The 144179-nt window shown below is 46.3% G+C and overlaps 1 protein-coding gene across 1 annotated transcript; it reads right to left on the minus strand.

Moving 5' to 3' along the window:
* Positions 1-7589: 7589 nt before the first annotated feature.
* Positions 7590-105940, minus strand: BASP1 (brain abundant membrane attached signal protein 1). The gene is made up of 2 exons (XM_074985955.1): positions 103382-105940; positions 7590-9236 (listed from the first exon to the last, which is right to left on the minus strand). The coding sequence occupies exons 1-2, from the start codon at positions 103735-103737 to the stop codon at positions 8489-8491; spliced, it is 1104 nt and encodes a 367-aa protein (XP_074842056.1). The 5' UTR covers positions 103738-105940; the 3' UTR covers positions 7590-8488.
* Positions 105941-144179: the final 38239 nt, after the last annotated feature.

Raw genomic sequence — 144179 nt, forward strand, 5'->3', positions numbered from 1 at the left:
CACACGGCTCGTCCAGACGGGGCTCCTTTTTGAAATGACCCCACCTACTTCGAAGTCCCCTTATTCCCATCTGCTCATGGGAACAAGGGGACTTTGAAGTAGGCGGGGTCCTTTCGAAAAGGAGCCCCGTCTGGATGAGCTGCGCGGCGGCGAGCCGCATCAATTTTGAAGTGCCACAGATGCCCACATGCTAATGAAGCGCTGAATAGGTATTTCAGTGCTTCATTAATAAACTTCGAAATAGCCATTTGCATGGCAATTTTGAAGTTTTTGGCTAGTGTAGACACAGCCTTTGTGTGCTGAGGAGGCAGAGAGAAGTTGGAGGGAGAAGGATGTTTCCCAGGCAATTGAAATGAATCCCATAAATATACTGACCTCAAAATCAGCCATAGGGATGTAAGTAGAAGGGAAATGTACAGTTAGGTGCAATCAGGTTATGATTATTTTGAATTTGGTTGGACTGGCTATCTCTGGTTTTTTGTTGCTTTGATTAATGACTTGATTTCACCTCATGTAACTTTTAAGCTGAAACCCAAGGAAGTAGTCTCTGTGCTGTAACCAGTACCATTTATTTCCTCTTGTTTTGTGAATAAATTAGTTTTAAGCAATTGATCTGATACCTATGTCCTAGAAGAGAGACTGTGTATGTTCAGGCCTTAGACTAAAAGGTCAGCTATTATATTACAGTTCTTTGTTCTTAGCTCTCTCCTGAGGGAAAGTTAAGAGCTTGGAGTACCCCCACAGGGGAACATTCCCAGGTGTGTTTTCCTGGGTTAAGGGGTTTTTGTTTTACCTGGCTGGTGGCAGCTCCCCGCTTCCCCCAGGTCAGAGAATCTGTGACCTCGGGGAGTTTTTTAAGTAAAGCCTTTGTATAGGCAAGGTATTTTGAGTTTTTGTGAGCCCCCCCTTTCTAAACTTGGAGTGTCAGAGTGGGGAAGGAGCCCTAACAGTAGCCCATAGAGCGGGGTGAAGGGGCTGACCGGGTGTGGGGGGGCGTGCACCATGCCTGGCCCTGCCTTTGGCAGGCCACAGAGCATACAGCCACCAGTTTCTGTGGGACCACATGCTGTGGTGCTCTTGGGCATATGGCCCCAGGAGGCTGACACAGAGGACCCCAGGGCTATTGGGCATGGGGTGTCTAAAGATGCCTGCCATACTCCTGACCCTGGGGTGGGACACCATCCCCTGACACGCCACCTCAAGAAGTAGGCATGGGATAGCACAACACGCACACAGTCCCTCACAAGGCACATGGGCATCACCACAGTCCTGTGTCAGCCCTTACTCCCAGGGACAGCAGGAGCCAGCAGCCAGTGTGCATAGGGCCTGGCTTCCAACACAATGGCTGTGACAGCGCCAAGAACCGTTGCTCTCGGTTTGCAGATGGGGGTTGGGCTTCAGGCACTGTGTCCCCTGGCATGATACCATCTGTCCTCCATAGTTAGACCAGCTGCAAGGGAAGGGCACTCCATATCCCCCAGCATTGCCCCCAGACCTGGGGACACCACTGGTGCTCCCTGAGCCTTGAGGACCTTCACCAGCAATACCTGGAGAAGCTCTGGGCCATCCACCAGAAGGTGCGGGACTGGATGCAAGAGAATTGTGCGTCTATTGTGAAGGCTTGCAGATACAGCTGGCATGGGTGGTGCATGACCAGGCTCCAACTTAGGACACGTGTCCCACCCCATCACAGCCCTTGTCCCCTCACCCACAGTCACTCTACCTCCCTCCACACCTCCCACACCATGAATGCCAAGGCCCCAACACCCAAGGTGGTATGACCTGTGCGGGCTGGCGCCCCGCAAAGCCTGAGCCTCCCCACCTGCTGGTCCCCTGTTGCAGCTGTCCACCTCCACCATGGCTCCCAACACCCCCTCACATCCTTCCCATTCCCTCCCCTCCCAGTTGCAAATCATAAATAGCATTTATTTTGCCACGTCTTTATTGAGTTGTTGGGAAGATGGAGACTGTGGGGGATGTCATGGACAGATATAGCTGAAGCCCCCAATGGGGTAGCCCAGGGGATGGTGTCACTGCTCCTCTGGGGCAAAACTCTCCCTCAGGGCCTCCCAGATGTGCCAGCCACTTGACAGGCCTGCCAAATGGCAGCTGTGCACAGCTGCTTGTAGGCCACACCAGCAGGAAGGCCTCTGCATTGCTCCCACAGAGGCTGTGCAGGACACAGCAGGCTGCTATCAGGTGTAATATGCTGCATTCCCTGAGGTCCAGGCAAGTGAGGTGGCATCTGAAACATCCCTGCAAGCAGCCAAAGGCACCCTTGACTACCATGAAGACCCTGGCCAGCTTAGTGTTGAATGTCTCCTGGGAGGGATTGAGGTGGCTGGTTTAGGGCTTCATGAGTTATGGCAGCAGACAATAGGCCACATCCCTCACCAGTCAGATGGGCATGTCCATGTCCCCAACCCTGATGGTGCATACAGGGAAGAAGGGCCTGGTATGTAGCTTGTGGAACACGCTGAAGTTCCTGAAAATGCATGAGTTGTGTGCCTTCTCTGACCCCCCCAATGGCTAGGTCTATGAATTGGCCCTGCTGGTCAGTCATGGCCAGCAAGACCACTGAAAAGTACCCCTTCCAGCTGATGTATGTCACAGCCTGATGCTCTGCAGCACGGATAGGGGTATGTATCATGTCAATGGCCCCTCCACAGTTGGGAAAGCCCAGAGTGCCAAATCTCGTGATGATAGTGTCCATGGGTCCAGGGTGGATGACCCTGACCACCTGTGGGGGGGGGGGGGGGCGGAAATAGATAAAGCAGGAATCACAGGGGTGCCAGGGTGCCTGCCAGTCCCCCCTCACATTTCCCACCTCACTGAGAGCAACCCCCTGCAATCATGCCCACCTCTGGCTGTAGTTTATGGGAGCAGGATGGAATGAACCCTCCTGGGGAGGGGGTTGCACCACCACCACCACCCCATTCTCCAGGGATGCCCATACCATCCTCCCCCGCAAGCCCCCATTCTGGGCCAGCGGCCCAGGATTGCCATATCTGCATGAGCAGAGCCCTGACAGTCGACTTCCCCATGCTGAACTGGTTCCCCCACAGATCGGCAGCTGCCCCGTGTGGTGAGTTTCCAGAGGGTGATGGTGACATACTTGTAGAGGGGGGTGGTGGGCCTAAGGGGCATGTATGGTCACTGCAGGGCACGGATGAGCAACTCACAGCACTCGAGGAAAGTGGCCTTCTTGAGCCTGAAGTTGTGGAGCCATCGCTGGTCTCCCAGTGCTCCAGGTCAATGTGGTTCCCCCAGTCTGCACTGATATCCACATCCCAGATGTTATGGGGCTTCTAGCCCCTGGTGGGTGGCCTGCAGCTGGTGGATTAGCTGCTGCCCGAGTAGGGTCTGCCACACGGGAACAGAGTGGGGTTCCTGCAGAACCTGGGAGTCAGCCTGCAGCAAGTGCTCCATGACTCACAGCAGGAGCAGCAGGGGCTGGAGACTGGCTAGAGCAGGGAGTGCTGTGGTGTCCAGGGCAACCTGATTTAATTAAGTATCAATCTATTTTATCTTTGAAAATTGCCTTTTTTTATGGATTGATCAGCACTACTGGAACTCCAGTCAACAATGAACATGTTTTAAATGCCAGATAAAATATTTAAATAATACATTTTAGACATTATTTTACTATGAAAGGTTATTTAAGATTTAATGAGCTTCAAATTACTCCTTTGCATCATACTGATTATGAACAACTATAGTTTGTCTTTTGAAACACAGATAGCTAGCTTGGTAATACTTTCTTTTAGTTACAAATAAAAATAAAGTGAAGCTGACAACATTATAATAGATAGGGCACTGGACCTTAAAAATAACAAAATGTGTCACACACAGACATTGGATCTTTTGAAATCTATGCAGTTGTTTAGCTTACAGCATTCTATTTCAGAATCCAGGGCGCTCAGAAAACAAAAGGTTTGCTCTTTCAACTAATTTTCATTACTATAAAAATCTTTGATCTCTCCAGCCTACTAGATTCACATAGCCACATTTAATTTATGGGACTGTGTGAGATTTCAGAGGTTCCAGTCCTCAGGACAAGGAAATTCTCCATGCACAAGTAAGAAGCAGGGAAAAAACTAATTAGAGCAGCGGGTAGCATCATGGAATTCTCCTATCACATAAAGTTGAAACATGTCTGTATGCCTACCTTTTCATCTAATTACACTGAAGCTTTGTGGTCTGTCATAGAAATCAAAGTTGTAGATGTCCCCTGGGAGATACTGCACGTAATTCAGATAAACAACCGATTTTTTTTAGAGACACCTTATGGATCGTATTTAACATAAAATATTAGGAGCCTCCACCATTCTATTGGCTGTAGGATTTACAGTTTGGATAGCAATTTTTCTGATTTTCAGTTACTGAATATTATTGAAAGTTCTACTTTTTGTCCAGATTTGGGATGGGAAAAAATTTATGATCTTAATTCTTGTGAATTAGGAAAACTCTTTCCTGTCCCTCTCTAGCTGTGATTGTAAACCAGTTCTGTTTACCTCAGTGTCCTCTGATTCTATTGCCCACAACAAACTGGACTACAACCACTAACTCATTACACTTTGGCCCCCAAAATATTTAAGACAAAGGTTGATCATTCTTTCCCATGGTGTAAAATCCCCTTTTATTTCTGTCATACTTCCATAAAAGGAGTGGAACTTTGAAGAAATCAATACATCTAAAATTAATGTATTGGATCACACACTGGTTAACTCCGTACCACAAATATTTTTACTACTGTTGTAAAGTGTGACATATGTTTATAACTCAGAAAGAGAATCTCAGATTTGAAGCACTACATAGGGCATTCAGAACTTCCTTGCCTTTATTCTTCCTCTGCCAGCTAGGAAAGGCCATAATTTCTGTGCTTCAGGTCCACGGAGGAAAACCCATCCCTTTCCCTGCCCTGCCCTGCCCCACTCATGCCACAAATGTCTGCTCGGTCTCTACACTGTAGGGGCAAGGGATATCTCTTAATGCAAGCGTACATAGCGCCTAGCACAATGGGACCCAGATCTCCGGCTGAGGTTTTTAAGTATTTAGTAGAAGACATACAAGTCACTAAGCCTACGGCTACACTATCAAGCACAATGCTACTGTCGACAGGTTCTGTCAACCAAAAGCTGTGCGGCCACTCTGGGAGGCTCTCTCATGACAGGGCAACCAGAACAATGGGCAGCCCTGTCTGCTGTGCTTCTGTGTGCCTGTGCTGTTGAGAGCACCGCTGTGCAGTCTGGAGCAGAGTGCTCTTCCGATTGGCATTTGTGTGGGGCTGCACTGTCGACAGTTTTGTCGCGAAATCTCTACCAACAGTGATTGCTGTCAACGGAGTGCTGTAGTGTAACCACAGCCGAAGAGTTTTGACTACACAGACAGAACCAATTTTGCACCCACTTGCACAGTAGCAATAGAAGTGCCCAAGAATTTCAGGTTAGTTAAAACAACTACTTGTGACTATACTTCCCTCCATCTCTTCATGTGCAAACATGTTTGTGTCCTTTGGATATACCTCATGATTTACTGTCCCCCAAATTACCTCACAACCATTGTCTTACACCTACAAGTTAAGGAGGATAAAGCCATCACCCTACTGCAAAGTCTGTGGAATGTGCGTGTGGATTTACTGCCAAATGACATTGAGTCTGATTTGTGTGGATACTGCTGTGAAGTGTTTGGGTTTAATTCATTTGTCTCCTATCAGTAATGAAGCATTAATGTAAGCAATCATCTGTGCTTTCCTAATTGCTCTGTATCCCACGGTAGATTGAGTATTTGGTCAGTCTGTATGAAGCTGAGAGAGCTTAAAAAGCTTTTCTATATATTATTTGGAAATTGAGAGTGTAATGCTGGTGTATGACTATTACCAATTATGTCTGAAGAAGAAATATGCTTTGTTGAATATCACCACAGTCCACTAGTTGTGTATTTGTTTTCCATCAGCAGCTGCTTTCCCATTCAAAGGCAGCAGGGTCAGAGTGCAGATTTTGTCCCATTTGTGTACTACATTAATAGAGAGAAAAATGAATTCAAAGATTAAGGCCAGAAGAGATGACTGTGATCATTTTGATCTGACCTTCTGTATGAAACAAGACATAAAACTTTTCAGAATTAAACTCCTGGTTGAACTGGATACATCTTCTAGGGAGGAAGCCAATCTTGATATAAAAATATTCAGAAATAAAAAAATCTACCTCAGCCCTTGATATGTTGTTCCAATGGTTAATTACCTTTACTGTTGAACAATGTTTACCCTATTGAGGGTACATCTACACACACTGGGAGATTGACCCAGTCAAGGTCAATCTTCCTGGGTAAACTCTAAGGATAGCCCAAAGAAAGCTTGTCGAGTCATGATTTCTGATATTTACATTGTGTGTGTGTATTATCTATACTACCTTTAAAACAAGGTTCCTGTTTAATCTGTCCATTCATGCATTTGGTAGGTCTAAAAGTTACTCTCTTTTTATTTGTAAACTACTACTTTCATTACTACTGAACAGCAGATTGAGTATGGTGATTGACAGATTATGATGCTCCTGAATAATATCCGACAGCATGGATCTTTCATAACCTTGTTTTATGAATTCTGGATTGTATATGCTAATCTTGAGCTGCATCAGACAGCTTGTGATTGCTAGGTAGGCTAAGTAGGATGAGAATGCTGTTTACTCTGGGAGAGGAAGAAGAGTAGGAGATTTGAACTGAGAAAGAGCATTCATCCACTGCATAAAATATATCACAAATAAGAAAGCCTGTAAATTAAAAAAGAACAACTATAGAAAATACTGCTTGCTTTGGCATAAGCCCAGCAGGCAGAATCAAATGCATCACTGTTGCACCATTTATGGTTACTCATTCAGACTGATTTTTTTAAAGCTACTGCAGGGAAATTCTATTGAAAGAAAGATTTAATAAATTCTGTTCACTTACACACCTAACCATATTTTAAGAAAAAGGCATCTGGCTTACTGTAAGGCATAAGCCCAAAGTCATCTGCTGCACAGCAGCACTGAGAAGTTAACCAAATTTAAGTGTGAGAAAAGTACTATTAAAAGCTCTTTAACTACTCTAAGATTCAGCTCTATTGCATAATTATAAAAGATGCATGTTTTGGAAAAAAATGCATTGGGTCATTTTTTCAGACGGACTATTCATCTTAAATCGAGTAAAAATTAAAATCAACCAGGATATGCATAGCTGTGTATAATAGCAAGTGAGCATATTCAGAACATTTATTTTGATTTAAATATTGCTTTGGCAGACTTTATATTCTGCTTATGCACAGGATATAAAATATTTCCTATTCACTACCTCTGAATAAATGTGGAGCTCTGTGCCACATGAGATTTTATGGCAATATCTCTAGGGTCAGATTCAAATATCCTTACTGATGCTGAATGGTACTTTATGCTGGTACTCTTCATGAATGTCGGTAGCTGAATCCTGACCACAGGGATTTTGATTTGTCCTCAAATAATTACACGCTTCCTCTGAATGTGCGGATTGAGGATGCCAGGCTGTCAAGGGACTAATATGACAAAATAGTCTAAATAAACTATTAGCCTTTACACCTTTATTTTTTTTAATTATTTAACTTTTATTACTGTTGCACCATTTATACAATTACATATAATTTCAATGCATCCATTGTACATTTTATTTTTCATTTGTTTTCCAATGAGTGGTGTGTTGGTGTCTGTGACACAGAATGGAAGAGAAACTGGAACTGCAAGAACGCAGACTTTTCATTTCCACTGACCAATAAACAGAACTACAGGTGCACCCAATCACAGACATGCATTAACTCGTCATGAGAAATCTAGGTAGGCTAAGTAGGATGAGAATGTTGTTTACTCCCAAAAATATTTGGAGAGGAAGAAGAATTGGAGGATTGGCATTGAGAAAGATGTGGACAGCTAAGTGGGTTTTGTCTGAAAGCTGGCATTCATCCACTGCATAAAAATGTATCAAAATAAGAAAGGCTGTAAATTAAAAAAAAAAACAAAAAACAAAAAAACAAAAAAAACCCCACACACATAGAAAATACTGCTTCAATGAAGATCTGATTGCCTTGGCACAAGCCCAGTGGGCAGAATCAAACACATCACTCCAAACTCTATTACAGAACCCAGAAAAAGAAAAAAAAGAAAAAAAAAAGAATGGTATACTGGTGGAGTGCATTTCAGAGCAGTTCAGATACAAAAGATGTGCTGCACTTTCAGACATCTATATTTTTCATTATTATTTTTAAATCCTGGAAGAAAGTATATTAGATATTTCTCCACAAAAATAATATTTTTGGATTTGTCTCTCCTCCCTTGGTCCCTCACAACTTACGGGACATCCTTTTTTCTCCCCTGGGCAATACATATTATTTCAGATCTGAAACAAGTTAGTATAGCTGAAAAATTAACAAAAAAAAAAAAAAAGACACGGGTTGTTTTAAATGCTTAATTTCAACAGGCTGTCCAATTTACTCTTGCACTGCTACGGTTTGATCCGAACTAGTCGCTGGAACGTCAGAAGATTTATCTTCCTCTGGTGGAGCTGCAGGTGCTGAAGCCTTGGGAGTAGTACTAGGTGCTTCTGTTGCTCCCAGGGTCTCCTTGGAAGAGGGTGCAGCCTCGCTACTGCTAGGTTTTGAGTCTGAAGCTGGGGACACCACATCGCTTTTAGTTTCTTGGGCTGCAGGCGCTGCGGGAGCCTCAGTCTTTTTGGCTTCCCCTTCCTCTTTACTCTTGTCATCTGCTTTACTAGTATCTGTAGCTTCTGAAGGCTGGGAAACTTTTGCATCACTGCTAGGCTCAGAAGTTTTAGGTGCTTCGCTACTGGCAGCAGGAGCAGAGGCTGAAGTGTGTTCCTCTTGCTTAGGTGCCAGTTGTTCACTGTTCTTCTGTGGCTCCACTTTTGCATCAACAGCCTCTGGCTTCTCTGGTTCTGATTTCTGGGCTTCTTCCTGGATTGCTGCTTTTTCTTTTTCCCCTTCTTTTTCTTCTGAGTTTTTGGCAGCACCCTCGGACTCTTTATCACCCTTCTCCTCCATGTTGTTCTCCTTCACTTCTGCAGTCTCTGTGGTTTGCTGGGTATCCTCATTCTGTTTTGCAGTCTCCCCTTCCTCTGCAGTCATTCCCTCAGCCTTCTTCTCCTTGTCTTTAGCTTTTTCATCATTCACATTGTACCCCTTCTTCTTCTTGCTAAGTTTGCCTCCCATGTTTGGAGCACTGCACAAAAGAGGAAAAAGAAATGGTTACCAAATCTCTCCCTACCCTCTCAAAAAGCTAAAGTTACTTACTGCTTCTCACACCAGGAGCTGGGAAGTTTGGTTCCTGGATATTCCAGTACAGAATGCAGTAACTGGATCAGTGATGGGCTACTAAACACAATGATCTACCAGCATGCCAAACATCTATCTGGGCACTACCCGCCCTGCCCAAGTGGTCCTGCAATTCTTGGTCCACCAGATTCTTAAATTATCATCCTCAAGAAGTCAAGAAAAAAAATCAGCTGCTAAGTGCTAAGTGTCTTGGAAACATATTCAAAGGGAATAAAAGAGGAAGAGCTCAGCAATATCATTCAAGTTAGATGAATACTACATTTTAATCTTTCCAAAGCCTAGCTGCTGTTTCCATGTCTGGCTAGCACAAAAATCTACTATTACTCTGTCTCCAAAAAATCTTTGAGGATTTACTAGCTCTCCCAAAGTACCTTTAGAGGCCTTGCAAATAAAAGTGGTCCCTTCTCCTTAGTGACTGGCATGAACCGATCACATACAAACAACCTGACAACTAAGAGGACTTAGTATAACAAAACATGCTATCAAGTAACACGTGAACAGTAGCCACATTTAATGTGTTAACAATTCAGCTATTTATATTTTGATCCACGGGTGAGACCACAAACCATGTTTTAGCCTAGAAAGATTTTTTTAACAGCTAAGCTATCAGCTCATTAACAGTTTTAAAATGAAAGTGCTGACCCATCTAAGAGTAACACTGAACAGATTTACGTTTTACCCTAACATAAAAGACTGTATATATTTCACAAAAAACGTCCTCGTATCATTTACATAGTTCATTCTGCACTAAGGAGGTAGATTGCCCTCAGATACGTATGCATACAGGAGAAAAATATGCACACAAATTCAATTTCCATTAAACAGACTTGTCCATTATGCTCTAAATTAAAATAGGAGCAAGACTCAGGAAGGACTTTGAAATAAGGATTAAACTGGTTTATTGTGCAATTTACTTTGTTGTCACTTCATATTACAGCACACATGGCATGTCAGAATCTCCAACAGGAGAACCTTATGACCTGCAATACTAGGGCACAGCAGGCTGAATAAGAAACAGAAATATTGACAACCTGAAATACAGATTGGCTTCTAATAGAGAGAGACAAACCTAATGTGTGGATTTTTAATTGCAGGTTTATATACAGTGCACCATGTAATATAATCTATTTTACATACTTAAATTGTTATATCTGTTTCTTACAGCTTCTCATCAAGATATTTATATGTACTAGTGATTGAATTCACAAACTGAGTCACATAAAAGCGACCCAACTTTAAGACCCATACAAATCCCGCAGTTAGATCCCTTTAAATTATACCTCAAGCTGGATGTGCAAAACCAAAGGCACTCAACATCCCTCATCATTTCTGAAAATCTTGGTGTCTGTAAATAGGTGTGCATATCCATATATGATGTGAGGCTCTCTCTCTTTGGTAAGGAGATAAAGTCTTACCTAACAAAATACTTAATTCTGAACTGTACATTAAAACACAAATCTGGTCTGGTTAAATCAAAGAAGACACTGAAAGTTTATGTCATTATTACCGGTCACCCAACTTGAATATCCTCACTTCTGTCTGAAAAATATTTACCTACTATTGTTATCAGTAATATTCTGTTGCAACCTGAAGTTCATCATAAATGAAAGATTAGACAAGGACAATTCTCACTTTCAGTTTTATATTCAGAATACAGTGAACAATCAAATGTACTGTCAAATACACGTTCAGTTTCAGAATTTCCTTTGAAGAGTCAAATTACTAAATTTTCATTGTTTGGGTGGTTCTTTCACACAACTATAAGGGAGAAAAAAATATATGAAATTGTGAATGTCAAGATGCACAGAAAAAAAAATCAGAGAAAAATCAGGGTATGTCCATTGATTTCAGTTATGGAAGCAAAAGGTGGTTTACACGCCCATACAACTTGTGAACTTCAGAGGGTTTCTGCAATTCAGCAGAACAGTAATGTATACTAGAGCTGTGTGCACTTCCAGATTTCCAATCCCTAACTAAGCCTCTGTTTATCCAATAGCAGTGCTCAAATACCATGAGCCTAATTTAATTTGCTGCACCTTCTGTATGTTTCCAGAATTTACCCTAACATGTGTTACTATTTGCCAACTTTGCCTTTTTAATGCAAATTATTTTGCTCTGAATACTGCTGCAAGACACAAATGCTCTAATAGAGCGGTCCTTCAAGAAGCAGAAATGCAGGCTTAAAAGGGATGCACGCTCAAGAACCTATGAAATACACATGCATTTTAGTTGTTCTGATGTATCTTCTCTGTGGCTCCTGTGCCTCAGACTTACCTGCCACCATTTGGCATTCTGACAGAAAGGTGAGGGGAAAGATGTTCCAACTATTTTTCAAATCAAACTTGCTGACCTGCTACTTTCCAGCCTTGAGCAGATGCTAACAAAGGCAGATTACGATTTCTAATTGCTTTCAGTGGGCCAGCTTGATTTGACAGCTGTTTCCTACACCAACCATCATTTACTTAAGTGAAAACACTACGTGAAGATCACACATCCTCTCAATAAGTTTTCCAGCTGCCTTATTTCTATTCATTTTATGACCAAATGAACTGTCACTTTTCTTTTCCTGGCTGATCAGGCTATAACACAAAATAAGGGCAAAGCAATCATCAGTGCTACCAAGAAGATGCATTTGTGCTGTAGATAAGGGTGGGATTTTGTTCTTCTGCCCAGTCCATCCTACCTTCCAGTCAGTCAGTCAGTCAGTCTCTCTCTCTCTCTCTCTGCATCTAGTCCCTTCTCTCTCTCTCTTTACCTCGCTTTTCCAGACGTGCATCCTTATTTCTTTTGCTGTTGTACGAAGTGGGTGCCATCATCCCCAGTACCCTAACTAGCAGCTCTAGTTGTACTTCAAAGAAGGCTCTCAGTATTTAGTGTCTGGTGCCTTCTAACCATAACCACATAGCTAATTTATAAAAAGGTTCCTCGTGAGACCATTCTGTAGAGTATTATACTGCTGAAAGGTCAAATATCAGCTGTAAATGGCCACATTTAGGCCATTTCAAACCAAAAAGGTTCCTTAACTATATCCAAAATATTTATAATATTTATTTCAAATTTTACTTCATATTCTGAATTTCACAGAATCATAGAATCCTGGGGCTGGAAGGGACCTCAGGAGGTCATTGAGTCCAGCCCCCTGCCTAAAGCAGGATGAACCTCAACTAAATCATCCCAGCCAGGACTATGTCAAGCCAAGACTTAAAAACCTCTAGGGATGGAGATTCCACCACCTAAGTAACATATTCCAGTGCTTCACCATCCTCCTGGTGACTGAGTTTTTCCTAATATCCAACCTACACCTCCCTCTCTGTAACTTCAGACCATTGCTGTTCTCAGTCAGTACTGCGAACAGCCTCTCGCCAGCCTCCTTAGAGCTTCCCTTCAGAACGCTGAAAGTTGCTATCAGATTGCCCCTCACTCTTCTCTTCTGCCAACTAAATAAGCCCAGATCCCTCAGCCTCTCCTCGTAAGTCATGTGCTCCAGCCTCCATTTTTGTTGCCAATATACCAAGGTTTGTTTGGTTTTTTCGGACCTCCACTCAGAGTGACTCCTGCTATGAGATAGAAAATGAGGAGAAAAGACTCATTTCTGGAAATAACTCTGATTTAGTGATGTAGTCTCATTATGAGAGCCTATAACAGAAGACAGCTGTTAGGTAAAGAAAATGGTCTATGTTCAGAGACACATGCACAGCTTCCAGTGACCTAAGTGGGAACTACGGGTGGTCAACACTGCTGAATGTTTAGCTACTTATAGGGTGACCATGTTTAAAAACAAATGTGAAATACGTGACACCTAGTAAAATTGATTGGAGTTAAGCGAGTTCAACGGCAAGCCATGAGAACTAAGCAGTACAAACATTCAATATAACATTAAGTAGACTGAACACCCATTTAAACCACATACTGCATTACTGCAAGAGAATGAGGTAAAAATTAAAAATATAGACCTACAATTAAGTGATTATTGCTCTATACAAGTGCCTGCCTTGGCCTCATCTTTCTGTCCTCCAGAGTGTGGTAGTGAGAGAGAGGTGCAGGAGCCACAGCAGGGGCTGGGGGAACATGGGGAAAGGCTGGGGCATGTGAGTGAGCTGCTAGAGATCAGGGTTAGGTGTGCTTGCAGGAGGGACAGGGAGCAGGAGTGTGAGAGTGGGGAGGAGCCATGGGGCTGGGTTCTGAACAGTGTAAGCCATTTGCTACTTTTGCAGTAGTATAAAAAGAGAATGAAACCTACTATGCCAATTTTACCCCCTTCCCCATTTAAATTTCACTGGAGTCAGTGGATTTACAACAGATAAATTATGGTGCCTGTTTGTTTTGTAATCACTGCCTTTGGGCCACCCACTCTGCAGTCCTGGCCTAGCTACCTCCCCCATTTTCCAGGGCAGGGCCAGATTAAGACAAGGGCTGCAGCCTAATGGTTCAAATACCCCTTCCCAAACAAATATTAAAACTTGACAGAAATCACTTCTCTGGAAATCCAACTCTAACTGAAAAATCAAACAAATAAACAGGCTCTAAGGTAAAGTTCTTTCCAGTGTTTAATTTACCATGTATCAATTAGTAAAGTGACAACGGATGCCTTTTTAACGAAAATATCAATCAGGTTTCAGATAGTTACAAAACTCCTAAAGAATTACGTTGTAAAAAGAATTCTTTCCCTTCTAAACCATTAACACCTATGCAAAGGGAGGCAGCCAAACTCCCAACCCCCAGCCTATTTCTCCCATCACCTCACCTTTTTCCACCTCCTCTGGAAGGGTGGGGAGCTGTGGCTCTTGGCCTTTGAGGGAAGGCACAGGCAGAAAGGTTCCACCTGCCTCCTCTGCCTGAGCACTTTAAAGGGGTCTGGGACTCCCAGACCCTTTTAAACTGCCTGATGTCCTGGGCACTTGCCCCCTTTGCCCCATGTGCATCACTGAACCAGGCTGAGCCCCCTCCAACACTCCAAACTGCTGGGCCCCAGCCTACAGCCCTCTCCTGCTGCACCCCAAACTTTTCATCTCAGGCTGTACCTCAGAGTATGCACTCACCCATCTCACACCCTAGCTTTCTGGCCCAGACTGGAGCCTCCCTCATATTCTGAACCCATTATTTTTGTGCTCACCCCAGATTACAGGGGCCACACAAAATCTAATAGCCCCTGGTCTCTAGAAGAGTTAAACCAGCCCTACCAGTCCTCCTCCATGATTCACCTTCTTTGTCCCCTTCCTCCTGTCTCTGCTCCCTCCTGAGTCCTGTCCTACACACTTCATCAGACTCCTCCAAACCCAGGACCCCCATCCAACCCCTGGCCTGGGTCCAGCTGCCCTTTACCCCAGAGACCTGCCTGTTTGCTGCTGCCTGTGGGCCACAAGCAAAGTGCAACCCCCCCGCTGTTCCCCTTTTTGCCCAAGTGGCTGCTCACCATTCTCCACCAGAGGGCCCTGCCCTTCCTACTGCAATCCTATTTCCTGCCAGCAGTGTTGTGGGGGGGGGGTGGGATATCTGAGACACAGCCTCCCCTGTCTTTCTCAGGCAGTGTGAAAAGAGTACACAGGAGCCTGACCCCACCATCCTTCCTCCACCCCAACTCCCACCATCCTGCGGACTGCTGGCAACAGCATGTTTAAAGAATCTGTTTAAAGAGCCCACCCACCTTCTCCAGCCTCCTCAGCTAGCTCTTTACACAGACCGCCCCTGCTGCTTAAGGAGCAGTCTTTAAAATTCAGGTTCCTGCTTTGCATCATGCAGGACAATTAGCCTGTTTCTTAAAAAAAAGAAAAAAAGTGAGGACACTCTCCTGGGAGCTAAAAAAAGGGAGTGTCCTGGCTAAAACTAGACAGATGGTCACCGTCTTTACTCACTTAGATGCCTAAACGTGGGTTTTGGTGAGCAAATTAAAGCAACTATATTCACAAATCTATACCCAAATGACTAATCTTAAAAATAGGTCACATGATACAAAAGTAAAACAGAATCTGGTTTTAAAATTAATCTATAAGATCATGTTGACTCAAGGGGCAGAGACACTCCAACTGAAAGGTGGATGAATGCTGAAGCATATGTAGAGGACTTTTCCCTTCACTTTCCACTGTACCAACTACTGTGCAGCCCATATGGTTTTGTTTAATTTTCCAGTTTCCAAAGACTGACAAAAATGTGAAGAATGACATTCAATGCTAGTTAGTTTATTATGGAACACTTGTATGGCACTGGCATTCACAATGTGCTAACCCTCACCATGCATTTAGGAAAATGGTCCTTGAAGAGTTTACAAATCCACAATGGTTATATCATAAGAACTTGAGCAACACCTAACAGGTATAGGCCTCAAACCTCCATATCTATGTTTGGAGTACAGTACACTCCAAACTTTGAGGGGTACTCAAAATCCAAAGTTTGGTTCTGAAACACTCTCTAGCAGCTACTACTTGAGTTTAGTATAATGTAATTTGCGTAATCAAATATTCTCAAGCACAGGACCAGTTTGTATTCTTGCCAAGAACTCTCCTTAATTTCCATGCCTAAGCTCTTCTGTTGCTGGAGAGAAACACGAAAAGAAAAGTGTATAGTCTGTTTCTGTGAAAGTGGCAAATAGCAATAATTTTCAGTGAGTTTTGGTATAATAGATTCCAAAGCAATTTCAGCCAAGGCAAGTGACTTAAAAGACTTACAAGTTGCAGCTGAGGTAAAAAGCATTTCAGTTCATCCAGAATTCTTTCACAGTAGTGTTCCTTCAAAGGTGGAAGAAATATTAGAAAGAAAAAGCAGCCCATACCAAGACAATATAATGAAGATGTACTAAAAGATCAATATATATGTACAGGCTTTGCTTCACTCCTTCTAAGAGCTTCTAGGGCCAGATTTTTCATCTGCATCCTTCTCCTGTTCATTAAAGTTTCTGTCCTGAAGTTTTCTATCACTCCCACAAAGTGGCACCCAAATTAAATATCCTTCACAATTTATTTAACAATCATTTCTATTTCACTAAATTAGCAATTATCCATCCCATCCTAAATATTGTCAAACACTCCCCCAAAATTCAATGTACATGATTAATAGTTAAATCTAAAGTTATGCATTATGGTAAAGTATTCACAGAGTATAATGCTTAAAAATCCTATCGCTCATTGAATAGGACAATATAACAGATTAGAAATGGAGAACCTGGAAAAAAGTATAGTGTAAAAATCTAACTGAAAGTTTTAAGAGTCGTAATTAAATAATGAAACTAGATTTCTACATATGTCTCAAGGTTTCTCTGTAAAGTTATACTTATACAGAGCCGTATACATTTTATATAAAGCATCATTTAGTAAAAGCCTTCACATTCCAGCAACAGACCAGATCAATACCAACACCCTTAAGACAGAGAAATATATATTTCAGGGATGGCTAGGAAGACAACAATCTGGAGAAAAGGCTATGACCCCATGGCTACGTCTACAGTAGCCCCAAACTTCGAAATGGCCACGCAAATGGCCATTTCGAAGTTTACTAATGAAGTGCCGAAATGCATATTCAGCGTTTCATTAGCATGCGGGCGGCCACGGCACTTCGAAATTGATGCGCCTCGCCCCAACGGGGCTCCTTTTCGAAAGGACCCCGCCTACTTCGAAGTCCCCTTATTACCATGAGCTGATGGGAATAAGGGGATTTCGAAGTAGGTGGGGTCCTTTCGAAAAGGAGCCCCATCAGGACGAGCTGCGCGGCGGCGACCCACGTCAATTTTGAAGTGCCGCAGCTGCCCACATGCTAATGAGGCGCTGAATATGCATTTCAGCGCTTCACTAGTAAACTTCTAAATGGCCATTTGCGTGGCCATTTCGAAGTTTGGGGCTCGTGTAGACACGGCCCATAAGCGCAGGGTCTGCTTCTCAGAAGAAATCATATACCTAAAGTTCCCATTCAACTTCAGTGGCAGAGTGGGGATGCTTAGCAATGCCAAAAATTAAGCCCCAAAGCCACTCTTAAGTAAAAAACATTTAAGAATATACAGGTTGCATCTATGAAAACTGGCACTCCCCCATCCAGCAAGCAGAGAACCCAGGGCCTAAAGGTGGGAAGGCCAGCCAGGGCTGGGGCAACAGGCTTGGCAATTCAGCTGGGAATTGGAAATGACCCGTGTAGAATTACCAATATGTAAGAAATGGAATATCAGAAGTTCTGACTAGTGACAACAACTCCCCATTGTCAAACACGAGTTTCAAGAATTTGCTAAGTTCCACTAGTCCAAACTCATCCCTTCATAAAATTATATCCACAGGGTACTGAATAACCAGTTTGTCTGAGAATGGGCAAGTATAACCAGAAACAAAACAAAACAAAATAAAAAATACTAACTCCATACACATTATTGACCTATCAGTATTATGAGAACAGGTCAAAAAAGGAAAACTGCATATTAGATATTGTCACTTGACCTCACATACTTGTTGATTAATAAAAGTAGGTGAGGAATCTATTATTCCAAGAACAAAGATGAAACACTGTCTCAAGGCCAGATTCATTAAAAACACTAGACTTACCACAATGATCAAATCCAATTAGCACCAAATTGAAATCACATGAAATCTGCATGAATGAATCATGTTAATAGCCATGTCTGGAGAAAACCAGCCAGCTAGAGAGTGCTCAGAGTATAATTGATCAATTAAGTGACAAAGATTTCAACATATACTGATATACCGTTACTTCAATTATCATTTAAATTTTTTAATTAAATATACCAATGTATTTCAGATTACAGTAGCCTAGTCTTAACTAGTAACATTCTTCAAAGCTTATTAATGTTATTTTGCTCCACATAACATGGTTTGTTGGCCTAATGGTGCAAAGTCATTCAGTATTCCCATAATATATTTGGCATCAGGCACACAAAGTATTTTGTTCTCAGGAGAAGCCATGAAAACAAGTATTTTTCATTGTACCAGAAGAAAGCAAAAGCTCAAAGTGTTTTGTGTTTTCATATTATTTGTCACCTTGCATTCAAGTTATATTGGTGCTGTACTGTACAACTCTGATCACAACATTTGATCCACAATCTGTTGTAGAACTGTACTCCAGAATGTAACCCTTCATTCATTTATTATGGTTTATTCTTTGGACAAGGACCCAAGTATGGGTTGTATAAACATAATTAAAAAATACATACCCTCAAGGAGTTTACAGTCTAAATATAAAACAAGAACAGAGAGATTACAGGTAGATGGTGAAAAGAAACAATGAGGCTATATTGTCAGTATGATAGGCAGTGGTCTTTTTTTTAAAAGGTTATGTTTCTAGCTCTTATGGTTGCAAAACAAATCATAATACATTAACACAGCATAAACCAGTGTGTCTTCCTGAGCACACTATAGGGCACATATCAAAGAGGTAGTCATGTTAGTCTGTATCTTTGAGAACAACAAGAAATCCTGTGGCACCTTATAGACTAACGGATATTTTGGAGCATAAGCTTTCGTGGGCAAAGAACCACTTCATCAGATGCATGAGTGGTGGGGGGGGGGGGGGGGGGCTCAGAGGAGTATTTAAAGAGTGGGGTCCCAGTAAAAGGGAGGGCCAGAGCTGACAAGGTCTATTCAGTCAAGGTGGAAATGGCCCATTATCAGTAGTATGTATCAAAAGAGGAAAAAAACAAGACAGATGGGACAGGGAGATATGGCCCATTGTCAGAGTCTAATGGGAAGATATTAACACCCATGGAAAAGAAGCTGCTTTTGTAAGGGGCCAGCCACTCCCAGTCTCTGTTTAATCCTTGGTTGATGAAGTCAAATTTGCAAATAAATTGCAGCTCAGAGATTTCTCTCTCTGTAGGGCATGGTTTCCCAAACTGGGGGGGGCATGCTCCCCTGGGGGGGGCATGAAGAAATGCTGGGGGGGAGCACGAGGTGACCCAGCCCCCCCCATTATTCCCCCCACCCAAAGAAATAGCCAGCCTTTGCTGGTGGCTCTCAGCCCCTGTCCTTTTACATGGGTTACCTGATAAAGTGATATAAAAAGCAGGCAGCTGGTGGAGACCCACATGCAAAGGTGAGTGAGTGTGGGTTGCCTGGGGTGGAGAATGAGGTTAGATGGGAGACTGGGGGTGCCTGGCTTTGTGGGAGGGGAGGGGCTCAGGCTGGCAGCTCATGGGGCTTGGGCGGCCAGCCAGCTTGCAGGATTCACAGGACTTGGGCAGCTGGCCCTGGCATTGCAGGGCTCAGGCAGCCCGGGCTGGTGGGCAGGCAGCTAGCTTTGGTAGCGCGGGTCTTGGGCAGCTCAGGCTGGCGGGCAGATGGCTGGCCCGGGCAGCGTGGGGCGGGTGGCTGGTGGGTGAGCGGGTGGGTGGCCCTGGCGGTGTGGAGCTTGGGCGGGCGGCTCTGACAGCATAGGTCTCAGGTGGGTGGGGGGAGCTGGCACGGGCAGCTCTGGCAACTGGCACAGGGCTCAGGCAGCTGGGGCTGCACCAGACACCCGCAAGGGGCAAAGGCAAACTATCTGGCTTGGTCTACACGAGCCCTTTCCTTTCGGAAGGGACATGTTAATGAGTGGATTCGAAATATGCTAATGAGGCGCCGCAGCAATTCAAAAGTGCGGCTTTCGAATCGCGCGCCGCCCGTGGAGACAGGGACCTTTTGAAAGGACCCCCCAGTTTTCAAAAGCCCTTCTTCCTATCTGGTGTTAGGAAGAAGAGGCTTTTGAAAACTGGGGGGTCTTTTCAGAAGTTCCTGTCTCCATGGGCGGCGCGCGATTCGAAAGCCGCACTTTCAAATTGCCACGCCTGCCATTATGCTAATGAGGTGCTGTATAGTCATGGCAGTGCTTCATTAGCATCTTTCAAACACGCTCATTAGCATGTCCCTTCTGAAAGGAAGGGGCTCGTGCAGCCACAGGGTTTGTGTTTATTTTTAATTTTAAATAACATTTTTATATCAAGTTTTTGTATTTCTTGTAAATTATTAATTGAACTTTTGGTTAAACGGGGGGGTTGGATGATGGTAAAGAAGGGGTGGGGTGGGGGGGCGTGACGTCTTCTCAAAAATCAAAAGGGACGCAAGGCGCTGAAAAGTTCGGGAACCACTGCTGTAGGGTGACCATGTTTCTCTATGTGAAATGTAGGACACTTGCTAAATTGCTTGGAGTTATGCAGTACAAACATTCAAAATAACATTTTTAAGTTGGCTGAGCACCCATTTAAAAGCTACACTGCATTATTATAACAAAACTGGGCGAACATTAAAAATATATACCTACAACTGAGTGGTTAGTGCTTTATAAAAGCGCGTGCCTTGCCCTAATCTTGCTGTCCTTCAGCATGTGGGCTGGTAGTGTGAGAGAGAAGTGCAGAAGTGAGGGTTTGTGGGGGACGGGAGGGAAGGGGTATGTGAGTGAGCTGCTGGAAATCAGGGCTGAGTGTGAGTGCAGGAAGGCAGGAGTCAGGAATAGGGGCAGGAGTCCTGAAGCTGAGCAGGGAGGAGCCCTCGGACTGGATTCTGGAACAGTGTAAGCTACTGGATGTTTCTGCAGCAGTATAAAAAGAGAATGAAATCTACTAGGCCAGTTCCCACCCTCATTTAATTTCACTGGAGTCAGTGGATTTCAAAGCGAAACAACATACTATTCCATACCTGATTCCTTTTCAATACCTCAGTGCATTCAGTACAGCACAGCATTCCTTCTAATATCCATACCCTGTGCCAAGCCCATTGCCAACCTTCCAACCTGTACACAACAGACCCACATTCTAATACCCCACTCTGTAAGCAGGATTTTCAGAGCTTGTGAAGTGTAGGTGCCTAGGAGAGGTACAGCGCTGAAAGGCTTGGAAACCCCCACCCCTTGCCCTGACACTGCCTCCTGCGGAAATCCCCTATCATGGGTTTCTCTCTCCCAAACGGTGATTTGACCTCCCGCCTAACCACTGGGCCCAGCTGCCCCTCTCCACTCCAGAGAAGCCCAGGCCACTTGGTGCCTGTTTCCTAGTTGCTGCCTGTGGGTCACCCCTTCCAAGAAGTGGGTCTGTCACACAAAAGCTCATAACCTAGTAATAATATTGTAAGTCTTTAAGGTGCTACAGGACTGGTTTTTTGTTTTGTGAGGAAACAGACTAACAGGGCTACCTCTCTGAGACGCTTCCCTTCCCCCCCCCCCGCCCCCGCAGTGCTGGCGTAGCTAGCTCCCTCATTCCCCAGGGCAAGGCCAGATTAAGATACGGGCTGCAGCCTAAAGGTTCAAGTACCCTCCACAAACAAATGCTAAATCTTGATGGAAATCACTTATCTGGAATCCAACTGTCTTTGTAAAGTCAAATAAACAGGATCTATGGTAAAATTCTTCCAGTTTTTAATTTACCCAGCACCAAATAGCAAAGTAATATAGGATATTATAAAAAAAATCACTTTCAGATAGCTACAAACTCCTAAAGAATATGTTGTAAAAACAACATAGACCATAAACCTCCTAAACCATTAACAGCTATGACAAGTGGAGCAGCCATACTCCCTATCCCCACCCTATTTCTCCCATCACCTCACATTTTTCCCACCTCCTCTCTGAGGGTGCGGCCAGTGGGGGTGGGCTGTGGCTGTGGTCTTTTGAGGGAAGGCACAGGCAGAAAGAATGGAGCAGGGGAGGTTAGCTTCCCCAAAGCGGGGGTTCCACCTGCCATACCTATCTAAGTATTCACAAGGGTTGGAGGCTTCCAGGTCTTTTCAAATTACCTTGGGTCCTGAGCACTCACCCCTTTTCCCCCATCCATCAGTGGGCCAGGCTGAGCCGCCTCCCACACTCCAAACCCCTGAGCCCCAGCCTGGAGCTCCTTCCTGCTGCACCTCCGAGCATGCACTCTAACCCAGAGCATGCACACCTAGCTGGTGCGCCCTCACCCCATCTCACACCCCACCCTTCTGGCCCAGCCTGGAGCAACCCCCCTCCCACAATCTTGTGGAAGCAAAAGACCAGAGGCCTAGCAAAAGTTTGGTCAAGCTCACGCTGAAGGTATGCGGAAACCAGAGATGAGACGTAGAAGCTTCTAGCATACTGATAACGCCAAGCAGCTTTGAGATAAGCCAGACCCAGGCAGTACAAACTCCCCATTAATTAGGAGAATAAGCTTTGAAACTTATCTGTTACTAAGTCATGAGACTGTTGTTTTCTTTTCTTTTAAAGGTATACATACCTGCCCAAATTTGTATTTGGGGAGACACCTATAAATGACTAGGGGAAACTGCTGGTGCTCTCCCCTGCAGCTGCTTGTATATTCTAATAGTCTCTGACAGTTTCTAATCAAATGAAGAGTGAAGCTTTTGTTTCTTCCACAATCTGAACCCATGGTTTTGTGCTCACCCCAGATCCTAGGGGGCCCCACAAAATCTAACAGCCCCTGGCCTGCAGAAGAATTAATCCAGCCCTACCAGCCTCCTCCCGTAATTCACCTTCCTTGTCCCCTTCTTCCTGCCTCTGTTCCCTCCTGAGCCCTGTCCCCCACCCTTCATGGGACTCCTCCAAACCCAGGATCCCCCATCTAACCCCTGGCCTGGGCCCAGCCGCCCTTTATTCTGGAGACTTGCCTGTTTGCGCTGCCTGTGGGCTACCAAGCTAAGTGCAACCCCAAGCAGCTGTTCCCCCTTCCCTGCAATTGGATGCACCGCCCCACCTTCCCTGCCCTCCACGAGAAACTGAGACACAGCCTGCTCTGTCTTTCTCAGGCAATGTGAGCACAGTGCACAGCAGCCACCCAGCCTGGCTCTGCCCCTCCTCCACATCCGCCCCATCCTCCTGGTGGCTACTGGTAACAGCATGTTTAAACAATCTGCTTGAAGAGCCTACATACCTCCTACAGAGAGCTCTTTACACAGACAGACCCTGCTGCTTAAGGAGCTGCCTCTTTAAAATCCCTAGAGGTTTTTAAGTCCCAGCTTGACAAAGTCCTGGCTGGGATGACTTAGTTGGGGTTGATCCTCCTTGAAGCAGGGGTTGGACTTGATGACCTCCTGAGGTCCCTTCCAGCCCCAGTATTCTATGATTGTATGAAAATTCAGGTCCCTGCTTTGCAACATATGGGGCAATTAGCCTGTTTTTTAAAAAAAAGTCAGGACGCTTTCCAGGGAGCTGAAAAAGGAACAGTCCCGGCCACATGGGGACAGATGGTCACCTCATAGCACTGGCACTCTGAAACAACAGGTCCACTAGGTATGAATTGCTCCATTAATCTCAGCGTATTTTCTACAGATAAATCAACTTTAAATGTCACCATTATTAACTATTTTAGTACTGCAGATTTTAAACTGAATAAACTAACGTATTTACTGTGCAGTCCCAGACTGCCTCCAGTGACTCTCCATCTGCCAAAAACGCATCAACTAACCCCCACACCGGCAACTGCCATATCTCCAGTTTCTTCCACAGAATATGCACAAGGCACTTATGCATTGTCCATACAAAATATTTCGCACACAGAAAACTCTAAAAGGAAGGAAAATAAGAGATTATTTTAATAAATATTGCACATAGGCCAAACCGTTCATCTTCATGTTTATTCATTCAAAACTTCCCTTTTTTAAAAAAAACGGCCACAGAATTATCAGTACCTGGAATGGGATTATTTCTCATAAAACCATGTGGAAAAGAGAACCTCCTGTCCAGGGCTGCATATACAGTTTCATTTTCCAAAAACTAAAACTTAATTGAATTAAGAACCCAAGAAACACTTGTATATCTTCTAATAATACAGATTTGCGAATCTTGTCCCTTGAAGGTCTGGGGTTGGGCACTTTTGAAAATAGAAGGCTTGAGTCTCGGGGGGCAGTCAGAACCGGATAGCAAGATGTGGGATGAAATCTTGGGAAACAGCAGAGATGTGGCCCAGACTTCAGTTCTTGGGGCACTCTGCAGAGCAGTCTGTGCCTTGGCATGTTGGAAAATGATGGTAGAACTTGCAGCACACACTGCCCTCATTCTCTGTCCTTATCCTGAACGACTGACATGCAGACTGAGCCCACACATACAATACACCAACTTTAAAAAAAATATGTAAACAACATTCTTATGAGATTCTTATGTGCTGGGGTATAAGTAATTAGATATTATATCCCTTTTCTATTTCTCATAACAACATGTAATTTTATGTAATTTCTGGCTCAGATGGTCTTCCTGGATCAATTTAGGTATAGTCATTGGAATATAAACTGTAAAGTAGTCATTAAATTTTTTTCTCTCGGATTTCAAGTGGGAAAATTAATTATGGAATATAATTTTAGACTAAAAAGATTGTATAAGTAACTTTTAAATTCTTACAGGGACTCTTCTGTTCTAACCACAATCTGCTCTCAAACAATGCTGGTTGCCTTAAAACATCCTGTGTGAGCAGCATAAGGAAATGGAGCTGGTAACCAGGAACAGGATTACAAACAAGTAGTGAATACATACAATATCTGACAAAATTCCTTTGACTAAATTTTTACTTCTTGCTTGTACATGGCACCTCCTATTGCAGCCAGTGGGAGCCACATGTGTGTCCACCAGCAGAATTTGACAAGCCAGCACTCCCAGTTCCAGAAGGAGGGGAAAACGTGAAAACATAAACATGGTTTTTAGACATCTACCTTGATGTGAATGCTCCTATGTAGAGCTCTTCACCTACGAACACAAAATGGGGGCGTCCTCACATAATTAAAAAGATGCAGTGTTATACAGAATTACGCCATAGCCTTCTTCCAGACAATATAGGATTATTAATAATTATCCAATTTATTGCCTTAATTATCGGAATGTGCTCTGTCTTCGTCTTCAGAGGCCATTAAGCTAATCAATAGTTCATGTAAACTAGCCTTTGCCCTAAAGTAACAGTTTATTAAGAAGGCAGTCATGTTACTGTAATGCTAAACGATACAATTCCCTGGTTTTCTGAAGGCATAATAGAACTAGGAACCCATGAGGTTTCGTACACAAGCCAAAACAGACAGCTGCTTGATAGCTAAGGCTGCAGAGCAGACTCATTATTCTCTCTCAGCAGTTTTTCTGATATTAAATGGGACGGTACACCATACCCAGAAGCTGTTGGTTACATACATCCCCTAACTGAGAAACCACATCCTGAGCTTCACAAACATCTCAGTTGAAATCCCAGGTAAATCCAAATTTATACTGCCAACACACCCCTGTTATCTGCAGGCAGAGCTGAACCTGGACCTCTGGAACTTAATGCAGGAAGCCTCTACCACTAAGGCTTTAAAGCACTCATTCTTCTGTCAGTGGGCTCAGTGCCACTAGATGGGACAATACACCCCACATCCAGAAACTGTGTGGGCTGCACTATTTATACATGCACACAATGTTTTGTGTTTCTAATACTGTTGGGTGCTTAATGTCCATCCATGTTGAAATTCACACCTCCGAAGAGGGCTAGCACAAAGCCTATGCACCAGTAAGCAGAAATTAAACCATACAGCAGGATTTGTATGCTATTTGTCTGAACAGATGTATATTTCATCTTTGGAATAAAATCCTTAGCCTTTTAAGAGGCCAGTTTTCAGTACAAAAATGTTATGCTAAACTTCAATACACAAAAGTCAAGTCATGTTCTGCATTAGATAAAATTACTTGCAGTTAAGTCCTTCTCGGGTCTGGATTGAAACATAAGGTCTATGTCTACACTAGCCAAAAACTTTGAGATGGCCATGCAAATTGCCATTTCAAAGTTTACTAATGAAGTGCTGAAATACATATTCAGCGCATCATCAGCATGTGGGAGGCCGCGGCACTTCAAAATTGACGCGGCTCGCCGCCGCGCGGCTCATCCTGACAGGGCTCCTTTTCCCATCTGCTCATGGGAACAAGGGGACTTCGAAGTAGGCGGGGTCCTTTCGAAAAGGAGCCCCATCTGGATGAGCTGCGCGGCGGCCAGCCGCGTCAATTTCGAAGTGCCGCAGCCGCCCGCATGCTAATGAGGTGCCGAATATGTATTTCAGCGCTTCATTAGTAAACTTCGAAATGGCCATTTGCATGGCCATTTCAAAGTTTTTGGCTAGTGTAGACACAGCCAAGTAGTTTAATAAGATGCTGAACACCACTCAGCTTTGTGACATCAATGGTCAGCATCATATTAACCACCTCAGTTCCACACGGTTACATTCTAATGCTTTGTAAGACAAGGCCAAAGATACTGAGAAAGAAGCAAGTCATCTTAGGTTATCAAGATCTTTGGAAGAAAAAGTTTTACCTTTATGTTTCCTGGCAATCATTTGAGCTGTTTCCATTTTGTACTTCACTTCAGCTTGGTGAATTATATTTGGCTAGTCTTTCGGCCTCTTTTAGCTCTACCTTCCATACTTGTTTGTGTATTTCCAGCACTGCAGAAAGTACAATCCTGTGTCCTGTTTTCAGATTTTGATTTTTATGAAGTTTTGAAAAAAAGTTGGAAAAAAAAGTTTACAAAACCTGTCTGAACTAACATACTTTCCTGTGTCATTTTAGAATATTGGTGGAGATTTTCAAAGGAACAAAAGAAAAGAATGTACCCAAATACTGCCCACTTTCAATGGGAATTAAGCACCTAACTGCATATTCTCCCCAGAAGTTTCAATGTGTATTTCTAGATAGTTTAAACTTATAGGATGTCTTAGGTGATAAGATGAGGCATATTCTCATAAACTTCAGGACAAAAGGTAGTATTTTGACCCAGAGCTGATTTTAACACAGCTGGGTACCAACAACTGTTGTCCTGGACAGCTGTTACTTACGCACCACATTTTCCTAGTAATACACACATATTCTCAGCTGAGAATCCTAACGCCTTTGGAAATTAACAGAAGAGAAGCACTTTTTTTTTGTGTATGTCTGTGGCATATATCAACAAGAAATATATCAGAATAAACAGCAATCTCTCACTGAGATTCAGTTAAATGTTCTAATCTAACGCTTATTAGATCTGAGGGATCCACCTTTACATTTTAAAGAGTGTTGTAGTGAGTCAGTATGGCCTCCTGCAGACCCGGAGGCAGGGGAAGCTATGCAGAGGCCCTGGTGGGCGGGGCCAGAGTCAGGAGACCAGAGGCCTGCCCCTCAGAGGGCGGGGCCAGGGGCTAGAAGAGCCAAAGGCGGGACTCAGGAACCATTCAGGGCTGGACCTCCGGGCAGGGAGGACGTGCCTGCACGAGCTCCTCGGGGCCAAAGGGAGAGGGCCTGCGGCCGCCCGGACTGAGGGCTGGGCCCAGAACTATACAACTCTTGTGAACTGCTGCCCCGCCCTGGACTGAGGGCTGGGCCCAGAACTATACAACTCTTGTGAACTGCTGCCCCGCCCTGGACTGAGGGCTGGGCCCAGAACTATACAACTCCTGTGAACTGCTGCCCCGCCCTAGACTGAGGGCTGGGGGCCTGTACGGTGGTAGCGGGGAGCCGCTGACTGCCCGAACTGGGTACGGGCTGGTGCCCTAACCCCCTTTTTTGTTGCCGCCCGCCCTAGACCAAGGGGCTGGGCGTCACGGGACGTGTTACACGTGGTGGAGAATGTGGGTACCTGGTCCCCACCCCTGACGTAAGGGGTGAGGAAGTGGGCGCAGACCCACGGAGGGGAAGGTCCCTGGGCAGTGAGGGCAACTGTCCGCTATTTTTTTTTTCCCTCTTTCCCTCTGGCGCTTGTTTTGTGGGTTCTTGTATTGCTGCTAACTCTGCTTCCCCAGTGGAGATGGACAGGCTACTGCAGTATTTGGCGGAAAGCCAGCAAAAACAGCAAGCTGCTCAACTACAGCAGCAGCAGCAATTAATCCAGCAGCTGGGAGCCCAGCAGCAGCGGCTCCTGACAGAACTGATGGCGCAGAGCCAGGAGCACCAGCAACGGTGTCTGCAGCAGCTGGCAGCCCTGGTGCCGTTACCCACCGAGCCACGGCAAGAAGCTCCAGGGGAGGGCCCAGCGTCGGCCCCGCCGGTACGCCTGACGAAGATGGGCCCCGCGGATGACCCGGAGGCCTTCCTGGTCACCTTCGAGCGGGTAGCAGTGGTGGCCAGGTGGCCCCGGAGCCAGTGGGCCACATTACTGGCCCCTTATTTGACCGGGGGGGCCCAGAGAGCTTACCGGGCTTTGTCGGTGGAAGACGCCCGAGATTATGACCGGGTAAAGGCAGCCGTCCTGGACGCATTGGACGTCAGCCCGGAGACCTTTCGCCGGCGCTTCCGGTCCCTGACCTACGCCCCGGGAGCCCGGCCGCGGTGCGTGGCACAGGAGTTGAGGGACGCGTGCCGGCGGTGGCTGCAGCCAGAGGTGAGAACTTCCGCAGAGATCATGGAGCAGGTTGTGCTCGAACAACTCCTCTGCATCCTCCCACCTCAAGGACGGGCTTGGGTGCGGCGCCACCGCCCTGCCACCGTGCAAGTTGCTGTGGACCTCATGGAAGACTTCCTAGCGGCGGAGGAGCCAGAGGCGCCCACGGGCCTGGTCCCATCGTCCTGGCCCCCGCGTCGGGGAGCTGGGAAGCCAGAGGAGCCCCGCTCCAAATCGTCCAGCCAGCTGCGGGAACCACCCAATCCGCGTCGGACGACACCCCTGAAGCCAGACCCCAGTAAACCCCAGGGCGAATGGAGGGGGCTACTAGCACGCGACCACCAGGTCCTAAGGGGCGCCAAACCCAGGGGCGGTCCCAACCAGCGGTAGGACCCTGCTTCAGTTGCGGTCAATGGGGGCACCTCCAACGGGACTGCCCGGAAGGCATCTGTAGTTTTGGCCGAGTGTGGGCGGCTGAAAAGAGGGCGCAACCCCCTCAGGCACCCACAATTACGGTCCCAGTCCTCGTGGGAAACAAGGCCATGGTCGCTTTAGTGGACTCGGGGTGCAGCCAGACTCTAATACGACAACGTGCCGGCCTGGAGGCTGACCCCGCTCTAGGGACTATCCGGCTCCAATGTATCCATGGCGATGTGCGCCCTTACCCCAGCGCACGAGTGCCCCTGACAGTGGCAGGGGTGACCCATTATCTGGTCATCGGCCTAGCCCCCCAACTAGCGTACCCTGTGGTGTTGGGTCGGGACTGGCCAGGCTTCACAGACATCTTCCAGCCGGCCACGGGACCCAACGAAGAGGCGGCCCCTGTTCTAGAAGGGGACACGCCCAAGGACCCACCCGAGGAGAGTGTGGAGCCGAGCCTGGAGTCCCCAGCGGAAAGACCTGCTGAAGGCCCAAAGGGGACCAGCCCCGACGACGGGGCAACCTCGGACTTCTGTCGAGATCAAAAAGACGACCCCACACTAAGTCGGGCCTATACTCAGGTGGCGGCCATCGATGGGGTGGCAACAAACCCCCAGCTCATGACACAGTGGCCCCACTTTGAGCTATGCCAGGATCGGCTCTACCGGGTGAATCGGGACCCCCAGACCCAGGGCCAATGGGCACAGCTTTTGGTGCCGAAGTGCCATCGACGGGCCGTGATGAAGCTGGCCCATGACATTCCTGCTGCCGGCCATCTGGGCCAAGAAAAAACCGTGGCCCGAATACTGTCCCGATTCTTCTGGCCCGGGGTCTACCAAGACGTGAAGGACTATTGTAGTTCTTGCCCCGCGTGCCAGCTTGCTGCGCCCCCGCGGGTCCCTAGGGCTCCTCTGATTCCAATGCCAGTGGTGGGGACCCCGTTCGAGCGGGTGGCTATGGACCTAGTGGGCCCGCTCCCTAAGAGCGTAGCTGGCTATAAGTTCGTGTTGGTCCTCGTGGACTATGCCACTCGCTTCCCAGAGGCGATCCCACTGCGCAATATCACGGCCCGCACCATCGCGGGGGAACTAATGAAGATCTTTGCCCGGGTAGGATTACCACAGGAACTGCTCACGGACCAGGGAACTAACTTCACATCACGCCTGATGAAACAGGTCTGTGCCCTCCTGGGGATCAAACAGTTACACACCTCCGTGTACCACCCTCAGACAGATGGCCTGGTCGAGCGATTCAACCGCACGCTAAAAGAAATGATGCGCAAATTCCCTCCAGAAGACCTGCGACGGTGGGATCAGTTGTTGCCCCCCCTGCTTTTGGCCATCCGCGAGGTTCCCCAGTCCTCTACGCGGTTTTCGCCATTTGAACTGTTATACGGACGGCGTCCCCAGGGAGTCCTCGACCTGGTGCGAGAGGTCTGGGAGCAAACCGCGTCTCCCTCGAAAGGACTGCTGCAATACGTCCTCCAGCTCCAGAAGCACCTGGAACAGGTAGGGACCCTCGCAGAGGAAAATTTGAGAACTGCGCAGGTGTCCCAGGCTCGGTCGTACAATCAGGAGGCACGGAGCCGTAGCTTCGAGCCAGGGGACCGGGTCCTGGTCCTACTGCCGTCCAGCGAATCGAAGCTGTTGGCTAGGTGGCAGGGACCCTACGAGGTTGTTCGAGCCGTAGGGCCGGTCACCTACGAAGTCCACCAACCCGACCGCCGCAAGAAGACACAGCGGTATCATATTAACCTTTTAAAACCATGGCGGGACCGGGAGGGCTTCTTGATAAACCCCTGCCCCCTAGAACCCGAACTAGGACCCCAAGTGCCTCATGGGGAGGAACCTGTACAACCGGCCCTTGGGGCAACGCTAACGGGGGAGCAGCGGAAACAGGCCCAGTGCCTCCTCCAGGCGTTCCGAGAGAACTTCACGGCCCTCCCAGGACACACCTCCCTGGTCTGCCATGTCATCTGCACTGAGCCAGGGAAGGTGGTTTGCGACGCCACACGCCCACTACCCTTTCGGATGCGTGAGGTAGTAGAGGAGGAGGTGCAGGCGATGCTGGCCCTGGGAGTCATAGAGCCGTCCCAAAGCGAGTGGCGCAGCCCCGTGGTGCTCGTCCCGAAGCCCGACGGCACCCAGCGGTTCTGCATCGATTTCAGGCGGGTGAATGCAGTCTCCAAATTCGATGCGTACCCGATGCCCCGCGTCGATGAGCTGCTGGGCCGTCTGGGGGCCGCCCGCTACTTTAGTACCCTGGATCTCAGCAAGGGGTACTGGCAGATCCCCCTGACACTTTCCTCACGAGAGAAGACCGCCTTTGCAACCCCATCAGGCCTATATCAGTTCACCCGGATGCCATTTGGTCTCCATGGTGCCCCGGCGACTTTTCAGCGGCTTATGGATCGTCTCCTTCAGCCCCACCGGGACTATGCCGCGGCCTACCTTGACGACATCGTTATATATAGTCATCACTGAGAGGAACATCTAGACCGGGTGGCCGCGGTCCTTAGGTCTCTGAGGGCCGCGGGCCTAACAATGAACCCAAAGAAGTGCCGGATTGGATGGCAGGAGACGACCTACCTTGGGTATACCATAGGAGGGGGCCGGGTAAAGCCCCTCGTGGGCAAGGTACAGGCCTTAGCGGCCTGCCCCCCCCCCCCCCCCAGTACCAAGTGGCAGGTACGACAGTTCCTGGGACTGGCAGGATATTATCGACGCTTCATCCCTGAATTCGCCTCAGTGGCAGCCCCCCGACGCACCTGTTAACGAAAACCCAGCCACAAAGGGTGGTATGGACTGCAGTTGCCGACAAGGCATTCCGGGCACTGAAACAATGCCTAATACGGGAACCAGTTCTCTATAGCCCCGACTTCACCCGTCCGTTCATCCTGCAGACGGATGCCTCGGGGGTAGGCCTGGGAGCTGTCCTGTCCCAGGAGGTGGACGGAGAGGACCACCCAGTAGTTTACATCAGCCGGAAGCTCTTCCCCAGGGAACAGCGCTACGCCGTGATAGAAAAGGAGCCTCTGGCCGTGAAGTGGGCCTGCGATGCCTTTAGGTACTACCTGCTGGGTGCCCCCTTCACCCTGGTTACAGACCATGCACCCTTACAGTGGCTGGCGCGAATGAGGGATATGAATGCCCATATTATGCGGTGGTATTTGGCACTACAACCGTATGCCTTCGACATACGTCATCGGGCAGGTAAGGACCACATAAATGCAGACTTCCTGTCCCGCCTGGGGGAAATGGAAGAGCCCGCCCCCATGGCATGGGAGACGGACTTGAGGCGGGGGGAATGTAGTGAGTCAGTATGGCCTCCTGCAGACCCGGAGGCAGGGGAAGCTATGCAGAGGCCCTGGTGGGCGGGGCCAGAGTTAGGAGACCAGAGGCCTGCCCCTCAGAGGGCGGGGCCAGGGGCTAGAAGAGCCAAAGGCGGGACTCAGGAACCATTGAGGGCTGGACCTCCAGGCAGGGAGGACGTGCCTGCACGAGCTCCTCGGGGCCAAAGGGAGAGGGCCTGCGGCCGCCCGGCCAGGCCGGAGGAGCAGGCCCCCAGAGGCTCCACGCAACCCCGGGTCCGTATGCCCCAAGGAGACTACCCGGACTTCCTGGACCTACCAGGACCTTCCCGCCGGCGGAGACCCCCCGCCTTGGAAGAGGCCCCGGGAGCGGGCTGCCCCAGAGTCCCGGCGGATCCTTACAGCGCTCAGACCCAGGACCGCCTTGCGTCTCCTGTATTGCCGCCGCCTGACTACCCTAACGACGTGGTTATGGACGATTGGCTGGAGCCCCCAAAGGTGGATGACCCAGAGGAGACCGACCTAGGAGGACCCCTCGACCAGATGGACTGGGACCTGCCGCCAACAGAGGGTGAGGTAGGAAGTGGCCTGGGGAACGTCGCTCACGAACCAATGGCAGTGTGTTGCGGTCTGGATCCCCACTGCTGGGGTTGCATGTGAGCGACCCCCAGGGCCCCGGGCCGGGTCGCAGTGGAGTGGGAGGGCCTGCGACCCCCTACCCCACCTCCCTGACAGGGCCAGCCCCCGCTGAGCCTGTCTGTAAACCCTTGTGTTGCTGCCCCGCCCCAAACTGAGGGCTGGGCCGGTGTTTACCCCTTGTGTTGCTGCCCCGCCCCAAACTGAGGGCTGGGCCGGTGTTTACCCCTTGTGTTGCTGCCCCGCCCCAAACTGAGGGCTGGGCTGGTGCTTAACCCTTGTGTTGCTGCCCCGCCCCAAACTGAGGGCTAGGCCGGTGCTTAACTCTTGTGAACTGCTGCCCCGCCCTGGACTGAGGGCCAGGCCCAGAACTGTATTATTACGTGGGACTGCTGCCCCGCCCTGGACTGAGGGCTGGGCCCAGAACTATACAACTCCTGTGAACTGCTGCCCCGCCCTAGACTGAGGGCTGGGGGCCTGTACGGTGGTAGCGGGGAGCCGCTGACTGCCCGAACTGGGTACGGGCTGGTGCCCTAACCCCCTTTTTTGTTGCCGCCCGCCCTAGACCAAGGGGCTGGGCATCACGGGACGTGTTACAGTGTCTAAAGAACTCAAGTAAAAAGTATGCTATACACTAACCAACACTATCTGCATCCATGTTACACATTCAGCTGCTAGGTAGCGAAGTCAACTTCCAACATCGAGACTCATTGCATAAGCTTCACTTTGACATCTTCAGATGCCCCTTTTTAACTTTGTTGCTGTTCATGTTTTGTGACCTGGGAGTGGCTGATCAGCCATGCCAATGTCAAGACACATAATCCAATCCATCTGGCAAGTCTTTAGTAAGCAGCTAGCCATGAACCGAGAAGTTCACAGTCAAACCAAACAAACAAGGCAAAATCCTAGTTTAATGATTACTTGAGCAGAACTAATCTAGGCTAGCAACTGTCTTGTCATTTAGAAGAGCAAACATTGAGAAAGAATCTAATAAAAATTAGTAATCATGAAAAGGCAACACTTAAAATCAAAACTCTTTTCAGTTCAGCATTCCATTCAACCGGATAACAGCTTGAACTTTTTATTTTACATTGCTGCTCTCAGTGGTCTATCGTTATACCACCTACCCATTTAAAAAGATATCTGAAAAAATACTAAATTACAAAATGGAAGCAGGACAAAAAAATTGAAACCTGAGGAATCATGGACTGGGGGATGGGGTGTGTGGTTTGGGTTTTTGTTTGGGAGGCGGGGAAGATACAATCAATATTTCCTATTACATCAACTCATTTTCTGCAGATCTCTATCAAATTTCTAGAGGCATAATGTTACTTTCAGCGATATTGGTGTTGTTATTGTTGTCTGCCCCTCAGTCAAATTTAATCAAATGCATGTATTTGCTAGTTTCAAGTTTACGTGTTTGCCAGTTTGTAATTTTGCTCAGAATTCAAACCTATGATCTCACCTTCCTGGGCTCAAATGTGGAACACATTGGCCCTGTCTGCACTAGCCAAAAACTTCGAAATGGCCATGCAAATGGCCATTCTGAAGTTTTCTAATGAAGCGCTGAAATACATATTCAGCGCCTCATTAGCACGCGGGCGGCCACAGCACTTCGAAATTGATGCAGCTCGTCCAGACGGGGCTCCTTTTTGAAAGGACCCCGGCTACTTCAAGTCCCCTTATTCCTATGAGCAGATGGGAATAAGGGGACTTCGAAGTTGTCAGGGTCCATTCGAAAAGGAGCCCCGTCTGGACAAGCCATGCGGCAGTGACCCACGTCAATTTTGAAGTGCCGCGGCCGCCCGCATGCTAATGAGGCGCTGAATATGTATTTTAGCACTTCATCAGTAAACTTCGAAATGGCCATTTCCATGGCCATTTCGAAGTTTTTGGCTAGTGCAGACAGGGCCATTATGTGATAAAGACCCAAAATAAAATTATTCATGATCAAGATTTTAAATGTTATAGGATATTCTTGGAAGACTGGAAATAAATAATCATGAAACTTTAATTTTCAATAATATAGAAATGAGGAGATATAAAATCAATTTAAAACCTAGGGAAGACTAAGACAAGAAATATTCTCCAAAGGCGACACACATACTACAGCAATCCTTTGAAAGTAAGTCTTTCAGAAGAGCTCTTCCAAAAAATCTTTTATTCAAAAGAGCGCATCCACACACAAAATAGGAAATTGAAAAAAATCGATCCACTCTTTTGATAGAGAGCATCCACACAGTCCCTACTCTTTCAAAAGAACAGGCCAGATATCGAAAAATCTGGTGCCATGAGGGCTGCTCTTTTGAAAAAAGGGCCCCCGGGGTATCTACATACTTTTTTCTGAAAGAATCTATCAGAAAAGGTGCTCTTCCTCATCTGAGAAAGGAAGAAAGCCATCAGAAAAAAATGCTGTGTTCTCTCAATTTAATGTTGAAAGAGCGCATTTTGTGTGCAGATACAGAGAAAGAAACAAACGAGGCAAGAAAGTACAAGAGTTTTCTAAGGAGCATGAGATGGTGATCTGCAACACGAGATTCCAACAGAAGGACTGTAGGAAGTGGACATGGTGATGGAATGATGGGAAGTCCAAGAACATGATAGATATGATCTTAATAAGAAGAAGATGGGTAACATCAGTACAGCAGTGCCAAACTTTCCAAGTATCAGGGGGTAGCTGTGTTAGTCTGGATCTGCAAAAGCAACGAGGGGTCCGGTGGAACCTTATAGACTAACAGAAATGTATGAGCATAAGCTTTCGTAGGCAAAGATCCACTTCGTCAGATGCAGGTTTCCAAGGATACAGATTCAGAATAGTTTAGTGATCACAAACATCAAGAGGAAACTCAAGAAAAAGCATAAGACGCAGTTTAAGAAAAGAAGAGACGTGATGAGGCTTAACGAGGAAAAAATAGGGAATGCATACAGAACAGCACTTGGAGAGAAGATTAGGAATGCGGCCACAGAGAAAGACCTAGATAAGCGAGTCGAAGGGACAGCCACGGCGATAGAAGAGGCAATTGAGCAGACTGTTCCAGAAGAAGAGAAGATCAATAGGAAGTGGATTACGCAGGAGACACTGATGTTGGCCCAAGAGAATAGAGTGTTGAAGATCGGAAGGGATGATGATGACCTCACTAATCATTTCTCAAATCATTATCAAGCAGTCCCGGGATAAGCAGCTGTGTAAATGGGGAGCAAGAAGGACTGAGGTCAGCATGTGAAGTTGCATTTGCTGATCATAAAAAGATTTGTCAGAGTGCAACTACTCTCTCTTTGGCTTCTTCACCACTAGGCATATCTCAACTAAAGTTTCCCTTCCCCACTGTCCTGACAGACTCCAAAGTTCAATACTGCTTCACAACCCTGTTATCTAATATACCCTATACGTATCTCCACTCTTCAGTCTGATCCTCCACCCACATCTGGGACAGAAACCATCTTTCCAATCAAAACAAAAAGCAGTCAAGTAGCTCTTTAAAGACTAGCAAAATGTTTTATTAGGTGAGCTTTTGTGGGACAGACCCACTTCTTCAGACCATAGCCAGACCAGAACAGACTCAATATTTAAGGCACAGAGAACCAAAAACAGTAAGCAAGGAGGACAAATCAGAAAAAGATAATCAAGGTGAGCAAATCAGAGAGTGGAGGGGTGGGGGGAAGGTCAAGAATTAGACTGAGCCAAGTATGCAGACAAGCCCCTATAGTGACTCAGAAAGTTCCCATCACAATTTAAACCATGTGTTAATGTGCCGAATTTGAATATAAAAGCCAGCTCAGATGTTTCTCTTTCCAAAATGGAGCGATAATTCCTTTTCTGTAACACACATACCTTGAGGTCATTGACAGAATGCCCCATTCCATTAAAATGTTGACTAACTGGTTTGTGGATCTGGAGTGTTTTGATGTCTGTTTTGTGCCCATTGACCCTTTGTCTAAGGGAGTTAGCAATCTGTCCAATATACAGAGCACCTGGGCATTGTTAGCACATGATTGCATATATGATGTTAGTAGAGGAGCATGAGAAAGTGCCTGTGATTCTGTGAGTAATATTATTCATCTTTCCAATGTGTGTGTATGTACATATATATTACTTACACACACACACACAGTACCAACATAATAAGGTTCTACTCCCTTACTGTAACCTTGCACGGCTATCACAATTCAAAGTAGCAAATAGGATTCCCCACCATGGCTCCCCTATTATTTTCTGCTTTTAAGCTCTGATCCAGATGGAACACTGGAGCGGGGAGTCAAGAGCCACAGTTCTATTCCCAGATCTATCTATGACCTGCATTAACCTTTGGCAGGTCACCTCATCTCTCTGTGACTCATTCCCATATTAATGTTATTTGCTTTCAAAGTACTTTACAAAGGTAGGTAACACAAAAGACCTGTTATGTAAGAGCTACTGACCTATATCTACCTGAAAAACTCACATCATTCTATTCATTCAAAAAATCCTGTTTTTCTAACCACACCACCTTGTTAAAGTGAAAGGTGCTTCTGATAGCACCTCCCCATGGAATATGTACAAGTATAGATCCAAGCACAGCGTTCTGTGAGAAAGGGCTTAGGAACAATGTAATGTGCTACTTACAATCCAAGCATTGTAGTTGTATTGATTTATTGTTACTATTCATATTTAGCAATAAAACTTACTTGTCACGATAAAATCTAATTAAAGAGTTGCCATGAGTTAATGAGGCAAGTCACAATATGGAGACAGCTCAAGCTTTTCAGATGCTTCTCCTTTCAGATTCCTTTTGTGTTGATCTTTATATCATTTGTTCTCTAGTCAGAGGCAAATCTGTGCATTCACATTTCTATTAAAATACAAACACACACAGCTTTGCACTAGAAAAGGAAACATCTTCACAAGTTATGAAAGCTCAGGTGTCAATGGCTAGATAAGTCAAGCTGTTACATTCTACTAGTCTTTATTGAGGACTACAAACATAAGGAGGTTGAAATGGTTTGGTTAAGATAATGAAGTTCTGAATGTTTGAGAATAAAATATGACATGCCACAGAAAGCTGCTTTCCCTGTTTCCAGGAATCAAGCTGAGAGGTGTGAACAGTGCTGTGCTGTAAGGATGTTTATATTGGTAGACGTTCACAACATTATTAAAAGCATTTGTTTTAGAATGCTCATTTGAACACAGGCAGACTTACATGAGGAAGTTCAGGAGTGCGTCAAAATTCCTTTTTTAAACTCCATATTAATGCAACTCTTAGGAAATTCAGAGTTGTGCACATAGCAGCGTTTCTCCTGCATATAGTGCTGACTTGTAGCTACTTCATACTTGCAATATGGCAGAATCATTTTGAAAACCGGACATTTTAAATAAAAAAGCAGTCAAGTAGCACTTTAAAGACGAACAAAATAATGTATTATGTGAGCTTTCGTGGGATAGACCCACTTCTTCACACCATAGCCATACCAGAACAGACTCAATATTTAAGGCACAGAGAAGCAAAAACAGTAATCAAGGTTGACAAATCAGAAAAAAAATTATCAAGGTGAGCAAATCAGAGAGCCAGTTATCAATGCAACACCTGTTACCCCAATTTCAAGGACAACATGAATAACAATCATTGTTTGTACTCTGTGTGGCTTTACAGACCAATTTGAGAAAAACTACACTATCTAATGCAATGACCAAACTGGCATTTGCCCAGCTGTATTCGTTAATGTGCGTGTTATTTCTTCACCTGGCACTACACTTCCAGCTGAGAGGAGCCTCTTTGTACAAAGTCTTGGACACTCAACCTCCATGTGTCACCACGCAATATGATCCATTGTTAGTTACTCAAAGGTCAAATCAGAAATACTTGTCTTATACAGATTTTGTTTCAGAGTATCTTTGAAACATTTAACCTGGCCTCTGCACTTAATTCTGCCAAAGTTCAAACCAATTCTGTATTTGGCAATGACATAAAGGTCTTGGGCATGTGAATTACTTGTGTGAGCAAATCAAATCAAATGAACCTCAACACTGATTGGACCTGCTTTGGCCAAGATTTCTGTGTGGGAACAGTCTCATTATTGGAAGCCCAACTGTTGTAGGCATCATAAATGGAAACAGTCAAGCTTTTTAATGTGCAGTTGATACCAGGTCCATGTTTTACACAAACAAAGCAATGACAACAGCAGCGTTGATTTTTTTTTATAGACAGATTTCACATTGTTCCAGATTTGGTAATAAAGGTGACTATATGCTGTGCTGGCTTTCTGAATTCACGTATCTACTTCTTAAATGATTGCCACTTCATTGGTTTACCTGTTGCCATGATAAGAAACAGTTTGGCTACTTGGAATGTGGTAATCTACAAACTTACTGAAAGGACTTGCTAAGGCTGATACAAAGCTTCAATTTTTGTTCAAATGAAGGTTACAAGTTATAAGCTGCCCCAGCAAAGTGATCAAGTATCGGAGGGGTACCCGTGTTAGTCTGGATCTGTAACCGCAATGAAGGGTCCTGTGGCACCTTACAGACTAACAGCTGTTAGTCTATAAGGTGTTACACAGCTGTTAGTCTATAAGGTGCCACAGGACCCTTCGTACAGCAACGTGATGTGTAAGATCACCTGCTGATTCAGCATGTGCCCTAAAGCACTTCCTGAATCAACACTCCAATCACCTGAGGCTTTGTCTATGCTGGCAAGTTTTATCAAGGAAAAGTGTCTTTTGTCAACAAAACTGCGTGTGTGTTCACACTATAGCACAACCTCAAAAAACAGCCAAAAAGCTTACAGTTCCGATGGACTTCCCCCCTCCACCGTGATGTCAACAAACATGCAGTGTAGATATCTGAAGGCATTTTATTGCAGATTCTGGCCTGCAGGAAGGGGTCCACAATTCCCAATCAGCCCCTCTGGCCACCAGGCCCTCTGACCAGCTCCCTGTCCTGCCCTCTTATAAGCCCTGTGACGTGTAAATCCCATTTCTTGCTGCCTAAGCATCTGCCTCCTTCCCTGCACCTACCACCCCAGAGGCTCAGTCAACTTTCAGTAGCCCATGGCATCATCCCCAGTGCCTGTGCCTGGCCACCAAATACTCTCTTGATTGGATGACCACGGAGCTATTGGGTGTGATCAGTGTATAGTGGGGTGCATTAGGAGCAGCATTTCCATGAGATCTAGAGAGTTGTTATTCCCCTTTATTCAGAACTAGTGAGGCCACTTTTGGAGTATTGTGTCCAGTTCTGGGCCCCCCAGTATAGAAAGGATGTGGACGCACTGGAGAGGTTTCAGTGGAGGGCAACGAAAATTATTAGGGGGCTGGAACATGTGACCTATGAAGGAGAGACTGAGAGATTTGGGCTTGTTTACTTTACAGAAGAGAAGACTGAGGGGCGATTTGATAGCAGCCTTCAACTTCTTGAAGGGGGGTCTAAAGAGGATGGAGAGAGGCTATTTTCAGTGGTAACTGATGGCAGAACAAGAAACAATGTTCTCAAGTTACAGTGAGGAAGGTCTAGGTCAGCTATTAGGAAAACTACTTCACTAGGAGAGTGGTGAAGCACTGGAATGTGTTATCTAGAGAGGTGCTGGATGATGTTTTTAAATCCCAGCTTGACAAAGTCCTGGCTGGGGTGATTTAGTTAGGCTTGGTCATGATTTGGGCAAGGGGCTGGACTCAGTGACCTCCTGAGATCTCTTCCAACTCTATGATTTTATGATTCTACAAGCCTTCACATTCCTCCTCCCTCTTGGGAAACACTCACTTTTCCCCAGGCACTTCACCCCCTCTCCCAGTTTTGATTATGATACCAGAACCTACACACTTTTGTGAATTGTATCCCTTTGCCAGCACCTCCCTTACTAGCTCTCAGGGATGCTTTATTGCATATCAGTGCACACTTTTCTGATAACTAAAAGACAATTTTATAAATGATTCTGCACTTTTACAGTCTCACAGACCAGTCACTGCAATCCCAGATGTGGGCTTTAATGATCTGTTCCCAGCTATGTGTCACATTGGATGGGGTCGGGGTGGGGAAACTTGGAAGCAATATAAAAGAGGTTTTCAGTGCCCCCCGTTTTCAAAGAACACCTTCAAAGGCTTCCTGGTCTTATCATCAACCCTTTGAGCTCTTCTAACAGTTCCAGTGTCTAGTTGCTCAAACTCTGCAGCCAAGCACTATGGCACTGTGCTCCACCCCTTGAGCAAACTATAGTAACACAGAGAGAGCCATGTTACCCTATACTCTATCAAACTTGGAGTCTGTTCTAGTGTGGATGTGGTTTGAAGAAGTGGGACTATCCCTTGAAAGTTCACCACCTAATAAATTATTTTGTTAAAGTGCTACTGGACTGCTTCTTTGTCTTGAGCAAACAATTGACCCTTAGATTCACACAAATTATGCAAAGTGCAACAAACTGTGATAACCATGGAAATATTGTTGTCAGCAAGGTCTAGTCTGCCAAAGAAATACCAACATCTTGCCTTTAATGTCCCAAAGGTGAATACCACTACCAAGCAGCATCTGCTCAGCTATTATTAAAACGCTTCTTACTACTGTCCAGGTGCTCTGTGTACGGTTTCATGAGCTAAAGCTCTAACAGGTAAAGTGGGTCTCCCAGGAGCACAATGGACATTTCCACAATGCACAATATTATCCTGTGGTCTGGAAAACAAAGTCCCCAGCTGCAGCTTTCTGTACATGCCAGTGTTCCTGAAAATGCATGAGCACCTTTCCAGACCACCCTGTATGGATGTCTGTGAAATGCCCAAGGTAATCCACAGGCATCTGCAACACCATTAAGAAGTAACCTTTCCCGTTGATTGCATACAGAACAGAGCTCGAAGAGAAGACGAGGAATGTGGCCACAGAGAAAGACCTAGAAAAGAGAGTTGAAGGGATAGCCATGGTGATAGAAGAGGCAGTTGAGCAGACTGTTCCAGAAGAAGAGAAGATCATTAAGAAGTGAATTACACAGGAGACCCTGAAGCTGGTCCAAGAGAAGAGAGTGTTGAAAATCAGAAGGGATGTTTCTCAGAGGGCAGAGCAGCAATATAGGGTGAAATGCAATGAGGTAAGGAAAGTGGCCAGAAAGCATAAGGCGAAATGGTTAGAGGAGCAGTGTGAAGATATAGAGAGGTATTACGGTGAATGTAAGACCAATAAGGTGTAGAAGATGATCGGGAATATTAATAGTAAGTGGCAGCCAAAGCAGACGGTGATCAAAGACAAGAACGAAGAGGTGCTCATGAACAAGAAGACAACTGTGCAGCAATGGATGAGATACTGCACCAACCTATACAAAGCACAGTTGGACCCAAGTGTCTCAGAGAGACTGACTGAAGAACTGAAAGCGATATCTCTGCCGAGCATTGAGAGTGAGACAGATATTTCGAAGTAGAAAGAGCAGTGAAATGACTGAAGAACAACAAGAGCCCTGGAAATGATAAGCTCATGGGAGAGATGATTAAATATGGCAGAGAAAGTAAGGAAGATGCATTGCAAAGTGAGTTATTTAAGTTGCTACCAGTTGATCCACTCAGACATATCCACATTTTCATCCACATCATTTTCTCCCAACAGGTAGGTTTGCTTATGATGTTTCATTCTTGTAACGACGCCCTACATCATCTTCTTGCATTGCTTACACTTGACATGTTTTCCTTTTTTATCCAGGGAATGAATTTCTTCAAAATATTTTCAGATAGGGTCTCCCCTATGCCCAGAAGACATGGCAGCTTTTCTGGGGCAGAAGTGTGGGGAAATATAGGAAACTCTGTGTATGTGTGTGCTGAAAAATATCTTCCCTTTTTCTTTCTAGTCCACTCCATTGTTCCTTTCTGTGCTTCCTCCATCCTTTCCTATATATTGTCTCTGGATCTTTAAGCCAGTGTCTTAACTAACTCCTCTGCTATGCTTGGCCAAGTTCCACCACCACATAAGCACAGAAAAAAACCAGTCCTATCCAGCTTGTCATTTTTTGCACATGTTCCTTTTTTAATTCCACTGAGAAACAGAAATTGAAAGCCCAGAACTGTCAATAAGCAAGAGCTAGTTGTTAGGCTGGACGGATTAGAGCAGCAGTCCCCAAGTTTGTGGACCTACATTAAAGCCAGTACTAGCTGTTATGTACACTTCATTAAATGAAAAAGGAAATCACAACACAGATTTTCAGACAGTAATTAATAACATCATTAGAAGATATTTAATTTAAAATAATTGAATGTAACTTTGCAATTTATTTAAAACTTATGTTCTATGATCATTTTTATCTTTTATTTTTTTCACTTATCTCCTGCAATAGCCTCATGGACCTCCATTACTAAAACCATTAATTCATTTTTATGAGACTGTAAGGCTGTGTATACACATGCTCCTGCCTTTCAGAAGGGGCATGTTAATGAGGCACTTTGGAAGATGCTAATGAGACACTACCATGAATATACAGCACATCAGTAGCATAATGGCAGCCGCACATGATTTGAAAGTGCCACTTTTGGAGTGCACGCTGCCCATGCAGACAAACCCCCCCCCCAACTTCGATAGCCCCTTCTTCCTAAAACCAAATAGGAAGAAGGGGCTTTCAAAGTCAGGGGGTTCTTCTGAAAGGTTCCCCATCTACACAGGTGGTGTGCATTCAAAAAACAGCACTTTCGAATCACATGCGGCTGCCATTATGCTAATGAGGCACTGCATATTCATGTCAGCACCTCATTAGCATCTTCCAAAGTGCCTCATTCACACCCTCCCCCGAAAGGCATGTGTAGACACAGCTTCAGTGTACATATAGCATGTTTGTGATGAGATTAAATTGTAACTTATTTTTAAAGGAGAAATTTACTATTTTATTGATTTTTTTAAACAGATTCTATCTATTCTTATCCATCCTTTCCAGGAGCTGATTCAAGAGGATATATGCCTCTAGTTTTCACAAGATGAGTACCAACTCCACATACCTACTCTAGTGACACCATGTTAGGACCTAACTAGGGATGTTAATAGTTAATGGTTAACTGGTAAGCGTTACTCTAACCAATAAGGGTTACCAGTTATGGTTAACTGATAGGGGCTGGACTGGGAATGGATAGCACTTACAATAAGCCATTTTTCCCTTTAGATATTCTCACTTTCTTATCACTGTTGGAAGTGTGCCACATCCATCTTGACTGAATTAGCTTCATTAGCAGGAATGTAAAACTCCGATCTCTGTACATACCCACAAATCCCTACCAACTGAAGCTTCCATTGCATGCACCTCAGGAAAGATTTTACCCTCATAAATGGGTTAGTCTTCAAGGTGCCTCCATCAGTAGAAATAAGCCAGACAAAGAACCTCTGAATCAGGTTAGAAAGGAGAGATGATAATGAGAGAAAGCAAGTTGAAGTGCCCTATACTTGTTGAATGGTAACAGAGAGATAATAACATGCAAGGCACAACATTTAGCCGTTTGGAATGGAGCTCCATCAACTATGTGAAAAATACTTGCCCTATACTTGGTATGTTCAAAAGGGAGGGAAGGAAGAGAAGCTGTCAATATTGCATATGCTAGCCTAAAGAAAGGATATGCTGAACACCTTTTCATCCTCAAATTAAGTTCCAGAATGTGTGGTCCTTCTCAGAAAGGGCAGGGAGGGGATGTGGGGAGCAAGAGAAAATGTAGATGGTTGAAACGAAGTTTCTCATCCTGTAAGATGAGCACGACCCCCACGCACAGCCTAGCTGCCACGTGGCATGGGGGGGCAGAGGCTGGTGCCAAGCAGCACAAAAGAAAAAAAAGACGACAGCTGGCAGGGGTATACACTGAACCACAGACCCCACAGCCACGCTACTAGCAAACAAAAAGAAAGAAGAGGCCAGAGCAGAAAACTATGGGGCATTGTGGGGCACATACGGGACATCTCTGGATGCTAATGAATTTGATTTAAAGACATGGTGCATCCTCACTACCCTTCATTCAGAATTTTAAATTCAAACTGAACGCTACACCTGTCAGGTTACTACGATATTAGGATTTTGATATCATGTCAATTTTAGTGCTCCATAAATCGAGCTAATGGAATTTACAGTGAGGACAGGCACTGGGAAAAATCAGGCTAATCGACTTAAAATCAGCATTATCTCATAGTGTAGACATAGCCTTAGAGCACTCCATTTATCACTTCAAGAGAAACAGAGGCACATGTAGTCATTTGAAATGTACTGCCACATTAAATATGGAGAATAAAAGAGCCACAATTGGGAACCTGAAATTATCTGCTTGATAGGCCATTCTGACAGTTTGTTCCACACATTCTTCTGCATTCCTCCCCCGACCTCATTATACTACAATTAAATTAATCAGAGAATCTGTTTCACTGCAAGTAGCTGCTTTCAATTACCTAGATTAGAAAAACAGTTCCAAAATCTGCTCCGAGTACTGTTGCCACTTCTAAGTGGCATGTTTTTATTATGTATTAGCCTGTTCACTAGGTAGCTGATGAATAAATCAACATGTTATTGCAATGCTACAACAGACAGTAGGGCATTTCCACGTAAGAAAGAGTGTGTGAGGCCTTCCCTGCAGTTACCCCAGGCTCTCACTTTAGGGATGCCCCTTGCTGGGGCAAAGCCATGAGATGGAGCTCAAGAAACTGCCTGCTTAGAGACAGACTTGCCTCCCCCTCTTCCAGACCCCTCGAAGAATGTCTGCTGTTTGTGATAAGGTTGCAGCTACAAAGGACCTTCAAGGCCTTTTCCTGCGAAACTGTTTCTTCTGATCCTGCTGCATGCTCATCTTTGGTACACCTCAGACTCCCCTGCTTTCCCACGCTTTACTCCTTTCTTTTTAGAAGGCCTGCCTCTTGTAACACAAAGGAGTAATAAACTAGAGTTGATTTAACTGGTACAATAACAATATGATAATGATATGCATTACATATGTAACCTCTATATAAGGTCTGTATTACTGACACACCTGCTGAAAAGTTTCTTTCCAGTATACTGCAATACACCTACTTAGTATTATCTGTGTGACTGAACTCCTGGGAGAAGAATCCCTTTGCTTAACAAGAAGAAAGACTAATCTGATTTTTGAATAAGTCACTTTTATTTATATAGGGTGAAATTTCAAAAGCACTGCGGTGACTATAGTTTAAGTGTAAGCACAGCCTTAGATTTCTTAGAGCATTCCAATACATTTGTCACCTCAAGAGAAACAGAGGCACAGGTAGTCACTTGAGAGGTACTGCCACATTAAATATGGAGAATAAAAGAGCCACAGTTGGGAACCTGAAATATCTGCTTGACAGGCCATTCTGACAGTTTCTTCCACACACGCCCTTTACAAACGGACTGCACTGAGAATAACTGCTTTGTTTAATTCAAATGATAGTATCTACTTGCAACAATAAACATCTACCATAAACGTCTAAACATCCATGACAAAGGGAAGTGCAGTTCTGTCATTTTAAGGGAGCTATTTTAAAGGGTGATGATACAAAATTTAAAGACTGAATTTTAACTGAGTCTTAGAATAAGCCCATAGTGTTTTGTTCAAGACTGGATGCTTTGGAATTGGCAGTCCCCATTGCTATACACAGCTCAATGTAAGGGAGAGCCCTCTGCACAGGTAGAGCCTTACTGATTTTGATTTCACTGAGATTTGCCCACACAGAATAGCTTTGCAGGATTGGTGGCTGGTGTCACAAGTTTAGAAACTAGGGGGGTAATAGACTCTGCTCTCAGGAAAAGATGAGACAGGAGTGAATAACAGGTTTGGGTCCTGTGAATGACAATTCCTTCCAGGGAGCATAAGGAAGCAGCCTGAAGCCAACAGAGGACACATGAGCTGTGTCTACACGTGCACACTACTTCGAAGTAGCGGCACTAACTTCGACGTTAGGCGGCGAGACGTCGAAGTCGCTAACCTCATGAGGGGATCGGAATAGTGCCCTACTTCGACGTTGAACGTCGAAGTAGGGACCGTGTAGACGATCCGCGTCCCGCAACGTCGAAATTGCTGGGTCCTCCATGGCGGCCATCAGCTGGGGGGTTGAGAGATGCTCTCTCTCCAGCCCCTGCGGGGCTCTATGGTCACCGTGGGCAGCAGCCCTTAGCCCAGGGCTTCTGGCTGCTGCTGCGGCAGCTGGGGATCCATGCTGCAGGCACAGGGTCTGCAACCAGTTGTCGGCTCTGTGTATCTTGTGTTGTTTAGTGCAACTGTGTCTGGGAGGGGCCCTTTAAGGGAGCGGCTTGCTGTTAAGTCCGCCCTGTGACCCTGTCTGCAGCTGTGCCTGGCACCCTTATTTCGATGTGTGCTACTTTGGCGTGTAGACGTACCCTCGCAGCACCTATTTCGATGTGGTGCCGCGCAACGTCGAAGTTGAACGTCGACGTTGCCAGCCCTGGAGGACGTGTAGACGTTATTCATCGAAATAGCCTATTTCGATGTTGGCTTCACGTGTAGACGTAGCCATGGAGACCCAGAAGGTTTGATGTGTCGGGCTGGGTAACTGAATTATGGGTTGTTAATTAGGAATAATCATTCAGAGATGCTGTAACTGGCTTTGCTTTACTAAACTCTTAAGTTTACCAAAAGGTCACCACGCATGCCAACATGTCATATCCACAGCTACTGTTCAGGATCCTGTTCAGGTTTTGTTCTGATGAGAAGACTCAAATGCATGTACGATACCTAGAGGAAGACCAAGATCTGTTCCCTGCAAGCTAGTAGCCAAAGAAAACAAGTTTTAAAACTCTGAATGGTTACTTTTCCATTGTAGAACCAGGGCATATATTTCAGCCACATTGACAAACCTTGTGAATTACAACACTGTCTCAGCAAACATCTCAGCAATACCCTACAAAGCCTCATCTTTCATACAATCCCAGAGTCCTTGTCTTACAAGTGGGTGTTATTAAAGCCTTTTGTATAAGACCACATCCAGAGGGACTAACAGGATTGCTGGGCCCCTCGACAAAGTGGGGAAGGCAGCTCTGCACTCCCAAGAGAGGTGGAGCCTTAGGCGGAAGAGGTGCAGCGAGGGCTAGCCTTCCCCCACCAGCCCTTCAGTTCCGCTCAGAGTGTCCTGCCTGGAACTCCAGCGACAATTAAAAGGGCCCAGAGCTCCAGCTGCCACTGATGTCGCAATAGCCCCAGGAGTCTCAGGCCCTTTTGAATTACCAGGCCCTGAGGCAGCAGGCTCCTTTCCCCCAGCTACCCCACTTGTGACATCAGCAGGCCTAACAACCTTATTTGACCTTCCAGAGATGTAAGTCACAATATGCAGTGTACTGTTAAAACCAAAAGTCTGCCTGCCTTTACAATCTGTACTTTCTCATGGAAATAAATAGTGGACTGAACTAGAGAAACCCAATCCTCTTCATATAACAGGACGAAGTCACTGGTTGGTCTGCTAATAAAAAGGATTAGGTGCTGATAAAGAGTAGCTTTGGTCACAGGCATATTTTGTATTTTAATCAATGGAAATACTAGACCACAGCTGAGATTAGATTCACCACGAAAGAAAGTTTTCCATTATCTAAATGGCATTTAAATTTTGCAAGAAGAAAACAACGCTATTGGACTGGAAAACTTAGCTCCCTTTCTGCAGAGCAAGTTCTGTACGGGAATGGCACAGCAAGCTTCCGCAAGCCGTCTTGCCATTTTGCCTCAAATCTGACCTGAAGCTACTCTCTTCAGGAGTAGAACAAAGTTAATTCTGCATCCTCCTCCAGAGTTCTTGTACCCTCTGTTTAGAAATGGAAGCATGCCAGTTAGTACATACCTGCTAATCAGGAATGGGCTGGCACATCTAGGTTTTCTGCATCAGTTCTGAAAGCAAATTAAATTGTTTGGACCTCAGCACCTCTTTCATTAATTAAACACTGTTGGAAAAGATCCATGTCTTCTCACCCATCCCTTCACAAAGGTGAGGTACTCTCACTACTAAAGACCATTTGTTCAGCTTCACAAGGAGGATTTTCAGTCACAGACTAAAATACCTTATTCCATTTTGAAACAATAGTCACTAGCCTAAGCCAGTTCCTCAGACTTAGTGCACAGACAAAGTCAAGCTTTACTTACGTATCATGCTCCATGAACTACTGGCAGGTCTCCGTGAAGCTAGGCAAAACTAGCCCTTGTCAGATATTTAAGCGTTAACTTTCCAGTTTATTGTCTTATGTGGGTTTCTGTTGTCACAAGCAACAGCCCCCATTTCCGCTCAGATTTAAACCTTCAACTATACTCTGAAATCAAAATAAAATGAAAACCACTCATTTTTGAAGGAGTTGATACCCCACACATCTACCAAAAAACAGCCCATCAATCAGGCTTAGAAGCTGAGAGGCAGTTTCATGTTTGTAATGAAACCAGTGAACTTCTGCACAGTTTGGTTAGATCACTGAGCTCTTAGTGTACTTTCTGTTTTTCCCACAACTTGCTGTTGTACAGTAGCCTATTGAAGCATTCTGGCTCTATTACCCACAGCATTGTGTTTTGGATGTCAAGCATATTAAGTCATTTCTGGTCACACCGGGACACTAAGAGAGGATTGGTTGCCAAGTAAATCATGTGTGTTCAACCTGAAGAAAAAAGATTTGATGGTGCTGGGTTACAAACTGAAAAGGAGTTATGAAGAGCACTGTAGCTGTTCTATTGTGGAGAATGACTTGATCAACATGATTTCAGAAACTACTTTGCAAGACGCTCTACAGAAAATGAACTCAATATGCAATTAATGTCAGATAAATTATATCAGATTAGCACTGATATTCCTTGCTGCGGGAGCGTGGAGTTATACCAAAAGCACTGTCATTTTTATTGCTTTTTTAAGTATTCAAAGGCTGCCAGTTGTTTCAGGATTTTTGTAGAAGCCAATATGTTGGTATACCAGGTCCACCAACAGAGAGGAAAGGGGGCAGTTGCCTCAGAAGCCAGTGATTTCACTGGGCCTGTGGCTCCAGGGTGAGGGAGGGGCATGGTGTGGTCTAGACAGTGTTGAGGGCCAGTTGCCCAAAGGTCTCCTTCTGCACAGGGGCCCACCCCTTCCAAGGGGCCTGGAACCTAGCTATCTCTCACATGGACCAGGGCACAAAGAAGTCTGTCATCAAGCCCAGAGCTAAACTAGGAGGGTAACTTTAAAATGGCAAGTCATGTGTGGCGGGGTTTTGTGTCTTTTTGGTCATGTTTGGGGAGTTGTTCTTATGTTTGCTTATTTTTAGGTGAGGAAGGTCTCTTGAGACCAGTCCTAGAAGGGATATATCTCATCTCTTGTTTTATATCAAACACTGTCACAAGCCAGCTTACTCCTACCGTGAAAATGTATGGGGAAATAACCCGAGAAAGGAGAATCCCATGAGGCCTTTCTTGCAGAGTTTTTAGTATGTCATTCCACTTGGTGCCAGGCAGAAGTTCAGCCCTGAGCTCTGCTAAGAACTTCCTCTCATATCTCCCTCTGCAACAGGCCACAGGCATGCACAGAGGGCCTCCAGACACACGTCTCCTTGTGCCTTCCTAATGCCCCATCCCCAACCACATGCCCCCTATAATCACAGTTCAAACCTACCAACAGTAATATCCTCTCAGCCGTGTTATATTCTATGTAACTCACAGCACAGGAAAGCTGATTCTATTCTACTCTTCAGTAGCACAGACACAGCCTCAGTGGGTTCCCCTCTGGTTGCTGGAGGTAGGAGTGAAGTGTAGCTAGCAGACAGGCTCGTCTCCCTCCTAAAACACAGGTAAGTTATATGCAGCCCACAAAGGCAGCACTCACCTCCCTATACTGTGTGGGAGGCCAGTAGGTGGAGAACCCCCTCCATCCGTGGAGACAAGTGGAATAATGACTTTATTGTGCTAGATACTGCACAAATGCACAGGAAGGCAATGCCCTGGCCTACATAGCTTACAGTCAAAATAGTTAGATGAGAAACCCCACATTAAACATGAAGGTGTTGCTCATCTTGTAGAGGGCCTGTAGCTCTTCTGGAATTGAGGAAAAGCACTCTGCAGTCTCGGCACAGTCTTCTAAGCACTGGCAACATTAAACATGAATTTGCCTCTTTGTGAAGCGTGTCTGTCGAATTCCCACCTTAACGATGGATGGATGACTCCATACCTTAATGTCCACCTACTCCAGAACGAAGGTAAATGTCAAATTATTCTGCAAACACAGATTAAACTTTTCTTCAGGATTATGGCTCAGGTGTGTAAAATAACAAATAATCAGTAAAAAAATAAACGCTCAGAAGTATCCTTATGATTTTTTCAGGAAGATAGCAGAATCTCAGTGAATATAGTAAAGTACTACGAGCACAACAGTTTATGCAAGCTCATAATCCACATGCAACACAAATGTTTGGCACTCCTAAGTTTGGGTTGTGTGGATACTTAAAGGGTTTATACCTCAAGTACTATATATTCAGAACATCTGTTGTAGAAAGAGCCTTCCCATCTCTCTACTTTTGGCAACAGTGGCTTTTCAATGCTTGCGAAAGATGTTCAATCGGTAAAGAATGAAATCTTCTGCTGCTGCACAGAACAGGTACAGCACAGGTAGTGGCTATGCAACCTGTTTTCTATGCAAGGGAGCACTAAAGTCAACATGAGTTTTCCTATTAACTTTAATGAACTTTGGATCAAGACCCAACTACCTGTCACTTTGCTGTTCTGGACGCACCAACTCTAGGTGAGAACCTCACAATCCTACAAGCAGAACTTGTATATTAACATGGCCTTGTTTTAATACAAATGCAAACGTTTTTGGTAAAAGCCACAGCATCCATTTTGGCTATGCCAGTGATTAATCCCTTCCTATTTTGTCACAAATAAAACTACTTTCAGTTGCCTCTCTTTACAAGTCAGCCTAACCTTTAATTTTACAAAAGCATTTTGTTATGCAGAAAGATAGGGATGGTGTTTTTAAGGTTTCACTGTAAGTGAAATTCTGAAGGGTTTTCTAAGGTGGTTGTGTGATTTCAAGCACCAAAGAATTAAGGGACAGTCAAAGTTAAAACAAATGAACAAATACCTTCATCCAGCCTTCAGCCTGTTTTCAAGAAGATATCAGAATAATCAGACTGTGGCTAGAGTGTTACACCTTGTAAACTGCTGTTCTTCCTAGCACCTCAACATGACTATCTCTTCACTACCCAGAGCATACGTCATAAGACAGGAAAGATTCAGAGCCAAGCGCCTGTGCAGAGAGATAATGTTGCACCTCCTTCGTCCAGCACCCTCAGGACCTGACCAGTCCCAGAGATGGGAACGTGCTGGGCGAAGGTTGGTCTGCTGCCCACTCCTCTTCCCCACCTGCAACCTCCAGCCATGGCCCCCCCTTACCTCCTGCCAGATTTTGGCCCGGGCTGGGCTGACACCAATCAGGCCACCTAAAGCTGCCAGTTGCATACGCTGGTTCCAGCCCCATGCTGGCCCTGACCCCGGCCGCAGCCCTGGACCTGACCCTGGCCATGTGGGTGTCAGCTCCATCCAAACTGGGCACCCAGCATGGGAGGCACAGCCTGGGCCCTGCAGAGGCCCAGTGCCAGCTCTGGCTAGTGTGCTGGACAGTGCCCCAGCCCTGCAGGCACTGGCTCCAGCCCTTGCCCAGAACCCAGGTCTGGAACAGCCACCATAGCCCCCACCTTGCGAGTGCTTGGTGCAGCCTCAGCTGGGCTGTCAGCGCAGCCCTGGCCCCGCGGGTACCTATACAGCCCCAGCCAGGCTGCCTGCACAGTACTAGCTCTGCTTATGCTGGCTCTGGCTGGCTATGCCTCCGGCCAGGGATGCAAGCCCCACTGGGCTCTCTTGCCCGAGGCAACTGGGCTTCCTTTACTAATTTCCCAACCCGGGACGACGTATGTGGCCAGATGAGAGAATTCCAGTTTTGGGCGGTTTAACTTGTATTGTACAGTGCAATTGGATGTCAGTGAAGTAATTTTACTATGCATTTGTGATTTGTAGTTTTACTTCATAGCTGGGTACAGATGTAAGCTAATTAAAATGTGGTAAAGGAAACTCAGGTTGGAAAAAGTGTGACACCCCCCCTCAGATTTTAGAAATAATTTCCATAAATGGCCTAAACAGGTTGATGATATTCTCAACGTCGTTTATTCCAGCCCCCCAGTTTTATTTTTGTGAACAACCTTAATTAACACACAAGCCATAACACTTTGAAAAAACTTTTATTAGCCCAGCACTTTTTAAGAAGACTATTATTCTGAGAGACCTATATAGGTTACTCAGTAATAATTAATCCTAATGTTGCACTACCACTTAAGTATTGCAGTACATACATATGTATCTACAGAATGGATGGGCTATATTTCTATAGCTCCCAGATATCTGCAAACAATCATTATGGACTTTTGACAAGTTAAAGTGGCATATCACTCGAACTAAATTATATAGGATTGAGACTGGCAATAGACTTAGCTGGGCACTGGGCAACTGAGAGGGCTCAGCACCGGAGCAACTGCCCCCTTGCCATGCCCCCCGCCCAACTGGTGGCCCTGTATGGGATGGTTTTATATCAACCAGAGTCAGTACATATACTTTCCATAAACAGAGATGAAACTTCCTAAGTGCCTAACCTTTATAAGTGGACTCCTGAAGTTAAAGGGAAATGTTTGTCAGACCCCAAGCAGTGAGGATTCTCATGTTATTAGCAAAGAGAAGTACAAGTATTTTTCAGACCAAGATCATGAAGCCATATCACAAAGAGAAAAGTAGAGGTAGCAGCAGCAGAAAACAATTTCTACCTGATTGGACAGCCATATTATCAGCACCAACCCACAGAAGTGCAAAAGTGAAAAGTTCTTCAGCCTTGGACTTCATTAGGTCTGGTGGGAGACACGTTCCACTACTTATTCTCAATACAGAGAAAGAAATCGGCACCACCTGTGTAACATGGTTTCCCAAACAAAGAACAGTGGTAAGACAACCAGAAGATAAGGGAATTAATCATCAGTTCCAAGCTGGCCAGAAAGAAGAGCTTGTCAAAATCTTCTATTCAGACTTTTGCAAAGGCATATTGCAAAGGCACCAAAATTATTTAAGCCAAGTGATACTTTTGCTCCACTGCAAAGGCCTATCTAGGAGCCTATTTCTTCCATTCTCCAGTAAGTCTACTCCTTGAACTGCATCTTCTGGTCTTAAATTAATAAATTAATGAAGGTTCCACCTCTGACTGAGCTGTGCATTCCCAGCAAACGTAATGGTGTAGGAAAAGGGTTACGCTTTCTTTCAGCCATATTGAACACTTTTCCTGGAATAGACGGTAATGTGATGCCCCTCCAGTTCTTGCATTCCTTCATGTTGCCTTTCTTTGGAAGCTTGATAAGGTAGCCAAGTTTCCAGTCCAGTGGACAGGGTGCTTTTCTGCTTTTCAGATTGGCAATGTATTTTCTGATTTCTTCTTTTGTAGGTCTGTTGCACTTAATTTGCAGAGGTATATTTCTTTCCATTAATAAAGAGAACTGACCTTATGAGCTTTCTGTGTGCAAAACTCTTACACAGAATAAGACTGTTATGACAGGTAGCTGCAAAGGAAAGTCTAAACTTATCTCAAGAGCTAGGAAAAGGTCAAGCTAACCTTAGGGTTTCCGGGGGACAATGCAGGACACCCTACAGATGGGGGCAACTTCCTGGCTGCGTCATGCCTCAGGGCACCGGAAATGGGGCACCAGCCATGTCAGTACAGCTGCCCAAGGTGCAGGGAACCAGGTGGCAGCCGCACTCCAGTGTCATGTCACCCTGCTGGCTCCCTCTCCCATGTACACCTGCACATGGGGCCTGAATACAGGGGAATTAGCCCCTTTGTTAAAATAAATTAGGGCACCTTCCTGGTGCCTTAAATACAGGGCAGTCCCAGCCAAAATGGGATGGATGGTCACCTAATGTGCCCCTGAGGAAGGGAGTTTGGCGTGGGAAGTGGGAAAGACCAATAGGAGGAGCTAGTGAAAAAATTCAAACCTGAAGTTGAATCACAGCAGCATCGCTCCCCTCCTTTGTTAGCAAACAGATACAGAGAAAAGAGGGAGAATCTCTCCAGACACAGAGAGGAAGAAATGAGCTATTCCAGAACAGATCCCCTGGGGTCATCAGAATTTGTGAGTAGGGAGAGTTTAGGTAGTCACATAAGGTTTATTGTTTTCACTGTTTGGGGGTGGGGAAATTATGTTTGAGCTGGTTATTTGTTACAGGAAAGAACAAAAGGAACAAAGAATCTGACCCAAGGAAAAATCCGGGGGTTTCACTTCAATTCATGTCTTTCTTTAACACCCAACCATGTAAAATGCTTGCAAAGATAGTCTTGTTTTAATAATAGATGTGCTATTTCTGTGTTAACAAGTACTGGTTGATCATTTGTGTTCTACAGGACCTTAAATCTACATGCCTGGCCACAGACATGTTACCAGAAAGTACATAGCTCCCTAAATGATCTGGTTTTTGCAGGTTGCTCTTGTTATTGCTTTCCAACTCCTTGGAAGAAGGAGGTTGGGGATTCTTTGCTTTGGATAAGGTATGCCCTTCCCTTGCTCACTGCTGGAGGAGACCTGAACAAAACCTGATCGACTCTCAGCTCCCAAGAAATCAGCCAGTGGGTGCCGGTAGTAAAGACTTAACTTGCGGTGATGAGAAAGAGGAGCTGAAGACAGTATGAAGCAGCAGCAGCTTTGCTAAAAACAAAATAAAAGTCTCCCCTCAGCAACTTACTCATGTTCCTGTAACATCATGTTGCTCATCAGAAAAACTAACACATTGCAAGTTGGCCAATCTGAGATCTCTGATTCAGATTTAATATGTGAGTAGTAATGAAATGAAGAGTGATAAGCTAATGACAGAAACACAGATTTCATCCATTTTATCTTCAGAAAGTCATCCCAGCTATCTTGACCAAACTGAGGTCTTTTTATGCCAACAGTTCTGTATTGTCCCCTTCACCTTAGTTTTTTTGTATACACTGAAAAACAGAGTCCTTTAATAATGGTCAGTCGGATCCAAAATCTGAAGACAGACTGAACCACTTACTTCAGATAAAGGTTTTTTTTTTTTAAAGGAAAAACTTAGGTACCTAACAACGGGGTGTTTTATTTTTTTTTTATTTAAATCATACTTGATTAAAATTAAATATAGGTTTATTTAATAAACTTACTTAAAATTAAATTTAAACTTGACAATATCTATTAAAGCTTAAATTTAATATGTTGAAATAAATTATATTAAATCCGGAAATAATTTTAACTAGTATGTGTTTGCTCTCAAATTTTAAAGACAGTCAAACTGCTAATGTGGTGACATTCACAGGCTAACCACCCGGAAACAGAGTTTGCTGAAGTGCTAAATCAGCTTTGGACATCAGTAACCTGTTCTGCAGGTGCAGACATGGGACGCAAGTCCACAAATGTGGCCTGCAAAGCGAAAGGAAGCTCTGACTTCCCACACAAGTGCCAAGGAAATGTGAGCTTGTATGTTCCATAGAGGCACCAGGCAGGCATCTGAGGAGGTCCCTGCCCTGGAGCCTGCATGGAACATACATGCTCACATTTCAAATACACAGCTGCCCAGCTTGCAGACTGCCTGAGGGGCTGTATTGTCTGGGCAGGCAAAGGCAGGCTGCTGGCTGGGTCCTAGTGCCTGTCTGTCTCCCATTCTGTGTGTGGGAGACAAGCCTTCCTGTTTTCTGTGCCCACAATGAAGCTGAGAAGGGGGCTTGGTGAGGGAGAAATGAGGGCAGAGGGGAGGTGAGAGGGGAGATGAGGTAGTGGGGAAGGACTGGGAGTGAGAGGAATGAGGAGAGTGGGGGATAGAGAAGAAAAGATGACATGGGAGTCATGGGGGGAAGCAGGAATCTGGCATGCAGTGTCCCCTCAGCAGCAACTGGGGCTCCACAGTTAAGCAGATCCATCTAACCCTCGCCCTGATAAGCCCTGCCCCCCTACACCTGGACCCATCCAGCAAGATCCCTCACTCCCAGCTCCCCACATCACTGAGGCCAAGCAAGCCCCACTTCCCCAACACCTGAACCCTTCTTCATGCCCCCTCCCCCACACTCCTCCACTGAGCTTAGCCAGAGTCCCATTGCACCAGAAGCCCCCAACAAGCCCCTGTGCACCCAATTCTCCCACTGAACCACCAACACCCAGACAACCCCACACCTGGATCCCCTCCACCCTTGGATCATGCTGGGATGAGCCTGTTCAGCCACACCTGGTATGCCTTGCACAGCAGGGCAGAGCTATCCTTTACACCACTGCCAGGGTCAGGTGCAGCCTCACTGCTGAGCTCCAGTATTGGAGGAGGCAAAATAACATGGGCTGAGGTACAGGAGAGTGAACCCCTAACCCTGTAATCAACATGATTAGGTCCAGTGATGGTATCTTCAGAATATGTATGTGGACAAAGTTGGCGACAGGGTTTGTTGTAAGGAAAAGTTCCAGGATTAGTATTACTGTGGTATGGCCTGTGGTTGCTAGTGAGAATTTTCCTGAGGTTAGGTGGATGTCTGTTAGAGAGAACAGGCCTCTCACCCTGAGCCTCTCGGAGTGTAGCATTATGTTCCAGTATCGGTTGTAGGTTGCTGATAATGTGCTGCAGCAGTTTGAGCTAGGGGCCATAGGTATTCTGTGTTCCTTAAGAAGATGGTGTAGTTTCTTTTGGAATTGTGAAGTGGGATCAGAGGAGAGAGGTCTGTAAAATGTGGTGTTGGTGAGTTGTGTAGCTGCTTCCTGTTCATAGTCTGACTTATTCATAATGAATACGGCATCCCCTTTGTCAGCCGGCTTGGTTATAATGTCCAAGTTATTTTCGAGACTCTGGACAGCACAGTGCTCTGCACAGCTCTGTGAAGATAGAGATTTTTCAATTAGCTTTAACTGGTGCTTGCCATTATGTGTTCCCCCAGATCAAAAAGCAGCTTCAGGAACAATAAAGAAATCACTCTTCTGCCAGTGCCAGGAAAGATGTTCAACAGAATCATCCTGGAAAGAATGAAAATCACGGTGGACCTGTCAAATGTTGGTTAGACCATATCAGCATGACCAATCTCGGGTGCATAACTCAACTTGTAACCTCGGCTAAAGAAAATGGGGAAGTGTCTCAGAAGAGTCAAGAAAGAAGGGAAGTAGGGGGGCCTCTTTGGCCGCATGCAATTAGCACAAAGCCTGAAGGAGCACGAGCGGTTATTAACAAATGACTTAATGGATATGATAATCAAGCTGAGGCTGGTGGGCCCTCCCCATTCCACACCCCGAATAAGGGACCGAGTGAAATGTGTTGTAAAATGATTGGTGTGTAGGCACACATCACCTCAGGAAGCAGTGACATCAAAAATCATATAAAGGAGCATAACAGCAAACCCCAAGGGGGGGACTCTCAATGCCCTGGAGAAGCTGAGCATTGCTTGAGCCGAGGACTGATCACCCTTCCCCCCACCACACCCTGCCTGCTCACGAGATAGATAGAATAGTGTGCAAATACCTATTGGTACCGTGAAGAAACCTGTATAAGTACAGCTCTAGCAACATAACGCAACAGTTTATTGTTTTATCTTTGTACCTGCTCAATTGCATAAGTAAAAGCTATTGCTTGTGTTAAATTTGTCTACGTCTTATTTGTTCATCACCCATATCCATTCTTTTACCCAGTACCCTGACCAGTGGTCAGAGGGAAAGGTACCCTTAACTGTGTATCATGGTGTGTTTATGTCTTTGCTCATGAGCCTGTAAGGGCCATGTGTGAGGCTGAGGAAAAGACGCCCCAGGACCCCTGAAAGGGCTACGGCCCAATGACTGGGAAGTTCTGAAAGCAAGCTGCCCAGCTGGGAAGCGTCCCCCACTGAACCTATGTGTTCTACAGGACAGAGTGTTGTGTGTTTGTATGTCAGTACTGACAGGTAGGCTGTGGGCTGCAGGCAGACCCATTACCGGGGCCCCTTCTCAGTTAACCCCATTTTAGTTAACCCCTTGTCAGTTACCCCCTTTTTAGTTAACCCCTTTTCAGTCAACCCGTTTTCAATTAACCCCTTATTCCAACCAAACCCAGTCAGAGGGCACTAGACGAACCTGGGAATCTGTGTGCGTGACAGCAGAACCCTAGAAACCGCACACGTCAAGACCCAGAGCTGAGAGTCCAGCAAGCCGCCTTTTGACAGAATGGGTCATGCACTGAGCAGATGCAACACTACGAATCATATTGGAGCAATCTATAGAATGGAATTCACCACTTTACAACAATTTCATGGACTACAAGAAAGCCTTTGACAACGTACACAGGAAAACCCTCTGGCAGCTGCTCCAGCAGTATGGCATATCAGCCAAGTTAGTCAGCCTCCTTAAAAACTCTTACGAAGGAATGACCTGCAAAGTTTACCATGGGGGACAGTTCACAAGGAGCTGTGAAGACCAGAGTCCAACTAGACAGCTTATTGTCACCATTCCTCTTTCTCTGGGTAATAGACTGTCGTCTTCATGACCCAACATCAGGGAAAAGAACTAGGATTCAGTGGACACTGTAGACCCCGTTGGATGCCTGGGACTTCGCCAACAATCTGGCACTTCTGTCCCAACAGCTACAGTTGCCTTGAACATCCACAAGGGAAAACTCAGATCTTGAAAATCAACATCAGTAGCACAGAGCCACTCATACTTGGTTGCAGGGTGCTGGAAGAAGTTGAGGCCTTCACGTACCTGGGTGTCATCAATAAAGAGGGGGGGCACCAATGCTGATGTGCGAGCATGGATTGGGAAAGCAAGAACAGCCTTTCTTCTCATGAAAAACACCTGGAATTCTAATCAAATCAGAACTCAGACTAAGATCAGGTTATTCAACTCCAATGTCAAATCAGTCCTACTGTGGGGAACAGAACTTTGGAGGACAACAAAGAGACCTATAAAAAAATCCAGATGTTTATCAATAACTGCCTCCATAAAATCCTCTGGATCCACTGGCCACACACCATCAAAAACCAAGACTTGTGGTAACTGACTCACCAATCTCCTACTGAAGAAGAAATTGGGAAGGGAAGATGGTGACGGATTGGATATACCCTTAGAAAACCAACCATCAACATCATAAGGCAAGCCTTAAGGTAGAACCCACACAGAATAAGGAAGAGCAGTCAAGTAGCACTTTAAAAACTAGCAAAATAGTTTATTAGGTGAGTTTTCGTGGGACAGACCCACTTCTTCAGACCATAGCCAGACCAGACTATGGTCTGAAGAAGTGGGTCTGTCCCATGAAAGCTCACCTAATAAACTATTTTGCTAGTCTTTAAAGTGCTACTTGACTGCTTTTTGTTTTGATAGTGTATAGAATAGCACAGCTTCCTCTCTGTTACTATTCAGAAAAAGGAAGACGTTACCTAAGAAATAGCTGGCATAGAGACCTGAAGGCAGACACTGAAAAGATGGGATACACCTGGTCAGGACTGGAAAAGACTGCCCAGGACAGAGGACACTGGTGAATGATCATCAGTGGCCTATGCTCCAAGATGTAGGAGTGGAAAAGGCTAACTACTACTACTACTACTACAGGCCAATGAGTGGGGCTGGGGCATTTGCAAGCTGCCTGCATGTCATCTATCGGAATATATAAAAACCTGTGACTGACATTTCTTATTCCAATATTTAGTGTTTTTATGTCTGGCACATGGTACAAAACATGCCCCATTTTGTCGAGAAAGAAAGTGCAGAAAGGGAGAAGGTTTTTTCAAAAATAATTTACTAGGGTTCAGGTTGGAAGAGGTCCCTGCTCACCGCATGCTTGTCAATGGATGTGCAGGGAAGAAGACGATGACAGTGGGAAAGGAGGTGGTCTCAACAAGGGAGCTACTGCCTCCCCGAGTGAAAGCTTCAACCACCACCCACCATGGGAGCAGAGAGAATATTTTTGTTCTCATTTCAGTTTACTCAACTAATTCAGTTTAGTGACCAGCTCACAGAGCTGCAAAACCAACTGGGAGCTGAAAATGCAAGAACCCCTTTCTAATCTGTGAATGAATACCTAGGTGTGAGGATGAGGTCTACTTGTACAAAACTTTTGAAGGGCATGGTGACCACAATCAATCAGTTCAATTGGGTTACCACAGATCACATGCAAAACATTTTTAGATAATCCGCTTCCCTTGTGTATCCAGCTCATTTGAGGTACTTTTATTTACATTTTCAAGAATTAAAATTTTCATTTTGTGCATTTTAATCACATTTTAACTTCCATTCAAATAGGACTTGACACAAATCACAAGCAAAAAAAGTTCATCTAGGAAAGGGTAAAATGCATCATTCACCATATAAAAAATGAGAATCTGAATAACTAAAGATGTTAGACTACATAATTGCTCAAATAAAATGTATACAGTTGCAGTGTCTTCTCCTTGTTAACAAAAAAGAAGAATCAAATTTAGTGTAAATGACTATATTTTAGTTACAAATCAACATATTTTAATGGTTACCAAACAATGAAAAAAATGAACTTTCTTTAGGGAAATAACTAAAAAGTACAAATAAAAACATTTAAAACTGATTATTTAAATAATTTCAATTTACATCACTCTACCAGGGTTTCCAACTGTCATGCTGAACCTAAGCAATCCAGACATTCAAAGTATGCCAACGGCAACATAATCCTGTTTCAAAATGAGGCCAAAAACAAGCAAATCCCTTCTAGAAAAAAATATATGTGACTTGATACCCTGGGATGCATTTTCTGGGTCCACTGCTCCCCCCTGAAGACTATCCTGCCACTTGTGCCTCCCTTCACTCTCTGTGGACCTCCCATTGCCCCACCTCCATCTGCCTCCAGGAGCGTGGGACTCCCTTCCACAGCATCCACAACACTAGAAAGGACTACCATGGTGCTTTTCCTCCCACTTTCCAGAATTTTAATTATTTATAACCAGGAAAAGACCCTTACCCACACTCTCACTCACCCACCCCTGTTGCTATCCTATCAGGAGTGTGACTAGAGTTGGGGCAATCCACAGGGGGCAAGAAGGGTCAAATTCCCCCTCTAATGCCATGGCAGTCAAGGGCCAGCACCCAGTGGGTTGAACGTAGCTCATCAACTGCCTACGCCTGCATACGGACCCTGTAAAGTCCAGGCAGAGTTACCATATTTGATCTTTCAAAACAGAGAACACCCCTGTGAATGAGTGTATCTATGTCAGTATTTACCCGCTCACCTTGTATTAATGTCTTATACCTAGAATCTTGATACAACGGGAGTTGGTAGATACTGATTCAGATACACTCCCTTGAAGGGCTGTCCTCTGTTTTGAAAGGTTGAATATAGTAACCCTAGGCCCAGGGGACTAGCAGGGGGCCTGGCACCAGCAGCAGGGGTTGAGGCCTCTGCCCTGCAGTCACTGGAGGTGGCAGGAAGCAGAGACACCTGGACCCAGTCCACTCCACTGACTCCTAGGCACATTGCTCTGCTTCCCCCTGCCGGTGAGTGCAGCCCTTCTCCAGGGATGTGACCCAGGGGATGAGCAAGGGGGCCTGGCACAGGCTGCAGGGATCAGGGACCCTCCCCCATCCCCAGCACTTATGGACAGTAACTGGAAATAGAGTGACCCAACCCCATTCCCACTCCAATCCTCTGGATTCCAGCTTCATTCCTCCAAGATGAGGTCTTGGTGAGGGAGGGTAGAAGAGCCCCTGGTGCTCAGTGGTGGTGGGAAGCAGGACACCATGGCTAGTGGAGCTGAGTGGACTAGGGCAGGTCTCACTCCACTTCTCTCCACCACCATGAGTGCAGGGGGGCCTCGACCCTAGCTGCTAGTGTCAGGCTCCACGTTAAACCCAAAGCCACATCACCATGAGAACGGGGCAGGGAAGAAGAGTTTGAGTGAGAGCGGGGCAGGGGCTTGGGGAAAGGGGTGGAGCGATGGCCAGGTGGGGAAAAAAGAAGGCCTGAGTGAGGTAGAAAATGAGCAGGAAAAGACCAACGTTCCCCCCCCCCCCCCCCCCCCGCACTGGAGTGGCACAGGGAGGAGTCATGGGGAAGGGCAGTCTATGAACGGCACTCCCTTTGCCACCCTCCCCAGCAGTCACCACTGTCTGGAGTCCCAGACTTTGGAGCTGAACAAAGGAAATGGAACCTTTAATTCCCTTGACGGTTAGTGCAAGCTGCTAGCACAGCTAGCACAGGCTAGCTACGCTACAGCCAAATCACTTGAGCTTTCATTCTGACTTGCTGGAACCAGGGCTGGGTGGATTCCAGTAGCCCAGTCAAAAAACAGGAATCTACATACCACAGTGAAAGGCCTGAGCACTGACAAAAGTTGGCGAACAAGCAAACAGGAGCCAACTCAGCCTGAAATAAGCAGAATTTCTGCCTACTTTAGGCTGAACAGTCATCACTTCAATCTGCCCTGTTTGACAATGACAAGTGTAGCAACGGGTCTGGTTTAAAAAAAAGAAAATGACAAGAGAGTTTTTGTGCTTGATTGCGTCAGTCATTCCTGATGAGAGACCATCCTAGGCAAAACTTGAGTGTGTCACTGCTCTTTCATGCGCAGAACAGAGGTTCCTCCAACAGGGAGCAATCCAGAATTACAGGGACGAGGAGGCTTTCTGATGGTTCTGTGGTTACAGCAGAAGCAAAGTAACCAAGCACCAGGTCGCACCGCCACTCACTCAGGTCTGACTCTGCCAGCTGTTCACTGGGAGTAAGAGTGGCACTCCAACCTGGTGCATAGGGTCACAGCCAGAATAAATTTTGTTATGTGCACCAAGGCATATGTGGATGTCCACAACCACTAGAAACACATGCTGCTGACTATGGGAGCTCTGCCAATGCACTGGGCAGCACCTGACTCTCTCCAGAGTAGCCACCCAAGCCCTCAGCTCACAGAGAACGCTGGTCACAGCACCATTCAGGTTTGGCCCAGTCTCCCCAAGAAGAATCTGCTACCCTAGGCAGCTGCACAGCTTCCCTGTATCTAGAGAGGCCCCTACCCCTGGCAATGGAAAATGAAAAGTAAGGTGCAGCAAATATCCTCTTGGAGAAACAAAAGATGCCCCGAGGACAAAGATGGCAATTGCTGAAGTGTGGTTAAGTGATGCCTAGTGAGTTAAGTGATACCTGTTACATCACAAACATAAACTGAAATACAACAATTAAAAGCAACTGCATGCAGTAAAGTAGGGCTGAGAATTTGAATCCGAATTCTCACTGAGACTAAATTTGTTAAGTTCTGTTTTATATATTCAAGCTTGCTCACTATGTTAGCCAAAGATTTGGGGCACATAATGAAATGTGCATGAAAGAATTTTCCTCTCAAAATTTTAAACAAGGCATTTAAAACAATTAAAACTCCAATAAATGGGCTAATCCAAATCCTATACACAAGGCCCACTGACTGGGCGGAGGTGCAATCTGGTGATTCAAAGGGGGTCAAGACTCTCAAGCTGCTGCTACTACTGCAACAGCATCGGAAGCCTCAGTCCCTTTAGTTTGCTGCTGGAGTCCCAGGTGGTGTTGTCCAGGCGGCACGGGGCGCAGAGGGGTATGGCAGTACACTCTGTGCAGGACTTAGGCAGGTGTCCTGATCCAGGCCACACCGGAGGCTGGCTGCCCTGGCCCTGCCCCCTCCAAGGGTGTAGAGCCATCCCCACACCTTCCCTAGGTGCCCAGCAAGTCTGCCAGCTTGCCTTCCTATAGAGGGCTTGAAACTCCTGCTCTGAGATTTTATTTAGAAAATAATTAACCATCCAACCCAGGAAGCTGACTGACCCATGAAACAATTTCAGCAAAGTCCAACTGACAAAGATCAGTCGACAACAAAGAAAGAGCAGCTGCTTGTTCCAGGACACTCGGCCAATTGTTAAGGCATTTAGTTCCAGTGCCACCCTAAGGCATACACAGCTACACAGGGCACCACCAAATTTGGCCACCACTGAGTCTGCGGCTCTGGCAGCCCCAATCCCCCAGGCCCTTTACCCATGCTCCCTGTTGGGCCACAAGCCCCATTCCCACTCTGCCTCCAGCTCCAGTTTCCCAGCCCACAGTCTCCCTGTCCCAATCTTCCACATGCCTACCACCTGCCAGTCTACATCTCCATCTGACTGTGCTTCCCCCTTCTGCCTGCTCCACCAGCAGGTCCACAGCACCAGCCGACTGTGCCATTCAGTCTGCCTGTACCCCACCACTCTCCCTGACTTCCTCTACTCCCCCCACCACCAGCTCCTGCCCTCACAGTCCAGAACACAGCCCCACCCCAAATTGCAACCAGCCCCCTGCTCTGCAGGGGATGGCAGGTGTGAGTGCTGGGCTGCGTAGAACACCAAAAATCTTAAGGTGGCCCTATTTAGTTGAACACCTACCAGGTAAGAGTGCACTCATTTAGTACACCACAAGGCTGGGAAGGTATCACACAGAAGGAATTGAACATGCATAAGCAAGTAATATAAAGAGAAAAGATCATGAGTAGAAATAGTTCTCAGTTCTTCCACCCTGCTGTATGTTTACCGTGTTTCTGTTAGAGTCATTCACTCTCACGATGGTATTTCGGCTACCAACTGAACATGCATTTCTGAAATTAAATTCAGAATTTTAGTTTCAGCATTTCCTGCCCCAAAGCCTTAAACAAAAAACCTCAAGTGTTAGATACACATTGGTTCATTTATACACTCAAGGTTTTGGTATGCAAACTTATTTGGCAACCATGACTGTGACAAGACAGAAACAAACAAATTTATGGCTACAAAGGCCAATGACTCAACACCAATATCTGCAGTTTGGACCCCTGAGTTGTGCGCTACTGCATTTCTAACGGATCAGTGATCCAGAACAATGAAAACATTAAAAAATAAATCTCACACATAAGGAATCCACAAACATAACAATCTTCTGTTGGACATTTTAAAAAAGTCAATCCAAGCAAAGTAGGTTAAGCTTGTTAAGAAGAAAGTCTTTGTCAGGTTGTTGCTGACTTCAGTTACTTTACTTTAAACATATCAGATCTTCCCCCACTTTTTCAAGTGAAGTGAATTGTTATATTGCATACTTGTAGTAGGGTCCTTGGAAGACTGGATGGTCTAGTGGTTAATCCGCACCCAGAAGTTGGTACAGTGGTAGGGGAACAAAGACCTGCCTGGTCCACCATGATCCAAACCAGCTCAGGACTCTAATAGGGTCAGCAGCGTTAGGCCTCTACGTTACCTTGCCTGAGTCACATCCCGATTCCTCACTCAGCGTCTGGTACCAGACAAGGTAAAAGAAAAACTATCAGCCTGTCTGCACTGAGCATATGGTCCTGTTCCTCAGGAAAGCTTCTCCAGTCCCTCTCTCAGAAGCCTCCTGCCTGGCCTCCTCCTTCTGAGCTGGGTGGCCCCCTTTTGAACTGTCTCCAGTTGGAGCATGCTCTGCAGGTCCAGGGGACACAACTACCCTGGCCCAGTAGTGTCTTTTCATACTTTCTAGCCCACTGTGGAGCTGTCTACCCCATACAATTATATACTTCAAACTTGTATTGCATGGAAAGATTAGGACTATGCATTACAGTATAACTTCCCTTCTGCTTAGCTCACACTAAGTTTGCACATTACTTCATAAAGGAATCCTCCAATACTGGTCTAATTCAAATCTCACATTTTTTAAGGCTTTTGATTAAATGCTAATGACATGTTTTGGAGTACTAACTTCCTCTTTCCTTGTAAGGCTAAATAAAAATTACAACAAATGGTTTCAAAGGAGACTTGGTAGATTTGTTGAAAATGTTGTTATTCTTTATTAATACAGTAAACTCTGTCATATCCGATAGGCCCAGGACTGGAAGGTTGCTGGGTAACAGAGAGGTATACCTAGCAATGCATAACACTAAAGAAAAATGAGATCAGACATTAACAAACAAAAATGTATGCAGAGTACTTTACCAACCACAGTAGTACTGTACACTGTAAATGTACACTGTACTTGCTGCATTTGTTTGTATTTACTTTCGCTACACTGTACCTATGGAAAATGTAACTAACATTTACTTATGGTTAAAATGCTGGTAATTTGAGAGTTCTGGGTGATAGAATGCCAGATATGAAAGCATTTACTGTAGCCAATGACTTAGTGTTAGCTGGGTCCTGAAAAATGCTATGCATATGGAGCAGTTATGATTGTATCAGGATTAAATCACCTGATGATCATAAATTAAGCTAAATACTGCCCATAAAACAAAAATAATTCTCTACAGAGATTAGGTCTGCACATCTACGTGTGGTAGCCCAGCACATAACTCCTCACTTATCTTCCCACTTAGCATTGTTCTGATGTTACCTTGCTACTGTGCACTGCTCCCTTCTGAAGTCATTGCTCTGCCCACTGCTTGCAAGATTCTTCAAAAGAGAAGCAACTTTATAAGGGACTGTTGCACCCATCTCACCTCCCTTACATCCCCAGTGCCTCCCAGTGGACCCAACAAATCAGCACCTCCCTCATCCCTCCGCCAGCTACCTCCTGCGCTCAGGAGGCTGAGGAGGGTGAAGGAGGACAGACACGACCTGCTCTGGAGAGGTGGTGGAGCCGGGCTGGAAGGAAGCAGGCATAGGGCGGAGCAGATAGTGGGGCTGAGTCAGCAGCAGAGCCTGTTCTTGTGAGGGGGAGTAGTCAGCTGCTGCTGCAGCTCCTTGCCTGCCTGCCTGCCTGTCTGCAGTGAGCTGTGCCTGTGTGGGATAAGGCAGGGGCACCTCTCATCCTGCAAACAAACCACAATATCTACCCCCCACCCCCCATGATTCACGGCTGCTTTGTGGCCCAGCCCTCACCCTGCTCAGGAATAGGGCACTACACAAAGTGCTTGGAAGACCACCAGCCACCTGTGGAGTGGCTGTGGGGAGTGCACAGGTGTGGCCCAGCCTTGCTGTCCTGCCATGGAATACAGATCTATACACAATGTTCTGTTCCCTCCCCACTTTGCTGTAAGGGGGTAAGAACATGGGGGGAGCAGCCATGCAAAGCAAGTTATAGTAATGGAAAGAGCCGCTCCTTTGCCCAGCTGCATGAAGTGCCTGGCAAACAATCAGCACGGCAGCTCGCTGTATTTCTGAGCTTCGCAGGCTTCCACTGGCCACAAGACCAGGGCTCTGAGAAGGGGAAGCTCATCAGGGCTGAACTCAAACCAGCACCTTAGTCCAGATGCTTCCTCAAAGCAGGGGAGCTGCAAACCGGGTTGGGGTACCACTGCACAGGCACAATGCCAGAGCAGTGCCATCGTGCAGTGATGCTCATATGCTCAGTGACTGCTGGATACTTAGCTGGGAAGGCATTTCCTCTGTCCAGGGGCTTAGCTAGGGAGCAGGGTGCAGCATCTGCCTCCAGGGAGCTGCCCAGGGTCATCCATTCGATTCAGCTGGGAGTATCATGCCCCAAGAACTGCCTGCGGTGGCAGGAGAACTGGGGCACCTTGACCTTTTCCATCCCCCTCCAGGCCTCTTCCTCTGGCGCCCCACACTCTGGGGTATCCAGCAGCACGTGCGCGGACATGCAGGTGCTGTATGGCTGTCATCGGTCAAGTTCCTTCCTGGGGCAGGTCCCTCACCTGGATGCCCACAATACATCCACTAATGAGCTGCATCTCTCTGCCCTGGCGCTCACACAGCAGGGACGTGCACAGCCCTGCAACAAACATTATCTTCCTGCTCTTACTACAGCATTGCACAGCTTGTTTTTACCAGACCAAAGACATGCTATACACAAATAGTATAAGTTTTAGACATTTAAAACAAGCAATTTAATACAAGCTAAGTTTTAAATAGTTTCAAGCAATTTCCTTGGAACCTAACCCTCCCCCATTTACATTAATTACAGGAAAATTGGATCTGTGTAACATCGTTTCAGTTAAAGTCAGATTTTTCCAAGAACATAACTACAACGATAAGTGAGGAGTTACTGTAATTGCATAATCCTACATGCATGCTGGCTCCCCACAGGTGTACTGCTCCACAAAGCAACTGGCCTTCTTTTGATGTGAAACATTGTAATGGTCTGCTACTAGATTTAAATTATTTGCTTCACAAGTTAGTTTCATTTGTTGTCTAGGAAACAGCATTACACACATGCTAATGTCATGTATTTCTGAACTTTCAGTGCAGCCTGTGCAGCACACGATGTACTTTTATTAGAACTATTGCTAAGGTAAGTACATCTTCAATTGCAACATTGTGTCATAGTGAAAGCTTAAACAGTGCCTACAAGAATTAAGAGCACAATAGTTTCAGGCACTAATTTAGAAGTCATAACAGAGAGTATCTGGCTGAAAAAAATAAAACCACAGAATTCTAGGGCTGGAAGGGACCTCAGGAGGTCATCGGGACCAGTCCACTGCCTGAAGCAGGATCAACCCCAACTAAATCATTCCAGCCAGAACTTCGTCCCGAGAGGTTTTTAAATCCCAACTTGACAGAGATTTCACCACCTCTCTAGGTAATGCATTCCAGTGCTTCACCACTTTCCTGGTGAAAATTCTTTTTTCCTACTATCCAACCCACACCTCTCCCTCTGTAACTTCAGACCATTACTCCTTGTTCTGTCGTCTGTCACCACTGAGAACAGTTTTTCTCCTTTCTCTTTAGAGTCTCCCTTCAGGAAGTTGAAGGCTGCTATCAAATCATCCCTCACTCTTCTCTTCTGCAAACTAAGTAAGCCCAAACTCCTCAGCCTCTCCTCAGAGGTCATGTGCTGCAGACTCCTAATCATGTTTACTGCCCTTCACTGAACTTGCTCCAATGCATCCACATCCTTTCTATACTGGCGAGCCCAGAACTGGATACAATACTCCAGATGTGGCCTGACCAGTGCCGAGTAGAGGGCAATAATAACTTGTCTAGATCTGCTGGAAATGCTCCTCCTAATGCAGCCCAATATGCCATTAGCCTTCTTAGCTACAAGGGCACACTGTTGACTCATAGCCAGCTTCTCATCCTCTGTAATCACCCCACAGCATGGCTCACTACCTGAGTAGGGCTCCCACTCACCACCCCGTGTGGCTCTAGCTCAAACCCCCTTCCCAAGCATGGCTCTGCCTCATCTCCACCCCCTTGCAGCCCTAACTCACCCCAGGCTTATTCCCCCTGCTCCGCTCCCACATCCCCAACCCACCACCAGTCTTAACCCTCCCCAAATGCCCCCTCCAACCCCAGGACTTACTATTCAAAGAGAGCTCCAGGTGCTCCTGCTGCTCTCCAGCTGCAGAACATGAGTTCTGCCAGGGAAAAACCACCTCCCAACTTACACGAAATTCAAGTTACACAAGGGTGCATGGGAATGCAACCCTCATGTAAATCGAGCACTACCGTATTGTGCGAAACTATATCAAAAGCTTTGCTAAAGTCAAGGTATATCACACCCATTGACTCCTCCATGTCCACAGAGCTTAACCTGTTCTTTCTCCATCAAGGGCTACCCACCTCTTTCCCATACTGCATCATCTAATACAGTACTCTCGGAGCTGACCTTGTCCAAGACAACAGGTAAAAAAAAAAAATCATTGAGAACTTCAGCTTTTCGCAAATCATCTCTCACCAGGCTTCCTCCTTCATCCCTCTCCAATCATCATTTTATTGTTAATGTCTGTAAAAACCCTTCTTGTTGCCCTTCACTTCCCTTGCTAGCTGCAGTTCATGTGCTCTCGCTTTCCTGCTTACTGTCCGACATTCTCCAACAATATAGTTATACTCCTCCTTAGTCAACTGTTCAAATTTCCACTTTTCATATGCATCCTTTCTGAGTTTAAGCTTGCGAAGAATCTCCCTGGTAAGCCAAGCTGGTTGCCTCCCACATTTACTTTTCGTACTGCACTTTGGGATGGTTTGCTCCTGGGCCTTCAATAAGCTTTCTTTAAAATACTGCCAATCTTCCTGACCTCCTTTCCCCTTCACATTAGCTTCCCAGGGGATCCTGCTCATCAGTTCTCTCAGGGAGCTGAAGTCTGCTCTTCTGAAATCAAGTGTCTGTATTTTACTGCTCACCTTTCTTCTGCTAGTTCTTCCCTGTTTGTGAGCAGCAGCAGGTCAAGCTGTGCCCAGCTCCTGGTCAGTTCCATCAGCACTTGTACCAAGAAGTTATCCCCAACATTCTCCAAACACTTCCCAGATTGTCTGTGAACTGCTGTATTGGTCTCCTAACAAATGTCTGAATGGTTAAAGTCTCTCATGAGAACCAGGGCCTGTGATTTTGAAGCTTTTCTTAACTGTCTGAAGAAATGTTTGTCTACCTCATCTACCCGATCTGGTGGCCATAGCAGATACCAAATACTACATCACCTCTGTTGCTTCCACTTCTGAGCTTAACCCAAAGACACTCAACTGGCGTTTCTCCCTCCATATACCGGAACTCTGAGCAATCATACTGCTCTCTTACACACAGCACCACGCCTCCTCCTTTTCTGCCCACCTGTCCTTCCTGAACAGTTTATACCCTTCCATGACAGTGCTCCAGTTGTGCGAGTCATCCCACCAAGTCTCCATTATTCCTATCAGCTCACACTCCTTTAACTGTTCCAGGACCTCTAATTCTTCCTGTTTGTTTCCCAGGTTTCTTGCATTTGAGTTAGGGTGACCATATCTCCCTGTCTCAAATACAAGACAGGGAGATATGGCCAGGAGGGGCAATTCCTTCAGGCTCCATCAAGCCCCAGGGAGCTGGGAAGGAGAAGGCAGCAGCCAGCCTGCCCTGGGAGCCCCAGGAAAGCAGCAGCTGCCAGCCCACCCCAGCAGCTCTGGGGAAACAGCCGCTGCTGGTCATCCCAGGAGCCCTGGGGACGCAGCAGGGACAATTAGTCTCTTTTAAAAAATAATCAGGGACACCTTTTTGCTTCCCAAATACAGGACCGTCCCGCCTAATACGGGACCGATGGTCACTGCGATTTGTGTATAACGCCTTAGATAATAAGCTGATTGGCCTACTTTCTCCTTTCGAATGAGTGCTCCTCCTTTGTCGTACCCTCTTCCTTCCCCACTTTTCTCAGGCTTGTGTCATCATCCCACAAAGAACCTAGTTTAAAGCCCTCCTCACTAGGTAACCTGAAATGTAACTGATCTCTGTGTGGTTTGCTGTCTTTTGGTAATGTCTTACCTAATGTCCCTCATATGACTGCTTTTAATAGTATTCTATAAATGATTCATAGTGTACTTGTTCAAGAATGGAAATATTCTCTATAGTTGGAGAAAATTACCTCTATTTCTAATTTTTTATTAAGATAGCATGAGAAAACTCACGCTGAAGCAGTATTGGTCAACACTTAGGGGAAAAATGGAAAATGGAGGGAATGTTCCAAAACAAAACATATTAAAGGTCTTGATTAATGTTCCATGCATTAGGCCATTTGAGTTCTTGAGTTAATGTAACTGTACCAATTGTACCACGCACAGAAACTAAAATCATGTATTTTTGGCATGAGAAACTTGGGCTCCAAAGAGTAAATTTGGGAAGTTATAAGCACCTGAAAAGCATTTACAGTTTAAGAGCCTTCTCAGATGTATCTATAATAATTCTATATAGAGAGACTCCTTCATTGGTTCTTGAGCTGAAAGTAATGGCTGGCTTCACTCCTATATTCAGATTTTGTTTTAAATGTACCTGTTTCAGCATGGACATCATGATACTTGTTACGGAGAAGAATTAATGTACAATTCAGTTGTTGATGCCAACAATATCCTTCAAGCTGTGCTTCAGGATTAGTTTGTGGAAATGAAAGAGTAACCTAAATGAACACAAGAGTTTCCAACAGAGAGCTCTGCATATCCCTCTAATTAGGTAGATGCATCAATCCTTGCTAGAGCACATCAGTGAATAATTTGTTGTTTACTGAGGCATGTGCTGTAAGATTCCATGGGCATGCCTTCCAGGGACACCGAGGAGCCTCTTTTATGGAAAAATTAGAAACCAAGTTGTCTTTAGGTGCTTTTTCATAAGCACAGTTTGCATTTGACCCACGCTGGAAACTCACTTGGCCACGATGAGAAATGTTTGTCCTTCCAGATAAGTTCAGGGTACTGTTAACATCCACACTGGAGTTTTGACGTGACCAGATACTGTTAATATGGAGTTCTGATACAAAATTAATAGGAGAGTATGTTTCTTACAGTTGTCACAAGGGTTCCTTCATTGCACCCAACCTTCTTATTCTGATAAGTCACAGCAGCCCTTTGGGCCTGATGAAAAACCCATGAAGTCAACAGAAGTCTTTCTACTCATTTTAAGTTTTGAATCAGGCCCTTAAGGAAATGTCTACAGTGCCCTGAGAAGTGCGCCAGCTTGAACTGACAGACTCACATTAACTAGAACTAGAACACTAAAAATAGCTGTGTGTACATTGTGTTAGGGGAAATAGGTCAAACTAGCTATCTGAGCTCAGATCAAGAGGACATTCACATTGCCTTAATCAGCAGTAGACTGAACTGCTACATCTGATCACAATTTCCTTCTGAACTATTACTCACAAAACTTCAATTTCATCTTAGACCATTATTATTAATAAAGCCATATTCTTGACATACATAATGGAAACAAATATGCTCACCTATCTAGTACTTTCCATCTTTGGCTACAGTTTTACCAGACCTGTATATCTGTCAAAGTCTAATATAATGAAATATAATGAACGAGAAGGAAAGAACAAGATTCCTCTCTTTCAATTACTCAAGTCAATGGACAGATAAAAATTTCAAGTATTCAATAATTTAAAAGTTCAGACATTTAAAAAAATTAGACTTTACAGTCATTTACAAAGAGCTAAGGTCACTAAATCAAAATATTTAAATAAAATTAGAGAAGACCCATTCAACATGTTTTGCTTTACATGTGTATGAGCACTGGCATCTGGAATCCGAACAGTACTTCAGAACTCAGTTCAAACAAATAAAGACATTCAATAATTTGTATTATGTAGCCATTACTAGCATTGAAATATTGATATTCACTTTAATGACTGCAAAGGAAACGAATGTACAGTGGCCTGCATTTATTAAAGCTTTACTACTTCCAGGTTTGGAACAAGATGCTTGGTTTGTCAAAAATTACAGCAATAGTAATATTTATTTTTTTAAAAATCTAGTTTCTGTACACATGTAGAAAAAATCTAGCACTGGGTAGACATGACTTATGAGTTATTACAAGAAATGACTATGTGATTGGTTGATCAGCCTCATAAAAGAATAGAATGTTTCAAAAGGCTAAGGGTACTGCCTCAGTACCATGGCCAGACTTCAGTTTAGGTAATTACGGCCTGCCTAGCTTATGTTCTTCACCTCTCATCTTGAGCCACACTTGCATGGTGTTGCTGGACCAAAATGGTTGATATCCTACTCTTGGGATGTCTGTGTGCTACCTGATTTTTATCTAGGACCAATCCTAGAAATGCTTCTGAGCAGACGGAATAAAAAACCTTCACGTTGCTAAACCCTACAGCTTAACTATATTTCCAAAATCAGGCTTACTAAAAAAGCTTTGAAATCATAATGAATAAAATTAAAATGAAGAAGACTGAGGATTATGTTACATTATTTTGGTTCACCTGTGCTGTGTTTGTTATGTACTGGCATAATAAAGAGAGCAAAATTTTGTAATTCAAGCAATTTAAGATGTTCGTGTATTCATCACAGATTTTGCTTAGTTCTAATAAGGATATACTAAACTTCACATGGTGTTTTGAAAATTAATTAAAATACCAACTTGGAAAAGGGAAATGAAATGAAAGTTTATGATAAAAGGTTTTACAGTTTTTAGTATTTTCAATTCACGTTTTTCAATAAACATTTCAAGTCCAAAAAGAGATTATTTTTAAAAAACAACAAATAAAAAAACAAACTTCACCTCATGTTTTGCCTTTTACTTTAAACTGAAGCTGTTTCAAGTTCTTATCTAAACATACAGAGTATATTAAAATATCAACATTTTAATTAGAAAAACATCTGAGCACGTCCAGTTTGCTATTTTCAAACATTTGTGGTATTTTTGAAGAGAGTGCAGGTGAAATGTAAGCCTGGATAGGAATTTGACGTACCAATCCAAAGAAAAGCTATAGCCTTCAAGACTATGTCACCACCAACTTTCAAATCTCTAGCTTTTTTTTTTTTTTTGGGGGGGGGGGGGGCGGCGCGGCGCGGCGCGGCATGCCTGCTAATTAATTAAATATGTAAGAGATTAGAATTTAATCTAAGTACTTTTTATACCCCTACTGCACTCAAATTGGCTGAGACTTCACACCTGTTTGCCTCCCTCAAAAATCCCCCATTTGATCAGAGAACAAGTATGGAACACTTGGGATTTTAAGGGAAGCCACCCAACACCCACCAGAATTATTCAGTTTTAAAATAATTCATAGTATAGTCATTGTGGCATATTCTCTTATTCAATGAGCTTTCATATTCCTGTGATCTTTTGCTTTTCTACAAACCCTCAAACTGCTCACATTAGTCCCTAAGAAATGTACAACTGGCAAGTTTCAAGGCCTTGCATCCCAAAACCCCCAAGAAGACGGAACTGTTGAAAGTGTCTGGTCACGTCATGCTGGAAAATGGGGACAATTTTCCCCCTTGTTGCATTTAAAAGTACATTTTAATCATTCAGTGCAAACTTCAAGGTTGATTTTAGAACGGGCTACATCCACCCTGATTGAATTGACCTTCTTAACACTGGTCCTCTGCATAGTACTGTAACATGCTGCAGATCTCCAGTAACACTTAGTAAAACCTGGCTGAATTTCTTATGGACAGGCAAGACAGTTCACTCCAGGCCAGAATCATTTTCTGCAGCTCTGTTCAGGTCAGCACATGGACAAATAAGAGCGGCGGCTGTTAGGACAGTGCTACTCACTCATTTTTCAGTTTATTGGCAATTCTGGAAGTTGACAGAGATAAAGGAAATGGTTTGTATCTACTTGAAATAAAATATTTTTAGAATTTCAGCAAATCAAAGAGTTTGAAAAAATGTTGCATTCAGCATTTTTCCCATTTTTAAATTAAAAAAAAGTGGACTGAGAAGGAGCATTTGGCATTGTTCCCTCATGCCTCATCACCTGTTATTTTCAGCACTCACCTGGGATGTGGGAGATCCAAGTTTGAATCCCCATTCTGAAGGAAGGACCTGAACTCAGAACTCCCTCACTTCTAGGTGAATGCCCAAATCACTGGAATACTGAGTATTCTGGCAGGTCTCTTTAATCATTCCTACTGAAGCATGAAATATTTCAATCGTCATTGATGCAGAGGAGAATAAACAGAGACAATGGCAATAATAGCCTTGGATAGGGTGGGTGGTGGAAAACACATAGGTTTCATTCCCATTAATATTCATACAAAGTGCAACAGTTTCATCTGGAAACTCTGAGAGTAGCCTACCCTAGAAAGCTGGTAACGGGATAGTTAGGGCACTCACCTGACAGAGGGCACTTCTGAGTTCAAATTCTTCACTTGAAAGTTGGAATTTAAACATGGGCTTCCACTCTCCCAGTGGAGTACACTAACCTTTGGGATACAGGGTACCATCATAACCCTTATTTTGTGAATTATCAATGACGCAGAAGTTTCCTTGTGAATGTGGCCTAACTTTAATTCCAAAGATGTCAAAAATGTTTCTGTTAGCTTAGGTCATAAAGTAATAACAAAACAACAATTGAAGCCAACATGGATTTGTGAACTGTTTTGGTCAACACACACACACAAAAAGCTTCAGGGAAACAATATCTAGTCATCAATTCCAGTCACAGGAGATTGAGGAAAACCCAAGTGAAAGCTAGGACAGCCCTGAGGCTAATATATCTCAGGAGTTTCAGTAGCCCCTATGCAGCAGTCCATTGCAGGGCTGAAAAATTTCCCTACCCACACCCTTCTCCTTCCCCACTTTACACTCCCTTTTCTTCAATATACATTAGTCACTGCTGTTCCTGACACAAACATCCCTTGAACAGGTGTTTTTTAAGGTGAAATGGTTTCTGCATGTTTTACAGCCCTTTTCTAATAGTTATACAGGCCTTTACCTTTAATACTAGGAAGCAACTATGCAGTCATGGTGCCAGACACTTTAGCCACTGATCAGAAAAATCCTGTCCTACAGCAGTTTTGTTCTAAGTTAAGGCTTTTCTTTACCTAACTATCCATCATAATGGAATAGCACAGCTACTGATAAATGTCTTCTAAAGATTAAGGAGTCAATCCTTCTCCTGCTGTCAAAGAGAATTTTGACCCTAACTTGAAGGGAATCAGTACTGAAGTTCTATATTAGCTGTCCTTTGACTTTGCATGTCGTGTACAGGTTGCACCTCCCTGGTCTGGCACCCTTGAGACCTCAGTGGTCTTGGATGAGGGATTCTGCTGGACACGAGATGATGAATGCCCCCTCAATGGACACACAACACACACACATTCCAGGCAGCTGGAAGACACCACACCCCTGGCCCCAGGTGCCCTCCAGTCCCAGCGCTCTGGTCTAGGAGCATACTTCTTCCTGCTACACAAGGAATGTTGCTGGATCAGAGAATGCCGGTTTTGAACGAGTAGCCCTAATACACCAAAATAATCCTATCACAGACCTTTTCTGCCTGGCTTAGAGACTTGATATAGCTCAGTATGTTAGTTCTTAGAAACTTGCATACAGGTAAACACTTACAACATCCTGAGAAGCTAAAACATTAGCAAAATGCATAACCCTTTGCTTCCTTATACCACATGAATCCTGTAAATGCTGGAGATAATGCCTCAAATTTCCAGTAACCAAGCAAAGACTGGTTTGCAAATTATATATCAGATTGACTGCAATTTTCACAGTTTTTGGCAATTGGCCTGTGGTATGCAACTGGGAACTATCACCACAGTCACTGAAAACAGACTTTGCAGTGGTGTTTGTTTTACCAAATGCTGAGCCTATTCAAACAACTGAAAAATGCCCATGAAGGATTTCTTTATAATGCTCCAAACTTGTACAAGGTTCAATCTTCAAAGCTATAGTTACGACACTCTCACCTCTGACCAAACGTGTTGCAAATCTTTCTGTATTGTTTAATCCTCATGTAGCTCTTTGGACCATCACAAGCATTATCTTTATGAAGCCTATAAATTAGGCAACAGTGTATCCTACTAAAAAAACAAAAAGCAGTCAAGTAGCACTTTAAAGACTAGCAAAATGGTCTTTAAAGTGCTACTTGACTGCTTTTTGTTTTCATAGTGTATAGACTAGCACGGCTTCCTCTTTGTTAGTGTATCCTACTGTTACCCTTTTAAGTCAATGCTGCACAAACATACAAGACTACACTTCATTCTGGGATCCAATGTGTGGCACAATATTTTTTTTCCAGTAGCAACTAAGTGACTTCAGATAGAAGTTCCATTGACTTGAAATGTGACTAGGGGCCTATGGTCTTCTAGAACTTTTGAAAATGAAGCATAGGTGTTTCTTACAATTTTTACCAGTGGTCATTCAATTTGTAGAGTTACTTTACTTTACACATGCTTGCTTCAGTTGTGCCTGAAGTTCTGTGAATGTTAGAGCTAGATGACACCAAAGTCATTCGTGTTTGTATCACATACATTTGCATGTTCATGTGGCTTGTTACTAATTACAACTAAGTAAGACATGTTGAATATTAAATAGCAGAAACATGCCATTTACTCTTCTGGACAGTTCCATTTAAGATCCCTTTGTACTTTCCTGGGGGTGCAAAGAGGTGTTTGCAAAGTATAGTGTCTGGCCCATCAAAAAGGAATGTCAATATCCTACCGAGAGCATTTATAAATCAAGTTTGAAGATAACTGAATGATTTGAACTCTCTCAGAAATTACAGCCTATTTTTGGAACTGGGTTATACACCCATATTAATCAGTTAAAAAATATTAATCAAATTGAATAGGGGTGGGAGGACAGAATCTGACTCAGATTTGAAGATTAGCCTTTTCTGCACAGAGAAGGGGTCTCTAACCCCTGGCTCTTGAGCCACATGTCACTCTTTGAGTGATGAAATGCAGCCTCTGCTTGGAGCCATGCACCCAGAGTGCTTACTACTGCTCTGTGCACATGACCCCTACCACAGTGCTTGGCAGGAGAAGTGCATGGTGGCAGCAGCGGCAGCTCCTGGGAGTTGCCAGTACTGGGTTAGAGCAGGGGGGTGGCTGGCTCTGGGGGAAGGGAATTGGGTTGGTTAGAGATCTCTCTCTCCCCCTTTCTGTATAAAAATATGTAACACATGGCTCTTTGCACTCCATCCGCAGCTGTTTTGGCTCTTAGTCTCTAACTGGTTGGCCATCCCAGTGTAAAGCCCTAACGAGGAAGACTTAAGGTTGTATGCGTCCCCTCAAATGATGATGATGAGTTGATAACTGGCGATTGCTGCAGCTGGAGAGGATGACTTCCAGTTGCTCTGGAGGAACACCCGTGGCCAGATCCTCCACTGCAGCCTGGACCAGCACTGGAGCCAGCCCACTTTCTTCCCACGAGGGTGGGGCACATACATGGGCAGACAACACTCACGTTCGCACCAGATCCCTGGTGGGAGGAGCGCATGGTGGCTCCTGCCACGGCGGTGGCACCTCCAGACCATGGCAGCAGTAGGGCTCCAAGCCACAATGGCTCCTGCTGCCTTGGCATCATCATCTCTAGCCGTGGCAACAGGACGCCTGCTGCTGCTGCGGGGCTCCAAGCTGCAGTAGTGGCGGCATTTCTGTCTCCAGCCTCGGCTCCTTCGGCAGCGACTGTGGCGTCAGCTCCAGCAGCAGTGGCTCTGCTGAGTCACTTGCATTTTTTGTGGAGGTGGGGGAGGATGGGGGCTGTGGGAGCCTGGTGGGGGCAGGCTGGCACTTGATACCAATCTCTTTAGAATAGAAAATCCTGTCTCTTATTTACAGCAAACCCGCCAATTTAAACAAACCTTTGCCACTAATGGACACCACCACTCAGTCCATTAAATCAAGGGTTTACAGTAATATAGAGAATACCTACCAGCTTCTGTAAAGAACTTTTTACAAAGCAGTGCTCGATGTAAATTATTCTTTTGATTATTAAATTCAAAATTTAAGATAGAAGTGGCACATTCGTATTTTTGGAAAACTTGCAGTAAAATTAGTTCAGACGTGTTCTAAGCCCTGATATTTAATTTTGGCTACTTAGTCTCTTAGGAACTGCAAGTGGATTTAACTAGCTGGAAAGGAACTTAAAAGTAGTTCAGAATCACAGGAATATATTTAAACTACCTCCCTAGCTACTTAAATCACAGACTAGACTCACAAGCCTGCTTTAATTTGTTTTTGTCATTGTTAACCATCAGGTTTACTATATAATGCAAGAATTCATTCAACATTGCTATAGACCCTCTCATTTCCCACAGCAGCCAAATTCAAAGCACACTAGGCTATGCTGTGGTTAGGAACACACTGGTCACAAGCTTGTAACTGAAAGCAGAATTTCACATCCTGCCTTCACTTTATTTACCTCAGTTGTGGCACCATGAATTCATTCAGCCTAAGGATGGCACTGGGCTAGACAGCATTCATAAGGAATTCTCATAACAGTCATGCCAATGTCACCCATCAGCTGTAGATGCTGGAGTCTAATCAGGCAGGACAGCAGTTTCATGCAGTTAAATAAATCCAAAGCAAGTGGATTTAATGGAACAATATAAGACAAATAGGACTGAGGCAATAGCAGCCCTTTACTTAGTAAGGACCCTGAACAGTCATAGCTTGCCAAACAACTCTTACCCATTATACGTTTGTTACTACTACACGGGCACTTGGGAAAGCAAATGCCATTCATCATAATATAGTTTAATTGCAGTAATTTGGTGATTTGTTTAATACCCCACAAGAATCACACAGGCCTGACTGTTCTGGAAATTACAAAGTGTCGCTATAGGCAAGCCACCACTCACAGTTTTTCATTGAGGCCCTTAAAACCCAAAACTTGTTTTAGAATGGGGAAAAAAAAATAAAAGTGGTGCTACCTCAACATCTTCAATCAGTCTGAGGATTATTCACCACTAACATCCTCAAAATCTAAATCAGTGGCTCCCAAACTTTTCAGTATCACACCCCCGCTTTTGATTTTTGAGAAATCCTCAGGCCCCCCACCTATTCTTTATCATCATCCAACCCATTAACAAAAAATTCAATTTGTAATTTAAAATAAACACAAAAACTTGATACAAAAATGTTATTTAAAATTAAAAATAAGCAGAAATAATTTTTCCTGGCCGCTTGCGGTTGCCTGGTGCAGCCCCAGCTGGCTAGCTGCCTGAGCCCCATGCCAGCCTCGAGAGCTGCCCACACCAGCTGCCCACCAGCTTGAGACCTGCATTGCCAGAGCTGCCTAACCAAGCCCCACGCCACCAGGTGCCCCCACCTTCTTGCCCACCCACGAGCCACCAGGGCCAGCCGCCTACCTGCCTGCCGACCACTCGAGCCCCATGCTGCCGGGACCAGCCACCCACCCCAGCCACAGGCCAGCCACCTTTCCAAGCCCCACGCTGCCAGGGCCAGCTGCCCACCCACCACCCCACGCCACCCGAGCCCCATACTGCTTGGGCCAGCCACCCACCCACCAGCCTGAGCCATCAAGCTCCACGATGCTGGGGCCAGCCACCCACGCCCTGCTCTGCCGGGGTCAGCTGCCTGAGCCCCACGAGACCCACAAGTTGGCCGGCTGCCCGAGCCCTGTGAGCTGCTAACCCGAGGGCCTCCGCTGCCCTCCTATAAAGCCAGGCACCCCCAGCCCCCCATCTAGCCCTGTCCCCTTCCTTCCCCGCCCAAGCCCACACTCACTCTCATTTGCAGAAGGCAGCCAGCTCCACGTGGGGTCTTTGCCGGCTGCCTGCTTCCTATAGCGCCTGCGCCTGGTCACCCACATAAAATGGCAGGGGCTGAGAGCTAGAAGCAAAGGCCGGATCTTTCTTCAGGTGGGGGGAATGACGGGAGGGCTGGCTCACCTTGCCCCCCAATTTGGGAAATAATGGTCTAAAAGATTAGAGATGCAGAATTCTTTACACTGACCGAAGGACTGAGAGATTTCTGCATTTTGTTAGAAGTGTTAGCATTCTCTAAATTGATTTTAAAGCATTTAAGGTTACAAGATCATAACTTACAGAATTGTTCGTTAGAAGTTACATGATCACCCTAACTACTATTGGCTAACAACTCCTGCTTAGAATGGAAATGAAATCAGAATTAAGGTTCCATAAATTAACAGTACTAATCCCATATGCCTTCCTCTCATGCAGAGATACAAGTATATTCCACAAGAAAAGCTGTCCACCTTGCTTACTACAAACATCTTACTGAATTCTACACAACCACTGGCTGCTCCTCCTGACCGTTATGAGGAAACAACAAAACCTGATCCTGGTTTGGCAAATGTGCATCTTTCATTTTTGTAGCAATGTGACAACTAAGCAGGATAAGGTCCAAAGGGCCAGCTCTGTGAGATCTGCAAAGACTCTGAAGTGACCAATGCTGCCACACAAAATTTTAATTTAAAAAAAAAAAAAGATTGAACAAAACATTTTGTACAAGACCAAATGAATTTCTCAACTTTCCAATTTGCCAAAAATTTCCAGCTCCACGTTTGTGTTTGCACTGTCCCAGAACCAACTAGCTTTGATTTAAAAAAAAAAAAACAAAAAAAAAAAACCTGCCGACAACCAGGAAAAGAAATGTTATTTGCCTCACTCTCATAGTCATCATGGTTTGTGCACAGACAGTGTCTCCCAATTTAATTTGGCCACAGAACACTTTTAAACTTGAATGAATTTTGTGGAACCTCTAATAATAGTGTTTTATATGACTTAACCTGGGGACTGGCAACCTGTGGCTCCGGAGCCGCATGTGGACCATTAAGGAGTCACCTGAGGTTCCCAGTGCTGCCACTGCTGACTCCTCTTGCGGCTCTGGGGCTACTGCCCCTCAAATGAAAATTTAAATTCAGCTGCCCGCTGCTGAACCAACTCAGTTTAGCTTTGTTGTTTAAGTGGCAGCAGCCAGGGCCGCTCAGCATTCAGCTATGGCAGGGAGTCTGGAACAGAAAGCTGGCTGGGCAGGGAGCCACCCCACGTGGGTGGAGATCTAAGCCAGCAGGAGAGCTGGGGAGATGGTGGTGGACCCTGCCCCTGCTGGAGCCATGCAACTGTACCAAGGAGGAGATGGCGGGGAGCAGCGGGGGCTACCACCGCCGCTGCAGAACTGCGCATGCTGAGGTGTTACAAGCCTACAGGCAGTGGGGGAGGTTGGAGCTCAGAGGAGTTAAGCCTGGGGGAGCGGGGGGGTTAACAGTATGAGGGGAGTAACGCTTGGAGATGGGGGGGCAGGTTTTGGGGCTGAGGTGGGTAAAGCCTGGAGATGGGGTAACAACTTTCTGACTGGTACAAATCATTGTGTGCACTGTTCTGAAAATGGGGTGATAAAAAGTACGCTTTGACGTTATTTGTTACGGACGGTCTCGTATTCACATGCATTGCAGCTCCTGAAGTATTGAATTTGTAAATGAATTTGAAAAAATGGCTCTTCTCGCTATTTTGGTTGCAGGCTCCTGGCTTAACCCCTCTCAGCCCCAAACTCACCCATCCCCATCCCCAGGATTAACCCACCTCAGCTCCAAAACAGCCCCCAGGACTTACCCATCCACTCAAAGAGGCCCCCAGCCTAACCCCATCTGAACAAATTGTGCTCCTCCCATTACCCTACGCAATATGGTGGACAAGCCAACCTCTGCCACCATTGATCCTCTGATGCTAGTCCTGAGGGCTCGATTCATTGGCTGCCCTATGGCAATGCAAGAGACCAGTCACCGTCAATGAAAGACAACGACAACACAGGAAGCACAAGACTTGTCTGGCTTCCCTTTTGAATAGCCATTGGCTCCCCTTGCCGCACTCTCATTGTGCGCACACCAGCTACTCTGCAAGTTAGGGGCTCTCTGTGGCTCTTTGACCTGCTGCTGCTGCTGAAATAATGGAACTAAATTCAGTTGGTTTAACAGCCAGATCCCTCCTGCCAGCTGTTAAACCAATTAAACTTAGTTCTACTGTTTCAGCAGCGGCAGGGCAGGGAGCTGCAGAGGAGTCAGAGACAACAGCACTGGCAGCTGCCAATGACTCCTTAGAGCCACATGCAGCTCCGATGCCGCAGGTTGCTGACCCCGATCATTTTCTCATGGAACCCTGGGGTTCTGTGTAACACCATTTGGGAAACACTGGTGGAGACTATGGAAGCTCTGTAGGTAACATCAGAACACTTGTACCCATGGTGGCAGCCAACACAGGGAGTATGATAGGCTGCCACAGGAAGCATTGCAAGTACAGACAGCAAAACTTGCAAATTTACAAACTTACTATTCAGAGGCAATTTCTTTCACAGCTGCTGTAGGACTGTGTTCTGCTCATCTCAGTGATGTGTGTTCATAAAATGTCTGCTGGAAGCTCCTTAAAGAGCTGCTTGGTTTTATGGAATTTAGAGAGTATGCAAGACATTCCCGAAGAATTTATATATTTCTAGAGGCTTTATGAAGCTCTTTATTTATAGTACTTACTCCAAGATTAACCACTCAGTCTTTTCAAGTGTTTTACAAAGCCATGGGCACCTAGGCTTAATTGACAGTCAATGAATATTTTATATTAAAATATTCATTGGTCTTTATATGTACAACGCCACCACCATTTTGCCATGAAGTGTAAAATATACCTGGGTCCTCCCACCACCCACCTATCAGCACAGAATAATTTTTTGAAGAACAAAATATTTCTTTACTCAGGCTCACACTGTGCCTAAGACATCACCCTTTAACTAGGAGGAAGTCTGAGCTTTCATGCTAAAGGGAGCTTTTTATAGAGGGTTTGAGAAAGCTGCTGAGGGAAATATTTCCATTATGGAGATATTGTCATGGTTCCCCAGTATATTTCTTTACTGGAGTCCCTCTGAATTGCAATCCTGTAAATTGGATAGCAATGCAAGTATTTTGAATTTTTTTTTCTTTTTGGGGAGGTGTGTAGATGGCTCTGGTATTTGATTTGTTGGCTCACATAACTAGCTTTATGCCCAAATAGCGGTAGAGGAACATGCAGCATAAATTTTGCTCCTTCTCCTCAACTTCTCAGTTGTTTTCACGTATCGACTCCAAACATTTGGGCTCAGGACATTCATTCCACAATGATCTTATGTGAGCTATACAACAGAGAAACCTGACAAAGCAGCTGAGATGTTTGTGCTTGGCAATAGTACTTTTACAAAAGAAGTTCATATAAACAATACCTTAAAATGTTGTGCAACCAAGTTTGAGCACTTGTAAACAAGAGCTACCCACTGTGGGAAGTATCGGAGGGGTAGCCGTGTTAGTCTGGATCTGTAACAGCAACAAAGGGTCCTGTGGCACCTTATAGACTAACAGAAAAGTTTTGAGCATGAGCTTTCTTGAGCACAGACTCACTCTGAGGGAAGTGACCTACAAGAGCTTTCAATGTTATGCCTTAAAGCAGTGGTGTCCAATACAGATTTCAGGATGGAGTCAGCCACCCCACCCCCTGCAGAGCCAGCCTCCTCCCCCAGCCAGGCACCCCCACCCCCTGCAGAGCCAGCCTCCTCCCTCAGCCAGGCACCCCCACCCCCTGCAGAGACAGGCACACCCCCTCCAACTGCCTCCACTCTGGAACCACTGGTCTGCACAAGCTGTGCCAGACTCCCTGGGCCCCCATGGCTGAGGCCACACCAGGCCACGTGGCCAGAGATGCACCAGCCGCTCTGGGCCACAGCTGAAGACATGCCAGCCATGCTGGGCCAGAGCCACTACTGCTGCCGCCACCACACACTTGTCCAACCAAGTGGGAGGGCAAGTGCACAGACCAGCCGGAGGGTGCTTCATTTTGCCACACTGCAGCGTCCTGTTCACCACATGTGGCAAACGGGAGGCATATTGGACGCTGCAGCCTTAAAGGACTTTGTCAATACAGTATGTTGTTTGGCAAAGTTTCGAGTTGCTATGAGGAATTCCATGCTTCTCCCGCTATTATTATCGATAATTTGTTTATGTAGTGATCTGTCAGTGATGACTCATCTACAGCAAACCACGACAGCTGAACTTTCAACGAACTAATAATTACTCAAATGTGAAAAAAGCTTCTGTCCTGCTCATTTTCTGCAATTATTCTAGTGATTTATGCAACGTTCTATCAATAGGACGCTTGAGTATCTTCTAGTGCTGGGTCTCCCAGCAATTACTGACATCAGTGCTGAAAAACATATTGTTCATTGGGACAGTGCAATAACATAGACTGAGTTTAAAACTGGATCTTCCAGTGTTATACTGAGACATGTCCCTCAACTCCAATATCCTAAGAAACAACCGACAGGAAGTCTTCAATATGAGAAAGGATTAAACAGGTAAAGTATTGGACTCACACAAGCTACATTCCAGGTTGTTTGTGAGTGATCCTACTGGGATCTCTGTACTGTAGCAACTGCCTCTTTAACATGGAAGAAATCTTTGCAGAGGTAGGAATGCAGAGTGAGAAGGGCACAAGGCCTCCCCAGTCTCTCCTATCCACAAGAAGGGTACTACCAGATTCATGAAGGTAATTCACCCACATGGATGACTGATTACCTCCAAGCTGCTCAGCTGCATGCTCTTCATTCTGGCAACCTAGCTCTGAAAGCGTCATGCAGCCATTAGCTGGACCCCGGCAGGTGTCAGGGCTACCGATGGAGAATGGCATGGAATGGTGGCATGGGGAGCAAAGGGACACTTGTCACATGGCCCAGCAGTTCATAGGGGCCCAGCACTCTCAGCCAGAGCCCCAGGCCCCTTTGAATTGCAGACAGAGTGCCACTCTGCATGAGTTGGAGAGGTAGGCCACAGTCTGGCTGGCATTAAGGGCTGACTGCCCTCTGCTCTATTCCTTCTGTCCAAGGGCCTGTGCCTTCTCTTCCCTTCCCTTGTTTCAGGGCCTGGGGTGGCTGTCAGATCCTCTGGCAGGTGCACAGTAGAAACCCTGGAGGGGAGACAGGGTTAATGCAGTTTAAAGTTGTATAAATTGAACATCAAAATGTAGCCAATCCACAGAGACCACGGAACATGAGCAGTGAGCTGCTCTTTACTGTCCCAGCACCTCTCTCCACAACCATAGTCAAGTGGCTTCAATGCAGAATTATGGAAGAGGGGCTTCTGCAATGTGCAGGGAAAGAGAGAATGCCACAGGCGCAGCACTACACCACCTCAACACCCTTTCAGCATTAGTAATGACAAAACCTGTCATGAAGGAATGCAGGAAAAGGGTTAACCCTTACAAAGACAACTCTCAGCAGGGGAGTTGGTAAGCCAATGGGAGAGAGAGAGACTTTTTGAAGTGAGACAATTGCAGTCTGAGGAGTCTTTTGTCTGCACGGCTGATGCAGCAGGAACAGAAAGATGATTACTCCTAAGCGCTCGGAATGAATCCAGTAAATATACTGACCATCTCACAATCAGCCATAGATATGTAAGTAGAAGGGAAACGTGTAGACAGACACATTTAGGTTATGGTTATTTTGATTTTGGTGTGGACTAACTTCTTTTTTTTTTTAAACACACTTTGGTTAATGACTTGATTCTCTTCCTTTTAATTTATAAGCCAACTCCAAAGGAAGTAATTCTCTGTGCTGCACAATAATTCTCTGTAACAGCCACATGTGGGCTGGCCCCCCACAACTTCCAAAAGTGTGTGGCTCAGGGGAGCCACACAATCTCTGCAGTGTCCTATTTGCTGCATTTTCACAGGGGAAAACAGCTCCCTACATGCTGCCCTGCCCCATGAAATGTGTTCTTTCCCCAGCGGAGAACTGAGGTACCTGTTAGCATGGCACAGTCTGAACTGGGAAAGGCTCATAAATTATTGTAGCCTGAGTACCTCTGCCAATCCGCTTGGAGGCTGACCTGAATTCAAGGTGGCCATTCAACACATCACAATACATTGGTGTTCTTTCCACAGGTGACCTGTGAGATTCCTGTTAGCATGTCACCATCACAACAGGGAAAGGCACCACTGCTATTCACAAGCAAAATATTCCTTGGGGGTGGGGGGGGGACACAGGTGCACAGCCATACTGGACATGGATATGGCTCTTGGCATGTGTTCTCTCTCCAGGTGGACTGATGTTCCTGTTAGCATGGCACTGACAGCTGAAGAACAGACAACCGAACAGGAGGGATTGACAGCTCCCTGACTTGTTGAGGGCAGCGCAGTGTGGGAAGATAACATTACACACCCACAACCACTTGCAGCAAAAGTTTTCCCATAATGCAGCAGTGAAAAAACCCAGAATGCAATGGGGCTCAAGGAACGATGGGATAGGTTCCCACAGTGCACCGCTGCAAAAGTCGAACTTTGGTGATTAGAGGGGACACACCAAGTTGACTTTGTGGGCAAGTGCAGACACTCATCTTCAACTTTATAAAATCCAGTTTTACAAATTTGACTTTGATAAATTCAACCTTATTTCATAGTGTATGAGATACACAACTAAAATGAAATATCCTAAATTAGCAGAATATTCTAACATAAATCATGTAGCACTTATATTTCTAGTTTAAAATTCGAACTGTGTAGCACATAACTCACAGTGGCATATGGCCTTGAGTCATGGTTAGGATACAGACCAGTCTTCAGCCGAAAAGAAAGTTGGATGATATAAGTACGCAAGCTACCTAGGTGCATTTTATAGAGTACAGCACCAAACAGATCAAAAGACAATACTTAGATAAGAAGGTAAATCTAACGAGGCTTTTGCTATTAAAACGGCTTTCCCATCATTAAAAGTTCATTTAATTATATCTGAGGTAGGAATTACTACACATCTTTCTCTCAAGCAAGATCTGGACAGCTGTTGAAACCTAGTTCCTTTTATATAAACTGACGTACTGAAAAAAATTGTAAAATCTCAAGAGAATTCTCAAAATGTCCCAAATCACACTATTATATAAATCCCCTTTACACATACAAATAGCACCATATTTTTAAAATATAATTAGTTTCCATTTTAAAAACTATTATGAATTTTACATTAAAAAAGTATCGACATATCTGTACTAAGCAAATTTCCCTGTTTTGAAACAAAATGCCTACTTGGCATCACTATTCTGAACAAGAAAGTAATGGTTAGCAAGATGTTATAGGGAAGAGATAAAATTTGAGTTCTTTTCAGTATCCATAAGAAAGTTTCTAAATATTTTGTCTCACCTTATTCATTAAGACGCCATTACGGTGCGTAGGGTTTCTGGTGTGGTGATTTGTAACCTATCCTTTAAATCAGCTTCGGTACCCAATGATTGGAAGACAGCTAATATAACACCAACATTTAAAAAGGGCTCTAAAGGAGAACCTAGCAATTATAGACCGGTAAGTCTAACGTCTGTACCGGGCAAATTAGTAGAAACAATAGTAAAGAATATAATTGTCAGACACATAGAGGAACATGATTTGTTGAGCAAAAGTCAACATGGTTTCTGTAAAAGGAATTCGTGTCTTACTAAGCTATTAGAGTTCTTTGAAGGGGTTAACAAGCATGCAGACAGGGGGGATCCAGTAGACACAGTATACTTCGATTTCCAGAAAGCCTTTGACACGGTCCCTCACCAAAGGCTCTTATGTTTTAGGTGGTCATGGGATAGGAGGAAAGATCCTTTCATGGATTGGGAACTGGTTAAAAGACAGGAAACAAAGGGTAGGAATAAACGGTAAATTTTCACAACGGAAGGGGGTAACCAGTGGCTTTCGCCAAGGGTCAGTCCTGGGACCAATCTTGTTCAACTTATTCGTCAATGATCTAGAGACAGGGGTAAGCAGTGAGGTGGCAAAGTTTGCAGATGACACCAAACTGTTCAGGATAGTCAAAACCAAAGCAGACTGTGAAGAACTTCAAAAAGATCTCAGCAAACTGAGTGATTGGGCAGCAAAATGGCAAATGAAATTTAATGTGGGTAAGTGTAAGGTAATGCACATTGGGAAAAATTACCCCAATTATACATACAATGTGATGGAGGCAAATTTAGATACAACAGATCAGGAAAGGGATCTTGGAATTATAGTGGATAGTTCTCTGAAAACATCCACACAGTGTGCAGCGGCAGTCAGGAAAGCAAATAGGATGTTAGGAATAATTAAAAAAGTGACAGAAAATAAGACAAAGAATATCTTACTTCCCCTATATACTTGAGTACTGCGTGCAGATGTGGTCTCCTCACCTCAAAAAAGATATATTGGCATTAGAAAAGGTTCAGAAAAGGGCAACTAAAATGATTAAGGGTTTGGAACGGGTCCCATATGAGGAGAGGCTAGGGAGACTGGGACTTTTCAGTCTAGAAAAGGGAGACTGAGGGGCGATATGATAGAGGTATAGAAAATCATGAATGGTGTGGAGAAAGCAAATACAGAAAAGTTATTTACTTGTTCCCGTAATATAAGAACCAGAGGACACCAAATGAAATTAAAGGGTAGCAGGTTCAAAACTAATAAAAGAAAGTTTTTCTTCACAGAGCGCACAGTCAACCTGTGGAACTCCTTACCAGAGGACGCTGTGAAGGCCAGGACTCTAACAGAGTTTAAAAAAGAGCTTGATAAATATTTGGGGGTCTGGTCCATAGATGGCTATTAGCAAGGGGTAAGGTATGGTGCCTAGCCTTTTGTCAAAGGCGGGAGATGGATGGCAGGGGACAAATCACTTGATCATTGTCTTCGGTTCACCTCCTCTGGGGTACTAGGCATTGGCTACTGTCAGCACACAGGATACTGGGTTAGATGGACCTTTGGTCTGCCCCAGTATGGCCGTTCTTATGTTCTTGGTTTTTGGGCTTTAATGCTTTCTGGAATTTCTTCTTTGACTTCTCTGGTTGGAGGTTCACTTTTACTCATAATGATTTGTTGGTTTGTTCCTTGTCAGAGTCTCCCCTTAGTTTTCCATTTCCTCAAGCCCTGGTCAAGGAAGAAACTATTCCAACACATCTACCCTTTGGAACGATCTTGGGCCTGGTCTACACAAGGAGATGAAATCAAACTTAAGGGTCTGAGGTCAATTTTATAAACCATCAGTCTACGCTACAGCACTCAATAGATTGATTGTAAGGGGCTCTAATGCTGACTTTTGTAACACTGAATTCCCCTGGAGTAATTCCTAGAAGTCGACTTTACAATGTCGAACTATACAAATGCAGATGGCAGCGATATTAAAATAATTTTATTAGCCTCTGACACTGTCCCACAATATCCCTTGATGTGTCTTTTCTGGTCATCGCTCCACTTCCGCTGCTCTCCAGAAGTAGGAAGTAGGTGACAGGAATCCGAGGTCATCAGCCTAAGAATTCTGGTTAATTTCTTTTCCTCTCTGGCCAGTATGGCGAGCACATGTGGATCACATCTCTGCAGCACACCTTGTAGCTCACCTTCCAGCCTTGAGTTCTCAGGATTGCAAAAGAGCCCCAACATGGAGCCATAAGGAGCTCTTGGACCGAATCTCATTGTGGGGCAGGAGGAAAGCTATGTTCCTCCAGATGAAAGCCAGCAAAAGAAAAGCTTATATTTATGTTAAAATAGCACAAGGCATGATTCTCAAAGGATACACCAGGGATGCTCAGCAGTGCTGTGAGAAGATCAAGGAGCTGAGGCAGAGCTACCAGAAATGCAAACAAGCAAATGTTCGGTCTGGGGCATCTCCCCAGAAATGCCAATATTACAATTAGCTTCACACTATTCTAGGGAGATACACAACCTCTTCCCCCAGAATATGCATTGATTCCTCAGTAAAGAGTGTTCCTTGGGAGGATGAAGAAGATGTGGAGGACATGGACGACAACGGGGTAGCTGAGTGTAGAAGCAGATCCTGAAAGTCAGGAGTTGTTCATTGAGTTACAGCCCATCCCCTTAACTCAGAAGGTGGCTTTGGAGGCAAAAGCAGATCCTAGAGAGGGCACCTTCTGGTGGGTACGCTTTTTTCTACTGATAGTCTGTTGCAATCAGTGGGGTGAGGTGGGGTGGGGTGTCTATGCCCATTTCCCTTAGAACAGCTTGTTAATATTTCTGATGATGAAGCACTGATCCTATTTGGACAAAAAGCTGAAGGCTTTAGACAGGCACTCTTGGATTCTCCTCATGATACTTCTGAGGAGGCCTGACTCATTCCTGCTTCCACGATAGGACACCTTAACACACCAAGCCATCAATAAGTGATCTGGAAGCATGGCCCCACAAAGCATTCTTGCAAATTTTTCAACATTGTACCTGGACTGTATGAGCAATTCGGTTTTTTTTTATTCTGATGAGATCACAGCAGATTATGTAACCCTAGGAAGAAAGATCAAGGAATATGAAGCACAAGTGGTGTTCTCATCCATCCGCCCTGTGGAAGGAAGGGGTCCAGGTGGGGATCATCGAATCACAGAGGTAAATGTGTGGTTGTATAGGTGGTGTCACAGAGAAGGATTTGGTTTCTCTGACCATGGGATTTTCTTTCATGAACAGGGATTGCTGGGAAGAGATGGGATCCACCTAACGAAGAGAGGAAAGATCATCTTTGCGGGCAGGCTTGCAAACCTAGTGAGGAGGGCTTTAAACTAGGTTCATCGGGGGATCGTGACACAAGTCCTGAGGTAAGTGGGGAATAAAGTAGGTTTCCTAGGTGAAGAGGAGAAAGTGGGCCAATCTGTCACTTCTCTAAGGTGCTTGTACACAAAGGTAAGAAGCCTGGGGAACAAACGGGAAGAACTTGAGGCCTTGGCACAGTATAAGAAGTATGAGGTGGTTGCAGTAACGGAGAGCTGGTGGGATGATTCGCATAACTGGAGCACTGTCATGAAAGGGTATAAACTGTTTAGGAAGGACAGACAGGGGAGAAAAGTAGGAGTTGAGCTCTATGTGAGGGAGCAGCATGATTGCTTAGAGCTCCAGTATAAAGAGGGAGAAAGATCAGTTGATTGTCTTTGAATTAAGCTTAGAGGCGGAAACAACAGAGATGATGTCGTAGTTGATGACTGATATAGACCGCCAGATCAGGGAGATGATGAGTTAGATGAGGTCTTCTTCAGACAACTAAGAGGAGCTTAAAAATCACAGGCCCTGGTTCTCATGGGAGACTTTAATCATCTGGACATTTGTTGGGAGACCCATACCACAGCACACAGATAATCCAGGAAGTTTTTGGAGAATGTTGGAGATAACTTCTTGGTACAAGCGCTGAAGGAACCGACCAGGGGCCATGCACAGCTTGACTTGCTGATCCACAAACAGGGAAGATTTAGTAGAAGAAATAGAAATGGGTGGAAACATGGGCTGCAGCAACCATGGGATGGTAAATTTCAGGATCCTGGCAAAAGGAAGAAAGGTGAGCAGTAACACACAGATCCTTGATTTCAGAAGAGCAGACTCAGACTCCCTGAGAGAACTGATGGGCAGGATCCCTTGGGAACAAAGATGCAGGGGAAAAGAGTTCAAGAGAACTGGCAGTATTTTAAAGACGCCTTACTGAAGGCACAGGAACACACCATCCCGATGTGTAGTAAGAAATGCAAATATGGCAGGCAACCAGCCTGGCTCACCAGGGAAATCCTTCCTCATCTTAAACTAAAGAAGGACATGTATAAGCAATGGAAATGTGGACAGTTGACTAAGGAGGAGTATAAATGTATGGCTGGAGAATGCTGGGCAGTAATCAGGAAAGCAAAAGCACAGTTGGAACTCCAGTTGGCAAGGCGTGTGAAGGGTACCAAGAAGGGTTTCTACAGGCATGTTAACAATAACAGGGTTATCAAGAAAGGTGTGGGGCTGTTACTGGATGAGGGAGTTAACCTACTGACAGATGATGTAAGAAAAGCTAAAGTACTCAATGCTTTTCTTTTGCCTCAGTCTTCACAGACAAGGACAGCTCCTACACTATGGTCCTAGACAATGCAGTATGGGAAGGCAGAGAGCAGCCATCAGTGGGGAAGGAACAAGTTAAGAGCTAAAAAAAACTAGATGTACACAAATCCATGTGTTTGGATTTAATGCACCCAAGAGTACTGAGGGAACTCATAGATGTCATTGCCGAGCCTTTGGCCATTATCTTTGAAGACTCTTGGAGATCGGGAGAGATCCTGGATGATTGGAAAAAGGCAAATGTAGTGCCCACCTTTAAAGAAGGAAAGGAGGACAACCCAGGAGACTATAGACCAGCCAATCTTACCTCAGCACCTGGGAAAATAATGGAAGGGATCCTCAAGGAATCCATTTTGGAGCATTTGGAAGAGGGGAAAGTGATCAAGATTAGTCAACATGGATTCACCAAGGGCAAGTCCTGCCTGACCAATCTGATTAGCTTCTATGACAAAGTAACATGCTCTGTGGACATGGGGAAGTCAGTGGATGTGATATACCTTGATTTCAGTAAAGCTTCTGATACAGTCTCTCACAACATTCTTGCCCGAAAGTTGAGGAAGTATGGATTGGATCCATGGACTATAAGATGGACAGAAAGCTGGCTTGACAGTCAGGCCCAGCGGGTAGTGGTCCTATAACCAAATAGGAATAAGGAGATTTCAAAGTGTGCGGGTCGTTTCAAAAAGGACCCCATGTAAATGAGCCACACACAATTAAAAGTAGCACTTTCAATGTGTCCCAGCAGTCATTATGCTAATGAGGCACTGCATATTCATTGCAGTGCCTCATTAATATATCCTGAAGTGTCTCATTAGCATCCCCCTTTCAAAATGGGGGTACTAGTGTAGACGTAGCCATTGTGTCCAGTTTTGGGCCCCCCAGTAGAAAAAGGATGGGGATGTGCTTGAGCAGGTTCAGTGGAGGGCAACAAAAATGACTAAGGGGCTGGAGCACAAGACCTATGAGGAGAGGCTGAGGGATTTGGACTTATTTAGTTTAAAGAAGAGAAGACTGAGGGGTCATTTAACAGCAGCCTTCAACTTCCTGAAGGGGAGCTCTAAAGAGGATGGAGAGAAACTGTTGTAAGTGGTCACAGGTGGCAGAACAAGGAGGAATGGTCTGAAGGTAAAGAAGGAGAGGTGTAGGTTGGATATTAGGAAAATCTGCTTCACCAGGAGGGTGGTGAAGCACTAGAATGCGTTGCCTAGAGAGGTGGTGGATTCTCCATCCTCACAGGTTTTTAAGTCCTAGCTTGACAAGGTCCTGGCTGGGGTGACTTAGTTGGGGTTGGTCCTGCTTGAAGCAGGGGGCTGGACTAGATGACTTCCTGAGGTCCCTTCCAGCCCTATGATTCTATGAGGCTGATGTCTCATTTGACAACCTAGAAAATATGGGAAGTTTTGTGATTCACTAATGATTTTTTGCCTTTCCCACCATGCAGCCTTACAGGGTTTTAAATCATGGTGCAGTTTTAAAATCCAGCTACTTCAGCCAACCACTTCCCCCTGGGCCAGCATCTGCTGGTACGCATGGCACCCTCCACTTTCCCAGGCCTGCAGGCAATCAGACATTCTGCGGCTTACATGTGTGTCCACAGTGAATTTTCATGGTTAAACTCCTCCTGAAGCAGCCTGCTTTTAAACAAGACACTGCTTGAACAATGCCACAATACAGAGACACACTGCCCCCAGGCTGGTGTCCACTGGGACACACAATGCCCCCTTGGCCCTGGGCTTGTGGGTGATCGGACTCTCCCCAAGTTATGTGCATGCCTGCAGTGACTTTACATGTTTTCTAACTCCTCCTGGCGCAGCCTGCTTTTAAACAAGTTACTACTTTAAGAATTCCACAATGCAGACACCCACTCCCACTTTGGATGGCATCCGCTTGGACATGTGGCAACACTTTTTTTCCCCATGAACTGAAGATAGCTTACCATCCTGTTGAAGATAAGCCTCAGCTGCAGAACAGCTCAAATCCTTCTGCTTGGAATCATGCATTCTTCAGTCTTAACGGTTACCAGAATGACCCTACAGTTGCAATATGTTCTTCCACAGAGACAGACAGCCATTCATTCTGTCAGTATTTTCATTGTTCCAAGTAAAGATAAAAATGTTGTTAATGTCAGTGCCTTTAATATTTCTACATTTATTTTACCAGGAACTGACCTTGCAACACAAAAAACAGAGGCCCCAGTCCCGCTCATAAGAGGCTGCCCCAAATGCGGAGGTGGAAGTAGTTCTGGCATGAAAGGTTGGAGAGTTATTCTGACATTGTAACAAAGGAAAAAGGAGAACTAAGTGACTGAAGGAAAAACATGATGGACAGTCAAGAGCAAATGAATGCTTCAGTGCTGTCCATAATGCACAGGCAGACTGAGTTGACTGCATTGCTGACTGAGAAGTCCCAATCAGCGACCTCTGCCTTAATTGAAGCAGTGCTTGAGAAATCCAAGTCAGTGAACTCTGCATGACCCTGTCCAACACATGCCCCATGACAGGCCACTCTATCTTTACACATTACCCTCCGCTTGTAGAGGCTCTGTATCCCCTGGCCATTCCAGGCTCCACCATTACATGCCACCCTTACCTCATTCATTCTCCTCCCCTGAACAGGGCACTGTATCCACCAGCCACCTGCATTTTAGACTTCCCTCAACCCAACCAGTCCACTCCCCTACTCCCAGCTGTGCATCTCCCACCCAATCTATGGACCCCCAAAACCACCTTCCTCCAAACATTCTGTCCCCTCCTCTTGTCAGGGACCCAGAACAAGGGGAGGGAAGACCACAGAGAGCCCTGCAATCTAGCCCCAGAAAATCACCCCCATCCCAGAAGAAGGCTAACCTATGATAAATCATGATCTTGTCATCCTTATGTATTCCCTAAACCTACCACTCCTCCATTAGGGCCCCCAAATTAAAACATTATAGTTTGGAAAAAGAGTGTTGTTTATTGGTTAACATGCTTGAGGTTGAGTGGGTCACGATGGCTGACATGCGGTTGTGGGGGTTCATAAAGGGCAAGGAAACAGCATGGGTCAGGGGCGGGGGGATGCCAGCTCTTCAAGCTCAGTCTCAAACTTGTCTTTTCAAGGCAGCCCTGATTTTCACTGTTTCTTTCTGGGCTTTCCTATTTTCCCTTGGAGTCAGTTGCTGATAAATTCTTGCCAGAATCTCTGCCTCCCATGCTGGCATGAAATTCTCCTCCCTCTCATCGCAAATATTATGAAGAATACAGTAGGCCCCAGTGACAAGGGTAGTGTTTTCTTCATTGAGGTCTAAGCAGGTCAGCAGGCACCTGAACCTGGTTTTTAAATGGCCAAAAGCACACTGTACTACCTTTCTGCACCTGCTCAGCCTGTAGTTGAAGACCTCCTTACTGGAGTCCAGGTCACCTGTCTATGAGCCAAGGAAACAAGGGGTAAGCAGGGTCACCAAGAATCACTACTGGCATTTCCATGCCTTCAATGTTAATTTTCTGGTCTGGTAAAAACGTTCCACTCTGGAGCCTTGTAAACAGACCCGAACACCTAAAAATTCATGTGTCATGCACCCTTCCCAACCACATCAGTGAAACAACCGTTGTGTTCCACCAACACCTGCAAGACCATAGAGAAGTACCCCTTGCAGTTAAAGTACTCTGAGGTATGGTGGTCTAATACCAGTCAGGGAACCCCTGGCATCAAATCCATCCACTATGTCTTGCACATTCCTCAGAGTCACTCTCTTTCACAGTTTGTTGATCACCTTTGCTACCTGGATGACAACAGTCCCCACTGTAGATTTGCCCGCTCCAGATTGATTGTCCAGACTGGTAGCTGCCTGGTGTTGCAAACTTCCGAAGAGCAATTGCCATGCACTTCTCCACTGTCAAAACAGGTCTCGTTCTGGTATCACTGCACTTCAGGGCAGGAGACAGCACTTCACAAAGTTTCATGGAAGTGGCTTTACACATGCAGAAGTATGGCAGCCACTGCTTATAATCCCATGACTGCAAAATGATGCAATCCCACCAATCTGAGCTGGTTTCGCAGCTCCAGAATCGCAGTCCTTGCTGTGCAGCACGTCCAGTTCTGCCTGCAACTCCCTGGTGCTTCTCTCAAGACCTTTGCGTCTGCCAGTCCCCACACCCCCCCACCGGCAACAATGAACTGATATTGCATGTGCAGGGTGTTCAGAAGACAGTGCATCACAGTGTGGAAACTGAGCATAAAACACTGCATCAAACTTTGCAACATATTGAGATCCATGGTAGCATTTATAATGGCAGACGGTAGTCAACATAAAAACTGCACAAAAATTCCATTTGTTTTCAGCGGGAAGCGAGGGAAATGCATTCCACGATGATGACATAAAAAACCCAGAACCTCTTGTGGTGACTTTTTTTCTCCCACAAGACACTGGCACAAAATCCCAAAATGCAAGAGGTCTGCAGGAACTGTGGGATAGGTGCCCACAATGCACTGCTTCCACAGTTGGACTTAGGCAAATTTGTGGGGACTCACTAAATGGACTTTGTGAGCAGTTCGACCTCATAAAATTTGACTTTATAAAATCTAGTATTAAAACATCAACTTTAATAGACTCAAATTTATTCCTTAGTGTAGATTCACCCTTGGTCTTTTATGGTCTTCCTCCTTCTCTTCTTTGTGCATAGGAGGGAAAAGAGAAATACCTTGAAAAAAAAAAACTAGATAGTTATTACTTCCTTGTATTTGAATAATTAATACAGCCCAATTTCCTGCTTGATAAGCTGAGATCTAACCTTTAGATTTAGGGTGGACAAAAGAAATTACGGTAGCATCTAGAACACTAAACTGAGATCCAGTTCCCAAAGGCCAGATGAGGCCCAAAAGTATACAAGGATTTAAGAGCCTGTCTTAACTCTTCTTCAAAAACTAGCTTTCCTGATTAACATGTCATCAAAAACCTGGTGTTTCCGACAAGCCTGAGTGACTAACTGGTACACATCACGGATCTTGTCTGATAAGACCAGTGAAGTCAACATGGTTGCAACAGTTACTAGGAGTAGTCTCCTTTACATTAAAGAATCCCAGTCATTTGGTGGTGCACTCCATTTTCAGATGCCTATTCTCACATTTTACATTCATTTACTCATGCATATTTATTAATGCTTATATATCCGTAACAGAACGAGATAAAAATACAAACATTTTAAGTAAGTCAAAATATTCAGCCTCTAAAGCAAAGGAACTGATCATAAGATATCCTGCATATCTACATTGGGCCTACGATATGCAAATTTTGTTAGTGTATGTTATTCATCAACTGTTTATACAGTTAAATTGAACTGTTTCATCAGTGGATTTAGCCACTAAACAGGAAGTAATCTTGCTAAACAGATAAAGATAAGTTGAGATGGGGAAGTTCTGCAGGAAACATTTTAGTAATACTGGTGCTTTCACTAAAAATGTTTTAGAGACAGAAAATGCAGGACATAATTTTGCAGGATTTCTGGGCTAGCTGTAATATGGAAAAATACACAAACAAAAGATAGGACAAATGCATGAAGTATTAGTTAGTACAATTTGTTCCAGTGGCTTCATGTTTAAAGGTGATTATTATGCACAAATATTTTCACACAGATCCAGGAAGTTTCAAAATTTAGGGACAGCTCCTTACGTAATTTCAGGGTTAGGTTTTTTTAAGGTGTGTAGGCCAATAACTGTTTCTGAAAGTAAGCATTCGGTTTTTAATGGGATAACGTATCACTTGGTTTTTATCTTGCTCATATGGTTTTCAAACAAAACACACTTAAAATGTATAGGAAAACAAGCAAATGCAGAAAAATTATTGCATGAAAATTACCACACATGCACGCGCGCACACAAACACACATATACACACACCAAAAAAAAACACACACAGAACTGAACAGTTTCATCTTTTAAGCTACATTTTACTTTAATGGGATATAGTTTGGATGTCCTCAGGGGTTTAGTCAGATAAAAAAATGCTATGTGGTATGCAGTTTCAGCAGATACGTACTAACAAATTCCCTGAATTATACAATCAGCTGTTTTATACATTAATTCACACTAGGAGGAAGAAAATCCACGGTGGTTCTATCTCTACCAGGGGATTTCAGACAGTGGAAAACAACTTTCTTCATCTGAAACTAAATGAAATCTCTCCATACACCCCACTCCTCATTTAGCAGTCAAACGGGTATGAAGGTTGCAAAGTCAAGCCCCTTTTTGATAGGAAGTTCCAGTCGGGTAAGAAACCAAGGAGCAATAGCAAATGCAAGAACCTTTGTTCATTTTCTCCCTCCCCCTCCCACCTCCTTTTCAAAAAAAGTTGTATGAAATTATTTTCTCCCTCTCTCACCCTAAATTAGGTACCTGCACCAACTGACAGAGGCTGTGGGTAGAAGTACTTCTCCTGGTAGACTCCATCTCTGCAGCTGATGCAGCAGCCTCACTGACACTGCTATCCCACCCCCATGTCTCCTGCTGCTTCTCCTGTGATTCTTCTGTTGGGAGAGGTGGGTGGGGAGAAGCAGTTGTGCGTTAAAAATTGTGTGTGTCTGGAGTCTGTTCAGCCCTGTGGGCAGTGTCTGGCCTGTGTCTGTAGTCCCCGGCAGACAAGGGCTCCACTCAGGCCAAGTCAAAGAAACTGAGGGGCAGAGCATCTGCTTCTCCCTGCCCCCACAAGTGCCCATAATGACAGCATGAACCAATCATGCACTGGAGACAGAAGGCTGAAGCTTTGGAGCAATGCTCTTTAGTGAGGTTTGAGGAGTGGTAATAAAATCCACAATCACCAGGGGTTTGGTGAATGATTGCACCTGGAGATGGGGGGACATCTACAACTAACACTTTGTGGCAAAAACTAATCTTATGGCGCCATCCAAGACTCCATGGAGACACAAAAGCCATAATTTACTAAGTCTGCAAAGTCTGCACTGCCTTTTTCACCAAGACACAGTAACAAAGCTTTCAAGCCTACCTTGGAATACTTGACAAGAACATGTTATAAGGAAAGAGAAATACCAGATCACGTCAAGATAGAACAATCAGAGAGAAAAAACAAAAAAGCAATCTTGTAGCACTAAAGACTAACAAAATAATTTACTATGTGATGTGCTTTTGTGGGACTTCTTCAGATCTGGAAAATCCATAAAGAGAATATAACAGGAAGATAAAAAAAATTTAAATAAAAATTGATGAATCAGCTACATAGGACAGACGAAGGGGGAGCAAAGGGGGAAGAAAAACAGTTTCTCCAAGTGCCTATTATGTTAAGTGGGCTGCCTGGGATCACTGAGAACATCAAAGGTGGGGAAACTGTCCAGGATGGCTTTTTTTTGTTTTGTGAAGATACAGACTAACAGTCTCTGTGACTGAGAGAGCAAGTGTCATATAAAAATCACAGTAAAATAAAGAAAGGTGCTTTAGCAGATGGTGGCCTTAATATATAAAAACCACGAGAGTCTCCCTCAGGAGTCTTGACAAGGTCTGTCACTGCAAGTGTCTCCTCCTCCCCCCATAGTATGGCTTATTTTACAAGATAGTTAACAGGGAATCCAACTGTTTGTAGATAAATTAAGTACACTTAATTGTCTTCAGCCAAGACGATTCCCAAATGGGGTTATTAGCATTACTATATAATGTCCCTTTGTCTGCATACAAGCTGGTCAGACAGCAGTTCCCACACGAAACTGAACACAGGGATATGCAAGCCAAATGTGATTTCCCCATTCGCAGCACTGATCTGGAAAGGCCATTTTGCTAGTGAATTCTGCAACTCTTTCAAACATCATTTCTCACTATTTTTTCTTATTGAGATTTGGGAGGTGAGAAGGCTGCCTCCACCCAAAACATAGCTTTAGTACCAGTATTTATTTAAAAAAATAGAATTCTAGTTAGTGTAACAATTAGGTAGTTACCAGAGTAGAAAATATTACATGGAATTTAACAGGTGTATAATTTAGCCCCTCCTAGATTTTTTTTCCTTATTGGAGAATTTAAAGATCCTAGCAAAATATGGTGCTCTTTCAAAAAATGTTATTTGAGATCGTGGGAGAGGAAGATGCAGGAGATTGAATCTACAAACATCCTAGCTTCCATGTGTATATTGCAACATCCTCTGAATGCCTTTGTTCCATTGATTCGGGTATGAGCTTGATTAACGATGGAGAGATCCTTCTGACTTGTCCCTCTCTCCACACCCTACTCTCCCACGCATGCGTGAGGCAAAGACAAAAGAATAGGTAATTACAGTACAGTTTCATTCATTTCCACTGCAGTATTGCTCTCTTAGAAAAGAGAATCAATATCATGGGGCTTATTCACACCCGCCAGAGGTGGCAGACAGGCTGTATGTGGTGGTATCAGTCACTAGAACAACACAAAGACACCTGGAATCTCTCATTGTAAATACTGTGTGTGTGTGAGTGTGTGAGAGAGAGAGAGAGAGAGAGAGAGAGAGAGAGAGAGAAACCCGTCCCCACTAAGGGGAAAAAAAACCCTGAACATGTAGATTTGACGGTGGGGGCGGGGGCGGAGAAGGGAGAAAGCATTCAACGCATATACATGGGAAAATGCGTTAAGGAGCCGTGCACTTCTATGGTAATACAAGCTGCATTAGGAAAAGGGAAGGTTGGGGGAGGGTGTTTGTTTTTTATTTACGTATTTATTTTTGGTGGAACGTCTGGTTTGGTAGGAGCTGCCCCGGAGCCCACTAACACTAACACTGCTAAACCTCCCAAAATGTGGGCAAAGCGTTGTCAGCTCTGAGGATTAAAATTGTTGCCATGTATGCTGTCATTCCGAAGCACACCCGTGATGGCTAAAGCAATAGGCAAGCTATTTTATTGCCTAATCAAGAACAATCACATTGTTAGAAGCTACAATAGGTTAACTGGCAAGCTTCCATTTAGAAAGGTTCTAGCTACCAGTTATCGGGGGTTTACATCAAAATTTATATTTTAATTAACACATTCCTTGCCTCACACTACTCCAAAAACCCATAGGTAAAACAGAAACCCTTCCTTCCAAATCTAGAACACCGCTAGTATCGGCTATGAGCTGTTATCTCCACCCCACCCCACCCCCTGCCGTGTTCTTAACATGGATCCATTTCTTCTGTTCATGCTTCATTTCGGGAGTAGATTTGGAGGTATGCTGTTTAAAACAACCTTCCCGAGAAAATACAAGCCGGTAAAAATGACGCAATATTCCAAATACCGCGTCCCCCCAACACAGACACAGACGCGCGCCGTCCCCCTCCTACAGCTCGGCACACACACACACACACACACACACACACGCCATTCCCCCTCCGACACACACACACACACACACACACGCCGTCCCCCAACACATGCCCACACATACACACCGTTCCTTCCCTCCAACACACACACACACGCCCCAGAGTTGTAACAAGCATTTCAATACACGAGAAGAATCTCAGTTCGTTTGCGACCTTCACTCGAGCGCACAGGCTCGCTCCCTTGCACACCGAGCCCGGGAAGAGCCGAGGCTTCATTCAGGCACCGCCCGATCTGCTGGTTTTCTCCCCGGGAAGAGCCGTCCTCACCAGAAAACAAAATGTCTTTCCCCCGCCCAGCGCCGGGCTCGGGGTGTCGGCCACGGCCACGGCCAGCGAGGCGCTGCGCTTCTTACCTTTGTTCTGGCTGCCTCGCGCCCCTTTGTGTGCGCCGCTGTCCGAGTCCTGGGCCGCCTCGCGCCCACTGCGCCGGGCTGGGCTGGGCTGGGCTGGACTGGGCTGGGCCGGGCCGGGCCAGGCCGGTGCGTGGCTCTCGGCTGCGGGGACTGGAGTGACTACTGCTTGCTGGAGCGATGCCGCCGCTGCACTTCTCCCCCCGCCCGTCTGTGGGCAGTTCCAGCGCCACCCGCCCGCTTCGCTCTGTATTGAAGAGGCTCGCACGCAGGGGGCGCGCCGGGGCAGGCTCGCAGTAAGGCTTGCCTGGCGGCGGAGGGGCTGGGGAAAAGGTGCCGCACGCTCCCTGCTCGCACATGAATCGGGCCCCGAGCGACTCCGGCCGGTGACCCGTTCGGATCCGAGAGCGGCAGGCGGCGGTGCGAGGCGAGGCTCCTCCTGGCCTTTCCCGGGGGGATTTGCAGCTGGAGGGAAGATACCAGAGTCCCCACCCCGCGCGTGCGGCACCCCGGCCGGTCCCGCGCCCCAGCAGACTCCTCGAGTTAGGCGGAGCTCAGGCCGCCGCGGGTCAGGGCAGTTGCAAGCGCGGCTGCTTGGGTGGGGAGGTTAAAGGAGCCGAGCGAGGAGAGCGCTGGTCCCCCGCCAGTTCCCTCCGGAACCAAGGACCAGCTCTGCCCTTCGAAACCCACGAGGCTCACTCCTGTCTCCAGCGCACGGGAGGATTTGCGCCTGGAGAGGGCGACCCAGAGCGTAGGGGAGCCCGCGCTCGGCTCGGCCCCCCGACACGCGCCGCTGAACGACGGGCGCCGGCGGGAACCTGAGGTTGTCCCCGAAGAGACTTTACGGGAACAAGTTTATTTCGCTCTTTGAGTACGTGCCGGGCAGTGGCTGCGGCGGAGAGCCTCGCGCCCGGGACTGGGATTTGCAGCGCTCTGACGCCCTCTGCGCCCCGGGAGAGGAAAGGCCCGTTTGCGCGCAAGGTAACGGAATGCGAGTGCGCCCGGCCCTGGAGCCAAGGGGGAGGGACCTGACACCGCGCATCTGCAGCTCTTTCCCTGCACGCGGCTTACAACGCGGCTGCGGCTGCGGACTGGCTACTCCGCGGGCGCGCCCGCAGGTCCGAACAGGAGGCAAAGTCGGGCCTCGGCCCGATTCCTTTCCACGGTGTGACGGCCGCGGGAACGGGCGGAATGCGCGTTGGCGGGAGCTGCGGAGCTCCGCGGGAGGGTGGGGCGCACCCCGCTGCCACCACTTCCGACACCAGGCTCTCGCCGAAGCTGACATCCGCGCGCCCTGCACATTAGCGCTTTCCAGCCGGGCCGCCGCAGCCCTTTGCCGGAGGCGCTAGGTGACGCCCTTCCCGCCCACCTCCAGAGATGGAGCGCGCCGCCCCCGCCCGCTGCCTCGTGTGCAGGCTGCTTGAGAGGGCGCGTGACGGGAATGGAGAGCCCCACGTTGCCTTGGAAACTGGAGAGCGAGCCTGCATCGTCGGGATGAAGAGGTGCAAAGTGACTGTGGTTTCCTAGCGGCTGTTCTTACCGAGATAAAGCCGCTGCGTGTGCAATAATGAAATCGGTTGGTTAGCGGAACAGAGCTCAGTCTTCGAGGCCTTCACGTGCACCAGTGTTTAACTAATGCCACCCTTAATAGCTTTAAGCCTGTAAACGAAAAACAATTTAGTACGTGTAAAAATCTCTTCTGACACCTTCCAATGTGTGCTGTTAAGGAGATTTCTTACTAACCTTGAAACTCAGCCCCGCCTTCACTGAGGGCAGGCACACGCTTCCTAAATTGCACTCAATTGCTCAGAGGAACCGTGAAATAGAAAAATACTGGAATGTAAAATGACCTTTTGGCACCTTGATGCATTAACTTTATTGACTGCAGAGCCTTGAAACTAATCTGTTTGAATAAAATAATCTCCTGAATTGATAAGGAGAGCTGAAATGTAGCGTCATGTTTAAGCATTAGAAAGGATTTCCCACTAAGTTAAAGCAGCAGTTTCAATATAGGTAGGGTTAGAGTTAGGTAATATGGCACTGCAGGATTAAGCAGACGAATATCCTCCTAATGCCCACCGGGGTTTGTCAAGAAAGGGTGAGACAGTATAATTGAATTTGGTGTCTGATTACAAAGGCTCAATGTTTCTTTTTTCTGTGCTTGCATATTTTGAGGTGTTCACTTTTGAGTGAATAGGGCCTCTTCTGCTCCTGCACACACACTTATGTGCTCACCTGGGGCACCTGGTTCTGATCAGTTTCACCATTCTTGTCTGTTGAGATTCCAGAAGCGTGCTGGCCAAGAGTGACAGTAAACAAGTTTGCCTGTGAGCTACACTACTGTTTGCACCTGCTTCCATGTGACATGTACAGAAATCTAGTGTTAAAGTGGGGAGTGTGGATTCGATGGACAAAAAAAAGTAAACTGCTTAGCTTTAAATATTACAGAACAAAAATTTTCAGATAGCCTCTTCTGAAAGCGATGTTGCTCTTCACAGTTTCATAGAAGACCTTTGGTTAAATATGCTTATTCACATGGAGATCGGCAGTAATAAAGCAGAGATTGAGGCAGAATTGCAGTGTGCCTTTTACAGTCTGTGCACGTCATTTATGCTAATTTATATGGGCAAAACATAGGATTCAGTTCCTCCTTGCCGTCCATTTTGTGTCATCAGTTATACTCATGTAAAAATCTGCCAAATCAGAGTAGTCCACTGAGAACTAAGGTAACATTTTACATTGGCTTTGCATAGGCATAAATGATTATACAAAGAGCAAGGATGAGAAGAATCAGGCCCACAAACATTATTAGTGTGGATTTGTTTCTCTGTGTTACTTTTTGGGTAAAAGAAAGACCATATCTGCAGAAGTACATAACTTCTGAAGAGACTGTGATTTGAATGCTGCTCGGTGGAACCCCTGCCTTCATCAAATGGGAGCCCCACTAGTTCTTACATAAATATTGATTAATGTATATGGCCCTGAATCTGCTCATGAGTTCTAGGGTTAAGAGGATTAGACTACATATCGTATACCTTAAAAAAAATGAAGTTGTGAGGTCAACAAGTGTAGTCTTTCCAAATACTCCTGTTATAGGCAAATGGAATAAAAGGTTACTAGAGTATTAGTGCGTGTATATAAAACACACCTGATGTTTCCATTGAAATTACTATATCACACACACAATGGCCCTACATACCAAAATCTCTTTCGTGTATCATAATCGCCATTCGGTTTAGTCAAAAATGAGTGATTTTACTTTAATGTATTAATCAGGCCCAAGTCATGTTAGACTCCTGGATTTCTCAACATCAGCAGTGCGATGAATGACCTTACAGTTATTGATAAACAGTTTGAGATACTAGGGGTATTGAGAAAAAAGCAAACTCGTGAAGTTGAACTAGATTTTCAAACTTTATGCTATAATTTTTGTCATTTACTCTGCAACCACAGGGACTTTACAGGAATTTGGCCAGAGCATTTAAAGAAAAAAAGTTCTTGAAGATTATTTCTCATCAGTTATAAAAGGTATCACATTAAAATTCTTTTACATGATATGGGGCTCGTCTACACTAGCCCTCTCTGTTTACCCATAATCAGATCCAGTGTTCTTCTTAAACCATTGTCCTGTCCCTACAGAAACACCTACTCTTGCTCAAGAAACTGTTCTGATGCCTTGATGTAAACTATACATCAGTTCCATTGAGACTTCATCATTTCCTGCCTGATTGTGCTGGGGGTTCTGCTTGCCTCCTGCCCTCTGGATTGCCTGGCTACTATCAGCATCCAGGAACCCTAATCAGTGCAAGCTCCACAAAGTGGTGAGATCTCTCTCTGGCTGCGTCTGCACTATGAGATAAATTCGAATATCAAGATGTTAGCTCGATATTAAAATGTGACTCTCTTCTCACGTTGTACGGTTAACTTGATTTATTGAGCCATAATACTGATTGCAAAATATTGATATTACGGGATGGGTATAGCATCAATTTTGACTTTAAAATCTCAAATTAAGGCAAGTGTGGAAGCACCAAGTCCTTAATTCGAATTTGTTAGCCTCCAGAAGTGTCCTGTATGTATCTCACAAAGCTACATGGTGACCCTCCAGGTATGTCCGCTTCGTTGTGCACTGCTGTCAGGTGTGCAGGGAGAAGGTCAAAGTAAGCCCGCCAAGTTTTGATTGAATTTGAATTAAAGTTAATTTAGAACTTAGCAGCCCAGCCCTGGAAATATAAAGGGTGTCCTTTATGAAAAAAATCCCTTTGCCCATCACATCACACCGAATCGGTAGCCATTGCATTGCATCGGTAGCAATTTTTGGTAGCCCTGTACTGCAATCATGAGCACTCAGGGTAATGATCTGACTAGCATTTCTCAGGCTCACAAGAGCGCCCCAACTTGGACCCACCAGGAGATTCTTGATCTCATTGCCCTTTGAGGAAACCAATGAGTGGCCAAGAGACTTCAGGTGGCCAAGAGAAATGCAGCCATCTACGATCAGATGGCGTGCAAGATGACAGCCCGAGGTTACTATTGGGACTCTATGCAGTGCTAGGTGAAGGTGAGCAGATGGGAATAAGGGGACTTCGAAGTAGGCGGGGTCCTTTCGAAGAGGAGCGCCATTGGGACGAGCCGCGCGGCAGCGAGCCGCATCAATTTCGAAGTGCTGCGGCCGCCCGCATGCTACTGAGGCGCTGAATATGTATTTCAGCGCCTCATGAGTAAACTTTGAAATGGCCATTTACATGGCATTTCAAAGTTTGGGGCTAGTGTAGACACGGCAAAGGTCTGATTTATTGGTTCACAGTTGGTGGGTAGCACAAATCAGTTTGGGGAATGGGGCTTGGTTGGGAGCACAACAGAAATACATCGCTGTCATGTGCGTGACACATCATTCATGAAGCTATTTTTAAATCATCTCTTATTGCTGCTGCCTGTGCGTGGTTGTTGGTGAATGGCCGTGTAGGTGGCTGTGAGTAAGCCCTGCTGATGGCTTCAGCCTCAGAATTCCAGATGGGCAAGAAATTCTCTTTCCTGGATTCACAAATGTTATTGAAAATAACACACACTGTAATCACAGTTGGGACATTAGTTTCAGAAAGGTCCAAACAGCCAAAGGCATATTCCACCACCATTCTGCACCTGCTGAGTCTATGACTGAAGTTTTCTTTGCTTCTGTCCACGGCTCCTCTGTAGGGCTTCATAAGGCAAGGGAGCAGAGGATAAGCAGGGTAACCCAATATTACAATAGGCATCTCCACATCATCCATCTGGATTTTCCAGTCTGGGAAAAAAGTCCCATCCATGAGCTTTCTGTACAGCCCAGAATTTCAGAAGATGCACATATCATGAACCCGCCCTGACCATCCATGTTGATGTTGGTAAAATGACAGTTTTGATCTACCAGTGCCTGCAAAATCCTGGAGAAGTATTTCTATACTGATAGGCCAGGTGGTCAGGGGCCATGATGGGGATGTGCATGCCATCTGTTGCCCCACCACAGTTAGGAAACCCTATTGCAGCAAAGCCATCAGCTATTGCCTCTCCATTTCCTAGGGTCATGGTCTTCCTGAAGAGATGCCAACAGATTCCATAGGCCATCTCCATCACCATGGACCCCACTGTAGATCTGCCCACACTGAAATGATTTGCCACTGACTGGTAGCTGTGAGGCATTGCAAACTTCTACAGGACAATTGCCACTCACTTCTGAACCGTTAAAGCCGGCCTCATCCTTGTGTTGTTTCATCTTGGGGGGGGCACCAGAACATCACAAAGTTCCATAAAAGTGGACTTGCACATGCGAAAGTTCTGCACCCACTGCTGGTCTTCCCACAACTCCAGAACAATGTGGTCCCACCAGTGTGTGCTGGTCTCATGAGTCCAAAGCCACCGCTCCATTGTCAGCAATGCATTCAGGGCAGCCAGCAGTTGCGAGTTCTTGGACCACAGGGAAAGATATCCTCTTCAAAATCAGTATCATCATCATCATTATCATCATTATACTGAACCATCACTTTGCTGTGTAACAAAAAAGCAAAATGCGTGACAGACAATGCTCTGTGCGATGACTTGAAACAATTGGGGATCCATGCTTGAACTAGCTGTGCTGGAGAGAATGCCAGACAAAGTGAGGCAATCTCCAGTTTGTTTTCACACAGTTACTGGGTGCTCTGAATTCTGTGATTCTTATATGAAACCCCCACGCAGCTGAACTCGGATAAGGCAATGGGGACGCAGAAACTCGACACAGAGAAACAGTGGCTCAAATCTCCAGAAGGTTTGTAGACAGTTAAATTCAAATTCATAAGAACAAGGTTAAAAATTCAAATTCAGTAAATGTCAAATTTATCTAGTAGTGTACATGCAGCCTTAGGCTTTTACTTTCTAATCATCACACTAGCTTTAAACATTTGTAAGTTATGAGCACAGGCCTCTAGAGGGTGCCCTGAGTTTAGAGTTTGGAAACTCTATTTAGGCTCACAGAAGGTTGTGGATGTTACTTGCATATGCATCAGCCTTTCCCAAACTAATTTGGCCACAGAACACTTCTTTTGAGCCTGGAAAACAGTGATGGAACATATACGTGCTGATTAGGGCAAGGTGGTGGGGTGGAGGGCTTCATACCAAAAAATTGCCACATGTAGTGCTCAAAAGTTGATTTAAAAGAGTTATTTAGATGTCTTATGTAGGGAATGTGGCAAAAGGAATGCAGTGCTGCTGAAGGCTGGGAGGAATAAGTCTCCCAGAGGTCATCTGCATAAGAATGCAAAAGGTGTGCATGTGTGATACCTTTTCAGGCAAAGCCTAATGGTAGCAAGTAAGCCATGAGATTTGGTCTATTGTAAACATGTAGTTGTAAAATCACAATTTAAGCTGACACTTAATGCGGGAGTTGTGAGATCTCACCAATGCTCTGGGTTGTTGTGGGTGACAGGGCAGTCGCCTTAGATGTGTAAGACATTGATTACACAGGGCTCCCTGGTTTAAAGCATTGTGAGAGACAGGGAGTGGTACTGGTTGAGCTAGCTTGCTGAGTGCCTTGGCCTTGCCTATGCCTTGGCCATATAGCTGTAAGCCTGGCTTGACTAACCCTCCCCACCTGTTAAAAGATAGAGTTGGATACTAGGATGTTTGTGAAACCCCACACTAGAGATACCAAGAGCTGAAATCACAGAGTGGCAGCTGAGGCCACACAGAGCTGACATCACTGGGTTCTGCCTTAGGGCAGTCCCAAGCAGTGGGGTTAGCACTGGCAGAGACCAGCAGGCAGCCGGTAGGAGCGGCGGTAGACGATGGTGGGCGGCCGGTAGGGGTGGCAGCGGTAGACGATGGCGACTGGAGGTTGGTAGGAGTGATGGTGGGTGGGCGGCTGGTAGGAGCGGCGGAGGATGATGGCAACTGGCAGATGGCTGGTGACAGCAAGGGGAGGCTACAGACAAGTGGACAGCTAGTATTGCCCTGGTGATGTATCTGTGGGCTTTGAGTTTGGGACTGCACTGCAGAGGGTACACCCTGTAACTGTGTGTGTGTGGAAAAGGGCCAAGAGCCCCAGCAAGAGACTGGGTTCTACTGCATATGGGGATGGTATCTGGGTAAAAGGGGTTTTGTCTCTTCTTTGCTGAGATATACTGCATCTGTCGCTGTAACCTTGGGGTAGGTTATGGTAATTAAACAAGCCATTTCTATCTCAGACTCTGTGCTTGCAAGGAGGGGGGAGAACCGTCTTACAGGCACCCAGCACGGGGGTGAAATTGTCCCAGGCCACTGGGTGGGGGCTCAAGCCGGTTGGTTGTATCCTTGATAGGAAAGCCCCACAAAAGTTGCACCCGGCCCTTCTGGCAGGCATCTGGCGTTAACAGAAGGGTTACACTTATTTTACAAAGAACAAAACATAAGAGAAAAGCATCTGAATGAACTACTGATGTTCTTCTGAAAGGAGGACTGTAAACAACCTTATTATTAAGTATAAAATTTAAGTACAAACCCAAAACTAAACAGTATAACAGCTGAAATGACAATTAGTATAATTCTTTTGTACAAAAATAGGAAGGACAATATTGTTGAAAAAAGGACTCTCCTTCCTTAAAGCTTAGAACATATTTTTATGAAAAAGACATGCAAAACAAATTAGGCATGGAAAACAATATAAATGTTGTGATTTTTATAAATTTGGGGTTTTTTTACTGAAAACTACTGGAAAATAAAAATAAGTAATATTTGACAGGTGTTTTTAATGGAAGAGTGGGTTTACATCATTTTATCACAAATCCACTTAATATTAGGAATGATGCTGGAAAGTTGGATCCTCATGTCAGGTGCAATATCATGTGATTTCTGTGATCACGACTCATGTCAAAACAATCAAATCAACTCTGATTGTTTTGGCACGAGCCACATAACAGCTATACGATTATGAATGCATTGTAAATATTAATATACCTACAATCTAAATACTGTTCAGTTAGTATATTTGAGATGCACATAATTTCATTTTTAATATTTTAGAAGAAAAAATATTGCTAGCATCAAAATTTTGTCATGACACACCTATTTGCATCACATGTACAACCAGGGTTCCATGGACCACAGTTTGGGAAATGCTGTTCTTTGTAAATTCAAAATCCCATTGGAAGCGTGTGAGAAGCTATTTTTGGCTGCCATTACCACTTCGACTTGTTTCCAGCTAGCTCCCTCTGAAGGAGCCCTCTGACCTAGCCCTGCCACAGAGTGCTAATTGGAAAGCACCTGCTGGCATGCTTTCAGTTGTGCCCCCTAGTTAGTTAGCTGAGAAAAATAGCTCTCCCAAGTGTGACAAAAGAAAACAAAATTATCCCATAAAACCAGGTAAGAGGCAATTATTGGCTCTGCCAGGCATCTACTTGTTTGTATTGCTTTCCCCCACAAGCAGCATACTCAGTACGCTTGGGTTTTAATTCTTCAGATGTGCTGCCGTCCATTTCATTTGCTCACCCTGTCCATTTTGCCCAAGTTTATTCAACTGTGCTTAACCTATGAGATACAAACCATTACTATTTGCTTCTATTACAAATGGGGCCCTCTCGACTCTGAAGGCAGCACAGCCATGGACCTTGCTGCAGCTGCGGGAGGTATGCAGAGGTGGGTCTGATCTGACCCCCAAGAGCAACCAGTTCTTTCCTAGCCCAGCTCAGCCCAGCAGACTAGCTGCTGAAGCCTGTTGAATGGTAGGAACCTCCAACTAGGGGATCTAAAGCCCTGCCCCACCACTAGCTAGATTCCATGGGAGAGGTCTAATTTCACTGTCTGGGCCATATGTTTCACAGCTGTGAATGTGGTAGGGCTCCAGTTTTGACATACAAAGACCTAGAGTTCTTCAGTCTCCCACTCACCCTGGGCCTCTTGCTCAATTGTCCTACTGCTGTAGGCCTATATTAGATTCCCCTCTTCAGTGCTACGTTGTGTCATTCTGAGTTACCTCTGATTGTCTGAGTGTACCACAAAGAGCACTGTTCTTTCTCAACAACTCTCCCATAGGATTTGTCCAAAGAGGGTCAACAGAGGCATCTCATATAAAGCTTCTGTCAACCTGATCCTGTGTAAGAGGCATGCACAGATGATACGTAAGGAACAGTGTGCTGATGTCAGGGCTAAGTCTACACTGCCACTTTCCTGCACTCCACCTTTCTGGCTCAAGGGAGTGAAAAGGAGGCCATTGTAGTGTTGAAAAGCACCAGGGCAAACAGGCTTCCAGCACTGTTAGCATGGGTTCAGCACCACCGCCCACTAGCCTCTGCTCCTTCGACCACACTGCTAAGAGTGACAGGATCATTGCCCTGGCACTCACAGTGAGAGACAGAACGATGTGGCTGGGGAAGCAGACTGAGCCGGGGTTGCATTGTTGTACTTCCCCCGCTGGTGTGTGCAGTGGGTGGCAGAGCCCTGCTGCCAGTGCCAGACCCTGCTGTGATCCCAGTGCCCCAGGCCACATTGCTCATGGGGGGGGGGGCAAAGCAAGGGCAGGGACGAGGAAGGGAGCATGGTATGCAAGGGGGGAGCCGGGGTGGGGAGAGGCAGGGGTGCAGGAGTCAAGGCAGGGTGTGGAGGGTGCAGGAGGCAAGGTGGGGCGGGAGGTTCAGGGCAGGTAGCTGGCGGTGTGCCAGGGGAGCTCAGGGCTGGGAGCACAGCCACCACGCTGCTCAGACACCAGACCCTAGGGCTGGCTAGGGTGGCAGGAATGGCTATGCCCAGCTTCCGGACCACTGGGGCTGACCAGGGTGGTGGGGACAGCACTTCCTGGCTGCTGGATCCCCTGGGCTGGTTGCCGTGGTCAGGACTGCACTGCTCAGCCGCTGAACACCGGGGCCGTGTGCAGCTCTTCGTGCCGCACACCACTGGGCAGGAAGGGGGAACTCTGAATGCTGCCCACAGAGATCCATGTGGCTCCTACAGCTTTGAGCCACATCCAGGCGTGTGGTGGGCAGAGAGACCGCCCCAGGCTCTGCCCCAAGTCAGGTATGGCCCCTGGGTCATACTCGACTGGGACAATAGAGCTTACTGTGCTCGTAGCCATGACTAGCTTCCTTTGCTACAGCCCAACCTGCAAAGGTTCAGCACACGCATACGCTCTAGTTGCAAATAAGGGAAGTGTGGAGGGACAGGCAGAGATCAGCAGGAGACGTGCTAGGTTGACCAAGGCCACATGCCTTGCTTTCATATACATTGAAAAGCCACTGGTGGCAGCTTAATGCCCTGGAAGTTTGAGACAATGCCAAAAAAATACAGATGTTGCCTACACATAATTAGAAGTGATTGCAGCCTTAGTCTGCAGCACACACACCCTGGCACTGACGTGCTGGGGAGCCACCGAGGAGCAGGCTCGCCGGAAACAGATGAACAGCAGTGTTAAGGGGTACAGCTGTCTGAGAAAGAGTGGACAACAGGCCCTGTGATGGAAAAGGGATCTCAGCCTCTGCTGCCCCCTTTAGCACAGTCGCCCGCTGACATGGCCTAAACCCCTTTCCACAAGTCCACTGTTTGCCCCACTACCTATGGCCCCTCCCTCTGCAAACCACCTTAGCCAATTTACAGCTGTCCTCTATAGCCAACCACCAGCAGCCCTGCCACAATGGAATCACCCATCCTCCTTGCCAGTCCTTTCTAACTCCCAGTGCCCCCAGCCTGTGCACGATGGTCACTATCCCAGTCCAGCAGTCACATCCTCACTTCCATCCCTGATGTCTTCCTTCCCACATTCATCACCCCCTTTAAATCTTCAGCTTCTCCTTAGGACACGAAGCCCAGCTCCTTATTACCTTGTTCTTCCCCTTCCCACTGTCACCACTTTATGTTGCTGATTTTAGACTTAGGCTGTAAGTTCTCTCAGGAAAAGCCCTTCCTCAGCTCTAACCCCGTATGTCCCTTCAGTCTCTCCACTCCCCTCTAATTGCAGCCCATGGTAGTTCCTCAGGAAGCCTTTTATCAACCTTGTTCATCCCCTCTGAAATTACCTAATGTCTCCTCCACATCTCACAATCTGCCTATATCGTGCTTCTACAGTGATTTTTTTTTTCTTCTTCTTCTCACCACTCGCGTGAATGTCTCCTGATGTATTTAATCAGTATTGGCATTCAGTGGCAGGACCTTGCAAACAGTGAAGGTCTCTTCCCTTTTCCTCCTCAGGGTATGGCTATATTTACAGCGTTCGACATGCTGCAATTGACCTTGTGGAGATTGATTTTGCCATGTGTTTGAAGACCTGCCAAAAATCGATCTCTCTGGGCTCAGCCATTGACCCTGGTACTCCATGTGACAGCATGGAGTAAGGGACGTCAGTGCAAACCTGAAAAGCCTTGATCTACACCAGGAAGCAAAGTTGATCCTGATACGTTGAGTCTGACGATGCTGATGGTGCAGCCAGAATTGCGCATCTGAGATCAACTTTGTTCCCTGGTGTAGACCAGGCCTCAGTTTCTCTCTAGGGGAAAGGGCAGAAATCCCTGGCTGATGTCAGAAAGAACAAAGAGATTAACAGATGCTGGGTGGAGGGATGGTATAGTAAGAAAATAAATATTTCTCCCTTCCATTTAGATTATGGGTAATCAGAAATACAAACTAAAAAAAAGGAGTGGGCCATCACCAATGTTCTGTCTAATTTTTTCCATCTGTGTGCAGAATAAATTGTATTATGTGCAACAAGGTCTGTGTGGATGGGCACCACCAATAGAAACGTGCTGCACTGTGCTAATCAGCTGGGCAGCATATGAATCTCTACGGAGTAGCCACCCAAGAGCTCATCTTACAGGGAAAGCTGGCCATCACCATTCTAAGCCAGAACTGTGCGTTCATCAGCTCTGATTGCACCATTTGCAGAATCCTTCATTCTCAACGGCTATGTCTACACTAGAGAGTTTTGTTGCCGAAACTGGTATTTTGTCGACAAAACCCACTGTGTCCACATTATCAAAGCGTTCTGTTGACAGTAAATCGACAGAACACGACACTTCTGTCAACAGTGTTTGGCCGTTCCCCCCATGAGGCAGAACAGCTCTCTTGATGGATCTCTGTTGACAGGAAGCTGGTCTGGACATTCCAGGTGGTGTTTTATCAACAGAAAAGGTCCTTCATGGTGCTGGGCAGCTCTCTTGGGGGATGCCCTGTCCACAGCAGTCAGAGCTCTATGGTTCCTGGCTCTGGCCATTCCTAAAGGCGCAGGGAGCCCCAGAAACTCTGTGGCAGGAATCTAAGAGCATGGAAGCAGCTCAGCAACATGCAGCTCATCCCCATGCCCTCGGGCCCACTCCTGACAATGCAGCTGGATGAGATGGCAGAGAGCCAGGCCCCTGGTGACCCCCACCCCCCCCGGGCCCTGCCAGGGAGCAGGCTGAGGGATCCCAGAAGCCATCCTGGGGCACAAAATATCAGGCCCCCTCCTGGACTGGGCCTGAGATCCAGGACCATATGGACATGTGGGGTGAAGAACACACCCTCCTTGACCTCTTGGCCAAGAGGAGGAATGCCCATGCGTATGCCCAGCTGGCCATCACTCTGGCAGCATGGGGCCACCAAGGAGCAGGTGCAGGCAAAAAGTTAAAGAACTACACCTGGGCCCACAGTGCCAGGCAAAGGTCAAGGACAGGACCTCCCCAATTACTGGGAGCTCCACCACCGCCTGGGGGATGATGATGCCTTCCCCCCACACCTGCCCCCATGGACACCACGGAGGAGCCTTCCCACTCCACAGCCTGAGCAGGAGGACAACCAAGAGAACCCTGGGACTCAACTTCTGCTAGAGCGGGAGGCAGACACAGTATCCAAAGCCAGCGGCAGCACCTTGGTCATCACCCTGGACTCAGGCCCCTCCAGCCAGGCCACCTCCAGGACATCCCCAGAGCTGTTCAAGAATCCCTCCAGTAAGTACCCCATGTCACATGGACACAGGCATGGGTGGGGAAGGGGGGAAAAGTGGCGTGTGGCAAGCCTTGCCAGGCCAGCTCGGGCAGGACCTTGTGCTGTGGGCCCTGTATGTGGAACCATGTGCAAGGCAGTGTGTCCCACCCAGACCCAACAGTGAGCTCCCGGGCATGGGTGCCAGCCTGTTGCCAGCCTCACAGGAGGCCAGATGAGCCCCAGGCCCCAGGGGAGGGAAAGCCCACAAGTGAAAGCAGGTTAGCCACACAGGCACTGGCCTGACCCCAGACACACTATGGAGTGTGGTTCCCGGCATGTGGTCATGCCCACAGGTGAAAATTAGCACTTGCTCCCATGGACAGTGCCATGAGCTGCATGTGTGTGAGGGGGTCCTGGGGAGGGCCAGGCTGCACCCAGCTCACCCATCACCCATGCAGGGACTCCTCTGTAGCCAGACACCCTCTCTTGGCTGATCAACCGGGAATGGCGGGGTGGGGGCTGCAGCTGTCAACCTGGTCCCCAGGGCACCATGGAGGCCCTGTGAGACAGGGCCCACTGTGCAGGCCATACATGCCTGTGCTCCTGGGACATCCCCATCTCTTGGCCCAGGGGGAGCTGGTGGATGCTCATGGGGGTTAAGGACCTTATGGGCTACACTGCATGATTGACTCTGTCTCCCCTTCTTGTCTTCCCTACAGCTGGACACACAACAAGCAAGGGCTGAGCCAGCTGTATCCCAGCACCAGAGCAAGCCAGCCCTGAGGTGGCACCAAGGCAAGGCAGCACCCCCACTAGCAGGATGGCAGGCCCACAGCAGGGCAGGGAACAACTTGCAGGGGGCCCACACTGCCGCGCTCTGGAGGCTGACTGACCTCCTCAAGCAGCAGCTGTGGGACCTCCAGGAGCAGTGGTCGCAGAACCAGCAATGATGGGTCTGAGACCAACTGATGTCCTGCTCTGACCCTGCCACTGGTGTCTGGTAGGACCTGTTGGCCCAGCTGTCCGTGGCTGCTGCCCCTGCTTCCCCCGGTTCCCCCAACCCCTGCCCCCACCAGCCATCCCACAGGGCATGCTGGACCTGCTGCAGTGAGCCATGGCTATGACCACCCCGCAAACATGCCTGCCCTCTTATCAGGCCCAACCCCCATTCCCCAGGCCCCCCGCTCCTCCTCCTGACCCAGGCCCCATGGCAGCCCCACTGCCTCCATATCTTCCTGTGCTCCTGTTCCCAGCTCAGCTCCAATGGGAACCCCAAAACCATGGCAGGAGGGGATCCCGAAGCCAACGCCGCTTGGGGTCCTGCTCCCCTGTGGGATTGTAGCCCCTCACTCCTGTGGATTGATGCCCCCCACCCTCTGTCCTAAGCCCCCTGCACTGAATATAATTCACTGTTCTTGCACCTTGTAAATAGGTAGGGTTTTTACTATGTTTATTTTCAAATTGTTTATCTTGGTTCAAGTAAAAAAGTTGTTTGCTCACCACCCCTGCACCCTCTTTATTGGGGAGGGGTCAGGGAGGGGTGAGAGAGGTGATGGGAGGGTTTATGGTGGGGACAGGGCTGCCTGCCCAAGGCCCCCATTGTGGGTGCCCTGTAGAGGGTCACTGGGGGCTGTGGAAGAAGCTATCCTTTAGAGCCTTTCAGATCTGCAGCCCATCCCTATGGACTTGGAGGATGGGATCTATGCCCAGATCCTCATAGCCATGGCTGCCCCCCTCCCCTCCTCTCTCTGGGAGGAAGGCCTTCTCCTTTCCCTCCACAATTTGTGAAGAGCACAACATGTGGCCACAACTTGGGAACACTGTGCTTCCTCACACACAGGTGGGTGAGGAAGCACCTGAAGCATGCCTTGAGGTAGCTGAAGGTGCACACATCCTGCATCCGTGCCTGGTTGAGTTGGGCATTAAACAGTTCTTGACTCGGGACCAGCTGCCTGATGTAGGGCTTCATAAGCCAGGGCATGAGAGGGGTAGGTGGCACCCCCCATGATGTACAATGGCATGTGCATGCCCCAATCGCCAGTTCCCAGCACGGGACAAAGGTGCACACCTCCATCCTCCAGAACAGGCTGGAGTTGCAGAACACCTGTGCATTGTGTGCCCAACCCAAACACCCAATATGCACATCAAGGTACTGCCCACGGTGGTTGACTAGGGCCTGCAGCATGATGGAGAAATATCCCTTTTGGTTGATAAACTTGGATAAGCTGTGATCCAGGACATGGATGAGGATGTGGGTCCTGTCAATAGCCCCATAGCAGTTGGGGGACCCCAGGGCAGCAAATCTGGCCACAACCTCATCCAGGTCTGTAACATTCTGTTGACAGATTCACAGAATCATAGGGCTGGAAGGTGACCTCAGGAGATCATCTAGTCCAGCCCCCTGCTTCAAGTAGGATCAACCCCCACTAAGTCATCCCAGCCAGGACTTTGTCAAGCCGGGACTTAAAAACCTCAAGGGATGGAGAATCCACCACCTCGCTAGGCAACACATTCCAATGCTTCACCACCCTCCTGGTGAAGTAGTTTTTCCTAATATCTAACCTACACCTCTCCCTCTTCAACTTCAGACCATTACTCCTTGTTCTGCCATCGGACACCACTGAGAACTGTTTCTCACCCTCCTCTTTAGAGCTCCCGTTCAGTAAGTTGAAGGCTCCTATTAAATCACTCCTAAGTCTTCTATTCTTCTTCGAGTGTCCCCGTGGGTGCTCCACAATAGGTGTCGGGCTTGCCCGGCGCCGCAGATCGGATCTTCCAAGCAGTTTCTGCCGGACCGCGCATGCGCCGGCACGCGCCGCTCCCTTGCGCGCTCCTGGCCATGTGCGCGATCCAGTCCCCGCCAGTTCCTCTTAACCGCCGTCAGCTGCAGACGGAATCCGAACTAGGCTAAAGCCAAGTAGCGTATTCAATGACTTTAACTGTTTTTCATTAAAGTTTTTCAAGTACTTAGGCTACTGCAAGTTAGCCGGTTGTTATTTTTGCAAAAAAAACAAAACAAAACAAAAGCAACAAACAAACTACAAGCAGGACAGCTTCAATCCAGTCCCAGTAACAAGCGCCGGAGGCCAGGAGCATAGGGCCATCAGCCCTCCTGCTGCGGCAGGCCATCAGAAGGGGAAAACAGCACAGAGAAGGTGCTAAGTACCCGTTTAACAACTGAAAGACTCACCAACAATGTCCTCTTCAGGATTTAAAAAATGTGAGTCCTGCCGAGAGGCGATGCCAGCATCCGATGGGCACAGTCTATGCATAAGGTGCCTTGGGGAGTCCCATGTTGCACAGAAATGCTCCTTCTGTGCTAAATTAACAGCCAGAGCAAGGAGAGACAGGGAGATGCAGCTTAAAATGCTGCTTTTTGATAAGGCCCTCCAGCCAGACGTGCCGGAGCGGCCGCAGCAGGAGGGACCCTCCGAGACCCATAAAAGGAAAGCTGCCTCCCTCACCCCATCAGCGCAAAAACGGAGGAAAGCCTCCCCAGCCCGATCCCTGCCGGCAGCAGCAGCGAGCGGGACGGGAGGAGCGAGCAGCCCCCAGCCGCAGCAACAGCTGATCGGCGGCGGCACGGAGAGCCACATGGAAGCGGCTCAGCCTCCGATAATCAGCCAGCCGCCCCGCACCGCAGGCAGAGCGGCGGCTAAACAAGCGCCGGTACCGGCGGCACCGCAGGCAGCGGCACCGACCCCCGGGGAACCGGCGGTGCAGAGCGCGCAGGCACGCAGGCTGCAGGCACCGAAGGACACCGCACGTGCGGCACCGCCTTCGAGCGTGCCTAGCACGGTGCGGACGGGGCCGGGATCCCCTGTGCGTCAGGGGGCAGAGTTACCTCCTCCAGGGAGGGGGAAGGCTGCACACAAGAGGAGGCATTGCAGCCCCTCTCCGGACAGGGCTGTGGAGTTGCTTTCTCACAGCCCTCCGCTTATGTTGCAGACTCCAACCAGAAGGCAGGGGTCCCCCCTAGCCTACCCGGAGCCCCCTTCTCCATTTTTGCAACCAGCCTCACCCTGGCTGGGACCACCTTCACCCTTCCTGGTGTTTGAACCGCTGGACTATTATGCAAAATCGCTCTCTCCAGTGTCTCGATGATCTCCCTCCCCCAGACGCAGAGGGTATGCACCAAGGGAGTGGTCTAGGTCACCTTCCCAAGAACAGTGCCTATACTGCCATGGTCGCCCCTACCACGCGGGGCATAGACACCATCGGCAATCTACTAGGGAAAGATCCCCACAGACGATCTCGTACCCCCGAGGGCAATTGCGACCGGGGACAGAGACTCAAGCACCTCAGGGGGGACTGGTTATGGAACCCCGAGATTTTCCCTCGCAAACCTCTAGCGAGAGGGTGTACCATCACCAGCAGGAACCAGAAGGGTCCAGAGAGACGTACCCCAGCGGTTCCTCGCTCTCCTCCCCGGACGAGGCTACAGCCCCGGGGGACGTCCATCCTCTGGACGATCTCAAACAGTTTCAAGAGCTGTTTAAGAGGGTGGCCTTCATGCAAGGCATCCAGACAGCAGAGGTGCAAGAGAAACACCATAAGCTCCTCAAAAATTTGAGACCTCCAGCCTCCTCCAGAGTAGCAATACCGCTTGATGAAGCGATCTTAGAGTCCGCCACTACGATATGGCAGACCCCTGCGACTATTCCGCCTGTCCAAAAGAGAGCGAATAAGAAATACTTCGTGCCGGCGAAGGGCATGGAGTTCCTGTTCAGCCACCCACAGCCAAATTCCTTGGTGGTGGAGTCCTCGCAACAAAGATCAAAGACATCTCAATTCAGGACAGGGGGAACAGACAAAGATGCCAAGAAGCTAGAGCTGTTCGGCAGAAAGGTCTACTCCTCCTCCACTTTAACGTTGCGAATGGCAAATTACGCAGCGCACTTAGCGAACCATAATTTCGACAACTAGTCCAGGTTAACCTCCCTCATGGACTCGCTTCCAGAGGACAAAAAGCCGGTGCTCAAGGCCATAGTGCAAGAAGGCTACGCGGCCTCGAGGACGGGAGTTCAGATCGCCCTGGACGTTGCGGACACAGCAGCACGTTCCACAGCAACGGCAGTGGTGATGCGAAGGGAGTCCTGGCTCCAGACATCGGGTATACCGAGGGATCTGCAGGCGAAGATAGTTGACCTTCCCTTCGACTCGCAGAAGCTGTTTGCTGAATCAACTGAGTCGGTCCTTCATTCCAGTAAAGATTCAAGAGCCACACTCAGGACCCTGGGGATTTACACCCCTCCATACACAAAGAAAAGGTACTACCCTCAACAAAGACGGTACCAGTACCAGCAACAGCGCCCCCAGTACCACAGGGGTTACGAGCAAGGGCGACATCAACAGCACCAGCAGCACAGAACTCCCAGGCGACGTTCACAACAGAGCCGTGCGTCCTCGGGGCGGGGCCAAAGGCCACAAGTTTGACATACAGATCCAGGGCTGCGCCATCACTACCATCGCACAAGGTCATCCAAAGCGACTATTCCACCATCGCCTCCGACCATTCTACGACCAGTGGCAAAGGATCACCACAGACAAATGGGTGCTGGAGATCATAGCCACGGGGTACGCCATCCCCTTCCAGTCGCTCCCACCGTCACGACCTCCACCCAAGCCCCACCTCCAGAAGGCCTCCCATGTAGCAAGGCTCAGGCAGGAGGTGGACCATCTCATGCTCATAGGGGCAGTGGAAAGAGTGCCGGAGCAACTGCAAGGGAAAGGGTTCTACTCCAGGTACTTCCTCACGGAGAGAAAGACAGGAGGCTGGAGGCCCATCTTAGACCTTCGCGGCCTCAACAGGTACCTGCGCAAGCAACATTTTCGGATGACCACAATCGCCTCCATCCTTACAGCACTGGACGATGGAGACTGGTTCGCAGCCCTCGATTTACAAGACGCGTACTTCCACATAACTATCCATCCGGCTCACCGGCGATTCCTCCGGTTCATGGTAGGCAACGAACACTTCCAATACAAGGTCCTACCGTTTGGCCTCTCCTCGGCCCCCAGAGTCTTCACCAAGACCGTGGCAGTGGTGTCCGCCTACCTGCACAGACAGGGGGTATTTATTTTCCCGTATCTGGACGACTGCCTGCTCAAAGGGGCCTCGAAGGGGGAGGTTCTGCGCATGATACGCGTCACAGCAAACACGTTCTCTTCACTCGGCCTGGTTATCAATCTGGCAAAATCAAAAATAGACCCCACACAGGACATAGAGTTCATAGGGGCTCGCATAAACTCGGTTACAGCGAGAGTATATCTACCAGAGACTCGCTTTCGGGCCATCGGTTCCCTCGTGCAGGTCATCACCTTCAGCCCTACGGTGCCGGTCTTGACGTGCTTGCAGCTGCTGGGCCACATGGCAGCGGCGACGTTCGTAGTACAAAACGCCAGGTTACACATGCGCAGCATGCAGCACTGGCTGGCGAGTGTATACAAACCGGCAGTACACACCCTTCACAGGGTAGTGTCGCCCACAGCCGGGGTGCGCAAATCCCTGCAATGGTGGGTAAACCCCAGGAACCTGCTAACAGGGGTACCCTTCCACCAGCCGCAAATATCGTTTTTTCTCACTACAGATGCCTCCCTCATAGGGTGGGGAGCGCACATGGGCGAAGAGGTGACTCAAGGACTGTGGTCACCCATGGAACAGTCACTACACATAAATATACTGGAGCTCAGAGCAGTGTTCAACGCCTGCAGACACTTTCGAGACCACATACAAGGCAAAGTCGTCAGGATCAGTACAGACAATACCTCCACCATGTTTTATATAAACAGGAAAGGAGGAGCTCGATCCCGTGCCTTATGCGCAGAAGCAATCCACTTATGGAACTGGTGCATCGCCAACAATATAATCTTGAAAGCCTCATACTTGCCGGGTACGCACAATGTGAAGGCAGACCAGCTGAGCAGGCGTTTTGCACTCACATACGAGTGGCAGATCCGTCCCGATCTGCTACGGCCGATTTTCCACGCATGGGGTTTTCCCCAAATAGACCTGTTTGCCACTCAGCACAACAAGAAGTGCCCACGATTCTGCTCCAGGGCAGGACTGGGATGGGGGTCCCTGGGGGACGCGTTCGCGATCCCGTGGAGGGGCCCCCTGCTTTATGCGTTTCCTCCCACAGTGCTGATCCACAAAGTCTTGCAGAAAGCCAGGAGGGAAAGGGCCCGGATGATCCTGATAGTCCCAACGTGGGATCGACAACAATCGTTCCCCCTACTCCTGCGCATGTCGGACCGTCCACCGATGCCTCTTCCGGTGGCGCCGGATCTGCTCACGCAAGCCCAGGGGTCCATAGTGCACCCGCACCCCCAAAGCCTGCGACTGCAAGCGTGGTTAATCCATGGCTCAGCTCCCTAGAGAGCACGTGCACAGTGGAAGTACAGCAAGTCCTAGAAAGTAGCAGGAGGACTTCCACCAGGAAGACCTACAAGCAAAAATGGACTCGCTTCATGGCTTGGTGTTCTACCAAACAGCTGGCCCCCCTTTTGGTGCCTATACCTACAATACTAGAGTATTTACTGGACCTCAAGAGAGGAGGACTCTCGCTATCCTCGTTGAAGGTCCACCTTGCCGCCATCTCGGCGTTCAGACATGAGGAGGAAGGGCACACGGTGTTCGCCCACCCTATGGTTACCAGGTTCCTCAAAGGGTTGGTAAACCTATACCCCCCTCGGAAACCGATTCCACCTTCGTGGAACTTGGACCTGGTGCTTACCACGCTAATGGGACCACCGTTCGAGCCCTTGGCCACGGTTCCCCTCCGCCTCCTTACAATAAAGACGACCTTTCTTCTTGCAATTACATCAGCTCGTAGGGTGAGCGAGCTCACGGCAGTCATGGCAACGCCACCCTGCACTGTTTTTTCCAAGGAGGCAGTAACCATACGGCTGCATCCAGCCTTTGTTCCCAAAGTTTCTTCCGAGTTTCACATTAACGAACCTATTGTTCTACCCTCGTTTTATCCAAAGCCTCATAACTCCAACGAAGAGGCGCGCCTACACCTCCTGGACGTGAGGAGGGCGCTAGCCTTCTACATAGACAGGACCAAGTCCTTCCGGAAAATGGATAGACTCCTAGTCTCCCTCGCTCCCAAATCGAAAGGAGAAGGTCTCTCCTCGCAGAGAATCTCAAAGTACATTGTATCCTGCATAAAAATGTGCTACGAGCTCAAAAAGACTCCTTTATCGGCCACTCCCAGGGCTCATTCCACTAGGGCGGTGGCGGCATCAACAGCCTTTTTCAAGGGCGTTGCGTTAAAAGACATTTGCAGAGCGGCGACCTGGTCATCCTACGACACCTTCGCCAAACATTACGCCCTTCACAGGGTATTCCAAGAGGATACCCGTCTCTCTGCAGCGGTCCTCTCGGGGACAAGCTGCGCATAATCCGATTACCCACCTCCTATCTTGGGTTACTGCTGGGTAGTCACCTATTGTGGAGCACCCACGGGGACACTCGAAGAAGAAAGAAAAGTTACTCACCGTAGTAACGGTGGTTCTTCGAGATGTGTCCCCGTGGGTGCTCCACTACCCGCCCATCCTCCCCGCTTCGGATCTCTGTTAGTGTTTTGCAGGGGCACCCGAGGCGGTTGGTCGAGGAACTGGCGGGGACCGGATCGCGCACATGGCCAGGAGCGCGCAAGGGAGCGGCGCGCGCCGGCGCATGCGCGGTCTGGCAGAAACTGCTTGGAAGATCCGATCTGCGGCGCCGGGCAAGCCCGCCACCTATTGTGGAGCACCCACAGGGACACATCTCGAAGAACCACCGTTACTACGGTGAGTAACTTTTCTTTCTGTAAACTAAACAAGCCCAAATCCCTCAGCCTATCCTCACAGGTCTTGTGCTCTAGCCCCTTAATCATTTTTGTTACCCTCCGTGGAACCTGCTCTAGCACATCTACATCCTTTTTATAGAGGGGGGCCCAAAACTGGACACAATATTCAAGATGTGGCCTCACCAGTGCCAAACAGAGAGCAATAACTACTTCTCTAGATCTGCTCAAAATGCTCCTCCTAATGCACTCTAGTATGCTGTTAGCATAGATTGGTCTAGTGTAAACAGAATGAGCATCTTCCAAAGGCATTTCCATGAATTTGGCCACAAGCGGTTGCGTTAGTTCAAAATATGCTTCAAGCAGAAGCTTTTACTTCTTGCTTCACAGAAGAAAAGGCAATGCTTGTCCCATTTCACGTACGCTAAGATCTCTCTTAGTATTATTAGTAATGATGAATCAACACCATATTTGACAAAATCACAAAGTCTGAAAAAAAGCACACCCGAATGCGTGACACTTAGGTCACACATGAACTTGGGGTGGAAGAAAGCAATCCTCAGGCCCAGTCTGCCATAGTGGATGCCCTATGGTTACTACTACATAGTGTGGACAGGAAGAACATCATAAGCTGCTGCTCCTCCCACTCCACATATGTTTGCAGACTCTGATGATGGGTCCAAACCAAATAGCTATACGAGACCATTTCTGAATACAAAGCCAAATTCTGATCTAAATAATAGAGTAAGTCCCTCCCTAGTGGACTGAATGAAAATTTTGGCTCCAAACACCCTGGAACATTGTGGTGGCTGGCATCTAGATATCAGTTTTCTTGTATTTCTGTATATATATTATACTTCTATGTGCAGTTATTTAGTCTTAAAAACAGGAGGACTTCCTTCTGCATATTTGGAAAAAAGTTCACTTAGGTCCATATATCTTGAACATCTGTCACTTAATTGGCTTTTATGGTGGGGCAGCTTCTCCATTGCCGATATTTAGGCTAGTCCCTGAAGTCCCTGTTCCATTTTCACTTATTTTTGTTTCTGTTGGACCCTTTGTCTGAGAAGACCTGAATAAGGGCTTCAGGTTTTGGCAACTGAGCAACAAAGTTACCTACAACTCAGAGTCAGAGAATGATCATTTCTTGATATTGATCCTAATTCTAACGCCACGTTATACAGGACCTGATCTTCTATACACTAAAGACAATGCAACATTCCCAAGAATATCAATAGCACAAGTCCATATTACTTTATTGGGTCTACTTTAATTATTTACATGGCCGCCATCATCTAGACGCTCACAATCTCTAAAGTATTTATCCTTATGCCACCTCTGCACTGTATGAAAGTCCTATTCTCCCGTTTTTATGCATGGGCAACTGAGGCAGGCAGACTCAGGCCCAGAGACTCAGTTCAATTAATTTTTGTCAAAGCTAGGAGAGTACATACATTTGAAAATATGGACCTAAATGACTTTCCCAAAGTCATAAAGGAAGTCTGTGTTAAAGAAGGGAATTGAACCATTGTTTCTAGGGCCTTGACTGGTGGACCATCCTTCCCTTCTCTTAAAAGTGAACCCCCTGAGCAAAACACCTGTAGCCTCAATGTAATACCAATGCCAGTAATATTAATAAACTTTTAACCATAGTCCAAAATCTCACTGATATTGATATTTACTTATTGTGCATTTTGCACACAGAGCTTGATCCAATAACTTGATCCACCAGTTTCAAAGAGGGTTGGATACCTTCCTGTGTAACTGCCTTGTGGACTGCATGACCTCGTGTGTCCTATGTTAATAACAAAATCTACCATGTATTAGTATGATCAAAACATAATTTATATTCTACTGAAATTGGTTTTTTTTTTCAAAAAATTACCTCTAATTAGGCAGCCTCTGTTTGGCAGTGAAATCTTGGCCCCATCAACACCACTAGCAAAACTCACACTGACCTCAGTAGGGCCATGATTTCACCCCAGAGGTGCTTTGCAGTCAGAAAGAATTAGGGAATAAGACCCCCCAGGAATGCAACATTTGCACTTGATAGGGTCATTTCCACCTGTGCAAACTGAGTGTAAAATTAATGCAAAATATGACCACTGAAGTGTTAAGGAATTCTGGTTTGATTCAATTTTGCACAGAGGTGAGTGACCAAATAAGATACAAGATGCTGAAGAACCAAACCCCACAGCCTCTGCATGGTCATTTTGCACTATTAAAACTACATGAAACGAGCAGTTAGCTATTCCCCTATTATGGCCACTTTACACTACCCTATCACTACATCACCCTTTGATTCAGGATGCTTTGGAGGCAGCTTGAAGACAGGGAAGGGGGGTAAGAAAAAGGCCAGAGTGGCTGGAACTGGAGTATGATGCATTTTGCTGATCTCTGACCAGTGGAATGGTCCCTAAAGAGAAGATCTAATCAGTATAAATTAGACCAGCTCTGTGGCTTGTCTAGTTTGCACTGGGTCTTGTTCAAGGCCCAGAAAGCCATGGATTAGAGCATGGCACAGCTGGGAATTGAACCTTAGGAATCAAATTAAGTGAGGCACCTAAAATGATGGAGACATTTGAAAATATGGGCATACATGATTCACCCAAAGTCATACAGAAGCTGGAAAAGCAGAGAATACTGACTCAGTCCTCAGCTATAACCGTTAGACCATGTCAAGAAAATACGTTATACTGTAACAGATTGCTTCCATGTAGTAATGAAGTTCTCTTTTGGCAAATTAACAGTTAATAGTTATAGGGGTGTTAGTCTGTTTCAGTGAAAACAACAAAGACTCCTGTAGCACCCTAATGAGTAACAAATTTATTTGTGAATAAGCTTTTATGATCTGGAACCCATTTAGTCAGATGCATGACTTCAGTCTGGCAGGTATATACACATGTAAAAATGTGTGCATTACCCGGGAGTACCAATGCTAATGAGGTCAAGTTCATCAGGGTGGATGTATATGTGCAAGTGAATGAGCCCCTGACCATGTGGCTGATGTGGTAAGATTCGATAATGGTATCACTTGAGTAGATATGCAGACAGAGCTATCACTGGGGCTTGTTGCAGGGACTGGTTCCTGAATTAGTGTTTCTGTGCTGTATTGTGTGTAATTACAGGTGACTATTTACTTCAGGATGGGAGGCTGTTTATAAGCAAAGGCTGGCCTGCCTCCTAAGGTCTGTATTTGATGAGAGCTTATGCCCAAATAAATGTGTTAGTCTTTAAAGTGTCACAGACTCCTCATTGTTTTAATTAATACTTGTTATTCTTCTGTTAAATTAAAATGTTGGCAGAAGATTCTGAAGAGTATACAGCTCAAGAGTCACTGAAGATAGCTGTCTTCTATTGACCTTCAAACTGACAGACCAGAGTTTCAACAGGGACATTGGTCATTAAGGTGTGGTCACATACAATTTAGTCAGCTATGTGCCATGTAGTAGGATACATTCCCACAGAGGTGCACCAATGACTTAGCCACAGGATTCTCATCTGTGTTGTTCTGAGACGTGCTGTCTGGCTCCTGAGCCTGGCTTTGAAATGAGACCCCATTTGGTTTATGAGATGTTTATTTTCATCTCGGTTTCTTTGCTAAGTTTAGTGACTCTGGAGGGAGGAGAAAGTTCCTGAGCTTTAAGGAATCTTGAAGATGTGCACTACCAGCTGTCTATCTCCGACTGAGTGAGGATCTAATTACTATACCTTTTGCCTATATTAGGTGACTTGTGCGGATGCCACAAATGAATGAACATATGGGGAAGGCCTAAAACATATGGCAGGATCAAGTCTGTCTTCAATATTAGATGTGTTTGTGTTACATACACATTAGAAATGCAGGCTAGCTACAGGATAGGCAAGACTTCAGGAAGGAAATGAGATAGAGGTATCTGTGGAGACAGAAAAAGAGAGGATGCACTCAGTTACAGTAAGGACACCACTAAATATCCGCTGTGTGAGAGGCTAGAACTTGCTGTCCTGTACATTGATACATGGCAAAGGTTTGCTATGCTAGTGCCTAGTGACATGGATGGATTTATAGGGAGAGACAGGTAACAGGTTTAATGGCAGGAGCAAACTGCCAACATTATCAAGCCAGACAATGTGAGGGTGGGGGAGAGACTGTCCTAGCTGATTAAAAGGGCCTAAGGGCTGCTGGTGGAGGCAGCACAATGGGTCTAAAGCATGCTTCCTGCCCACCCTCGTTCCAGATCGCTCCCATAAGTTTCCAGCACATCCCTGTAGCCTGAGGGGGAATCTCTGCACTTTTCCCCTATTCCAAGCACTAACTCCACATTTCCCATTGGCCAGGAACTGCAACCCAAAAAGGAGCTCTGGGGACGCTGCCTGTGAGCATTGGCATACAGAGACCCACATGTGACATGGCCAGTGCAGTCACACTTTTAGCTGCGGGAGAGATTTTCCAATCATAAAAATTCCACCCTGCACAAGCAGTGGTAGCTTTATAGCCAGAAGTACAGCTCTCCATGATACAGTGCTGTTCATATTGGCACTTTTCAGTGCTAATACATCTGTTGCTTAGGGGATGGAAGTTCACATCCATGAATGACTGAAGTTTTAATACTGGAAGTGGCAGTCTAGACACAGGCTAAGTTTCTTTCTGAAGTTCCCACAAGCCTTTATTTCCATTCTGTTCAGACAGGTGACAAGAAACCCATTGTGAATGTGACAGTACTCAACTTATTCAAACAAACAAATGGATGAATACCTCGCGTCTGACAGAAAACCAGTTTTTCACCATTGCTGGTGACCAGCCCTCTGCACAGAGACTCAGATAATACGTAAGTCCTTTAAAGTATTCAGACACGCATTTCTCAGTGCTACAGATGACCAGCATGACCCCAACTTTTATGTAAGATCTAACATAATGTTCTTTGGTAAACTAGAATGAGCACAACAGACTCAGGAGATTTCTTTAATCCCTCTATGCTTCCTGGCCAATGGGCATTAAGGGCTTCTCGGGTTATAGAGTGGGTGAGTCTGCAATTCTCTAATAACACAAACACAAATGTCTCCAGTCAACACCTAGCCACTTCGTCACTTTACCTTCTTTCCAAACTTGCCTCTTTACATCTGTTTTCTTCAAATGTCAGCTCCGTAGGGCAGGAGCTTCACAGATACATGTACAGCACTTGGTTCATTGAGGGCACAAGCAGAAGAGTGACCCTGACTACATAGCCACACAGAAAGGCCCAGATCCTCAAAAATATTTTGACTGGTAACTTCAATGGAATTTAGCAGCCTAAATGTCTTGGAGCGTGAGGAGGTCTGTACCTAAGGGCTCCCTGTATCACAAGTAGAAGCATACGGTGGGTAAGAAACATGAGTTTACATGAGTCTGTTACTACCCGATATGTAATTTGCTGGGAGCCGGTATTGGGCCAATACTGGGAGTAGTATTGGATCTGCCTTCAGCTCAGCCAAACTATCACAGAGGAGGAAATAATGTAACTAAGTATGTGACTAGCACAGACAATTTTGTCCTCCTAGTAAGGGAAAAATCAGGGGTCAGAATGTTCTGATCTCTGGTCTGCTCTGGGGGAAGTACAGCTACATTCAGGCCCTTGCATAGAGCGCTCCAGCAGTCAGGGACAGGCATGGAGGTGAAAACTTTGCACTCCTCCATGCTCTGTACAATGTTCCGGTGTGAGAGCGCTATGCCCAGTCCCTAGAGGTTAGATAGGCGGAGATATGCCAAATAGTTCTGGATAGCTGCACTGGATTCATCAACTAGTGTGTAGTTGATGGTCTTATCTTCACTAAACTATAAGGCAAACCATGTTACTGCACAGCCTCATACAGTCTAATGACACAGGGATTTATTTTTCTTTCTCTGCCTGTGCTAGTCTGTGTGGCTCTGTGTATTCCTTTAATTTGTACACAAGTAAAACGTAGCATGTTTGTATGAAGGAGGTAACAGGATTTTCAGGTCCAGGAGTGCAGAGGTTAAGTGATTATGACAGCAGTGGACTTTGCTGCCTTAGGACCTTAAACCCTTTACTTACAGTACAAGCTTCCCCACAGAGCCCTGCCAAGTGCCTTGACCTGTTTCCTTGACCTGGTTTTTTTTTTGGTTTTTTTTTTTTTTAAAAGAATAAAATGGTGTTTATGACCAGGCTTGACAAACGCTCTGGCTAGAATGATTTAGTTGGGATTGGTCCTGTTTTGAGAAGGGCGTTAGACCAGATGACCTCCTGAGGTGTCTTCCAACCCTAATCTTCTGTAATTCTATGACCTAAGGCCATGTCAACACTACAGCTATTGCAGTCACACAGCTACAGTGCTGCAAGTGTAGCATGGTAGCACAGGCATGTAGACAGTGCCTACACTGATTAAACGGAATCTCAGACGGGTAGCCATGTTAGCCTGTAGCTTCAGAAATAACAAGGATGCCTGTAACACCTTAGGCTATGTTTAGACTGTATCACTGTTTTGAAATGTATGCAATTTGCATAACACAAATTGTGTAAATTATTTTGAAACACCTTATGCCAAACCGGGTGCTGTCCAAATGTCTCCAAAGCCAAGAATAAGGGCTATTTCAAACGCTACATTACCCCTCTTGTAATGGGGGTTAGTGAAACTAGAATAGCACACCCAAAATAGCAGCATGAAAAGCTGCAGCGTTGCTATTTTGGGGTCACTTTGGATCCTGCAGTAGAAGTCACAGTCTAAACGCAGCCTTAGAGACTAGCAAATTTATTAGGTCATGAGCTCTTGTGGGTAACACCCACTGAAGAATCAAAGTAATACTTTTGCTCCAAACCATTTTTCTCCTTTTTTTCATTGTATTTCTGAGGCTACGTCTACACTACAAAAATAAAATCAATTTTAATAAATTTGACATTTTAACTTTGATGTTATAATGTCCAAGTTAATTGTCCACAAACATTCTGTAAAGTCAACTTACTGTTTCTCTGTGTCGACTTACTGCGTCTCCACTCCTTATCCAAGTTTGACTGCATGAGCATGCATTATAAGTACCTATCCCACAGTTCCTTAGCCCTGCTGCATTTTGGGGGTTTAGCACCACTGGGCTGTAGGTGAAAAACTGCTGCAGGTGCTTGTGGGTGTTTGATGTCATATCCTAGAATGCAAAGCACTAGCCCACAATTAAGAGCATCCTCTAATCATGCAAAAACAAATGGCAGATTTCACCATTTTCTTTGGCGCAACGCTAGCACTAGCCTGCATCCTCAAATGCTTCCAATTATTGCACAGGCTGGTATGGCCACTTCTCAGAATGTCACACAGTATTTGCTTTGAAGAAGGCATTGGGCTGAAATGATGGTTGTGGATGAAGAGGATGGAGATGAAATTGATGAACTGCAGACCAGGAAGTTAGACATGCTGGCTGCCTTAGATGCATTGCTTATGGTGGAGCGGTATTTTTGGATCTGTGAAACCAGCACATGCTGGTGGGACTACCTTGTTTTCAAGGCCTGGGACAACCAGAAGTGGGTGCAAAAATTTCACATGCACAAGTCCACTTTCATGGAACTTTGTGAGTTGCTGGCCCCCTTCCTGAAACGCAGCAATACAAGAATGAGCCTGGCTTTAAAGGTTCACAAGTGAGTTGCAGTCACTCTATGGAACTTTGCAAAGCCCAACAGTGGCAAATCAATTCAGTGTGGGTAGATCTACAGTGAGGGCCATGGTGATGCAGGTAGTCAGTGCAATCTGTCAGCATCTCCTGGCAAACACTGACACTGGGAGATATCCAGTACATACTGGATGGCTCTCCTGCCATGGGGTTTACTAAATGCTGTGTGGCAATAGATAGCATGCACATCCCCATTACGGCCCCCGATCACATGGCCTCTGAGTATATAAACCACAAGGGATACTTTTCAATGGTGTTGCAGGCGGTGGTAGATCACAAAAGTAGTTTCATTGACATCAACATGGGATGATCAGGAAAGGTTCACAATGCATGCATTTTCAAAAATTTTGGTTTGCACGGAAAGCTCCTGATAGGACGTTTCTCCCAGGCTGGAAAATCAAGATTGGTGATGTGGAGATGCCTATAGTAATACTGGGTGACCCTGCTTATTTTCTGCTCCCTTGCCTCATGAAGCCATACACAGGAACACTGGACCCCAGCAAGGAGTACTTCAACTACAGACTCAGCAAGTGCAGAATGATGGTGGAAGGTGCTTTTGGCTTTTCAAAGTGAGGTTCAGATGCCTATGGACCCATTTGGAGTTTCCCAAAAGGAATGTCCCTACTGTGGTTGCAGCATGCTGTATTTCGCATAACCTTTGTGAATCCCAGGGGGAGAATTTCACGACATCTTGGAGTGCAGAGGCAGATGCCAAGAGCAGGAGTTATGTGCAGCTGCCCACAAGGGCATTCACCAATGCAAACACAGAGGCAGTGGCAATTAGAGACACTTTGAAAAATAGCTTTGAGTGATCAGGCAGCAGGTGATTCTGCTGTATTTGACTGTTGTGATGCCATCCCCATTCCTCATATCCCACCAAATGTGAACCATTAAATCAGACCATGGTTTATACAGAAAGAATACTTTTATTTGGGGTGGAGGAGACAGTTAAGGTGTAAGAAAATGAATGGATGTAAAGGGAGGGATATTTTCACAAAAAGAATGTTTATATTTTGGGGAGGAGGGGAAGGCTAAGGGTTTTTCTTTTTGAGCATAGGTGCACACATGTGTGAAGTAAGCCAGATTTGGCACCTGGCTTCTTTGTGCCCTGGGCCAGGCCCCACTGACAACCCACCAGCCCCCAATCCTGGACTCTGGAGAGGTGCCTCCAGGGTCTCATTAGCCCCATAGGCTTTCGCAACACCTGCCCCTGCCCAGGTCCCTCTGCCATGCATTCTCTGTGGACCTTTGTGTAGCGGCAGGCAGCTGTGTTATCAGCCCTCTCTACCCCCACCCAGCAGGTGTGTCTGCCACGAGTCCTATGTGGACTTTTGCATAGCAGCAAGCAGCTGTGCTATCAGCTCTCTCCATCCCTGTCTGGGCCCCTTTGCCACACTCCCTGCAATGATTTATGCACCCCATGCCACCACATGTCAACCAATAAACCAGACTGTGGTTGTCATAAAAAGAATACTTCTATTTGGTGGGGAGTGGAAAGGGTTAAGTGGCAGGGAAAAGAAGGGATGCAAAGGGTGGTGGAATAGCATTTTGCAGTGGGTGGAGGTCTTGGTGGTGGAGCAGCAGACAGTCCTTGCCCTCCCCACATTAGGGGGACCATGATGGGGGGCCAACCTATACTGAGGGGAGCCTGCGCAGTGGGGAGCAGAGTCCGCAAACTGAATCCTGTGTAGGGAGTCTCTCTGCCACTCCAGCATAGTGTGCAGGACCTCAATTTGCTCTCTCAGCTGTCATGAACTGTGCCATGTCCTCTCTCAGCTGTGCCAATTCCGCTCTTCTGAACTCCAGGATGCTCTGCTGCCATTTTTCTGTGGCCCACTGGCTGTCAGCGGTTGTTCTGTCATCCTGCTCCAGTTGCTGCAGGATAAAGTCCTGCTTGGACATTTTGGCATTTCCTCATCCTATCTCCTATGCTGAGGATGCCTGCTGAAAAGTGAAGGTCAAAATTGAGATACAATTCACACAAAGTGCTTACCCACAGAATGAATGGGTCTCTATCTTTACAATCAGTGAAACTCTTTTTCAAAGGCCAATTTTGGCCTCTTAAGGATGACAAGAAAGCAAACTCTGCATTGCACAAGCCATCACTTATCCAGACCATTGCACTGTGATAAGCTATTGCCCACTTTACTAGGTGCAGGAGGACTGGGGATGTTTAAAGCAGGGGAAGCCAGCTGGTGTCCGTGAGCAAGGCAAAAAGTTCTTGATGGTCCCCAGAGCAATCCTCCACAAGTAAAACCTGGGCTGGACATGCCAATGTCTGGGAGCAGGGTCCACAGGGCCCTGCAGCTGTGTGGCAAGGGGGAAGAGTTTGATTCTATCCACAGGACTGGCTGGGTGAGGAGAAATCCATATAAAGTTCAAAGAAAGTCGGGGGAAAGTTTTCCAGCTGCCTGATGGGAAAAATATTTCTCAGTGGTTCCTGATCAAGCCAGCAATGTGGCAGGAGGAGAGAAGGCCAGGAGAGCCTGTGTAGCCAGACAGAATCCCCCTGCTCTAATCCATCTTGCCCCTCTTAGGTGCCTCAGAGCACAAAGGACAAAGGAAACAGCCCAGTCTTAGATGCCTGGGAGCACAGATGCGCTTATTTCAAGCACAGTCTTTGATGCCTCAAGAGCACAGATGTGCTGCCTCATCATGACCCTGGATGGGAGAATACAGATAAGAGGGCTAACAGGCCAGCTGATGACCACAGGGCCTGAAACTGCCCTTGGCTGGTACTGATAATTAACACGCCTACACATCATCCCAGAAAAGGAATCTCCCGCCCATATGAAAAGAATGTCCTGTCTTAGGCTGTGTCTACACGTGCCCCAAACTTCGAAATGGCCATGTAAATGGCCATTTCGAAGTTTACTAATGAAGCGCTGAAATGCATATTCAGCGCTTCATTAGCATGCGGGCGGCAGCGGCGCTTCGAAATTGACGAGCCTTGCCGCCGCGCGGCGCGTCCAGACGGGGCTCCTTTTCGAAAGGACGCCACCTTCTTCGAAGTCCCCTTATTCCCATGAGCTCATGGGAATAAGGGGACTTCGAAGTAGGCGGGGCCCTTTCGAAAAGGAGCCCCGTCTGGACGCGCCGCGCCGCGCGGCGGCAAGGCTCGTCAATTTCGAAGCGCCGCTGCCGCCCGCATGCTAATGAAGCGCTGAATATGCATTTCAGCGCTTCATTAGTAAACTTCGAAATGGCCATTTGCATGGCCATTTCGAAGTTTGGGGCACGTGTAGACACAGCCTTAATGATTTAGTTATTTTGATCTTACAAGTGTAAATTAAGTTGCAACTCCCTTGTAAGAGCTGGCGTCACAAAGACGAACCAGTACAACTGGTACCTTTAGATAAAGAAGAGTGTATGTGACCCAAGCGGTATAAAGAAGGGTCCGGCAGACCACTCTAACTGAGCTCCAATTTCCTGTACCTGCCAGTCAGGTGAGGTTATTAACTCCCAAGATCCCAGGGGATGCCCTCCTCAGACTGTTCTTCCTGAGGGATTCGGTGAATGATGTTGGCTACACCGGAGTCGAAGGACGCAGGGGTGAGAATTATACCTGCAATGTACTTTTGTGCACATTTAATAGTAAGAGCTCTTTAGGCTGAGGTGTCTGGTCCTCAAATGGGTAACTTTTCACTTGTAATCTAATTGACATGTCATATGTATCATCCTACTAGTAGTGAAGAAGATAGAGCAATAACCTTGTAACCATTAAGATTCTTCTTTGTGCTTCTAATAAATAGCAACCTTTTAAGCTTTCAGCCTTACTCCTTCCAGTTACCGTAACTCAGCCGAACACAAAACAAAGAACCTTAGCCGTTTGGCTATATCAGCCTGGTCAGTAGTAAAGTGCAGTAAAAGCTGAGCGCTGACTCATGTCGCCTCCACGGGGCAGACTCTTGGGGTACCCGACAGCCATCCTGGCTCCTGCTGCGAAGGGACAGTCTGTCCTAGCAGTTAAAGACTTGGGTGGATCTCTGGGGCATCCGTCAGCCATTCTGGCTGCCCACTGCGAAGGAACTGTCGGTCCTAGCAGTCAAAGACTCAGACGTAACTAGGCTCACAGACCACTCATTACCTGGCCATCAGCTAACAGCCTGCCAGCCGTGTGTGTGTGTGTGTGTGTGTGTGTGTGTCTGTTGGGTGGAGGGAGATGGAGTGCCCACCAGCCATGTGGTGCAGCAATGAGGTCCTGGGAAATTTAAATAAGCAGGGATAATTGTGTATTACGCAGTGGAATAGTATGTATGTAGTATGCACATTGACCAGCTAAACCCAGGGTTGTAAGCTCAATCCTTTAGAGGGCCATATAGGGATCTGGGGCAAATAGATTTTTAGGAAAAAAGGGGGATGGTGTTTGGTCCTGCCAAGAGGGCAGGGGACTGGACTGGACTCAATGACCTCCTGAGGTGCCTTCCAGTTCTATGAGAGGTGTATCTCCATATATATATTATATTATAATCCAAACTCCCATGCTTCCTTAGGTTGCCAAAAAAAGGCATCACCCTCCTAAGAATAACAGCTCATGAAAAAGAAGAGATGCTCATCCTGTGTGAGTGCAAGCCCAGAAGATTTGCCAAAATACTGTGTGGTGCCATACCAGATCACTATGTGGTTGCCTGGCATGGCAAGGTGTGCTATCGTGGAAGCCTCAATAAGTCAGGCCTACCCACAAACCTCATGGAAGAAATACAAGAGTACCTGGGGAGGCCTTCCTGAAGATCTCCAGAAAGGATAAACTCTCCATCCCCAGAAATATTAGCACATGGTTCTGAGGGGTATAGATCCATAGAAAAACTATACCTAAACCCATCAGCAACCTGCGTCTGGGGAGGGGTCAAAAATGAGGGGTTCAGTGCATGGGAGGAGGCTGCCAGGAAGAAGGCTGAAGCAGGATTGTGGGGTCTCGGCAGGAGGCAGAGTGTAGCAGTGGGATGGGAGTGAGGGTGCAGAGTCTGTGTGGGAGGGAGGGTGCCGAGGTGGGCTGGAATGGGCTGCCGGCATTTCCCCTCCTCTGGTTCTTAACAGAGAGAAAAGTATAATATAACCTTTTGGATTTTTTTTGTCTATGTCCTGTATGTCAGAATTATTGCAATTGGAAAACGGAAAGGGCAGCAATGCCACTTGCTGATCAACCATCAGCAACTATTTGTAAGTTCCTTCTTATAATGCCACATACCTGCAGCACATGAGTTTTTGACAAGTCTATTTTCAACAGTTGTTATAAAACAGAGTAAGTCTCTAAGTGCTCATGTGGCCCTCATTTCTGTAGTACCTGGGCATATCATAACACCACTTTGAGTAGGGAAGTACTGTTCTCTCAGGCTTTGGCTACACTAGCCCCCACCTTTTGAAAGGGGGATGCTAATGAGCCACTTTGGCAGATGCTAATGAGGTGCTGCCATGAATATGCAGCGCCTCAGCATAATGAAGGTCACGTGTGTTTCGAAAGTGCCGCTTTTGAAACACACGCTGCTTGCGTAGATGGGGCCTTTTGAAAGGAACACCCCCCCCACTGGATTTTGAAAGCCCCTTCTTCCCATTTGGTTTTGGGAAGAAGGGGCTTTCAAAGCCCAGGGGTCTGATAAGCCCCTGTCTACACAAGCAGCATGTGCTTTGAAAGTGGCACTTTTGAAACACGTGACTGCCATTATGCTGAAGCACATATGCCAAAGTGGCTCATTAGCATACCCCTTTCGAAAGGCGGGGTCTAGTGTAGCCAAGGCCTCATTGAGCATATGGGGTAACCAGGGCACAAGAAGAGAGGGACTGAGGGAGGAACTGATGTACATTTAACAAAACCAGTAAATTGTAAGTCTGATCAGGCTATGATTTCCTCCCACCCCCACCCCCACCCCGAATAAATGTACTGGAAAAACCCTCAAGAGTAGTTGCAGTTATATTGGAATAAAAATTACACTGGTATAGCTTATGATGACTGATCAAGTCAAATCAATATAAGCACTTTTATACCACCAAAACTTCACCAATTGGGCTTTGCTGCTATCGTTAGATTGGTATAAACATACCAGCAAAACTCTCCTAACGCAGATAAGGCCTATATGCTTTTTTTGCCTCAGTCTTCACGTACAAGGACAGCTCCCACACTACAGTGCTAGACAATGCAGTATGGGAAGGTGGATGGCAGCCCTAAGTGGGGAAGGAACAAGTTAAGAGCTACCTAGAAAAACCAGATGTACACAAATCCATGGGTCTGGATTTAATGCACCCAAAGGTACGGAGGGAATTGGCAAATGTCATTGCCGAGCCTTTGGCCATTATCTTTGGAGACTCTTGGAGATTGGGAGAGATCCTGGATGATTGGAAAAAGGCAAATCATTTTTAAAAAGGAAAGAAAGACAATCCAGGGAACTATAGACCAGTCAGCCTTACCTCAGCACCTGGGAAAATAATGGAGGGGATCCTCCAGAAATCCATTTTGGAGCACATGGAAGAGGGGAAAGTGATCAAAAGTAGTCAACATGGATTCATCAGGGGCAAGTTGTGCCTGACCAATCTGATTAGCTTCTGTGATGAGGTAACAGGCTCTATGGACATGGAGAAGTCAGTGGATGTGAGGTACCTTGACTTCAGCAAAGTTACAGATACAGTCTCTCACAACATTCTTGCCCATAAGTTAAGGAAATATGGATTGGATCCATGGACTATAAGATGGATAGAAAGCTGGCTTGTTGGTCGGGTCCAATGGGTAGTGGTCAATGGCTCAATATCTGGATGGTGCTCAGTTTCAAGTGGAGCGTCCCAAGGCTTGGTTCTGGGGCTGGTGTTGTTTAACATCACTATTAATGGCCTGGATGAGGGACTGGATTGCACCCTCAGCAAGTCTGTGGATGACACCAAGCTAGGGGAAGAGATAGATATGATGGAGGGTAGAGATAGGATCCAGAGTGATCTGGATAAATTGGAGGTTTGGGCCAAAAGAAATCTGAAGTCGTTCAACAAGGAGAAGTGTAGAGTCCTGCAAGTAGGATGGAAGAATCCCAAGCATTGTTATAGGCTGGAGACCGACTGGCTAAGCAGCAGTATGACGGAAAAGGACCTAGGGATTATGATGGATGAAAGGCTTGATATAAGTCAAGAGTGTGCCTTTGTAGCCAAGAAGGCTAATGGCATATTGGGCTGCATTACGAGGAGCATTTTCAGTAGATATAGAGAAGTTGTTGTTCCCCTTTATTCAGCACTGGTGAGGCCATGTCTGGAGTACTGCATTCAGTTTTGGGGCCCCCAGTATAGAAAGGATGTGGATGTACTGGAGCAGGTTCAGTGGAGGGCAATGAACATGATTAAGGGGCTGGAGCACATGACCTACGAGGAGCGGCTGAGGGATTTGGGCTTATTTAGTTTGCAGAAGAGAAGACTAAGGGGTGATTTATTAGCAGCCTTCAACTTCCTGAAGGGGAGCTCTAAAGAAGATGGAGAAGAACTGTTCTCAGTTTCAAGACACAGAACAAGGAGCAATGGTCTGAAGTTGCAGAAGGAGAGGAGTAAGTTGGATATTAGGAAAAACTACTTCACCAGGAGGGTTGTGAAAGCACTGGAATGTGTTACTTAGAAAGGTGGTGGAATCTCCGTCTCTAGAGGTTTTTAAGTCCTGGCTTGACATCGTCCTGGCTAGGTGTTAGCCGATGGTCAGGTGAGATGCCACTATGCCCTTGTATTAATATGAGATTTCAACTGCCAGGGCAGAGCTCACTAGTGACCAGGCTAAGAGCCGCTGAAAAGCAGCTAGGTTCTTTGTTTTGTGTTCGGTTTTGTACAGTAACAGGAGTCAGGTTACCACTTAATCAATTACTTTGTTTATTTATCTAAACAGGTTAATCTCTTACTGTTACAATGTTGCTTTATTTGTTTACCTAGCGAGTTAAGCTCTTGTGGTTACAGTTGTTACAAAGGTTTATACTTTGATTACAAGTAGCTAGCATACACTCTAATTCATACATCTATACTTTTTAAATGCGTGCAAAAAGAAATGAAAAGTAAAATACCTAGCAGGTCTTATTCTTACCTCTGCATTACCAACGTGGCTTGGCCAGTTTCCACTCAATCCCTTGGGAAGAAGTCCTTTGTCCTTTTTTTTCCAGGAGTCGGGCGTCCCTGGGGACCTGGGGAGACCCCCCACCCTCCTGTCCAGCAGGAAAGATGATTGGAGCTCAAATAGGGGGTCTACCGGACCCCTCTTTTATACCCATTGGGTCACGTAGGCTTCTTCCTTGGTTTAATTGAATTAAACTGTCTGATGCTGGCTCTCACAGGCAGTTCAAGGGGGTAGGTCACACCTGTGAGGTAGACAATTGAGGGCATTTGTGTCTTAATGGGCCAGAGATTTTTCCTCGTGTCTGGGACAAGTGTCCTGGCGAATCACCTGATGTAATTAGCCAAGGGTAGTCCGAAACCCGGCTGTTAATTAGCTCATTGTTCTTAGCTTTGCTCCGGAGCTTCACAGACCGTGGCTAAGATAAGCCCATCTGTGCTCTCGGGCATTCCAAGGCTGGGTTATTCCTTTCAACCCTTTCGTGCTCTGAAGCACCTAGGGAAGGCAAGATGGAGTAGAGCAAAAGGCGGGGGGGGGGGCGTTCTGTCTGGCTACACTGGGATGATTTAGTTGGGGTTGATCCTGCTTGAGCAGAGGGCTGGACTCCATGACCTCCTGAGGTCCCTTCCAGCCTTAGGATTCTCTGACTTACATTCCATGTCAAAAGTGACTTTGTCATTAAGGCTGCATCTACGCTAGCATGATCTTTCAAAATAGTTTTCCAAAGCAAGGGCTCTTTCGAAATATCCTGCAGAACATCTACACACAAAACATACTCAAAAAGGAATTTCGAAAGAACATGTCCTGTGTTTCAAAATCGCTCTGCCCCTCGTTTCAGGGAAAGCGCCTTCTTTTGACAGGCTCTTTCAAAAGAGAACACGTGTAGATGCTCCACACATTGCTTTTTTGAAAGCGGGGGGTCCTCCATAGTGCCAGCTGGCTGGCGCACAGAGGCACCCCTTCCAGCACAAGTGGAGCTCTATGGCCAGCGCACCCAGCCATGTTTAAAGAAGCAGGGACCTAGAAACCCTGTGGCAGGAAGCTGAGAGCATGCTGGCAGCTGGGACAGCAGGAGCTCTTATCAGCATGCCCTCCAGCAGACTCAAGAGCTCCATGAGCTAATCATGCAGCAGCATGCCTGGGAGCCAGGAGCCCCGCACCTCCCAGGAGTCCCCTCCCAAGGATCCGAAGGCTCCCAGGAGCTTTGCCAGGAGCCAAAGAAGAGGGCCCCCTCCTGGAGCAAGGTAGAGGTCAAGGACTTGCTGGCAATCTGGGGGATGAGGATCTGCTGCTGCACAAGACTGGCTGGCACCAGAATGGCACAGCCTTCAGCAGGCTTTCAATCAGCCTGAGCTCCTGGGGTCACCCCACCCGCATAGCAGAACAAGTGCAGAGTAAGGTGAAGGAACTGCAGCAGATCTACTGCTGGGCCTGTGGTGCAGTCAGCTGCTCTGGGGCAGCAGCTACCACCTGCCCCCACTTTCAGGAGCTCAACCACCTCCAGGGGTGCAAGGAGGCAGCACCACCAACCCCCATCCTGAACACAGCCAGGCCAGATGTACAGACTGACAGTGGGCCCAAGGAGATCCCAGGAACAGAGGCAGGCAGCAGCCCCCGCCCAGCGGGCACAGAGGTGGGACCCTCATCATCGCTGTGTTCTCAGAGGTCTCCAGCTGGGCCCCCTCCACCCAGGTAAGCCTTGTGTGCATCGGACACCCTAGCACATTGGGAGGAGGTGCCAGCCTCTGCCACAGCTACAGCGGGTCACTCACATGGCTGCCAGCTCCAGTCTGGATGCACCCTGGATAGTCGCACTCCTCGGCCCTCAGTGGTGGCTGCACACAGCACTCAGCACCCTCTCCCTGCTGCGCACGCACCCAGAAGGGGAACTCCAGCCACCCGCATCCCACAGGGCCCCCCATGCCATGAGGCAGCGGGATGGGGAGGACAAAGGGGAGGGCAGGCATGGCCCCTGGGGCCAGGTCACGTTACTGACGGCCCATCCCTTTTTCCCCTTCTGGCTCCACAGATCCACTGTACATAGGCTAAGCTAAGAGTCAGGGACATGTCTTCCTCCTGCCACCCTTCTCCACCCAGAGAGGGAAAACGATGGCATTTTGGTGAGTGAGCACCTCCTGGGTGATGGAATACTTGGAAGTCACAGGACTCTACCTCATAAGCCAAGCAGTGGTGTCTTTCATGGAGTTTACCAACCCCAGCAGTGTGCACTCCATAACAAGTAGGAAGGAGTTCCCTATGGAGATAATACTGAAGTGCTGCCGAGACCCATTTCACTTCTAGGTCCCTTTTCTGGATCAAGTAGCTCACTTCGCAAGCTTTCTACTCAAGTATAGGATCCGTTATTCTTAGCCCTTGACCTCCTGGGAAAGCACAAACCTCCCCACAGCCCATCTCTGATGCATTTGTTTCCAGAATGAATTGCTCCGTAAAGCCAGAGTGGAGGAGAAATGGCTCCTGGATTAGCCAGTCTTACAAGGTCCTGATAGCCTGTCACAGTCCTCCATTCACTGCACATTCATGACGCTAGTTCCTTTCACTCACTTGGTAAAGGAAGTGGCTGTTGTGGGGAGGTCAGTCTGTTATAGCTCAGCAAGCCTAAGAAGCACCTCACCTGCTTTTTGGCTGATGGTATTTAGCAATCTGTCAGAGCCTGGACTTTGTCCACTAACACGGGCAGCTTGCCCCACCGCACTGTATCCAAAAATATTCCCCCTCCCTCTGTCCAAGATGGGATTTGCCCAGGTTTACTCTAAACTCTGCCTTCTTGAGGTCCAGAATGACTGAAGTGACATGCAGCTGGAGGTTTTCCCAGCTGCAGCTAAAAATGATGATCATCAGTATAGGCAGCTGCATAGTGGTTGCACCACTGGTCCATCAGCCACTGAAAAGTGGCAGTCACTCTACTGAGGCGATAGTCACAAATTGGTA

Source organism: Carettochelys insculpta, chromosome 2 (genome assembly GCF_033958435.1).
Source record: "Carettochelys insculpta isolate YL-2023 chromosome 2, ASM3395843v1, whole genome shotgun sequence".
Taxonomy (NCBI): Eukaryota; Metazoa; Chordata; order Testudines; family Carettochelyidae; genus Carettochelys; species Carettochelys insculpta.

Coding starts and splice junctions, on each gene's coding strand:
- BASP1 (XM_074985955.1), bottom strand. CDS start 103,737: ATGTGCGAGCAGGGAGCGTGCGGCACCTTTTCCCCAGCCCCTCCGCCG. Junction 9,237..103,381: donor GCGAGGCAGCCAGAACAAAG/GTAAGAAGCGCA, acceptor TCTTTTGTGCAG/TGCTCCAAACATGGGAGGCA.